Source organism: Plecotus auritus (genome assembly GCF_963455305.1).
Source record: "Plecotus auritus genome assembly, chromosome: 10".
In the NCBI taxonomy this organism is placed as follows: Eukaryota; Metazoa; Chordata; class Mammalia; order Chiroptera; family Vespertilionidae; genus Plecotus; species Plecotus auritus.
This window is the reverse complement of record NC_137785.1, coordinates 42,753,214-42,894,934: the sequence shown is the minus strand read 5'-3', so window position 1 is coordinate 42,894,934 and position 141,721 is coordinate 42,753,214. Positions and strand designations below refer to the sequence as shown.

Sequence of the window (141,721 nt, the reverse complement as noted above, 5' to 3'; positions counted from 1 at the left end):
CAGGCCTCTGAACAAAATCCCAAAGCCTGAGCACAGGCAGGAATTAGGGGGGAAAGTGCTGGGGAGGATCAGACTGCCCCAAACTACCCCAGACCCCAGGGCTGGTGGGAGGGCAGGTGCTGCTCTGGGGCTGAGGCAGAGATGAGCCTGGAAGAAGCGGCCGCCCTGGCTGCCGAGGCCCAGAGGCCCATGGAAGCCATCAATCTTACCGAATGCCTGTCTTCTGGAAGAACTCATTCCAGGACATGTTAAGATATGTTCCTGTCCCCTGTCTCTGGGGGAAGTGGAGGAAGCAGTCAGGGCTTCGGGGACCACAGGAAGGGAGGGGTCAGGGACACTAAGACCAGAGGGGACAGGAGGAGAGACTTGCTCATATGAAAGCAGCTTCTGAAACAGTGTCAAGCCCTGGAGCTCAGCGATCCTGCCCAGGTGCCAAGAACCTGGCGCAGAATCCTGGTTCTAGGCCCAATTCACTATAATTGGCTCTGCAGCCCAAGGCAGGTCACCTCCCTCTATGAACCTCAGTCTCCAGCCTCGCAGAGCAGCTGAGGAGAGAGATAAAGGCATGGCGAGACTCTACTGGCTACAGCCTATCCCTCAGGCCAGCGCTCAGCGAGCCCTGCAGTGGAGTGGAAACTGGGCTGGGGTCCCTGGGCTCCCCAAAGCCTGAAGATGGGCACCTACTTCCCAGCTGTCCAGACGTCCAACGAGAGTGAAGGCACGAACAGGGGCTCCGTGCAGCCGCACGTGGTGCCCCTGCAGGACAAGATCGTGCAGTTCCAGGCCGTGTAGCGCCTCAGACTGGGCCGTGTCCAGGCCACTCACAAAGCAACCAGTGCCGATGTGAATGGGGCCCTGGCAAGGGAGAGGGCAGGCATCCTGAGGGGGCAGTGCCGCTCCAGGCACCCCCCATACACACAGGGCCTGGCCCCCACAGCCTTGCCTGCCCTCTGCCCCTGCTCTCAGGCCTCACCTGGAGATGGCAGTGCTGCAGGACACTCCCAGGACCCAGTCGGACGGCGCCCTCCAGCAGGCAGTTGACCACAGAGCTCCCAGCCCCCAGTAGCTGCAGCTCCTGAGCAGCCAGGGAGAAGGTCGTGAGCGCCCTCTACACCTGCCCTGGCCCCAGTTTCAGGCTGACTCTCATCCCACCCGTTCACGCTGCTCCCAGGGGCGAGCTCTCCTGCACAGTCCCCCAGAGAAGTCTGAACTCAGTAATGGAGGTCCCACCACATGGCAGCTTCCCCAGAAAACCTCTCCCACCAGTCCAGGTACCCCCACCACTCGGAGGGCAACCTCGGAAATCTACCTGTCTCCTTCCTCAGCACCATGGCACTGACCCAGGCCCATCACCTCAAATGTGCTTGTCTCCCCAAGCAGTCCCCAAAGAAAGGGTTGGGGTCTTCTCTAGCTTCTCCATCAGGCAGACCTGGATGTAGACTCCTGACGTGACCACTTCCTGGCTCTGTGGCCTTAGGCAAGTTACTTAACCTGTCTGAGCCTCCACTGCCTCGCACCAAATGGGGATAATGACATCTGTATTCCTGGGTGATCTGTTCCAAGCGTGGACCATTCCTTCCCTTTCTAGGAGCCCCTATCCCACCTGTCCTCAGGCACCTCTGCTGGTCTTACCTCCACCTGGGAGTGCACGACCTGGGCCCCAGGAGCCCTGGGAGATGTGAGGCTGAGCAGGAACTCACTGGCCGAGGTGGTCATATAGCTGTAGCTGCCATCAGGGATATATGCTGTAAAGATACAAGCAATGACCCCACCCCTATGCCTGCTGCTGCTCTGAGCCCAGCCAGGCCTCCAGCCAGAAGACACATCTTCATCAGGCCCTGGAGGCAGGCCTAGCAAAGAGCCCATTGTGCTGATGGGGAAGCTAAAATCCAGAGAGGCTCAGTAACCTGCCCAAAGTCACACAGCTAGAAAATGGAAAGCCTAGGACTGGAGCCCAGGAATGAGACAAAAGGTAGAGAGTTATTGGGGGGAGGGGGGAGAGACGGGGGTATCAGGCCTCTGGGTTGGGAGAGGACAATTGGCTGATACATGCACTAGACCTGCCTGGTCCAAGAGCCCAGGGACCAAGCAGGAGGCAGCCTTGTATCTCTGGGTAGGGGGTCCTCACTCTGTGGTCTCCCTACCCAAGGAGCCGAGAGGCAGCACCCACCCATGGTGAGGGGCTGATCACGAAGCTCCCTCCACAGCTTGGCCCGAGCAACCTGAAGATAACCCTCGACGTCTGCGTTGCTTTGCCCCAGTTCCGGAGGCCGCCCCGCCAGGAAGTCCTCTCTGCTCACATTCCGGGCCATGCACAGTAGGATGTCGAAAAATAGAGACAGCTGGGACAAGGATAGGAAGCACAGCTATTGGGGGGTTCCTAGGCCAAACTGGGGCAGTCCCATCCCCAGAGACACGGACCCTGAGGGGAAGCAGCCAGCTTGAGGTCACAGAGCCAGTGTCAGGGCCTTTCCCCCAGGCCAGGGCCCCCAGCCTCCACCCTCAGTCACCTGGACAGGCCGGGCTCCAGAGTCCAAACCCATGTAGGTGCAGGCATCCAGGGGTGGGCTCACGTGAGTGGCCAGGAGGTGCTCAGCAGTCTCCACAGAGAAAAAGGCGACTCCGGAGACCTGGAGGAGCCCCCATGAGGGTCAGGTGGGGGGACCCTGTGGTCAGGCTTGAGCCTGAGTTGGGGAAGACACATAAAGATGGACCCGAAGGCTGGCTGCTATGCCAGGCAGAGTCCTTCATCTTCGGGACCACTCCTGCACCCAGATTCCAGGCTTCCTGGAGGGGGTCCCCTGAACAGGCACCTTCTCAGTTTTCAGGCCTCCTCCCAAACCTAGTTCTCTACCATCCCCTGATCTGGTCCCAGACCCTTACCTACCACTCGGATCCTTGTCCTTCATTCTAGAAGGAGCCCCCAAGTCGGCCTCCAGACTTCCTCCCAATGCATTCCTGAACTTTCCCGCGTTCTTGTTCTAGCCTTTCCCGTTCAGGACAAGACCCTTTCCTCAGATTCTGGCTCCACCTGCTCCTCCACCACAGATTCTGGTTCTATCCTGCCCTGGAATCTTCTAGGAGTAGAGCTCTTTCCTGAGCAGGAAGGCAAACCCTCCCTTTTCCACGGGGTCCCCAAAGCCCCCCAACCTGGGCAGCAGCCATACCAGTGGCACCCGCCCATCAGGCCTGGCGCACCGCTGTATGTCCGCCTCGCTGCCCTGGTAGTAAATGTCTAAAACGAAGCCCTGTGTCGGGGGAGAAAACAGAGTTAGGGAAGGGGACCAAGGACGATCAGGAACAGGGACACAGCAAGGGTGTTTCCCGTGAAAACCCAGGTGCATATCTGACAGGTACCAGCATGCTCCCAGGAACACTGTCCCACACAACAGTAGAGGGGCCTGCATGTCTTCCCAGCCCCGCCCCAGCACAGAACCTGGCACAGGGGCCATGTGCAATGCAAGTTTGGTGAAAGACTCAGTGAGCGTGAGAGCTGTTGCCATAAAGGAAACTCCTCCGAATCCAGACTGTACCAGCAAGTCCAGGGCAAGAGGCTGCCCAGAGCACAGGACCAGGAGGCCATCCCAGCCCAGCTCAGTGGCCCGTGCCACTGCCACAGGGGCACTACCTGGGCGTCAGTGAGGTAGACACCATGGTTCCGGGCGTAGGCTGTGGTTCCTGGAAAAGCGATCACTCTGGCTCCCCGGAAGCCGTCCCAGCTGATCCCTGTGAGCAGAGAAGTCAGGAGCCTCCCTGGGGGTCCCAACCCAAGGCAGAAGGCCCCAACCAGGTAAAGATAAGAGCTCAGGGCAGGGGCATCTGGGCATCTCTACAATGAAAAGATGGTTCCCGAGCCAAATGGACATTCCTCTGGGAGAATGACAATGCCTCCCCTCCCAAAGTTCTACCACAGCCCTGGAGGGCAGAAGGGGCAGGGCTGGTGTCTCCATTCAACAGCTTCCCTTCTGAATAGGGCAGTGGGCCAGGCCCAGAAATGGTGAGCTAGGACAGGCACAGCCCCGCTCTGGCCACTGCAAGGGAGGAGGTCCCAAGCCTTCTCAGGCTCACCTGGGTTGGGAGGAACAGACAGCAGCATGTCGGTGCTGCAGACCCACACACCTGGCGGGGAGCCTGGGCCCAGCTGCGGGAGAGAGTGCAGATGTTGGCCTGGCCCAGCCCTTCCTCTGCTCCCACACAGCCCAGTGTCGAGCCTGTCCCCCTGCTCTAGGGAGACTCTGAGGTAACAGGGGCCTTCCCAGACCCTCCTGCCCACCTCCTGGGACCACACCTCCCTCCAGTTTTGCCAACACTAATTTCCTAAAGCTCTAACTCTAGGTTCCCCCAAAGCCATTCTTCCTGGCATCCCATCTGAGCCAGGACAGGCTATAGCTGATGGTGCAATGAGGGAGGAACAAGGCCCTAAGGCACCTGCTGGCCTCACCTGATAGGTCATGATGTCCAGCAAGTGATCCAGGTTGTAGACCAGAGCCTCCACGGGGGCCTGGGGGTTCTCCACGGGGAGGCAGGTGAAGGCCCGGCCACAGTCATCGAAGGGAAAGTCTCGGCCCTATGGGGGAAGCAGGGACAGGGGAAAGAGCCCTTGGGGCAGAGAGCCTGGGGACACCCCAGGAGCTGTGCAAAGGTGTAAAGTCATCAAGCTAGAATGTTTTCTCATGTAATTTTCCCAAGTACATGATTATAGTAAAAAGTTAGAAAATTCAGATATGCAAAAGGAAAATCTCTCAGGAATAGTAACCATTCCTCTCATTTTGAGGTATATCCTTTCAGACTTATATGCATATATTCTTTAATTTTTTATTTTATTTTTTACAAAAATGAGATTCTGAAAAGGTAGAAACAACAGAACTTCACACACACACACACACACACACACACACACACACACAGGTAAAACTGGGGGAAAAACATTGGGAACTCTATAAAGGCAGGTCCCGCTTTAAGCATTTAATGGATCATCTCAGCATATCCACACAAAGCAGGAACCATCGCCATCCTGATTTTACAGATGGGGAAACTGAGGCCTAGAAAGGGTCAAGTGCCTTGCCCAAGGTCACAGAGCTGGGAAGTCTCTTTCAATGCATAGAATAAAATGGACTTATTAATCCCTTTCTAATATTCCACCAGGAGGATATGCTATTTATATTTAGCCAGTTTCCTATTTTTTGGATACTTGGATCCATTCTGACTCCAATTCTCCTGGATTTACACAAAAAACACCTTGCAAGCACACCCCTATCCAACCCTGAGGATCGATGGTTCCAGCCTTCTGCATGGCACCCCGCCCAGCATCGTACTAACCATGTGCAGGATGAGGATCCAGGCCAACTGTAGGACATCAGCGGTGACCACCTGTCAAGAGTGGAAGAGCCCTATAGACAGAGGCCTGGGCAGATGACACCAAGGATGGCACCCTCTTGTCTGGGGAGAGGCCTGACACAAAGCCACTGAGGTACGAAAGGAGCGACATGAGCACTCACAGAGAAGCCTGCCCGGGCACTCAGATGTTCAGCAGCCACCAGCAGGGCATTGAGGGTGGCTCCACCACTGCCCACACGCGTCTCAGGGTCCTCCACAGCCAGTAACAAAGTCCCGGCGGGGATCTGCTCTCGTTTCTGCCGCACTTCCAGCTCTGTGGTCAGAACACAGCTGGGACCTGTTCCCCAGCCTCCCAGCCCTGGTCCCAAGCAACTAAAGCAAACCTACTGATAATTATTATTTCATCTTTGACTCAGTAGCTTTTCATGTAGTAGCTCATTAGCTCTTTGCCCAACTCTGTGAGGTAGGTACAATTATTCCCATTTTACAGATGAGAGAACCGAGTCTCAATGAAGTGACACGATACGTCAAAGGTCACATGGCTAGGAAGAAGCAGACTCTAGGTTTGAACTAAAGGAGGTATAGGGGTAAGGGGAGGGGTTCCTACATTAGGGCAGAGTAGGGAGGGAGGGTCCCCTACCTTTCTGGAAGACCTCAACACTGTCCTTGTACTGGTATGTCAGGATGATAACTGTCCAATCAACCCCCTTGGGCTGCTCCATTCTAGCCAAAGTTGAGGGGCTTCCTGAGGCAGAAATAGGGATGTACATGAATTATTTTCTGTTATCATACCCTAAAATTGATTTTTGTATTGCTTTATGAATTTTAACACTTGCATAGATTCTTATGGTCACCACTACAGTCACACTTGACAATCATCAATCAGTTCTCTATAGCTAGAGTTGGAATGGAATTTTTTGAGATTGGCTTCTTTCACTCAACATGCCTCTGAGATTCATCCATGTTGGCTGTGCATATCAGCACTGTAGTTCTTTCTTCGCACGGACCTTCCACAGTCTGTTTCTCCATCCACTCACTGAAGGTCATCTGGGCTGTTTCCAGGTTTTGACAGCCATGTTTAGAGCTGCTATAAACATTCATGTGCAAATTTAGTATGAACCTAAGACTTCATCTCTCCAGGTGGATACCTCGGTGTGGGATTGCTGGGTCATGTGATAAGTGTGTCTTTGACTTTCTATTCTGGGTGCACATGATTTCCTCAGGAGAGGAAGTAAGGGGAGCAAGGGCCTACCCTTTCTGCACCACTGGCCCCTCAGCATTGTCATTGGCTGTGATCTGGGAGGAGGGAAGGCCTAACCTCCCAGGCTCCTGAGGCTGAAGGGAATTCCCTGGAGAAGGGGACAGTTGTGGGAGGAATGCACCAGCCTGTTCAAGGGATCTAGGCAGGGTGCCAACAGTGCCCACTATTAGGGACTTCAGGGGAGGATCTGCCCTCCCAGAGGCTCCACGCCTGAAAGAGGCTGCACCCCACCTGCCACCATCTTCTTTCGGGCACTCTGAGCAAGTGAGGGGAAGGTGAGGCCAAAGCTATGGCTTCACCCCTTCCTATCTCCCCAACATTTCTCTCCTACCAGACGGGAAACCAATCTGACTCCAGGGCCCCTGGCCTCCCCAAGACCTCTGCAGACAAGTCCTCAGGAGTGCCCTGGCATCTGCCTCTGGCACAGTCCCGACTGCTGTCCTAGGAAGCAGCCCACCCCCACCTCTTCCCTCCAACCCCCAAAGCTCAGTGTCAGAGCGATGGTGGCGCTAGCAGCATGCCTTCCCAGAGGCACCTCAGCAAGTTTCTTCTCAGGCCCGACTCCTCTGCCACCGGTGGACAGACACCACTACTTAGCAACACCCACACTCCCACAAGCTTGCAGGGAAAGCCTCACCACTAACAGAAAGTGCTCTGTTCCCTGCTCAGCCCAGGAGGGAAGTCCAGAGGGGAAATCTGAGCTGAGATCTTGGCCAGGCTCCTGAGGGCAAAGGCATTCCCAGGGATGCCCAGATGGCCTTCCCAGTAAAAGGGTGGCGGGAGATTCCAGCTTGACCACCAACTTACCCTGTTATCTTTGGCACCCCTACCCCCTCCGGCCTCCTGAAGCAGGAGTGTAATTGACCAATGTCCCCCAGCTTGTTCACATGGAGGCCATGCTTCCCAAATGCTCCCAACCAATGACTCTGCGCAGCAGGGCCAGGAAGACAGACCCCTTCCAGCAATTTAGGGACACTCTGACAGGCAATCTTGGCCCCAGGACTCCCCACCCACCTAACAGAAACTCTTAGAACCTCACTGCAGTCTGAGACTGTTCCTGCCCATCACTCCCCTGCTTCCTCCAGTTCCCTCCTTGTTTTCCCTCCCCCAATAAATCTAACCCCATCTTGGTCTCGGCTTCTCCAAGAACCTGAACCAACATGGAGAGTATAATATCATCTTCTTCTTGGCACCGTCAAAGGAAAAATCACTGTATGAACCTCTAACTTAATGTGCACAAAGTACTATCTTTATCCTGAAAAATAGATGAAGAAACTGAGGCACAGAGAGACTGAGTCACATGTCCAAGGTCACACAGCTAGCAAGTGGCAGAGTCAAATCTGAACTCAATGGTGACAGATGATCTGACTTTGGATGGTGGGCACACGGTGCAATGCACAGATATTGTAACATAGAAACCCACACCATAGAACCACCTTTATGTTCATGTTGACCAATGTCACCCCAGTAAATTTAATTAATAAATAAATAAAAATCTGAACTCAGACATTTTTGTTCCAAAGTCCATTCTCTTAACCACTATACCGAACCTGCTGTGTAGGGCAGAAAAAAAAAGAACAAAAGCAGTAAATATATATAAAGTGCTCCATTCAGGTGGCAATGAAATGGGGAGGACATTAATGATAACAACCATGAGAAGTGGGCTCACCCACTCTGACCCATAGTTAAGACATGATGATTTTTTATTCTCACGACACCCCTGCAGGGTAAGTGTTCTGTCCATTTTCCAGATGCTACCGCCATGACCGGGACCTGGGTCTCTCTGATTTTTATTTAGGTAATGGTACTAATGATGTTTGGTCCCAAGCAAAGGTGACAAAAGAGAGCAAGGAAGAAATGCCCCCAGGACAGTCCAAAAGTCTGAGCTCAGTCTTGGCCTCAGCACAGTGACTAGGGGACATGGGCAGATGACAGGTCATGGCCAGAGGAGGGAGGGCAGCCCTATCTGCACTGCACCCAACTAGAGACTGGGGCAGAGGAACAGTTCTGGGCTGGAAATCAGCCCCCAGGGCTCTCTCCCCATCTCCGCCTCTTATAACTTAATCTCTCTGAGCCTCAATTTCCTAATCTGAAAACTAAGGCCAACAATACCAACCGCCTAGGGCTGTTACCAGCATTAAATAAGATGTAAAATATGCGGCACACAGCAGGAGCTCAGTGAATGGTAGTTCTCTCCAGCAGGGAAAGGAAGCAGGAGAGTTTAACTTGGCTCTGAAGCTGGTAGGAATGAAGGCTCTGAAATATCCTCTGAGTCAAAGATGATCCTGAAGAAGAAAAATAATCAGGGAAGCCCTAGTCGATTTGGCTCAGTGGATAGAGCGTCGGCCTGCGGATTGAAGGGTCCTGGGTTCGATTCCGGCCAAGGGCACATGCCCAGGTTGTGGGCTCGATCCCCAGTAGGGGGCGTGCAGGAGGCAGCTGATCAATGTTTCTCATTAATGTTTCTATCTCTCCCTCTCCCTTCCTCTCTGAAATCAATAAAAATATATTTTAAAAAATAATAATAATCAGGCCAGGCCCAGGGAAATCAAGCAAGGCTGAGGAGCATGCCTCGCCAGATCAGACAAAAGGGTATTTTATGATAACACAAAAGGTGGAATGAGACTTGTAGTTAATGCTTAGGGGCTGCTTTTTTCAGGCACCGTGCCAAAGGCATTGATGTATCAGCTCATATGACCTACTCTGTAGTCCTCCCTAAGAATTGGATCTTACCACACTCATGGTATAGGTAAGGAAACTGCAGCTTAAAGAGATGGAATAGTCTGCCCAAGGTCAACAGCTAGTACAGGCAGAACAGGTGTTTCCAAGTCTAAGGTTCAGGTTCTTAACCACCCTATAGGAACAAGACATCTCTCTCCTGGGGCCTCTGCCCTCTGTCATACCTGACATCTGTACAGAAAACTTAGAAGAAAAAAAATAGCCTTCTATTTCAATATTCTGCCCACTTTTTTTCCCACCGAGGATATGTGTTTGTTTGTTGTTTTTTAATTGACTTTAGAGAAAGAAAGGGAGAGAGAGAGAAACACTGATGTGAGAAGCTGTTTGGTATGTGCCCGGACCAGGAAGCGAACCCACAATGTTCTGGTGTACGGGATGACGCTCCAACCAACTGAGCCATCAGCCAGGGCTCTGCCCACTTTTAATAGAACTTGATCTGCTGAGGCCAAGTGGAAATACTATTTACTATCCTCAGCCACATGCTGTCCAAAATTGGGGTAGGGAAGGAAAATCAGGGACGGAAAATATTAAGACTTTTTCATATGCTATTTGGAGAAAGGTAGGGCAGGGACCTTTCATTTTAGAGCTTTCAAGGGAAAAACAGGCACAGGGAGGAATCTGATTTGCCTTCTGGAGAAAAAAAAAAAGTGGAAACGGATAGGGAGTAAAAATGACACTGTAAATTACACAAAAGGCAAGCAAAGTAGTCCCCCCTTATCCATGAGGAATACATTCCAAGACCCCCAGTGGATGCCTGAAACCAAGGATAGTATGAACCCTATATATGCTGTGTTTTTTCCTATCCATACAAATCTACCTAGAAAAACTTGCTTTGGATGGTATCCTTTCTCCTTAATCAACTTGTAAACCTCTGCTGGAAAAGTGGCAGCAGCTTCTTCACAGCACACACATATTTTTTTAAATATTTTTTTTATTGATTTCAGAGAGAAAGGGAGAGGGAGAGAGAGATAGAAACATCAATGATGAGAAAGAACCATTGATTGGCTGCCTCCTGCACGCCCCACACTGGGGATCGAGCCCGCAACAGGGGCATGTGCCCCTGACCGGAATCAAACCTGGGACCCTTCAGTCCACAGGCCCACACTCTATCCACTGAACCAAACCGGCTAGGGCTCTCCCGTAATTTTTATATTACTTCCTGTAAATGGCTTGGTGTCACTCTTTTCAGGGGACCCTTTGCTGAAGTCTTTGTATAGGCTCACTGCTTTCGGGCACAACATGTTGCCATCAATCAGAACACATTTTCTGTTCATGTCTTCTACCAACAAATTTAATGCCTTTTTCATCTTAACTAAAGTTGCACTTATTCCTTAGGGCGGCTGTGTAACTTTTGCAATTTGAAGTGACAGCAAAGCTAGCACAGATTACTTTTTCCTTCTTCACAATTTCACAGATAGAAGATTCATTCTTACCATAGATCTTAGCAACCTCAGCATATTTTTTTCTCTTTCCTTAGTAAGTCGAGAACTCTCACCTTCTCACATAAAGGAAGCACTTCACGGCTACACCAGTACCACTGAATGGCCAGCACCACTACTCTTGCACTATGGGGCCATTATCAAGTCAAATAAGGGTTACCTGAACTTCGATACCTGACAGTGGATCCGATAACCAAGAAAGTTACTAAGTTACTAACCAGCTGGTAGCATATACAGCCGGGATATGTGGGACAAAGAGGTGATTTACGTCCCAGGCAGGAGGGAGTCTTAAGCCTTCATCAGTCTACTCAGAACTTCAAACAACTTAAAGCATGCATTGTTTATTTCTGGAATTTCCATTTAATATTTTTCCGATGGAAGACCTAAGGTAATTAAAATCGTAAAAGTAAAACCGCGGATAAAGAGGGGACTCGCTGTAACTGAGATTTGTGCATAGTGATGGGGCACACTGAGGCAGGAAAAGCGACCTCAAAGCAAAATCAGCAGCGAAGGCATCCAGCACCCTACCTGCCTCTGGGACGAGCAGGGCCTGGAGCCCGTATCTCCTCCCTGTTCCCAGCGTTCCCAATTCTCGGAACTCCCATTGCAAAACCCAAGCAAAAGGGTGGCAGGACCTGCTGACCCCCACCCCCTACAGCCAGTGGGTGCCCAGGGGCGCCAGCAGAGCTCTCGGAGATTCCCTGCCTCGGTCCTGCCACTCGCAGAGATTAGGCCAAGAATTGGCGAGTGGGGAGTGAGGTGTGCGAAGCGGAAACGCGTGGACCCACGTACCTGCCTCCGCCTGGTGCTGGGCTCAGCCGGCTTTTCTGAGGGACTGTGTGTCCCTTCGCGGCGCACCTTGGGAAATGTAGTTTCCCTCCTTCCACCGGCCCTGGCTTGTCCTCTCCAAAAAACTTGCTCCCACCTATCGCAGGTCAAGCACTTTCCAAAAGGGCAATGAGTGACCAGATCCAGAAAGAAGGCGAGGCGACAAGGTGGCTCCGTTGACCAACAAAACTACAACTCCCAGAGGAACCAATGCGTCTTAAAGACATAGGCTCATTTTCTGGGACTCGCGGTTTCAGGTTTGAGTTTGTTTAACCTTCTGGCCGGGACTTGTTTTTCTCTCGAGAAAATAAATCCTGGAGCAGGGCGGGGGAAGGGAGAATCATAGATGTTGCCTGAGCTTAAACCGCTACCGTTGGATTAGCAGTTAGTGGTAGTGCTTTCTGGGTTTTATGCACGTGGGTACTAACGGAAGACACTTTCCAACTCTGCAGTGGAAAAAGGATCAGCAGAGTTCTGAATGGCGGCATTGTTTGTAATCGCGGAAAATTGGAAACACTCTCTTTGGGGCACTATAAATAAAGGCATATCCATGCAATGGAATACTATGCAGCAGTTAGAACCAGGCAGAACTTTATGTACAATCGGAAACGTGTCCAAGACATTTTGTTGAAGGACAAGAAGCAAGTTGTTCGAACCCTATGTACGCGGGAAGCCACTCATGTCAAAAATAATGTATAGGGACACATGGTATGTGTGGGAACAGGACTGGAAGGGAGCACACTCTGGGGCAGAGACTGCCAGGAATGGGGAGAGGCAAGGAGAACTTAGGCCTTATCTGTATTTCTGGAATTTTTATTACAAGAAGGCACTTTCCAAATCTGTTATTAATAGGGACCCAGAGAGGCCCTGCCTTCCGTCTCAAAGGAGATGGGGGACCCTACTCTAACTCTGTGTAACCTTGGCCAGTCACTTGGTTACTCTGCGTCTCCTTGTCACATGTCATCTGTAAAAATGGGTTAATAATAGGATTGAATGCTGAGATTGTTGTATAGTAAATGCTCAAAAAGTACTAACCATTTGACAAGAGAAAAATTCTGAGATGTCCTAAATTGATTTATGGCAGGCTAGACGGTGGGAGGAGGGGGAAGAAATTAATCAGTTAACAGAACCACAGGCCAAAACAACAACAAAAGACTACTCACATTCTTGAATGTATGTTAAAACTTTCAATTAATTTCCAGAGAGCTATCCAAAGAAAAAGTAGCGAACCACTAGAGCCACCTCATCCTGATTATGCTTGAGCTTTCTGGCTTGTTGCCCACAACCAATCCAGAAGTTGGAAATATTTCTTCCTTACCAACTCTGCACCTATTCTACCATAGAACGGCTACGGCTTGACCTTTTCCCAACCCCTCTTTAAATAGAGCCAGTGTAAGTTCTTTCAAAACAACTTACATCTTTCTTCCCCAAACCCATTGTATAAAGGATCCGGGCCTGGGTCCATGTTCTTCTCCATCTAGCCCTGCTACTGGTGACTTAGACTGTGTATGTCCCAGAACATGGTCCTTTTTCTGGGTAGCATATGACTCAATAAACCCTTTCTTTCAGAAAAGCTTGAGGCCACAAAGGTTTTTTTGTTTAACATATCATTATGATTATGTTTATTGCTGTTATGCTTATGCTGCCCCATTAAACCAGGGTCTTTGGCCGAAACCGGTTTGGCTCAATGGATAGAGCGTCGGCCTGCGGACTGAAGGGTCCCGGGTTCGATTCCGGTCAAGGGCATGTACCTTGGCTGCGGGCACATCCTCAGTGGGAGGTGTGCAGGAGGCAGCTGATCGATGTTTCTCTCTCATCGATGTTTCTAGCTTTCTATCCCTCTCCCTTCCTTTCTGTGAAATATCAATAAAATATATTAAAAAAAACAAAAAACCAGGGTCTTTGGTTTGTCCACTAGAACAGTGCCTAGAACATTGTAGGTGGTTAAAACAGTTTGTTGAATGAATAAGCAGTCCCCTGCCAGCTTCCACTACCCATCTCCTCCTCCAAATTTTTCTCCTTCCCTCAGTCTTCTCTCGTGGCCCAGGTCTCACCCTCCTTCCCACACTTAAGTGCCTGTGCTTTCTTCTGTGAACCCAGGAGTCCCCCAGGGGAGTGATGAGCTAGCTGCCTCCCACTGCTGCTGTTCTCTTCAATGCAGATCCCTCTCTGCAGTGGAGTGGGAGGCAGGGATGCCTGCAACTACAGCTTTTGGGGGGTTCAAGGAAAACAGTGTGCCCCCCAGGAGCTCAGAAGCAAAGGGCTTCACCCCACCTCCTAGGGCCGGCATGCTGGAGGGGTAAGGAGTGGTTCCACCACCACTTGAACTTTTCAGACTGAGAGGCAAAGATGCTTGAGGGTTTTGGATAACAGGAAGCCCTCAGTGCAATCTGTCAGCAGCAGACACAAAAACGCCAAGCTCTCAGCTCTGTGTATAGCCCCACTGTCTGGGGTAGGGAAGACAGAGCCACAAAAAAAAATGTTCTGATGTTATCATATAGGGTAGAATCTAGTGGTTAAATAAAGGATTTGAAATCTGACAAATCCTCCCCAGTTCCCATCATTTTCTTACTGTGTGAGCAAGCCACTGCACCTCTTGGAGCCTCAGTTTCCTCATCTGTATTTACCTAATTGGATTTTTGGAAGGATTCAATGAGCTAATGCACATAAAGAGGTAAGCACAGTCCTAGCTGGTTTGGCTCAGTGGATAGAACATCAGCCTGCAGACTGAAGGGTCCCAGGTTCAATTCCGGTCAAGGGCATATGCCCAGGTTGCAGGCTTTGATCCCCAGTGTGGGCCATGCAGGAGCCAGCCCATCAATGATTCTTTCTCATCACTGATGTTTCTCTCTTTCTCTCTCCCTCTCCCTTCATCTCTGAAATCAATAAAAAAAAAAAAATTTTTTTTAAAGATGTTAGCGCAGTGCATGGCCAGAGTAGGCATCCAACTTCCTCCTTATTAAATAAACATGCTGCCAGTGAGTGAGGGTCTGGGAAGGCTTCTTGGCGGAGGTCCATCTGCAGGGCCCTGGATGAGATGTGTAGCTGCTGCTGGGAGCAGGAAACCCCCTTGGGAGCCAGGACTGCCCACAGGGATATCTTAGGTTGGGCTCCTTAGATACAGAGCCTGAGATAGGGATCCCAGTGCCAATGATTTATTAAGACAGAGGGAAGCAGGATAGGGCAAGAAGCCAAAGGATGTGTTTTCATCTAAGGCTTGCCTCAGTCTGATCCTACAGTGAACTCTGGAACAGAAAATGCACCACAAGGTTTATCCCTCGCGGAAGCACGGGAGCTGGGCTTTGTACCCCTCTTCAGTCCTTCACGGGCTGTAGGCCACTAGGAGGTGGGGAAGGGAGGAGCATGATTTCCCAGGCATTTCTGGGAGAAACATGGGCTACGTGGACTGAGCACAATTCGGGGAAGGGTGAAGCTGTGAGCCACTAGCAGTCAACACAACGGCTAGAGAATGGAAAGCAATGTCACCAACAGCATTTACTGGTGAGAGATAGGAACTGGGTGAAGAAAATGGAAGAGGATATTAAACTTTCCTCTTGGGTCTTCCAAGGAGAAAATGAAACAGCTGGCATGTTTTTAAGCACAACCCTAGCTGGTTTGGTTCAGTGGATAGAGCGCCGGCCTGTTGACTGAAGGGTCCTGGGTTTGATTCTGGTCAAGGACATGTACCGTGGTTGCAGGCTTCATCCTGGCCCTGATCGGGGCGCATGCAGGAGCCAGCCAATCGATGTGTCTCTCTCACATAGATGTTTCTCTCTCTCTCTCTGTCTCTCCTCCTCCCTTCCACTCTCTCTAAAAATCAATGGAAAAATATCCTCGGGTGAGGATTAACAACAACAAAAATAATAAAACAAAATTTATTTTTATTTTTTTTTAAATATATTTTATTGAGTTTTTACAGAGAGGAAGGGAGAGGGGTAGAGAGTTAGAAACATCGATGAGAGAGAAACATTGATCAGCTGCCTCTTGCACACCCCCTACTGCGGATGTGCCCGCAACCAAGGTACATGCCCTTGACCGGAATCGAACCCGGGACCCTTCAGTCCGCAGGCCGACGCTCTATCCGCTGAGCCAAACCAGTTAGGGCAATATTTATTTATTTTTTTTAAATTAAAGCACAGATTTGAAAGAATAACCAAACAGTGAACTTGTTCCAAAGAGTATTAAGTGGACTTTATTATTTTTTAAATATATTTTTATTGATTTCAGAGAGGAAGGGAGAGGGAGAGAGAGATGGAAACATCAGTGATGAAAGAGAATCATTGGTTGGCTGCCTCCTGCACACCCACGCACTCTGGATCAAGCCCACAACCCAGGCATGTGCCCTGACCGGGAGTTGAACTTGTAACCCCCTGGTGTATAGGTTGATGCTCAACCACTGAGCAACACCTGCCAGGCTGGACTTTTTTATTAAGTGGTCCTTCTTCCCTTAAGCCTGACTATCACCATTGGCAAATATCTTGTGCAGTATTTTCCGAAGAGTGCTTCTGTAGGATGTTAACAAGTGTTGCCACAGGGAAGGTGCACAATCATTAAACAAAGGTGAACAGGTTTATTTTCTTCTTACAACTTTTAAAAATCAATATACTGGATAAACAAAATGTAGTGTAGCTGTACAATGGAATATTATTCAACCATAAAAGAATTAAGTACTAATATATGCTACCACACGAATGAACCTCAAAAACATTATGCTAAGTGAAAGAAGTCAGACACAATGACCATAGATTGTATGATTCCATTTATATAAAATATGAAGAATGGATAAATCCATAGAGACAGAAAATATTGGTGGTTGCCAGAGGCTGGGATGGGGAGATGGGGAGTGATTACTTAATGGATACAGAGTTTTCTTCTGGGATGACAAAAATGTTTTGGAATTAGAGATATTGGTTCCAAAATATTGTGAATGGGATGTGAGGGCGGTCTGTCACCCCACTGATCTGCAGGGTTGATTAGGCTGACTGGCTGACTAGGCAGGTGTCCCCTTCCTCTTTCACCTATCCATGTGCATCCCTCCCAAGCTGCAAGCTGTGTGCTCTGTCAAAGAGGATGACCTTCCCCCTAGAGGAAGGGTCTGGTCTTCAGTCAAGGGTATACAAGTAGCTGTGCTGCCCTGATAGAACCTCCAAACAAGCTATCAAGGTTCATTTGTAGAAGAACTTAGGGTAGGTAGAATTTAGGAGATAGATAGATAGATAGATAGATAGATAGATAGATAGATAGATAGATGATAGATAGACAGATAGTGATAGGGAAAATGAGACATTTTGGGGGGCTAGCGATCTGAATCTGTGCCATTAACCTAATGCACATTCTTATTAGCCTATAATCTAGCCACTGCCCCTTTAATTGTCTGTTCCTGCAAGACCGGTTCACTCCCATTTTAGAGAGGCCATAAACCATCTCCAGACAGAGTTATTAGTGTTGGTGCCAGGCTAGGCCTTTAGTTGTAGTCTCAAGGCCCCAGCACATGGGGCTCTTTAAGAACTTGCAAAAGGGGCTGGAAAAACCCTTATTTGGGAGACAAAGGGCTGGAAAGATATAAAAGGGGAGGGCTTCCTCCACGTTTTTTCTCAGATTTTTGGAGGTGACTCCACTGAGACCCTCGGCTTAATAAACAGTGTAACTCCATTTCTCTGGGCTTGCTTGGTTTTTCTCTGGTCTTCTGTAACAATAGAGTATTAGATACACTGAATTGTATGCTTTAAAATGTTAATTTTATGTGTGTGAATTTCACTTCAATTAAAAAAAGAAAAACTCAGCCTGGCTGGGTGGCTGGGTTGGTTGGAGTGTTGTCCCAGCACCAAAGGGTTGTGGGCTCGATTCCCAGTCAGATCGCACACCTAGGTTGTAGGTTTGATTCCTGATCGGCAGGTGTGTGGAAGGCAACCCATCAGGGTTTCTCTCTCACATCGATGTTTGTCTCTCTCCCCTCCTCTCTAAAATTAATAAAAACCATATCTTTGGGTGAGGATTAAGGGGCGGGGGGAAACCTCACTGTGCTTGTTGCTAATGGGGTGTCCCTGCTCTCAGGCCTTCTCAATGGACAAGAGTAGGGGAAAATACCTATATGCATGGGAAACATAGGCCAAGCATAAAGCATTTAACAAGCATGTTAAGTTAGGGAACCCTTTTCTAGAAGAGCACCTCTCAGGATCTGTAATGCAGCACAACCTGGAGACGGCTATCGGATGTAGGGGACATTGTGGGACGTAGGTCCTCTGAAATGAGTTTCCAGGGCTCTAAGGAGGGGGCACACATGAAAGGGTGACTTCCGCTTTAACCAGCACTTTTATTCTGTCCTTTGAGAAACTGCTTCTCTGATCTGTGCATCAATTTATCCATCAGACAATGGTCTCCATTGATATAATCAAAAGGACAATTTAAAAAGCTTGATATTTTTAATATCTGCCAGAGGGTTTTTCTTGATCTCAAGTTCTCAGAAACTAGGGTCCAATTCTTTGATTTCTGTGTACTTCAAGGTGCCTACCATTGTGCTTTGCACATAAGGAATAGGTAGCACATATTATATGAATGACCTTGGGCAAGCCAATTAAGCCCCCAGAGTTGCCTGCCAATTCCCTCTTCAATGGGGGTTCCTTCCAGAGGCCAAGAAGTAATTTTTCATTAATTTAATTAATATATTCTTGAAGGTCTGTTTGGACCTACAAAAGCCAGTCCCCTGCTTTCCAATAGTTTATTATCTAGTGAAATGATAACAAAAGACATCATCAATTGAAGCTTCTCCAATTCCATTCATTCAATCTTTAATTTGAACATCAACATTTAGATCATTTAAATATATATACACACATATATATATACATATATATATACATATATATACATATATATATATATATATACACATAAATATATATATTTTTTTTAGAGGAAAGGAGAGGGAGAGAGAAATAGAAACATCAACGATGAAAGAGAATCATTGATTGGCTGCTTCCTGCATGCCCCACACTGGGGATCGAGCCTGCATGTGCCCTGAGCTAGAATCAAACCATGACCTTTTGGTTCATAGGTCGACACTCAACAACTGAGCCACATCAACTGGGCTAGATCATTTTTAATCTTTGCTCTTACAATGGTGTAACAACTATCTATTTCTATGTGTAACCAAGAACATGTGCAAATAGGATACTTTCTTATAAACTGTTAAATCAAATGTTGTGTACATGTGTAATTTTAAGATATTAGCAAGTTGTTGTTCATAGAGGCTGTACAATTTCAGCACACTGGCAGTGTACAAGAATCCTTGTCTCCCACACTCTTGCCAAGATAGTTATCAAGCTTTTTTATTTCTGCCAATCTGATAGGCGAAAATTGATATCTCAATGTGGTTTTAATTTACATTTCTTTTATTAAGAGTGAAGCTCTAAGTTCTGACTGGGGGTTCAGTTGGTTGGAGCATCATCCTGTGCACCAAAGGATTGTGGGTTCAATTCCTGGTCGGGGCACACACCTAGGTTGTAGGTTCGATCCCCAGTTGGGGCACGTGCGGGAGGCAACAGAGTGATGTTACTCTCTCTCCCTCCCTTTCTCTCTCTCTAAACATATCCTCGGGTGAAGATTTAAAAGAAAAAGAGTAAAGCTCTGAGAATATAAGTGTTGGAGGGAATGTGGAGAAATTGAAACGCTGTGCACAGTTGATGGGAATGTAAAATGGGACCGCCACCATGGAAAACATTATGGTGGTTTCTCAAAAAAAAATAAAGACAGAATTATCATATGATCCAGCAATATCATTTCTGGGTATATAACTATAAAAGAATTGAAAGCAGGACTTGGAGAGATGGTTGTACACCCGTGTTCGTAGCAGCATCATTTACTATAGCCAAAAGATGAAGCAACCCAAGTGTCCATCAAGGAATGAATGGATATAATGTATACACAAACAATGGAATATTATTCAGTCTAAAAAAGGAAGGAAATCCTGACACATGCCACAGCATGGATGAACATTGAGGACATTATAGTAAGTGACATAAGCCAGACATAAAAGGACAAATACTGTATTCATACTCATATGATGTCATGGTCAAATTCACAGAGACAGAAAATAGAATGGTGGTTGTCAGGAACTGGGGTAGAAGAGAATGAGAGGAGTTATTGTTTAATGGGCTCAGAATTTCAGTGTTGCAAGATGAAAAAAGTTCTGTGGATGGATGGTGGTGACGGTAGCACAATAATGTGGATGTATTTAATGCCATGAACTGTGCACTTAAAATTGGCTAAGATGATAAAATTTTATGTTACATGTATTTTATAGTTTTTAAAAAACAAAGCTTACTGATTTGCAAAAGCACTTTGTATTAGCCTTTTACCTCTGATGTAAGTTGCAAACATTTCCACCATTTTCCTATTGGTTTTTGTTGGCTATTATTTGTTTTGGTTTTTAGCTAGGTTTGAGGTAGAGCTCTGACTGAAAAAAATGTTTAACCATTTTATGATGGAAAATGTCAATACATGCAAAAGTAGAAAAAAATTTTATAATGAACCCCAACTAACCATCATTTCCCAGCTCCAACAATTATCAGTTTAGCCAATCCTGTATCTAGACCTTCACCTCAACCCTAGATTATTTTGAACCAAACCCCAGCTATCTTATCAGCTATAAATATGATTTCAGTATATATCACTAAATTGTTTGAATGAGGAGTCAGATAAAGTCCATACATTGCAATTGTTTGATGTGGCTTTTTAGAAATTGCACTGTATTCTTTGAAGAAGCTGGTCATTTGTCTTGTACAGTTTCTCACTGTTGATTGCATCCCATGGTTTCAAATAGCACCTTCCTCTGACACCTATATATTCTGTACATTGATGTTGTCAGATTTGGGATGATTTATTCACTATTTTCAGAGTATCATACTTCCATCACGGTTAGTTAGTTACCTGTTTGTCTTCATATGAATCCGGTTATCTTCATTTTTCATGATATTGGTAGCCACTGGTGATTTTTCCCTAGATCCACTAATTTATTCAGAGTTGAACTATTTTTAGCAGATGGTTCCCCAACTGTCCCTTTACTTTTTATAGAATAATTCATCTTCCCCCACTTATTTGAACTTTATCTTTACCATACACCGAATTTCCATGCATATTTGAGTTTATTTCTAGACTTGTAGGTCTTTGTCATGGATCTTCCACATACTTTAACTGTATCTCTAAATATGTTTAACACCTGAGAGGGCTAATACTCTTCACGACTGTTCGTTTTTCAAAAATTTCCTGACTGGTCTTGCTTGTTATTTTTCCAAATGAATTTTAAAATCAATTCATCTAGGCCGGCCAGTGTTGTTCAGTGGTTGAGCGTCGGCCCATGAACCAGGAAGTCGCTGGTTCTATTCCCAGTCAGGGCACATGCCCAGGTTTGTGGGCTCAATCCCCAGTAGGAGGCATGCAGGAGGCAGCTGATCTCTCTCATTAATGTTTCTATCTTTCTATACTTCTCCCTTCCTCTCTCTCAAAATCAATAAAAACATGAACAATAAATGAATAAAAATATTTTAAAAAAATCAATTGATCACCCTGGCTGGTTTGGCTCACTGGAGAGAGCATCGGCCAGGGGACTGAAGGGTCCCAGGTTCGATTCTGGTCAAGGGCATGTACCTTGGTTGCAGGCACATCCCCAGTAGGGGGTGTGCAGGAGGCAGCAGATTGATGCTTCTCTCTCATTGATGTTTCTGGCTCTCTATCCCTCTCCCTTCCTCTCTGTAAAAAAATCAATAAAATATATTTTTTTAAAAATCAATTGATCTACTCCTCTCTCCTGTTTCAAAACAAAACAAAAAGCCTTCTGGTTTTGGTATTAGGACCACATTAAATGTATAGATTAATTTGATTTCTTTTTGACAATCATCCTATCCAAGATCAAAGTATTTTTTTCATTTAATCTTTACAACAACTCTAAAGGGTAAGGTGTATTATTATTAGTATTATTCCCATCTTACAGATGAAAAAACTGTATAACTTGCTTTGGGTCACACATACCATTTGGTGTGGGAGCTGCCAGATTGGTCTGACTTAAGCTTCTGTCCCCAAACAGAAATCCAGGGAGGGGAGAGCCAGCTCCTCTTTGCAGCTTGCTTAGTAGCTGTCCGCCTCCAAAGCCCTGAGCTGTCATCCACCTTGTCCCACTGCCTGTTCCACCGCCTCTCTTGCATTGGACAGTTCACCAGCAAAGCTAGGCTTCTAAATGAAGGATGCAAATTCAAGTGCAACACAAGGGGTGAGGTTCACATGGGGCTGAGGCAGCTGGGAAGAACCTTCTGGAGGAAGGAAAACTCAGGGTAGACTGTGTGTGTGTGTGTGTGTGTGTGTGTGTGTGTGTGTGTGTGTGTTTAAGCAGCTTATTTATTTATTCATTAAATTTTTTTTTTGTTGTTGTTAATCTTTCTTTGTTTTTTTTTTTAATATATTTTATTGATTTTTTACAGAGAGGAAGAGAGAGGGATAGAGAGTTTTAGAAACATCGATGAGAGAGAGACATCGATCAGCTGCCTCCTGCACGCCCCCTACTGGGGATGTGCCCGCAACCCAGGTACATGCCCTTGACCAGAATCGAACCTGGGACCCTTCAGTCCGCAGGCCGACGCTCTATCCACTGAGCCAAACCGGTCAGGGCTGTTGTTGTTAATCTTCACCTGCGGATATTTTTCCATTGATTTTTAGAGAGAGTGGAAGGGATGGGGAGAGACAGAGAGAGGGAAACACAAATGTGAAAGAGACACACTGATTGTTTGCCTCATGCCAGAACCTGCAACTGAGGTATGTGCCCTTGACCGGAATTGAACCTGGGACCCTTAAGTCCACAGGCCGATGCTCTATCCACTGAGCCAAACCGGTCAGGGCTGTTGTTGTTAATCTTCACCTGCGGATATTTTTCCATTGATTTTTAGAGAGAGTGGAAGGGATGGGGAGAGACAGAGAGAGGGAAACACAAATGTGAAAGAGACACACTGATTGTTTGCCTCATGCCAGAACCTGCAACTGAGGTATGTGCCCTTGACCGGAATTGAACCTGGGACCCTTAAGTCCACAGGCCGATGCTCTATCCACTGAGCCAAACCAGCTAGGGCATCAGGGGAGACTTTGGACAGTCAGGCAGAATTCGGATGGGTGGAGAGAATGGGAAAGCACAAACAGCAAGGAGAGGTAGTTAGGGTGATGATGGGGGTTCCTATTGGGGCTGAGAGATATAAAGGATCTGTTAGTTCTGCCCATGAAAGGCCATTTTAATTCTCCCTGAATAATATGCTTAACAGAGATTTGGGAGATGGATATAAACTCAAAAGGTTTCATTTAGCCCAGCCGGCATGGCTCAGTGGTTGAACATGGCCCTATGAAACAGGTCAGAGTTCAATTCCTGGTCAGGGCACATGCCTGGGCTGTGGGCTCGATCCCCAGTGTCGGGTGTGCAGGAGGCAGCCAATTGATGATTCTCTCTCATCATTGATGTTTCTATCTTTTTCTCCCTCTCCCTTCCTCTCTGAAATCAATAAAATATATGTTTGTTTGTTTTCAAAAGGCTCATTTACCTTTTATCTCTGAGGGAATGTTGCCATTGCAGGTGCGGAGGCAAACCCCTTGTAGGAAAGGGCCAGGCAGCTCGTTTCATGGGTGTAGCATAGGGTTGCATGTGGATCACTTAGCCCCCCCCCCCCCATAGCCAGTGTTAGGGACACAAATCTACAGGAAACAGAAAAGCATTCCAGAGTCAACCCTAGTCAGTGTCCAATGCCTCTGGTGGCAACTTGGCTATTTGTCCAAAGGCCTCGGGATAACTCACCCATCCTTTGAGCACTTGGTAGATAGAGGGAAGGCTAGAGCCTGGGCCCCCAAGATCCACAATAGATACCCCCTTAGTCAAAGATAAAACCAGACACTAGTGAAAAGTGGTAAGGACTGATTTTAGCCAGTAAAAACTATTGTAATAGGAAGAGGGCACAGAGTGAACTGAACTCAACTTGGACTTGTCCAGAGGTGACCAGGCATTTTAAAAGGAGAACGAAGGAGCCATAGATGACTTGGCTCAGTGGATAGAGCATCAGCCTGCGGACTGAAGGTCCTGGGTTTGATTCCGATCAAGGGCATGTACCTCAGTTGCAGGCTTGGTCCCTGGTTGGGGTACATGCGGGAGACAACCAATCGATGTGTCAGTGTTTCTCTCTCTCTCTGTCCCTCCCTCTCTCTTTGACTGTCTTTAAGAATCAATGGAGCCCTAGCCGATTTGGCTCAGTAAGTAGAGCGTCAGCCTGCAGACTGAAGGGTTCCAGGTTCAATTCCAGTCAAGGGCACATGCCTGGGTTGTGGGCTCGATCCCCAGTAGGGGGCGTGCAGGAGGCAGCCAATCAATGACTATCATCATTGATGTTTCTATCTCTCTCCCTCTCCCTTTCTCTCTGAAATCAATAATATATATATATATATATATATATATATATGTGTGTGTGTGTGTGTATATATATATATGTGTGTGTGTATATATATATATATATATACACATATATATATATTTAAAATCAGTGGAGGGGGTTAATGGGGGGAGAGGAAGGGGGATATATGTAATACTTTCAACAATAAAGAATTATTTTAAAAATAATAAAATAATAATAAAAAATAAATAGCAATGGGGGAAAAAGAATCAATGGAGAAATATCCTCGGGCGAAGATTAGCACAAATAAATAAATAAATAAATAAATAAATAAATGGAGAATGAGGGAGTCCAGCGGGAGGTGAGCAGGGGCTCAGTAGAGTCAGGGAAGTAAAAAATTACAAAGGGTTGGTCAGTGTAAATGCTGACTAGGCCAGCTGTGTCTGCTTGCAGGAAATTATTGAGGTTAGGATCCTAACCTCCCACAGAGACTGGGAGACAGAGGCTCTATTCCTTCCCGAGGCTTACATTTCAAGGGAATGGCTTTCAGGTCCTTGGGAAAGACACTCCTGAGTTGTAGGAGATACATATACATCTCAAAGGGACAGAGGAAAGAGTCACACTTATAAACCCTTTTCAGTAAATCCTTTAAGCAAGGGGTGGTCACAAGCCTATCAGGCGGTGTTGGCTAGAATAAACCGTCAATTCTTTTGGCAGCCTTGAGCTTTATGAACTTTAAAGGGAGCGAGGGTCATCCTAGGGATGTGGCCTTGAGCTGTTAGAAACTACACTATTGTGTGTAAGTCTTTCCATGTAGGGGAAGGGGGTGGATGAAATCATTTGTGTTGAGAGTGTCATTTTTAGACCAAGGTTGAGGCCTATGGACGAAGAGGTCTCAGAGGAGGCTGGCTGAAGTTTGGTCAAGCAGAGACTCTTTCTCACCTGACAGCTGAAGAGTCTGGGGTGGTGGCCACCAAGTTTCCCCTTCAGAGGTCTTAGCTCCCAGAACATCAGGACAGAGGTGGTCAGGAGGGTCTACCTGGGTAGGTGTGAGAGACTCTCAGATACTTGACAAGCCAGGAATCCACCTCCTCACCTCTCACTCCCCGCGACTGACCCATTTTAGGTCAGAGCTCACCCAGAGGCAGCAGATTCTACTGAGCTGTCAGAACTCGACCCAGCAAACACCAACAGAAGTTCTCAAAGTGGTTCCCCAGCCCAGCAGCTTCAGCAGCACCTGGGAACCTGTTAGAAACTTCTCAGGCCCACTTTAGAGCTGATGAAACAGAACCTGGGGTGGGCGGTCAGCAACCTTTGTTGGAACAAGCTCTCTTGGAGAATCTGACACGCGCCAAAGTTTGAGAACCACTGATGTGCAGGCCTTCCCTGAGCTAGAGGGGATGAGACGCGGAGGGTGAAACTGAGGCCGACCTGGAGCTTCCTAAAGGATCTGAGCTAGGTTTGTAAGAGTGGGGAAAGGAGGAGATGGAAAAATATTTAAAATGTGTGCACGTTACCTTACAGTAAGGCACTGAGGGCATCTAACAGAAAAAGAGACGAGAATGGCATGAGAAGGTGCCCCCGCAGGTGAGTGCTCCAGCAAACCCACAGACACCGGAGCCCCCTTTCCCAGGTGGGGAAACCCCCACGTCCACGCAGCTCCCGGGGCCTCTCTGCTCAGGCCTGGACGCAGCAGCTCAACTGCAGCTCTGGATGGCAGAGCCGGGAATGAAGTCAGGCTAGGTAGCCCCAGGTCAGGGCTCCTCGCGAGCACGAATGGAAACGGTACCCGGGGTGCGGTGCGGTTCGCGGGCCGGAGGCTTCTCCTCCAGCCGGGCTCGGCTGCAGCTGGCACAGCCGCGTCTAGGAGGCAGCCTGGCTGGTTTGCACCTTCCTGGGAATCGAGGTATTCAACCCGGGCCTGGGGCACCTCACACCCCACATCCTACACTGGGAGCCCGGCCTTCTGGGAACGGAGATTTCCCATTCCCCGCTCCCCCAGTCCCATGCCCTAATGAGCGGTAGACCCCCAGAGCCCCGGTCAAACTACAAAGCCCACAATCCCTAGGGCGCAGGCGCGCTGTTTTGGGGGAGTAGTAGTCCTGAATGCGGGGCACCCCTATTGACTCAGCAGCAGCTGGACTCCACATCCCAGCATGCCCGCGCGCGTGCAGGAGGAGGAGGGAGGGGAGAGCCCAGAGGATGTGAATGGGGAGGGGGCAGCCGCCCCCTCCCCCCCACCCTTCCCTTCCAGCCGAGCTGGGTGGGGGGAGGGGCTGGGCTGAGGCGGCGGCAGCTCGCTCGGGTAGGGCAGGGCCGGCAAGGGCGGGACTGGCCCGCTGCGGGCGAACCAGGGAGCGGCGGAACTAACGGGTCCGGACGTCGGCGGCGGCGGCGGCGGCTTTTGCACGGGTGGAGGCGGTGGCAGGAGCGGCAAGCATGGCCCGCGGCGCCCGGCGTTGACTGAGGTGCGCGGGTGGAATGAGGGCGGGGGGATGCGGTACGCTCCGGGCCCCTGGCTGCTCTGAGCCCTCTCTGCGCGGGCAGCGGGCTCGGCCCAGCGGCCCCAGACCGGCCGGGTCCACCCCGGCAACTTCCCCCAAGTCAGGGGGCTGGGCTCCCCAACGCGGGCGCGGGTCTGTTTGCATTGGCCTCAATCCCCATCCCTGCCTTCTGCTCTTGCACATCAAGCCGCTCCCAGTCCCCCAGGCGCGACTGTTCCACTCCTTGGTGGCAGCCCCCAGTCCCAGCCCTGGAAGCACTGCGTGCCCCAGTCCCGATTTATAGTCCACTACTTAGTTCCTACCCCCCACCCCGCGCGCTCCTGGCGTCTGCACTATCTGGAGACCCCTGCCCCGCTTTGCTTGGTCAGAGGCTGTCTTTGCACCATCAGCCTCTCTCCTCTTTCCCCTATCTGGCAGTGCCCCTTAGACACCCCCAATAGCCCAGTTCTCTCTGAGAAGACTTAAGAGTTTGACCTCCTTCCCACTTCGCAGAAACTGAGGCACAGTACAAGCCGGGAACTTGGCCAAGGCCATGCCCCAGTCCTGTGGGGACTGGCCTAAGCCCATCCCTCCGAATGGAAGAGTCATTTCTTCCTTTCAGTCATTCCTCTGTGACTGGACCAAACGTCCCACCCCACTGCTGCAGCTCTGGGCTGAGCTCACTTTAGTCTCCCCTTTAGCTTTCTACTACTTCTGTTCCCCCTACCCCATCCTGCCTATACCCCAAGTCCGACCCTCTCTGCCTGTAGAGTCACCATCCCAATGCTTGTTTCTCAAGTTAGCCTTTCAATTTGATTTCTTGCCAGCCGCATCCATCTCCCATTTTACAAACTCTTGCTTTACAGCTGCGCAAGGCACTGTGGAACAGTCTAAGGTAGTGTTAGGGAAAGGGGAGAGAGGTGCTGGTGACACAAAGGAATTGGCAGCCTCTTTCGGCCAAAGCTGCCGAGGGGTCTTCAGGGAAACAGTCATTCCTAGCCAGTAACTCGCACTCCCATCCTGCCTTTGGGACAGTTGTCTAGAAGCTGCTAGGTTGTCCCTGTCCCTTCCTCTTTATTATGCCTGCTGAGCTCCAAAGTCCCTCTGAGATGGAGGGAACCTCCTACATTGGTGGAGATGGCGGCATAAGAGGCGTCTGGGAGACCACATCCCTAAGCCTCAACTTGCTTCAGAAGCTAACTTTAGAAGAGGTGGCCGGTTCAGGGATGGATGTCTGCCAGGTGCCCTGAGCTCTTTGTGGACGAAGACAGTGTCTGTAGGTGTAGGCGGTGATCTCAAGTTTATTTGTAGTGTTCAGCTCAGTAAGGTGGCACAGATTTGCCTGTACAATTTTTTGTTTCCTTGTCTTCCTTTGGCAGATTTGCCTTTGGGTTGAAAGATTTCCCTTTCTAGCCCAACGCTCAGTTTCCCAGTGGGAAGTTGGGGAAGAGAACCATCAGGAGGCTCTGGGAGTGTGCTGGGGTCCTGAATGAGCAATCTTGATCTGAACCAGATGGTTCCCTGCTTCAGCACCCTCTCTCTCATCCCTCCCCCTTGGCTGAGAGTAGGAACGCCTTTAACCTTGTAACTTGAGAATGGAGGAAGGGAGGCCAGGGAGCCAATGTCGCTGTGTGTGTTTATGTCTGTATCTGCACTCTTCCTTGCAAGCTTGCCAGGGGCCTGTGGGAGTGACCCTGCTGGGGAATGCATTGCTGTGATGTGCTGTGACATGCTCACAGCCCTCTATGAACTTTCTGAGCCCAAGCCGCTAGGAATCACGGGTGTGGCCTCATGGGAGCATTTCTCCACGTGCCAAGCCTATGGACTTGAGACATACCTCAGGGCAAGAATCCCTCTTTAAAAAGTTACCTGTAGCCCAGCTGGTGTGGCTCAGTTGTTGAACCATCAACCCATGCACCAAGAAGTCGCTGGTTCAATTCCAGGTCAGCACCCATGCCCAGGTTGTGGGCTTGATCCCCACCCAGGAGTGGGTGTGCAGGAGTCAGCCACTCAATGTTGATGTTTCTCTCTCATCGATGTTTCTATCTCCCTCTCCCTTCCTTCTCTCTAAAATCAATAAAAACATATATATATCCTATATAATAAAGATGTAATATGCAAATGGTCATTATGCCATGAAGCATAACAACAACTGGCCGCTTAAAACCGGATCGTGGATCAGCAGGAGGGTGGGGCAGCGAGCTACAAGTGGGCAGAGGAGAGCTACAGGAGGGGGCAGGGCGGGGGGAGCTACAGGAGGCGGGACAGTGGGCGGAGAGCTACTGGAGCGCGGCAGCGAGCTACTGGTGCACAGATTTGTGCACAGGGCTACTAGTGTATATATATATGTGTGTGTGTGTGTGTGTGTATATATATATATATATATATATATATATATATATATATGAAAGTTACCTGTGATTGAAGAGTCCAAAAGAGCAGCATTGGGTAGGGGATATTCTCTTTTCCTCAGTCATGGCAAGGGGTGATCTGAGGGGTAGGGGTCTAAGGTTAGGGGTGGGAAACTGATTCCTTTGTCTTGTGCTATACCATAGCCTGCCTTGAGGATGTGTGTATTTGATTTTGGCCCCTATTAGATTGGAAGTTCCTAAAATATATCCTCATTTCCGAACTAACACAACCTGGCTTGGTCCTTAGCATGTAGTAGGTGTTCAGTAAATATTTGAGGGTCTATGGTTAAAGGTTTAGGGTGGGATTTCTTATACTTGACCAGATATCAGAATCCCCTGAAGAACTATTTAAAGCACAGGTTTCTGGAAAACTAGATAGGGTCCAGGTGACACCCGATGAAGCTGAAACTTGGCAGTTGAAATGGAAAAGCAGGGACTGATTCTAGAGAGATTGTGAAAGTCGGTATCATCTTCTGGAACAGACACTTGATTGGCTGGGGTTTGACATTTCAGTGCCTGGGTGATGAGGTTGGTTCCTTTAGGTGAAATGGGACCATCAGGGGGAGGAGGAGTTTGCAGATGACGATGTCTCTGTGCTTTGGAGGAGCTGTGTGCAGAGCTCAGCATGTATCCCAACCAGCATGGAACTGTCACCCTTCACCAGAATCCTGATGAGCTCATTCCTCCCGACTCCAGGCTGCCTGATGTTTGAGGCCTCAGCCCTGAGGAGTTGGTTCTCCAAAGCCCCAGGGGCTCTGTACTTCCTGAAAGCAGCAGGGGCTTTGTGACCCAGGCTCAGCACACCTGCATCTCTTCTCTCACTTCGGCCTGGGGTGGGCCTCCCTTCCCTGCTCTCATTCCCATGTCCCAGCTTCCCCACCGCATGTTCTGTGTATCCAAGCCCTTGCCAACTAAAGGGCTGGGCCCACCTCTCTGGGGACCTGGGTTTTCAGGTTTTCCTCCCTCTCTGCTCAGTATGCTTGTTGACAGTAAGTCCTTGCTAACTATCAGGGCAAACATCTCCAAGTGACGTTTCAAAAGGAAAGGGTCTGAACTTTGCTTGCTACCGAGGGAAATGGGCTTTTCCTTCAGTTATGCCATGCTCATCAGGGATGCCCATGTATGTCCCTAACCAGCCGTTCTAGAGTACTTCTTGGTGCTTATTTATACCTCATTATTGTAATTACAGCATATTGTCCATTGAGCTTTCATGTTGTCATTGCAGATCTAGCCTAAGGCTCCAGGGCATAGGCTGGCCTTTGGGCCACCCCAGCTTTTTAGCTGAGAACTGGAGAAATTTCCTCCTTCAGGAATGGGAGGAAGGCCACAGGGTCCTCTCTAGGGTGGGAGCAGGGGGAGCTATGCGGAAGGGGAATTTGTCCCCACAGATTCTCAGAGGAAAGCCATCTTCCTGGGGTAAAGAGGACTGTTCCCTTCAATTCCAGCTGTTGGCATTCAATATACATGATGTTTTGCCATCTATGAATGCAGTGCATACTACCATTTACAATAAAGGGAAATGTAGACAAACATATAACTTTTCTTTATTTTGCTATCAATGCTAAATTTTTATTTGTTCAATAGTAATATTAAAACAAAACAAATAGCCCTAGCTGGTTTGGCTCAGTGCATAGAGCATCAGCCTGCGAACTGAAGGGTCCCGGGTTCGATTCTGGTCAAGGGCACATGCCCGGGTTGCTGGCTCAGTCCCCAGTGGGGGGCATGCAGGAAGCAGCTGATCAATGATTCTCTCTCATCATTGATGTTTCTATCTCTCTCTCCCTCTCCCTTCCTCTCTGAAATCAATAAAAATATTAAAACAAAACAAAACAAATAGTTCTGGTATGGACTGTACTGCTCTCAAAAGGGCCACATTGCAGGGCTCAGGAGAAGGCAGGGGACCCTGCGGTATCAGGGCATGACCCAAGAGACCCCAGTGAGCGGTTCTCCCCCTGCTGTACCCTCTCTCTAAGGAGTCCTTCAGCTGTAAAGTCCGAGCACCACGGGCAGGCAACTACCCTCAGCCTGAGCAGATTTGCAGCCTTTAAGGAAGAAAATCAGCCACAAATGCAAATAGCTAATTGGTCTAGAGGGAGCTGCTCTGGTGAGGAAAAATCAACAAGTTATTTATTTGTGTGGCTACAGGGAATTTGGAGGGGTAGTGAAGAGGGGAAGCCGAGAGGTGATTACAGGAAGAGGCACAGGTGAGGGAATTGGGGGTGGAGTGGGGATAACCCCTGCCGTTCCCACCACTCCCACAGTTTTCCTCTCCTTTTCCACCCCCACTCCCTCCTTCCTTCCTTGGCAGGGTTCCTTTAGGTTTGAAAGGGACATTAGTAGGAATTTGGTTCTCCCCTCACTGTAAGTCAAGTTCTCCACAATTCTCATTGCCACTCAAGTTTAGTTACAGGCAAAATGCCAGTCATTTCACTGATGGTGAACTGGAACCAGAGGCAGGAGGATATGAAAGTCTCAGCTGCCAAAGAGAATGAGGCTGAGTGGACGAGGCAAGAGAGGGGAGAGCCTCTGAGCTCCTCCTTGTTCCCTGTTTCTCTTGGGCTCTGTGGGAGGTGTGTGAGTCTGGGGATGCCAGGCCACGAGGGAGTTTCCAGGGATCGGCCTTCTCTCTGTTCCATCCTGTCCCAGAGTGGTTGGTATTTCTGTGGACCAATGCCTTTTTGGCATCTGGCTGGTTCCTGGGGACTCCAGCATAGCTCAGGAGGAGACCTCCGGGACCACAGGTAGGGGAGACAGGAAAGCCTAAAGGGGGTGAGGAGAAGAATGAGGACCCCGCTCAGGCTTTTTCAGTGTTGGGGATCTAACATTGGCACTTCCCTAGAGAGGAAGGTGCTGTGAAATGGGGAGCAGGATATATGAAGGAGGTTTAGCCCAAGACCAGAGTGGCAACTGTTTGATGAAGGACTTTGCTCAGTGCCTGAAAAGCAGTTCATGCTTGACCCTAGGCAAACTTACAGGATGAAGGTGAGCTCTGATCTCTCAGGTGGCATTTCCTGTAGTTAACACAGAAGATACCTCTTCTCCCTTCAAACATGGCTGTTGTATTTTAGAGGGTGTCTTCTTTCACTCAGGCTGCCCATCCTAGCAATTCCTGCCCATCCTGGACCAGATCTGTGGGCCTGCCCTGCCATTCATCCTGTGCAAAACGGAGAGAAGTCAGCAGGTCCTCTGTCTGGCAGGCAGTGAGGCCCAGGTTAGGCCCACGTTGGCCGAGGGCCCGAGAGCCTCAGGGTAGGGCTGTTTGGCCCTTCAAAGGGGAAGCAGCTTGTTTGGTCAGGTGTCCCTCAATGGTTCTCATAGTCCAGGGCCCGGTCTGGTTAGATACATACAGCTGCCCACAAGGGGTTGGTGCTCTGTGACCCAGGCAAGTCATCGCCCTCCTCCGGGCCTCAGAGTCCTCATCTGTGAAAACAGAGTTTGAAGACCTGCTCAGGGATTCGCTCTCAAACCATCTGGTAGACCTGGCAGAGGGACACCGTAATCTGAGAGGGAAGGTAGTGCAGGGGGCACAGAATTCCACAGTGAGATGCAGACGTCCATGGAACTCAATTTGACCTTTCTCCTAACCTGCTCGGAAGCATGAACAGCGGCCAGCCTGCTCTGCTGTCCCTCTGGAGAACGTGGGCTCCCCCAGCCGAGGAAACTGTCTCCTGGCCTCCCATTGTCCTCATCCCTCAGCCCTTGCTCTGACTTTGTCTGGGTTCAGGCAGAAAAACCTGTCTGGTCTCTCATCGCATTCCTCCCTTCCTACACTGGCCACCCATATGCCCTGGGGTGACTGTTTATAGGGTACCCATTTTTTTATGCTCCCAGTGCCCTCACCCCCTTATGCCCAGGGTTCTGCTCCAGCCATGTTTTTTTCCCCAAAGCCAAAGCTGGTCACGGAGGACCCCCGTCATCAGCACAGACACGTGGCACGTGGGCTAGAGAGAAGGAAGGTGGTAAAGGCAGCATATACCAGGATGCAAAGACCTGAACTGAAAGGCAGGGGATGTCCGAGGACCTTGAAGAGACTAGTTTGGGCAGAGTATATGGTTTCTTGGGTCATTGCCCAAGAAGGGGAGGCAAGATGGGGTGGTCGGGCCAGCGATGGGCTCGAAGACTCACCCTGGCAGGGAGGGAAGGCACAGGCTTTCGGCCCTGGGCTGGGCTGGGCACACAGGAGTGTGCTGGCAGGAAGTTGTGTGTGTGTGTGTGGGGGGGGGGGTTGTTAATGACTGTTTATTCTCCACAGGCTGCAGGCTGCCCTGGGTCAGTCTGATAAGAGGACAGAGATAGGCTCCTTGAGTTTTATCCTCCTGACAGCTGCCTTCTCTCTCAGGCCCAGGAGACACTGACAGTCTTTTGTGGTGTTGCTCTTGCTCTATCTCCTCTCCTTCCTGAAGTGCACAAGCCCTGGCGTCAGCCCAGCTGGGTTTCCCCTGACTGCCGGCCAGCTCCCTTCCCATCTGTGGTCAGATGAGGTCTGCCCTGGGGGAGGGTCAGTCCTGGCGAGACTGAGCCAATTGTGAGCCGGACCTCAGGGTGGGAAGCCACTTAGGGTGGGGCCAGGACTCCCAGACCTGTCTGGTCCAATTTGGTCCCAGGGTCACCCTGCTGCTCAGCCAGCCAGACCTGGGGCCACAGGGCTTTGGAGGAGCCCACCTTTGCCCAGAGTATTGGGAGATCCAGCTGTTTTGCTGGAAGGAGTGGGGATGGGGATCTGATGGGATTTGTGTGGTCACTTTGGCCTCCATATGGAGAGTGAATTGGAAGGGTCTCTTTAATAGATCTGGGCTACTGTCGGTGAAGGGTGGCAGTTCCTTGGATAATATGATGGTGGTAGATGTGGAGAGAAGTAGAAAGATAAGTGATGTAGGTGGTAAAAATCAGGTGGAGCCCTAGTTGGTTTGGCTCAGTGAATAAACCATTGGCCTGCAGACTGAAGAGTTCCAGGTTCGATTCCAGCCAAGGACACATGCCTGGGTTGTGGGCTCAATCCCCAGTCGTGGGGCATGCGGGAGGCAGCTGATCAATGATTCCCTTACCATTGACGTTTCTATCTCTCTCCCCCTCTCCTTCCTCTCTGAAATCAATAAAAATATATTTTTTAAAAATCAGGTGGACTTTGTAATAGGTTGCCTGAGAGAGGCCGAAGGAAGGAGGGGACATAGATGATTCCCACGTGTCAGGTTTGTATGAATGATGTCCCTGTCCCAGAAACTGGGACTATAGAAAGAGGACTGGGTTTAGGTGGGCTTAGAGCATGCATGAGTTTGGTTTGGAGCAGGTTGAGTTTGAGATATTTTGGGGTACCTCTAAGGTATGTCAGCTGGGGGCAGCATCCAGAAATGAGTGGGATAGATGAGTCTGGAGGTCAGGGGAGTGTCGGGCATCATTTGAAAAGCCAGGCGCTACTCTTACCAGGTTGAGAAATAGGTTTGGAAAGGGCTCCCCAAAAATCCACTGCCAGATGGAATGGAACCCAGGATCATGACTTTCCATTGCATTCCATGTCCCGGGTCATCGTCCCTTGCCTGGCCACTTCAGCTGTTTCAGGCCCTGCCCAGGCAGCAAAAGACATGGCACCCTCCCCTGTGGAGTCTTGCCTGTGGTTGGGGGACTCTGATGGTGGGCAGTGCTGACCCCAGGCCACCCAGGAAGGCTGTGCATGTCAGAGCCTCCCTCACCACCTGGGCAGAGTCCCTGGCTGAAGAAGGTCTTGGGTCCTGGCCAGAACTCAGCCACTGCCGGGAACCCCAGAACCACTTCTGTTCCTGTGGGTTTGTTGGCCTTTGAGCTGAGTTGACCTATCAAGGACGGGGTTTTTAGGGACAAGTTCAGGGCAGCCCTTCTGAGTCAGATAGCAAGACTGTCTTAAGTGGCTTTTAAAAATTCTTTTAAATGAAATGGAAAATGGTTATAATGTATCCAAGATTGTATCAGTTGGACTTCTTCAAGGACAGAGGCCACAAATCTAACTCAGAGTGCCCTTTGATAAAAGGGAAGCTGTTGACTCATACCTGAGAGTATTGCTGGCCACATGCAGGGAAGATGAGGGGCTCAAACAACATCCATCTCACCCTGCCCTTCTCTGTGGCGATGCCACTCAGTTCCCACGTGGAAGAAGGTGCCTGCCAGCAGTGCCAGCCTCCATCCTCTCAGCATCCCTTGCCAGGGTTCCCACAGGAGTCATGGGTTCACTTGGAACTGGGGCCCATGCCTAACTTGGGGTGCTCTGGCTAGCCAGGCCTGGATTTCATAGTTCAGAGATGGTTCCCCAAAGGGAAATGGGGTGTCATCCAACCTAAAAACATCATATGTGAGGTGTGCACCAGGGCCCTTGGAGATCTTTCAGTAATTCCTGGCCTGACTTATCTTTCAGAAACACTACTAATAAGGATTTATTGCCATTGATTAATTTACCTTGTTGAAAACTAAATGCTAGAATGCGTAATGGAACTTAGAATCATTGAGTCATTCCACTTACAGATCAGGAAGTGGCGGATGAGAAATTTGCCTGATAACCTCAAACCAGTAGATAGAAGAACTGAGAGCAGAACCCAGGTCATCTGACTTGCAGGCTGGGGACTCCCTCCAGAATGAAGTGGCATCTTTTAGGGAGGAGCCCCTTAGGCACCCCCACTGTCATCCACAGGAAGTCATTCATCCCCTGGACTTCAGGACAAAGTTGACATAGGCAGGTTATGGCAAATGGTCGCTTCCTTGTGGTGGCCCAGGGCCACCGGCATGGCGGTTGGTGTTATGCAGGGGTCGGTCTGAGATGAGGGAGACCCTCCTGTAGCTTCACCTGTCCCAGTAAACAGAGGAGGCATGGGCCCCACTCTGGCTGGCTTCCACGCGGTCCGTCTGCACTATCATCTTGGCTTCTTGAACGCTTCCCTCTGTGTTGTTTCCTGCTGGGGTCTGGGTAAGAATGTAGCTCCAGGGCTGCTGCGCTGTCTGGGTTATGTTGGAGTGTTTCCTGTTGGGGAGCGTTAGGGAGCATTATGCCCTCTGTCTTCTCTCTTGGAAGAGAATGCCCAGGACAGTGGTACCAGTTTCAGGGACAGATGAGCAGATAGCACGGTTTTGGCCTCAGGTCCCATCACCTCTAATATGTAAGGGTCCAGATATTTGACCGAACTTGGCAGGGCCAAGAATGAATGGGGTTTTGTAGAAAGAGCTCTGGGCTTCGAGTCTCCCACTAGCAAGAGGAGACCTCAATCTGACACATGCATCTTGTGTCACATGGGGTGGGTCACTCCCCTGGGCCTCTGGGCCAGAAAGGGAAGGCTGTCCCTGTGAGGGGCTTTGGGCGAGTTGAGGAGCTGAGTTACATAGAAACAAGATGCTGGAGGTCCTGGGAGCTTGCAGGCAGTTCCCACCAGCTCCTCAGTGCCCAGGGCTCTACCGAGTTTGGGACTGGCTTCCTTTTTATTCTCACCATCTCCTCAGGCCCTTTCTTCCTGCCCTTCAGATATTTGCTGACAGCTGGCTCTTCTCTCCTGAACTGTCTGCCAGCCAGGACTGACCAGTGTGCTCTGCCTGCCCCTCCTGCTTGGTTCCCAGAAGTCCCCTGCTCTGCCTGTTTCTGTCTGGGGCTGTGTTCTAAGTGCTTACCCAGCCTGGGCCAGACCCCCCTGTTCCCGTAGGCTTAGCTAGTGTCTGCTCTGGTCCCTGCCCCCTTCCCCTCTGTGAGGCTGCAGCACAGTGGGACCTGGGACACATAGTGTTTTACAGCTTACAGCCATTGCTTATTTCATCTCGGCTGGGACTGTCATGCCCATTTTACACATGGAGGGCCTGAGGTCCAGAGAGGTGTGATTTGCCCAAAGACACTATTGTCAAACAACAGAGCCAGTCCTGGAATTGAGGTCCTCTGAGTTTAGTCAGAGTTCACTATAAAATGTTAACTCATAGGCACATTTTCACTAAGAAGGCCATGGGCTTGAAAGCAGGCCCTGGCCCCACCTCTTTACAATCCCAGGTCTCCCCTGCACAGCCCCAGTCTCCAACAAGCACCATTGTGTTGACCATCCCCGTGTAACCCCAAGATACATAATAAAATCGAACAACAGAGACCACTCCCTGGGGACCATCATAATGGTGCCTGGTCTGTGTATTTCTCCCCTTGCTGTTCCCCCGAAGTTGACAACAATAATGCATGTCATGTCACTATCATCTCAGCAGGGAGCATGTAACTCAGCCCCGCTCCGGGAGGATGAGTCACTCCTTGAGGAGAGGACTGGGAAGAGGTCCGCCCCCCGACACACACACATATACCCCCCTCTCCCGCTCCCCTCTCTCTGGGGGTGAGGGTCACAGGGAGTGCAAGGGGAAGGCTCTCTGTGCCTACTCATAGCAGCTGGTATTGCCACTCTCCAGAGGTGGTGAAGTGGATTACCAGCAACCCTGGGGATATTTGTTCCTCCCAGGAGCCCTGCCGGAATCAGTCCTGGCATATGATCAGGTCTTCATTGAAGAGGAAGGTTGCTCAGCCAGAACAAGGGAGAAATAAAAGCAGGTGTGTGCTGGGCCGGACCCCGCCTGGTAGCTGGGCTCTCCAGCTCACCAGCCACCTGCTTTCTGCTTCCTGGAGACGAATGTTAGTGACACAAGGAAAAGTGGGGGCACAAGCCAGGGGCTGGAACCAGAAGTTACTCAGCACCAGGAAAGGTGACATCCAGAGGACACAGCGGCCGAGCAAAGGGTTGACTCCGAGCTCCTCTATCTTTTTACTTCACGTCTCTCTACCTCCACTCCTCGGGGGAGAGAGTCCACATTGCTTCCTTTATGAAATGTCCTGGTCCAAGCAGGGATGCAGGCACCTGTGGGTTCCGTTAACATAGCTCCCACAGGCAGACTTTTCCAAAAGACATGACTACATATGAAAGGAGAAGAAAAGAAAGCGAGAGTGCACGAAGAATAAAGAGAGTCTGCCTCACGAAATACAGGCTCCTGGTTTGTTCCCGGGGCTCTCGCCCACTGGAGATACTACCTTTAGGGCCAGCATTCCTCTGCATGGAGAGTCTCTGACCTGTCTCCTGTCTCAGGCACCCCCTACGACACATACACCATGAATCCTCGCTAAACAGCTGGTCCACCTTCTGGTCAACTGTCTGTCCCCCCCTCCTCTTAACTCAGGATTCATTGGTTGTAGAGGGCATGGGCCCTTACCTAGGCAGCCTAGGGGACTGGCGCCCACATGACTGCACCTTTTGGGAGTGCCATCTTATTCTAAGTCAGTGGTTCTCAACCTTTCTAACGCCGCGGCCCTTTAATACAGTTCCTCATGTGGTGACCCCCAACCATAAAATTATTTTCGTTGCTACTTCATAACTGTAATTTTGCTACTGTTATGAATCATAATGTAAATATCTGTGTTTTCTGTTGGTCTTAGGCGACCCACAGGTTGAGAACCGCTGCTGTAGAGCCTAAGACCATCGGAAAACACAGGTATTTACATTGCGATTCATAACAGTAGCAAAATTACAGTTATGAAGTAGCAACGAAAATAATTTTATGGTTGGGGGTCACCACAACATGAGGAACTGTATTAAAGGGCCGCGGCGTTAGAAAGGTTGAGAACCACTGATCTAAGTAATCCTTGTACTAGGACCCATTTCTTTATTTTTTTAAAATCTTTATTGTTGAAAGTATTACGTATGTCCCCTTCTAACTCACCCCTGCCCCCCACCCCAAGCCTTCACCACCCTGTTGTCGGTTAGGACCCATCTCTTGACACAGTGCTCAGGCCCCAGCTTAGCCCACAAGATGCCTGGTGATTCTACAACATCTGATCTTGGCAGGAACTATACCAGTCTCCCCACCTGGTTCCTTCCTCTCACTGGCCACAAAAATAAAAACTAGTAAGATGGCCTGGTTGATGGAAGTTTGGGGATGTGTTGGGGGAAAGACCGTGCTGTGTGTTTTTTAAAAAACAAAAAGAACACTTTGTACCTAGTGTTGATGAAGGATGTAGATAAGAACCTGACCACAAAACTGCGTTTCCAGCCTGCAGTCCGCCTCTGCGTCCTGTCTAGCGTGTGAGTGCCCAGGAGCCAGACAGGTCCCCACTCCAGATTGCTCCCTGCCAGCGCCCACAATGCTCCCATTTCATACCAGACGTTCAGATGAAACCACACAAAATCAAAAGAACCACCACCTCACAAGGAAATGGGGGGGAGGAGGATAGAAAAAGGGAGGTTGTCATCAGTTATAGCCCACTGTCCCTACCCTGCTAAGAAGGTTGGAGCCCCACAGAGAACTTTGCCCTGTGCAATGGAGGCCTCCATGCCTGCAGCCCAGCCTGTCGCTTTCATGGTACTGCCTGGGCCCAGAGGCTCTGGCAGACATTCCACCTGAGTGGCTTGGCTGGGCCATGAAGACGGAAGAGTTCCAGCCAGGAGTCTTACCAGCGCAGTGGAAGAGGTGTGGGGCATCACTGGGCTGATCAGCCAGCCTTGTTCTCACCTACACCTTCCAGCGAGGCACTGGCCCTTGCCGAGCGAGCTGTGCTGCTCCTGACTTCCAGCCCCTGAGCCGGAAGAGGGGAGGGTCCCCAGAACCAGGGCTGTTGCCCTCTGAGGGAGGGCACTTCTGGACCCTTAGGTCCCAGCAGCTCTGTCAGCATTCTCAGGGCTGGAGCTTGTCCTGTGTGTCAGAGCTTTGGGCCACGCCCAGCCTAGCTGAAGGCCTTAGAATCCTGTTGGGTTGTGCGTCTGCAATGACTGCACAGACCCCAGTCCTGCAGCGTTCCTGAAGCCAGCAGACACCCTGCTTCCTGGGCCCCTTTCTTGCAGGTTCACAGTACTGGGGTTGGGTTATGACCTCTTCCCTGGCATTCTCTCCCTATCCGGCCTTCCCACAGAGGAGGGAGGATAGATACTAGAGTTTTAAGTTGAGTCCTTCCCCTCAGGGCCTGGGCTAAGGCCTGGCTAGAGTTTTGAGTCACAGAGACTGTGGCCTGTAATCTAGAAGCATAGCTTCTCCCTTCCCTAGGTGTGCATTGGTGGGAGTGTATGTGCCCCAGGTCAGCCTTCTCCATCAGCCTCTGCTGGCATCTAGCAGGCCTTAGCCTTCTTCGGGGTGGCCAGACTCCCAGTGCTCACAGGGGCAGGGAGGGGGAACCCAGTCCAGAGCCTCTTGCCCTGGTCCAGACTTGGGAAGGGGGAGAGAGGAGAAACACCAATCCTGTTCCTCTCCCCCAGGTGAGGGCAGGAATTCTCCAAGGGGTGGGAGGCAGAGGGCTGGTTGGGAGTTAGGAGGGGGAAAGCCCTGCCCTTCTCTGCCATCTTACATGAGTCACAGCTCCTTTAGGAGAGCATTTGCCCTTTGCCTCCAGCCCCTCAAGCTCCCTTCTCAGTGCCTTTGCCCTGTGTGTTCCAGGGAGCTGTCTGGGGTGGTGGGCCATGTTTTCACTGGCTGCTTCCCTGCCATGTGGGTGCACACGGTGGGGACGAGAGGGCTGAAGGTTACCTGGAGAAACCATTTACTCCTCTTTCAGTCCCTTTCCAAAGAGAGTGATGGAATGCGATGACTCTTCTAAACCTGCTCTTAGACCACCCTGGTCCTCCCACCCCAGGGGAAGGGGTGTGTGTGTGTGTGAGAAGAGCAAGGAGAGTTCCTTTGATAAGAGTGAGTTTGTCAGGGACTGTGGTCCTTTTCTCCAAAGGGGACTGTAAGTTGAGGATTGATCCCAAAGCCATTGGCTCTGCCCTTTGCTAAGGTTCTGGCTGGCTGTGTCACCCTGAAGGCCTCCGGGATAGGCATGAAATTACATCACCAGCTCCCAACTCTTTTTTTTTTAATATATTTTATTGATTTTTTTACAGAGAGGAAGGGAGAGGAATAGAAAGTTAGAAACATCGATGAGAGAGAAACATTGATCAGCTGCCTCCTGCACACCTCCTACTGGGGATGTGCCTGCAACCAAGGTACATGCCCTTGACCGGAATCGAACCTGGGACCCTTCAGTCCGCAGGCTGACGCTCTATCCACTGAGCCAAACCGGTTAGGGCAGCTCCCAACTCTTTAGAAGGCAAGGCCCACAGTTGAGACCTGAGATGCCCATCTCTGAGGCTAATCGCCCCCTGATACCCTTGGAAGGGCAGTCCTCCTGGGGGAGCCCTGGGTGGCAGGCAAGCTGGAGGGGCTGGGAGGGCTCTCAAAGCAGAGGAGTCCCAGCCCCATTGCTCTGCTTCTTGACAGAGCAGGAGCTTCAAGGCCCCAGAAAGAAGGGCTGTGTGCTAAGGGCAGGGATGCAGCTGTACCAGGAGGGAGAGGCCTGGGCTCTTCCCATTCTGTCTGCCCCTGCTGGGTAGCAATACCTATTTGTTGAATGAACCCATCCTCTGTTCTTCTCTTGAGATTCCAGTCGTAGCCCAGACCCCCAGGTAAGCCCAGAGGAGAAGGAAGGCAGAGCAGCTTCTCTGCGGCTCTTCACCTGTGGCATGATATCGGAACCGTAAAGGTGATGAATAGCTCAGCCACCTGTTGCTCTGAACTTATCGTTAAAGGATCAGAGCTGACTATGAGCACCCTTGCTCCCTGACCCTGGGAGGCAGAGGTGGGCAATGAGGTCTACACCCCCAACTCTCCAGACTCCCCTCTGGCTTGCCCTGGGCCACCATTTATTCATCCCACTCCCTACTTCCTTTAAAAGTCCTCAAAGAAATTTAGATTTGTTTCGCCACGGCCAGTTTTGTTCAGTGGTTAGAGCGTCGGCCCGAGGACTGAAGGGTCTCGGGTTCAATTCCAGTCAAGGGCATGTATCTTGGTCAGGGCACGTGTGGGAGGCAACCAGTTGATGTGTTTCTCTCACATCGATGTTTCTCTCTCTCTCCCCTTCCCTTCCACTCTCTCTAAAATCAATGGAAAAAATATCCTCAGTGAGGATTAACAACAAACAAATTTAGATTTATATCCCTGTCTTCAAGGCCTCCCACCTGTCTCCTGCCTCTCAATCGTCTGTGGCTCTCAACCCTTTGGAGAAACCCCTTCGTAACTTTGTCTTTTCTAGAATCTTGCTGCCAAGCTGTGGCTTGAGAGCCACTATGGGCATGGCCTTGGCGAGCTGATTTGGAACCAGCTTGGGGAAGGCCTCTGTTCTGTGTAGTCTGACGAAGTGACAGCTGTGGAAGAGGTGACAGGCTCTGTGACCACGAGCTCTGCCCCAGGATGGACTCGACACTCCTCTGTGCAGCCTGGGGGTAAGGGTCAGCCGGGGCAGAGCTGGTGCTGAGACCTCAGGTCTGTGCTGCCCACCACACCTCCCTGGGAGCTGCTGCTTGCCCCTGGGGAAAGGGGGAGGCAGTGCCTGTGGTTAGCCAGGAAGGAGGCTCTGGAGCCAGACCCTGGTGGTGCTGGCCTTGGGGAGGCTGGAATGGGGCTGTGGGTGATGAGGAATCCGTGATGCCTATCCAAGTCATGGGACTCAGCCCAGAAGGGTTGCCCAAGCTGGGTCTGGGGCTGACAACACTGTGGTCCTTAACCTGGAGCATAGGCACTGAGCTGGGAGCTTTATGCCTCTCATCCTTACAGAAACCCTCTGAGATGGGGGATATTCCCACCGTAGAGAGAAGGACACAGATCAGAGATGTTAAGTGGTTAATAGCGGGCAAGTGGCAGTGCCAAAATGTGAATCCAAGTTTTTCTAGTTGCTTTTTTCTTGGGAGGCTTGACTGGAAAGGGGCTTTGAGCTGGTGTGAGATCTGAGGGAGGACGCAGCCAGTAGCCTGCAGTGCTTAGGGGAGTATCCAGAGAGAGAGGTCCATGTCAGTGGCCCTGGTGTCTCTGCTGACAGAAAATTAAGAGGGAGCACTTGTTCCCATGGTCCAGACAACTTCCATCACTTTTGCACATACACCTTTCCCATTGCCTCCGCTTAGTTAAATTGATTTATACCTGAGGCCTCGCGTTTCTTGGTGGTCCACGAGAAGTTAGAGAAAGCTTCCACTTCTAGAATGTCAGAGCTGGAAGAGAGGGGGCAAAATGTAATGGTCACTTACAACTGCATACTTACTTACATTCTGATTTATAAAAGTGACGTCAAAGCATTTTTTTCATGACCATATTTCTTCTGATAAGGAAGGGCGAATTCTTTATTTTTTATTTTATTTATTTGTTTTTTAAAAATATTTTTTTATTGATTTCAGAGAGAAAGGGAGAAGGAGAGAGAGACAGAAACATCAATGATGAGAGAGAATCATTGATTGGCTGCCTCCTGCATGCCCCCTACTGGGGTTTGAGCCTGCAACCCAGGCATGTGCCCTTGACTGGAATGGAACCTGGGACCCTTCAGTCTGCAGGCTCTATCCACTGAGCCAAACCAGCTAGGGCTCTTTTTAAAAAATATATTTTTTATTGATTTCAGAGAGGAAGGGAGAGGGAAAGAGAGATAGAAACATCAATGATGAGAGAGAATCATTGGCTGCCTCCTGCACACCCCACACTGGGGATTAAGCCTGAAACCCGGGCATGTGCCCTCACCAGGAATCGAATCGTGACCTCCTGGTTCATAGGTCAGCGCTCAACCATTGAGCCATGCCAACCGGGCAGGAATGGTGAATTATAAATAACATGATCTCTGTACTCAGTGAAGGAGTTAGACATGTCTTTTTAGGTTCTGTGTAGGTTCATAATATATATGGGCCAGGTTGTGCCCATGGTCCATACTAGTTCATAGAGGGTAGGTTATTGTGAGAGATGAGGCGTAGGAAGGTGTCCTGATTTGGGGATCTCTGGATGTATATGTTAAGCAGCCTGACCTTGGCCCCATGAATAAGGACACCTGACCTCGTATGCTTTTGAATGCAGGAAGATGATGCGCTTAAGTCTGAGGCACTATATGGGCTTACTAAAGAGGCAGTTGAGAATGTAGGTCTAGAACCCAGGGTAGAAGGGCAGGCTCTTAGATTTGGAAGGGGGTGGTGTAGAGTAGAGACGCAAAGAACAAAGGGCTGAGGGCAGAAGCTTCAGGAGCCTCAGCAGCTCAAAGAGACAAGGAAGGTCTGAGTCCAGAAAATAGATGGCAGAGACTTGGAAGTCTAAGTGGTGGTCAGCAGGAGCAAACAGATCATCAGCGAGGAAGAGGTGGAGGCAGAATTGCCTTTTTCTAAATTGTTAAAGAACCTTGGCCTGGGAAGAAAATGGCTTGTGGCCTGCTGACAGCCTGGATGAGAATTTGGCTCCCCATTCCACTGCTCTTCTGACATAATGGAAACTAAAGGCTGAGCAGGGCAGGTTGGGGACTTGAAGAGAGCAAGATGGGCCTTTCATCAAGGGTGTTCATATGGCCAGGATGCATTTTTCCCTGGCCAGGTAAAAAACTGTGAAGTGGTCAAGTGGCGTGGAAGAGGGGCTGAAGGCTGGGATGGCCTTCCCCAGTGAAGGTCTGGTCAGACCACATCTGAACGATCCTGTTTGCTTATCTGCCTATCCCTGCCCCCACCCACTCTGCACTGGAATGAAGAGAGGGGTGGGGGTGGCAGAGCAGTTTTATTTTAGTTGGGACTTTTGATCAGCTTACCCCAGGCTATCTCAGTCTGCTTCCTTCAGCATGCTGGCTGGAGTTCTGTGAATCTCATTAGAGATGGTTTGATATGCCTTCCCAGGAGATAGTATTGGCAGGGATCCCTCATTCCCCGGTACAGATAGATTAATCCAACTCATCCAGTCAAGATGGCACTGTAAATTTATACTCTAAACACACAGCAGTCATACATAAAAAGATAAAATTCTTAAAACATAGTCATGCACTCCCCCACCTCCCCACATACAAAAGGATAAACATCTCTGAGGAGAAATGGGACAGGAACACAAAGGAGAGAGCAGGGAGAAGCTGCAAGCAGGCAGAAGCTGCTGGAAATCTGGGGTAGCAGAGCTGTAAGTGCTGCGCATGAAGCGTGGAATCAGCTAGTTCCCTGCTTGAACCCAGGGGCTGGGAAAATAGGCTGAAAAAAGTTGCTTCCAACCCTTCCCTGGGGTTATGGCTGCTTATAAAGATGCTTACCTTGGGAGACAGAAGTTCACAGCCTGGACCCAACTGAACTGCTGCTACAAGATTTGATTCTAGATTGGGAGACCCAAAGGATCTGGGAAAAGCAAAGGTATGAACCCCTAGAAGGAGAGAGAAGAATAAAATATAAGAGAAAATATGAGCTTATACACTGAAGTTCAGAAACACATGAAAAAAATATATATAACTAATGCAAAAAAAAAAATCAAAGAAAAATTTACCCAAGAAGAAATGAAAATAAGAGTAATCAGAAAAGTCTTTAATATAAGTTAGGTTTAGGACGCTCAAAGATATATGGAATCCATTAAAGAAAGGGAAGTTGTGAAAGAAAAAGGAAACAAGAATACATAAAAATTTTAAATAAAAAATTCTGGCAGTGAAAAACAGTGTCATTTGAATTTGAAAGAATAGCTAGAACAGAAAATACATGAATTGAAAGCGAATACCGAGGAATTGGTTTAGAATGCAGCATAGACACAGAGGATCAATTGACAGGCTTCAACATGTGTCTACTAGGCATTCCAGATGTGTGTCAAGAACATGGAAAATATGCCTGGCCAGCATGGTCCAGGGGTTGAGCGTAGGCCTATGAACCAGGTGGTCTTGGTTCGATTCCCGGTCAGGGCACATGCCTGGGTTGTGGGCTCAATCCCCAGTGGGGGGTCTGCAGAAGGCAGCCAGTCTATTGATGTTTCTATCTCTCTCTCTTCCTGCCTCTCTGAAATCAATTTAAAAAAAATATTTTTTAAAAAGAACATAGAAAATAAATAATAGTTGAAGAGATATGGCTGAAATTCCAGAATTGAACAAACAACATGAATGCCACACAGAATAGATATCTAGACATAGCATAGTGAAACTGCAGATAAGAATAAAGAGAAAATATTAAAAACTACTAGAGGAAAAAAGAATTCAACCAGCTGACAATGAGGCTTGACACTACACTAGATGCCCAAAGATAACAGAGGAGTATCATAGGGAAGCTAGAATTCTGTATCCAGTTATCATTCAAGAATGAGGCAAATATATTTTTGGACATATAAAGACTGCTTTATCACCCACAAACACTTGCTAAAAGAACTACTGAAGCCCTAGCCGGTTTGGCTCAGTGGATAGAGTGTCGGCCTGTGGACTGAAAGGTCCCTGGTTCTATTCCCGTCAAGGGCACATGCTCAGGTTGCAGGCTCAGCCCCCAGTAGGGGGTGTGCAGGAGGCAGCCGATCAGTGATTCTCTCATCATTGATGTTTCTATCTCTCTCTCCCTCTCCTTTCCTCTCTGAAATCAATAAAAATATATTTTTTTAAAAAAGAACTACTGAAGGTATACTTCAGTACAAAGAAAAGCAAATTGGAGAAGGAACAGGTTGCTTGCACCAACACTGAGCACAGAAACTGATATTACATTGGAAAATGTAATTAACTATAGACAGTATACCAGGATGCTTTCTGCTACAAGTAATAGAATAACCCACAGTGACTTAAATGCTAATAAATATTTAATCAGCTTATAATGAGAAGTGTGGAGGTAGGAAGTTCCAGGGCTGGGGCAGTGGTCCAGTATTGACATGAACGACCCCGAGTTATTCCATCATTCTGCTCTGCTATCCTCAGGGTGTAAGATCTCCCTCCCTCCTCATGGCTATGGGGTGGCTGCTGCAGCTCCAGGCATCATATCATCACCCTATTGCACTCCAAGCAGGGAGATGCTAGAAGAAAGGAAACTGTCACCCTAGCCGGTTTGGCTGAGTGGATAGAGCATCGGCCTGTGGATTGAAGGGTCCTGGGTTTGATTCTGGTCAAGGGCACGTACCTTGATTGCAAGCTGCTCCCCAGCTCAGGCCCTGGTTGGGACGCGTGCAGGAGGCAACCAATCAATGTATTTCTCTCACATTGATGTTTCTCTCAGTCTTTCCCTCTCTCCCACTCTCTCTAAAAGTCAATGGAAAAATATCCTCAGGTGAGGATTAAAACAAAAAATCCTATATAATAAAAGCCTAATATGCTAAGTGTCCCGTCATCTGTTCAACCAATCAAAGCATAATATGCTAATGATATGCTAAGACCTCTCAACCGCTCACTATGACGTGCACTGACCACCAGGGGGCAGACAGTCGACCGGTCAACCAGTCACTATGGTGTGAACTGACCACCAGGGGGCAGACACTCCGACCAGCAGGTTAGCTTGCTGCTGGGGTCTGGTCAATCGGGACTGAGTGAGACAGGCGGACATGCCCTGGAGCCCTCCTGCGGTCCCTCCCCGACTGGCCAACCTCCCACGTCCCTCCCCAGCCCGATCGTGCACCAGTGGGGTCCCTCGGCCTGGCCTGCATCCTCTCACAATCCGGGACCCCTTGGAGTATGTCAGAGAGCCGGTTGCAGCCCAATCCCTCAGGCCAGGCCGAGGGACTCCACTGGTGCACGAATTCGTGCACTGGGCCACTAGTAAAATAATAATAATAATTATATATACATATATATATATATTTTTTTTTTTTAAAGGAAGCTGTCCAATGTGCTTCCTTTTCTGGAAGAATAATCTTTCTAAGAAGGCCCCAGCAGACATCTCCATATGTCTCATGCCTGAGCTGGTCCATCCTTAGAGCAATTCCTGGTAAAAGGGAACAGGCTTACTGTGATTGGCTTTGATGAGGCTTGCCTCATCTCCTAGGACAGGGTTCTTCACTGTCTGAACAAAATCAGGATTCTGTTGGCAGAAAGACGGGGGAGTGGCTGCTGGTAGGCAACCAACAGCATCTGCCACAGATGGCAAAACACGAACAAAAATATAGCATCTGATTTGTTTTTTAATTTATTAAAAAATGAAAACTAGCCCTAGCTGGTTTGGCTCAGTGGATAGAGCGTTGGCCTACGGACTGAAGGGTCCTGGGTTCAATTCCGGTCAGGGGCACATGCCCAGGTTTCCGGCTCGATCTCCAGTAGGGGGTGTACAAGAGAGAGCCAATCAATGATTCTCTCTCATCATTGATGTTTCTATCTCTCTCTCTCTCCCTTCCTCTCTGAAATAAATAAAAATATGTATTCTTTTAAAATAAAAACTAAGATTGTTGACCACATTACCAAAGGAGAATAAGGTACATTAAAGTAGGGAATTTCATTGTTAAATCACACCAAGTTCCGGCATTGTTGAAGAGAATAGTGCTGCTGAAAACTGCAGTCTTCATTTAAAAAATGTGTATATGCTGACAGTTTAACACATTGCGGGCAGATCATGAGCATTCTCATGTTTTCATATTACACAGTGTTTTACATAAATGTTAAAGGCACGCCTTAAAATTAAATACCCATTGCATTTTGAGGTTATTTATTACATGTTCGTATAAGCTAATACCTTTTTAAAGTAGGATACTTTGTAAAACGTTTTTTGTACTCGTTCAACAGAAACTTATCTGGCCACGGGTAAAGCTGGCAATAAAACGATTGGTGCGCAATGTGTTAAGTCACAGTGGTCGGCAAACTCATTAGTCAACAGAGCCAAATATCAACAGTACAACGATTGAAATTTCTTTTGAGAGCCAAATTTTTTAAACTTAAACTTCTTATAACGCCGCTTCTTCAAAATAGACTCGCCCAGGCCGTGGTATTTTGTGGAAGAGCCACACTCAAGGGGCCAAAGAGCCTCATGTGGCTCGCGAGCCGCAGTTTGCCGACCACGGTGTTAAGATAACCACTAAAAGAAAAGGAACATAATTTCCAAGCCAGGAGGGAAAAAAAGTGTTAGGAGTGGGGAGAGGGTTGGATTGCCAGGAAAAACAAAATACCAGTAAAACTGAAATAAACTTAGTGGAGAGAAAATACCAAGTAAGATAGTAACGTAAGCCCAAATACATACTAAGTGTAATGGATTACATGCGTGTGTTAAAAAGGAAACCCCTCAGGTTGGATAAAAACCAAGTAAGAAATGGTCTGGAGCCAAGAGACTAGTCAGCAGGACAGAAAGACTTAACAAGAGCCGCCCTGACCTTATCATGGTGGTTCTGTTCTTTAAAAGAATTCTATCCTTTACCCCCTCCCCCACCCCCAAACGTTTCTGTGGGGCCTTATCTGCCAAGCTCTTAAGATAACATTGTTTTTCTGAACTTTGCTTCCTGAACTAATGTAGTTATGTATAACATATTCCTGGACTTTCCCCCAAAAAGACACAGACAGACTACACTCTGGGACTCCCTGAGGTGGCAAGTGTGGAACAGAGCGGGGACCCCACATTTCAACTCTCCCCCTGGACCATTCCCACTAATGCCTCAGCCCAGCATTCCTCCCCTTACAGCCTGTTTCTTAGAGTACACCATTGATTCTCTTGCAATAAAGACTTATTTCTGTAGGACTTAATTGAAAGTTAGTTAGAGTGACAATCACAGGTTTGGAAAACTTTGTTAGCTCTTGCTTTCTGGTTTCCTGGCGGCTAACTCTGGGCAGCCTCAGGAGTCTCGGAGCGGAGATCTCAGATTGGATGTCTAATGAAGGCGAGGTGTCCGGCAGGAAGTCAGGGGCTCAAGAGGCAGAGTCTGCCTGGCCAGTGTGGCTCAATGGTTGAGTGTTGACCTATGAACCAGGAGGTCAGGGTTTGATTCCCGGTCAGGGCACATGCCCTGGGTCTCGGGCTTGATCCCTAGTGGAGGGTGTGCAGGAGGCAGCTGATCAATGATTCTCTCTCACCATTGATGTTTCTCTCTCTCTCTCTCTCTCTCTCTCTCTCTCTCTCTCTCTCTCTCTCTCTGAAATCAATTAAAATAATAAAAAGAGTCAGAGGTTGCCCAAGGACCTTTAATTGGGAAACAGAGAGGCCTGAGTCACTAGGTTGACCATGAGGGTCTGCCAGAGGCCGGTGCCGGGATGTTGTAGTGTGGGGACTTCATTTAGGCAAGCTTGTGTAGGTGAAGCAACCTGTTCTCAGCCACTTCAAGGACAGGCCTCATGGGTTTGAGATGCGTGTAAGTAAGGGCTGTCAGGTTCCTTTCTCAAGGGAATGACCGACACTGCCCCCTCCCCCAGGGCACCTTCTGCTCTCTGCTATTGCCCCACCAGGACACAGGGAGTTGCTAGGCTGGTAGGGATCTGGGGCACAGGGAAACCTTCCATGCTTATACCCCAGTTAGTGGGAAAAGACACTCTGGAAGGCAGTAGACGCTTGTGGAAGGAGCACTGGCCTTGGAGCTGTCAGACCTGGAGTGGCATCAAAGCTGCATCACTTACTGCCTGGCTGATCTTGTTCAGCTTGACCTCGTTCAGCTAGTCTGGACTCTGTGAATACCAAATGAGAGGCTGTGCCCCAAAAGGCTCAGAAACTCATAAGGCATCATGCAATGTGAGGAATAATCTGTGCTTGGATGCCTTTCCTTCTGGCTCTGGGACATCCGCAGGCTGTGTGTCAGCGGGTGGCAAGAGGGTGGCTTTAGCAGCATCTCAGGCTGGGTTTTTTCCTTCTCCCCATCCCTTTCAGATTTAAGCAGCCTCCTTTCCGCCATCCTCTGCATCTTATTTTGACATTTCTTTTCTCTGCCTGCCAAGAAGATTGTGTTCGGCTGCACTGGTCTGAGGCTGTGGTATCCTGTGCTTCATTGGGTTAGTTTGATGGTTTGTCTCCTGGGAACTGACCGGAGACTGGCTCTAACGCCACCCTAGCCTCCCCTTTTGGGGCAGCCTTTGCGGCTCAATCCCATACACTTGCCTCTTCTCTCCTTTACCCGAGAGCTGGCTAGGGCCTCCGTCAGCTCCCATTGGCCCTTGTATCTGCCCAGGCGTGCACCTCCTGAGTGGCAGAAGGCTGTCGGAGGGGGGAGATGATCTCTTTTTCAAAGCCTTCACTGCCCCTGACCTTCTGGACACTGGTCGCCAGTTCTGGTGCTCTGTCTGGCATTTCAGGCTTGCCCAGCCATTCAGGGAGCGTTTATGGTTAAATGGTCTCCCCAGATTTGTGTAATGTGTGACCACAAACCTTTTGGAAGACCACAGCATTGCCTTGCCACCTGCTAAATTTTCCTCGTTACTTCCCTTCCCTCTTAGAGGGCTCTCTCACAGCGGATCTCTGTAGGTCTCCGACCCCAACAATAAAGGGCCCTTCTCATTGTCTGCCACCCAGTGCACCACTCCCTGGGACTGTGCTCCGTGCTCTGCTTTGCTTCCTGTTTCTCAGGGAGGAGACCCTGTCCATAGCAAGCACTTGCTCCCACCCCTTCTTGTTCCTCAAGGACTTTGCTTTTCAATTAACCTTTCTTTTTCCTGCAGCGTGAACTTTTCCCTCTACTAAATCACTCCCACTAGGATCCAGACATTCTGCAATATCTCCCAACTTAATACCCATTCCCTTTTCTTTGGCAACATCTTTACTGAAATACTAGAGGCCTGGTGCACGGATCTGTGCACTGGTGGGGTCCCTCGGCCTGGCCTGCGCCCTCTTGCAATCTGGGACCCCTCGGGGGATGTCGGACAGCTGGTTTTGGCCCGATCCAGACAGGAGGGAGCCCGATCCTGTGCGTTGTCTGTTCCCTGTTGGTCAGTGCGCGTCACAGCAACCAGTCAACAGTTCAGTCGTTCGGTCATTTGGTCGTTCTGTTACTTAGGCTTTTATATATATAGATAATTCACATACCATACAGTATGTGAATTATACTGTACACATTTCAAGTGTACAGTTCAGTGGTTTTTAGTCTGTTCTCATGGTTATACAGCCATCACCACAAACAATTTTAGAACATTTCATCATCCTAAAAGGGAACTCCCTGCGTATGAGCAATCATGCCCCATCTCCCCCAACCCCCAGCCCTAGGCAACCACTAATCTGCTTTAGAGATTTGCCTTTTCGGCACCTTGCATATAAATGGGATCATATCATATGCAGTCTTCTGTGGCTGGCTGCTTTTACTCAGGACACTGTTTCCAAGGTTCCTTCGCGGCGTAGTGCGTGTCAGCCCATCAGTCCTTTTTGTGGCTGAATAAGATTCCATTGTATGGGTGAACAACATTTTGTTAGTTCGTCAGTTGATGGAGCTTTGAGTTGTTTCCACCTTGGAGCTAACATGAATAATGTGGCTTTATAATAATTTGCATACAAATGTGTGTGGACATATGTTTTCTTTTCTCTTGCTGAGTCATATGGTAATAATAATTCCAAGTTTAACCATTTGAGGAACTGCCAGACTCTTTGCCGAAGTGGCTGCATCATTTTATAATCCCACCAGCAATGTATGGGCATTCTTCACTAACACTTGTTAACATAATATCTCTTTCATTATAACCATCCTAGTGGTTGGGAAGTGATACCTGATTATGGTCTTAATTTGTATTTCCCTGATAGCCAATGATGTTGAGCCTCTTTTCGTCTGCTTGTTGGCCATTTCTCATCTGTCCAGTTTTTTGTTTTGTTTTGTTTTGTTTAAAATATATGTTATTGATTTTTTACAGAGAGGAAGGGAGAGGGAGAGAAAGCTAGAAACATCGATGAGAAAGAAACATCAATCAGCTGCCTCCTGCACACCCACCACTGGGATTGTGCCCGCAACCAAGGTACATGCCCTTGACCGGAATCGAACCTGGGACCCTTGAGTCTGCAGGCCGATGCTCTATCCACTGAGCCAAACCGGTTAGGGCTCATCTGTCCAGTTTTCACCCCATCTTTCTCTGGGCCAGCCATTGTGAAGGTCACCACTGACCTCCATCTAGCCACAGAATGGTCAGTACTCAGTCACATCTTGCTTTTTAAGAAAAATTTGAGCCCTAACTGGTTTGGCTCAGTGGATGGAGCGTCGGCCTGCAGACTCAAGGGTCCCGGGTTCGATTCCGGTCAAGGGCATGTGCCTTGGTTGCGGGCACATCCCCAGTGGGGGGTGTGCAGGAGGCAGCTGATCGATGTTTCTCTCTCATCGATGTTTCTCTCTCATCGATGTTTCTGGCTCTCTGTCCCTCTCCCTTCCTCTCTGTAAGAAGAAATCAATGAAATATATTTAAAAAAAAAGAAAAAAGAAAAATTTGACACAGTGAATTCTCCTTCATTGTTTCTTTTTTAAAAAATATTTTTATTGGTTTTTAGAGAGTAAGGGAGAGGGATAAAATAACAGAAATGTCGATGAGCCCTAGCTGGTTTGGCTCAATGGATAGAGCATCAGCCTGTGGACTGAAAGGTCCCAGGTTCGATTCCAGCCAAGGGCACATGCCTGGGTTGCGGGCTCGATCCCCAGTAGGGGGCGTGCAAGAGGCAGCCAATCAATGATTCTCTCTCATCATTGATGTTTCTATCTCTCCCTCTCCCTTCCTCTCTAAAATCAATAAAATATATTTTTAAAAAAAAGAAAGAAAGAAACGTCGATGAGAGAGAAACAGCATCCATCGGCTGCCTCCTGCACACCCCCCACTGGGTATCAGGCCACAACTCAGGCTTGTGCCCTGACCGGGTATCAAACCAGCGACCTCTTGGTTCATGGGTCGACACTTAACCACTGAGACACACCGGCTGGGCTCGCCTTCATTCTTGAAACACTTTCTTCTCTTGGTTTCCCAGATACAGGGCTGGTTTCTGCCCCCTGCATAACGGGCCATTTCTTTCCTGTTTCTCTACTGGCCTCCTCATCTAGACATTGGAGTGCCTCGGGGCCCTCTCCTGGGCCACCTTCTCTTATCTGTGTCAGACCCTCCCTAGATAATTTCTTCTGGTCCTGTCGTTTTTAAAAATAAACTGTACTTTCAAATGGATCCCTTCGGCTCTGGCCTCATCCATGAGCTTCAGATCTGTGTGTCCAATTTCCTCTTGCCATTTCCATGTGGACGTCTAAAGGTCAGCTCACATTTAATCTGCCGCAAACAGAGCTTTTGCTCTTCCCCCCACCCAAACCCATTCCCTTCCTGTCTTTTCTTTTTAAGATATTTTCATTGATTTCAGAGAGGAAGGGAGAGGGAGAGAGAGAGATAGAAACACCAGTGATGAGAGGGAATCATAGATTGGCTGCCTGTGGCACACTCCCACTGGGATGGAGGCCGAAACCTGGGCATGTGCCCTGACGGGAAATCAAACCTGTGACCTCTAGGTTCATGGGACGATATTCAACCACTGAGCCACACCAGCCAGGGCGATATTCAACCACTGAGCCACACCAGCCAGGGCTCCTGGCTTTTCTGTATCAATACCACCCCTGCCACCAGGTTGCTCAGGTCCCAATCCTCTGTGTCACCCTGATTTGGGCCTTTCTCTCCCATCCCCCAGCCCCTTCCAGCCCATCAGTTAAACCCTTCAGAACACAGCCAGCCGCTGCTCACCACCAGCACTGTTTGGGTATTGCAGGAGCTCCTCTCTGGTCTCCATGCTGGTCTCCCACAGCAGCCAGAGTGATTTTTTAGTAAAAAATGTCTTAACCTTAAAAAAATTAGATTTTTATTATGAAATACCTCACACATTCAACATCTTACATATCACATCTATATTCCTTTAAGGATAAAAATAAAAATTACTCTGTACTCTGTATCTGACCCAATACTTCAGAAACCTCTGTAGGCCCCTCCTTGATCGTATCTACCTTCCTTCCCCTCCAGAGGGAATTTCCTGAATTTGGCTCTGTTTTCTTGATTTTATCTATTTGTTTTATCATCTATGTATAGAGGCCTTAACAATTTCTTACTTGTCTTTGGGTACTTTTGAACTTTTCATGAACTCATACTTTAGGCATTTATCCATGACTTATTCTTTTTGCTCAACATAATTGTTTTTTTGCTCCTATTTATTCCTGTTGATGTCTAAAACTGGTGTTCATTCATTTTTACTATATAACATGAATGTACCACAATTTATCCGTGCTATGCTGATGGCCATTTCGCTTGCAGTTTTCAGCTGTTACCCAGTGCTGTCAGGAGCATTCTTTTACATCTCTTTGTGCACATGTTCATATGTACCTGGCAGTAGAAATACCAGAGTTTACTATATGCCCACCAGGACACCCACAATTAAAAAGATAGAAAAGGTTGAGGCACGGAACAAATGGAACTCTCATACAGTACTAGTGGAAATATAAAATGCTACAACCACTTTAGAAAACCATAAGGTTATTTCTAGTAAAGTTAAACATACACCTATCCTAAGATCTAGCAACTCCACTCCCAGGCATTTACCCAAGAGCCATGAGAGGTTGTGTCCACAAAAGGATTTGCACAAAAAGTTCGTGGCCATTTTATTCCTAATGACCCAAAACTGGAAACAGTTTAAATGTCCAGACATGGAGAAGGATAAACTGCTGATGCACACAGACTGCTGAATGAATCTCTAAAACACTGCACCAGGCAAAAGAAGCCAGACGCCAGAGTATATACTGTGTGTTTGTATGGTTCAAGAGCAAGTCAGTCCAATCTGTGGTGGCAACTCAGAGAAGTGTGAGTGGTGCATATTGCCTGAAGGGAGCACAGGGAACTTTCTAGGCTGATGGCAACGCTCTGTATTTTACATAGATGCACACATACATGGAAATTCATCAAGCTTTACATGGAAAGAGTTCTGCATTTTATTATATATGAATTAAACCTTACTGGGGGAAAAATTGTTCCAAGTGAGGTAGGACTTGGGGGTTGGGGTGTCCTATCTCACCCCACCCCATGGGCCCCTTAAGTGTCTACTGAAAGAATAAAGAAGCCTCATGAGCCAGGGGGCCCAGAAGGCTAGCCTGCTTCGTTTTGCGGGCAACAGAGGTGGGGACTGATGCCAAAGTGTGTGAGCGCGCGCCCCCCTCCCCCACCCCCCAACTTTTTTATATCCGGGTATATGCATGGGCTTAGTGTGAATGGTCAGAGCAGCTGTGAAGGGGAGAAATCAGAATTAGTCAGTGGGCTCCTGGAGGGACTGGGAGTTCCCAGGAGAAAACAAGACAAGTGAAAGCACTTAGTGAGGGTCAGCAGTGGGTGACTTCTGGGGTTTTTAACGCATGCCTGGGGACCTCTGATCCTTTTTAGTCCCAATTAGCAACAACCTGCACTTCCATTTGCACTCAATGCAAGCTGAGCAGCAGCTCAAGCTCCCGGGAGCAGCCTGGCCGTGGGGTTCCCAAAGCTAGGGCTTTTGCGGGCCACTCCATTTCTGAGCTCTTTCCTAACATGTTGTTGCAACTAGGGCTTTTCCTCTCCCCACCAAGGCGGTCAGTTACCTCGGCTGCCTCTTCACTGAGTTAGAATCCCCAGGAGTTCTGACGCCCCTGATGGGGGATGTTTCCTTTGGAGCCTCCTGTGCCAACTCCTGCCCAGCCCCTGCCTTCAGTGGCCACCATAGGCTGCCCACCAGAAACCAGGTCTCCCCAGTGAGGCCCCTCTCTCCCATCCCTTGCTCAGGACCGTCACGGCCTCCCAGGGCCCCTTGCCTCGCAGCTGATACTCAGGTCACGGGCTGCTGAGAGCGGGACCCTGTAAAACCAAGTTCTCTTCCTTAGATGTTGGGCATGGAAATGGGCAAAGGGGGAACTGGGAGACCGTTCAGCCAAATGTCATGCCTGGAGTTGGGCCTGCCAGATGGCAGTAGAGTTGGAAGGCGCACACCAGAGCCAGTACTGCTGGGGCCCCAGTGGGTGAGAGCCAGGAGCCCTGGGTGAGGCATGTGGGGGAAGCTTCACTCTTTTTATTTTTTTCAATATATTTTTATTGATTTCAGAAAGGAAGGGAGAGGACGAGAGAGATAGAAACATCAATGATGAGAGAGAACCATTGATTGGCTGCCTCCTGCACGCCCCCTACTGGGGATCAAACCCACAACCCGGGCATGTGCCTTTGATCAGATTCGAACCTGGGACCTTTCAGTCCGCAGGCTGACGCTCTATCCAAAGAGCCAAACTGGCCAGGGCGGAAGCTTCACTCTTGACCCTGGGAAGCCAGCTTCTGTATCTCCTTGTCTCTCATCCCTGACCCCTGGCCAGTCACAGGCTTTGGACCAGATGGACCTGGACTCAAATCTTGCCTCCATTTTTGAGGTCGTGACTTACACAAGTTCCTTCATTTGTGTGAGCCTTGTCTTCCCCCCCCATGCCCGCTGCTGCCCCCTGCTGAGTAATGCCATCCGTATTGGAATGTGCTGGCTCCTTTCCCTGATGGCTTTGACCCCAGAAATTTGAACTGCCACGAAGGGGTAGCTGAGGTTCTTAAACACAGAGGCGGAGAGACCTTCTCTGCAGCCAGGGGCAGCAGCCAGGGGACGCAGTGAGTGGTGGTGAGGCCCAGGGGTCAGGTCAGAACTGGGCTACCAGGTTAGGCAGGAGCTGGCGGAGAGAGGCAGGGAGCCAGGATTAAGTAATCCTTGTGGTGGTAGGACCAGGGCCTGGAGGCCGCACTCTCAGCATTGCCTTTGACCCTGCCCCAGCTCCTTTGCATATGACATGGATTCAGGCCAAACCGTTGGCAAGTGGCCTCTTCTTCCTGCTCTTGCCAGCCAGGGTAGCACAGGGCTCAGGCTGTCAGTGCCCCCAGGGGCCTTGGCATTCATTTCATTCATAACATCCAGATGAAGACAATGCCCAGAGGGCTGGGTGGTGGTGGTGCTGAGCCTGGCACTCTTTGTTCAGACACAGTCATGTCCTGTCCCTGACTCCAGAGCTGGAAGGATTGTTAATTCCTGAGCTAACCCAGGAATGCCTCATCTATAATCCACATTGAGAGAGAAGAGGGCAAGTGTCAGGGCCCGGGCCCAGCCTCCTGTGTTACTTAGAGGCTTCTCACAGGCACCAGGATGGGAGTCATGTCTGCAGTCCCCTGAGATCTTCTCTGGGATATTGTTCAATTAAGTTTTACCTGAAATGAACCTCACATACCTGAGCTAGGAATATTTTAAAAACATTTTATTAAAAGTTTATTATAAATTGGTCCCACAGGCCACAAGGTAATAAAAGGACAATGCGCAGCCTTGCAGGAAACAGGCAGGGAGCTGAGGAGGGCCAAGATGAATCTTGGGCCTTGGTGAGCGCATGCCTGGGGTTAGGTAGGGGGCCCTGTAAGGGAAACTGGACTAGGAACTTTCTAAACCTGGTTCTTGCAGGGACTTGCCTTGTGACTCTAGGCCAGTGGTTGGCAAACTCATTAGTCAACAGAGCCAAATATCAACAGTACAACGATTGAAATCTCTTTTGAGAGCCAAATTTTTTAAACTTAAACTTCTTATAACGCCACTTCTTCAAAATAGACTCACCCAGGCCGTAGTATTTTGTGGAAGAGCCACACTTAAGGGGCCAAAGAGCCTCATGTGGCTCACGAGCCACAGTTTGCCGACCACTGCTCTAGGGAATCATTTTCTGTCCTTATTTACCTTCTGGCTAAGAAGTGAGGATGGTGGGCTAATCTTGTCCTGAGGCCCAACGTTAGGAGAGCAACGGCCATCTGTGGATAGTTAGAGACGAGAGCCCTTTCTTTTGTCTACCCTTCGGTTAAGTGGGCATTGCCTCTCCTACCAGATTTGTCCCCTCTGGGACTTGGGGGCAGAGCTGGGGGAGAACGTGTGCAATTTTGTCTGCACGTTACTTTTTCTCTCTGCAATTTCAGGGTCATGCTGAGGCAGCCGGGCGCCTGACAAGCGAGGGGAACCTGCCAAGGGATTACTGCTAGGAGGAGCCAACGGCAAGAGGGCAGGATGGCTGGCCCCTGAGGAGCGGGGATGGGCAGAGCAGCCTCTGAGTCTGGGCCAGCAGCACCAGGAAGGAGGCCTGGGCTCTGGCTGGGAGCCTGGCACACGCTCTGCTGACCCAGATGACCCAGGCTGCGTTCAAAGCAGCACGCCGCTGAGCAGCAGCTGTGCCCAGGCCCCAGGACTCCATTGCTGCAGGAGCTCTGCAGCCCGTTAGGAAACTGCAGTGGGGCCAGGACCATCGGGAGAAGGGACCTGTACCTCGATGGGAAGTGGAAGGACAGAACCTATCGCAAGGAGGATCTTGGTCTCTGCAGCAGAGTTTTGTGACACCCACAGAGTGTCCTGGTTTCTTTCCTCAGGGTTGGCACCCAGTTCCCCTCCCCTGGCAGAGGGGTTGGGCCCAGAGGACCATCTGAGGGGTGGCTGCTTCTTGCATGGAATCAAGGCTGCTTGAAGCCCACGTGTTCTCTGTTGTGATTGGGGTTCAAGGGCTTCCCTGCTGCAGGGGACGAGGGGCTGCCTCGGTGTCTGCTCATGAACCACAAGGACCTCGACTACTCCAGACTGGATCATTTCAAGCCGCCAAAGAGGGGGACCCCCAGAGCTGGCAGCCAGCAAGCCCAATGGACTAGAAGGCTGAAATGGACTGACCTCCCCCTTGCCAGGGCAGCGGGAGAGGCCGAGCATCTGTGGCCCAGCTAGTGACAGAGGGACCCAATGAAGCCATAAGCAGGGGCCCAAGTGGCTCAGGGACAGGGGAGCCACTCTTGCCCACGTGCTTTCTCCTTACCTTGAGGTCGGGCGTGGCCTAGGACTCCTGCTGCCATCTGCTCTGCAGCACACGCCCTTATGCCCTAAACAGGCAGGCCTGCCAGTGGGTTGGGAAAGGAGTGGCCACAGGGACTCCGGCCGCCCTCCGGGCTGGTGGTCCAGCCTCCCGGGGCTTCGCACCATGAAGTGCTCCCTGCGGGTGTGGTTCCTCTCCGTGGCCTTCCTGCTGGTGTTCATCATGTCACTGCTCTTCACCTACTCTCACCACAGCATGGCCACCCTGCCCTACCTGGACTCGGGGGCCCTGGGGGGCACCCACCGGGTGAAGCTGGTGCCTGGCTATGCGGGCCTGCAGCGCCTCAGCAAGGAGGGGCTCGCTGGCAAGAACTGTGCCTGCCGCCGTTGCATGGGCGACGCCGGGACCTCCGACTGGTTTGACAGCCACTTCGACAGCAACATTTCCCCTGTCTGGACCCGGGAGAACATGGATCTGCCCCCTGATGTCCAGAAGTGGTGGATGGTGAGAGAGGCATGGCCCCTCCTGCCTGCCTTTGCTGCTCCTCTCTGGGGATCTGTTCCACCACCCCATTTGGGAGTCACTGTTAGAGCCCCCTCTGGGATTTGGGCTGTCTTCTGGCCCTAGAGTCTTGACAAAGCAAGAGGCCCATTTAACCAGAGCTATCTACTAGGATCACAGAATCTGAAAGGCAGAGTGAGCTTTGGCCTGGAAGGAGAGAGAACTGATCTTCCCTAGTGCTTTTAGGAGCATAGACCAGAAATGCTTACTGGGCCAGGCAGATGACATAGATGAGAGAAGTGGTTGGATTCTGCCTTACAGATCCTGCTTCCTGGCCCAGACTGTCAGAGTTCCTAAGGACAGGGAGAGGAGGGGTCACCAGGAGTCCCACAGGCCCTTCCTGTGACAGCTTGGAGGGTCCTGCCTACTGCTCATAGTCACAGCCTTCCTTTCATGGGAAATATCAAAGTTCAGAGTTCACAGGGCTTGCCCAAGGTCCCAGGTCCCAGTAGTGGCCACCTAGGTCCAGAACAGGGCTCCAGACAGAGATAAACCTATGGGCAGGCCAGACTTCCAGCCCACAGGGATGGAACTCAGGGCTCTTTAAGCACCACACAGTAGAAGCCGCTTTTCCTCTGCCCCGGCCCCCCCAGTCATCCTCTTGAATCGTGAACTTAGGAATACTCATAGCTAAGCTCTTTCCACACTGAGTTTGTGTTCTTTTTAAAAATTTTTTTAATTTGATTTTTTTTAGAGAGAGAGGAAGGGAGAGAGAAAGAAACATCGATGTGTGAAAGAAACATCCATCAGTTGCCTTCTGTCTGTGCCCCAACCAGGGATCAAACCCACAATCTGGGTGCCCTGACTGGGAATTGAACCCGCCACCTTTCAGTGTATGGGACAAAGCTCCAACCAACTGAACTACACCAGCCAGGGCACTGAGTTTGTGTTCTTGTTCCCAGGGGTCCTTCCTGTGCTTAGAAGAGGTTAGAGAAGCAGACCCACTCTGTCCCCTATCCCTTCCACGTATTCTGTCCCCTGAGCAACTCCTGCTCAGCCATAAACCCAGGTATTATGGCTCAGACCACAGGGCATTTTACTTTTTAAAGATTTTTTGTTTTTAAATATATTTTTATTGATTTCAGAGAGGAACGGAGAGGGGGAGAGAGATAGAAACATCAATGATGAGAGAGAATCATTGTTCGGCTGCCTCCTGCATGCCCCCTACTGGGGATCTAGCCCGCAACCAGGGCATGTGCTCTTGACTGGAATCAAACCCAGGACCCTTCAGTCTGCAGGTGGACACTCTATCCACTGAACCAAACCAGCTAGGGCTAAAGATTTTTGTATTGATTTTTAGAGAAAAAGGAAGGGAGAAGGAGTAAGAGAGAAACATTGATGTGAGAGCACAGCATTTATTGGTTATCTCCTGCATGCTCCCTACTGGGGGTCTAAGGAATGGAACTGGCAATATTTTGGTGCATGGGACGATGCCCAACCAACTGAGCCATACTGGCCAGACACACAGGGCATTTTTTTTTTTTAATATATTTTATTGATATTTCACAGAGAGGAAGGGAGAGGGATAGAGAGCTAGAAACATCGATGAGAGAGAGACATCGATCAGCTGCCTCCTGCACACCCCCCACTGGGGATGTGCCCGCAACCAAGGTACATGCCCTTGACCAGAATCAAACCCGGGACCCTTCATTCCACAGGCCGACGCTCTATCCACTGAGCCAAACCGGTTTTGGCCACACAGGGCATTTTAAAGCCCTAGTTTGACCTTACCAATTGGTGGCGTGTGGGCCACGGCCAGCCCACTCAGTGTTTTTTAAATAGTACTATTAATGGCCCAGCTGGCGTGGCTCAGTGGTTGAGCGTCAACCAATGAACTGGGAGGTCATGGTTCGATTCCCAGTAGGGCCATATGCCCGGGTTGCAGGCTTGATCCCCAGAGTGGGGTGTGCAGGAGGCAGCCAATCAATGATTCTCATCATTGATGTTTCTATCTCTCTCTCTCCCTCTCCCTTCCTCTCTGAAATCAATAAAAATATATTTAAAATAATAAATATTACTGTTAGTTATCAGCATTTATGAATCAGGATATTGCACATGAAATCCATACTTTCAGCTTCTCTTGAAAAGTTAGAAAATTTAGTCCTTCTGGGCTCACAATCTCTCATGGAAACAATTGACTGAAGTTGACTTTTTTTTTAAATTTAATAAATCTTTATTGTTCAGATTATTACAATTGTCCTTTTTTCCCCCATAGCTCCCCTCCACCCGGTTCCCACCCCACCCTCTGCCCTTATCCCCCCCCCACCCCGACCATTGTCCTTATCCATAGGTGTACGATTTTTGTCCAGTCTCTTCCCGCACCCCCCACACCCCTTTCCCCCCGAGAATTGTCAGTCCACTTCCTTTCTATGCCCCTGATTCTATTATATTCACCAGTTTATTCTGTTCATCAGATTTTTAAAAAAATATATTTTATTGATTTTTTTATAGAGAGAAAGGGAGAGGAATAGAGAGTTAGAAACATCCATGAGAGAGAAACATCGATCAGCTGCCTCCTGCACACCCCCTACTGGGAATGAGCCCACAACCAAGGTACATGCCCTTGACTGGAATCGAACCTGGGACCCTTCAGTCCGCAGGCCGATGCTCTATCCACTGAGCCAAACCAGTTAGGGCTCATCAGATTTTTTTATTCACTTGATTTTTAGATTCACTTGTTGATAGATATGTATTTGTTGTTCATAATTTTTATCTTTACCTTTTTCTTCTTCTTCCTCTTCTTAAAGAATACCTTTCAGCATTTCATATAATACTGGTTTGGTGGTGATGAACTCCTTTAGCTTTTTCTTATCTGTGAAGCTCTTTATCTGCCCTTCAATTCTGAATGATAGCTTTGCTGGGTAGAGTAATCTTGATTGTAGGTTCTTGCTATTCATCACTTTGAATATTTCTTGCCATTCTCATCTGGCCTGCATAGTTTCTATTGAGAAATCAGCTGACAGTCGTATGGGTACTCCCTTGTAGGTAACTAACTGTTTTTCTCTTGCTGCTTTTAATAGTCTCTCTTTGTTTTTTGCTCTTGGCATTTTAATTATGATGTGTCTTGGTGTGGTCCTCTTTGGATTCCTTTTGTTTGGGGTTCTCTGTGCTTCCTGGACTTGTAAGTCTATTTCTTTCACCAGGTGGGGAAGTTTTCTGTCATTATTTCTTCAAATAGGTTTTCAGTATCTTGCACTCTCTCTTCTTCTGGCACCCCCATAATTCCGATGTTGGTACGCTTGAAGTTGTCCCAGAGGCTCCTTACACTATCTTCATATTTTTGGATTCTTTTTTCTTTTTGCTTTTCCGGTTGGGTGTTTTTTGCTTCTTTGTATTTCAAATCTTTGACTTGATTCTTGCGGTCTTCTAGTCTGCTGTTAGATTTCTGTATAATATTTTTTATTTCAGTCAGTGTATGCTTAATTTCTAGTTGGTCCTTTTTCATATCCTCGAGGGTCTCGCTAAATTTATCAGCCTTTTCTAGAAAATTCTTGAGTAACCTTATAACCGTGGTTTTGAACTCTATATCCAGTCATTTGCTTTCCTCCATTTCTTTCATTTGTGACCTGTTTCTTTGTCTCCGCATTTTGGCTGCTTCCCTAAGTTGATAGAGTGGCTTTATGTGCTAGGTTTCCTGTAGGGCCCAGTGGCTCAGCCTCCCCAGTTACCTGAGGTGGACACTCTTGGTGCACCCCTTTGTGGATTGTGTGCACAGTCTTGTTGTAGTTAAGCCTTGATTGCTGTTGCTGTTGGTATCACTGGGATGAATTGACCTCCAGGCCAACTGGCTGTGAGGATTAGCTGTGTTTACACTGGGAGAACTTCTGTGCTGGAGACACCCTTATGAGACAAGACTTGCAAAATCCTCTGTGCTCAGCTTAGAAGGGGTGGAGTCTCAGAGCGGAGCAGACAGCATTGGTTTCCTGTCAGCCCTGCCCTAATAGGCCCCTGTGTGTCAGTGTCCTGTGGTAATCGCTGCAAGCACCTCTGAGAGAAAGCTGCCTTCAAACTCCGCCCGCCGCCAGACAGTCCAGTTTCTCCCCGAATGAGTCTGGGTCCCCAGAGTCTTGCCCGGAACTGGAGTTCAGTGCAGTCGGGAGCTTTTGTCTCCCTCCTGGTTGAGAAAGCCAGCTGCGCACTCAGTTGGCAGTCCTCTCCGCACGCGTCTCAGTACCTCTGCCTCCTGCAGCTCCTCTGAGTCTCAGTGTGCTTTCTCTTTCCTTCTAGTTGTAGAATTTCCACTCAGCCAGCCTTCCTGTGGTTCTGGATGATGTCCGTTTTGTCTTTTAGTTGTAGTTTTGAAATTGTTGTGTGAGGCAGCAGTTTAGGTTTTTACCTATGCCGCCATCTTGGTTTCTCTTGAAGTTGACTCTTATTGATGGATGGGGCCTCCTGTTTGCCCTGGGCCCCACCTGCCACTTCATTTCTGTGTGTCACCTGCCTGGCTCTGAAGGCCTTAGAATGCTACCTGGGCCTCATTTTGTGTGGGGTTTTTTCACCTGCATGGTGGTGGGACATGCAGGAGACCACTTTCATTCTGGCTGTTCTAGCATTGAAAGAAGGTCTGCACCTCTCTGCCTTCCCTGGAGGCTCAGGGAGTGGCTTCACATATCCCATGAATTCTGCCCCAGGCAGCTTCAGTCACCCCCGGCCTTGCAGGGTTCCTGGGGCACTCCCTGTAGACTGATTGGGAATGAACCCCTGCAGCTCAGCTGGACTTTACATCTTACCTGCACTTCAAGACGACCTCTTGATGTGACTCAGAGTTGCCCTGAGGGGACAGCTGAGCTGGGGCCTCTTCATGCACGAGGAGCCCACCCAAGAAGTTTCTCTGTTCCTGGGACAGGCCTACAGGTCCCTGGAGAATGTGCCTTGACCCCCAACCCCCCTCCAGTGCATCAGAGCAGCTGGAAGGGAGACTTGACTGTTGTTGGGAGGGTCCTCACTGCTCAGAGAATTCCTGCTCCCTGACAGCCCGGTTAGGGGTCCTGTGTGGCTTGGACGTGGCGAGGGAGGGGAGGCAGGCAGGAGTCCCTCTCTGCTCACACCCACTCCCTTCCCTTCCCCTCTGCAGATGTTGCAGCCCCAGTTCAAGTCACACAATACCAATGAGGTGCTGGAGAAGCTGTTCCAGATAGTACCAGGCGAGAACCCCTACCGTTTCCGGGACCCCCAGCAGTGCCGGCGCTGTGCTGTGGTGGGGAACTCCGGCAACCTGCGGGGCTCTGGCTATGGGCCAGATGTGGACGGGCACAACTTCATCATGAGGTGAGCCACGGGGACCCCAAGCCTCCTGGAGGGGGGACTGGACTCCGTGGCCTTGTCGGGCAGTGTAGGAGCTGCCAGCTGCTGGGGCTGCTATAGGTCTCTAACACCCAGACCTGTGATAGGTTCTCGCTTTGTTGGGGTGGATGAGGAGGCAGAATTCCCTTTCAAGACTTTGCTTGAGGCCTGTACTCTGTCTCCAACTCTGAGTTAGTCTGAAAAGAGCTGAAACTAGACTCCTGGCTGGCTGCTGGTGAAAACGCCCACCAGAGGCCCTCCTACCTGCCTGGTTTCCTCAGTAGTTGCACCAGGGGTGAGGTCCCAAACCAAACCAGCATCTTGCTTACCAGTAATAGTCATAGGTGATTCCTCCTGAAACTCACAGAAGACGGATGTCCTGGGCAGAAGAAGAAAAGTAGAATCCATCAAACAAGCAGATGGATGTCTGGTGCTTGCTCTGGGCTGCTGTCCTTTATGTCACAAGGTTTAGATTGAGGGGGAGGGGGCGGGTGTGGGTGTCACTCATTCACAAGACCCAGCCTTGAGGACAGAAGGGTTGGATGGGCATTCATTCCAGATGGGGGACACAGAGCAAGAAATCTGGGGATGGACAGGGGCTAAGAGTGGACTTGTAAGCTGAGTATGCACTGCTCCTTCTGCCCTGAACCTGTTTTCTGACTTCTTCACTGGACTTGGAGGCAGGAAGTGCCATCCCACTCCTTGGAGGAAGAGCCCTTAAGAATAAGATACTGAAAATGCCCAGTTTTCATGAAGTACCTCTTAGGATGAGCATTGCAAAAAAGACCGGTTTCCCAGGAGGAGGAAGGAAGGGTTTTATCTTAGAATCTGTTGCTGTCTCCATAGCAACACCAAGGCAGCAATGTCTCTGAGGCTTTCCTCATTCCTTGCAAAACCCTTCTTATGGTGAGAATGGTGCGGTAAGGGGGAGGGGGATGCTAGGCCCCATCCAGGAACCCAGAGCCCCTGAGATTCTCCCCATCGTCCAGTTGCTGGCAAAGGAGGCAGGCTGGGAGCTGAAGAGGGGCCTCTGTTTACCCAGAGACTGTGGCTGAGGTTGGGGAATGAAGCGTCCATTATTCCAGTCAGGCCTGGAACGCTTGAGAAATGTTCTAGACTGCCTGAAGCCCTGCCTCCCTTGCCCTGCCATCTGCATCTCGGTGATGGTTGGAAGCTCCAGAGTAGAAGCACAACAGACAAGCTAAAAAGGCTTTGCTGCTGTGATGGTGGGCGGCCCCTCGTCAGGCCAAGCTACAGAAAGGAATTCACAGATGTTCCCTCACAGGTACCAGGCTAGGAGGCATGGTATGTTACAGTGCACCCCAGAATCGATTTGTGGAAGGGGTGACCCAGATGATAATTGGCTGTCTGCTGACCTATAAGGAGCCAGTTACAGTGGAGATGACTCTGCTTATACGCTTATTTTGCTTTGGAACCAGAGGGGAGGCCTCCCTTCCTGGAAGTAGGACCAATGTAAAGACCCCACCGGGAGAGCCAAGCTGAGTTACAATGAGATGATGGCTCTACCCACCTAAAGGTCTCCTCCTCCTGAATGTCTTCTGAGCCCTGCCGACAACTCCAAATGGAGTTGATCTGGTCCTGCCTTAGCTGGCCAGCAGATGGGTCCACAGTTCTTAGAGCAGTGCCTGGCGTATTGTAGCCATACATACATGAATGAATGAAAGGGACTAGGCACCAAACCCTAACCACGAATGCATGTCTACCCTGCCTGTGCCCCTGCCCCCAGGTCTTCTTTGGCTGCTGGAGGCAGCCAAGGGCAGACAGAATTCTAGAATGCTTTGCCCTTGAGATACAGGAAATATAGCTCATCCTCTGCCCTGCTCTGCCCCCTTTCCGGGGCTTGGCTTCTCTGGAATGAATCAGAGCCTCAAAGCAAAATCCTGTCTCCAGATGCATGCCATGTTCCCCTGCATTGGAGACTCTGAAATACCTTTTGGACCTCTTACTCTGTTTATTCCCAAACTTTTGAAGATTGGTGGCTGCCCAGCAAGTGGGAGGAACCTCAAGGAGGTGGAGGCTCTGCAGCAGGGCCCACTGAAGGGTGGGAGGCATAGTGATGCCATGTGACAGGTCTAAGAAGGGACTTTGTGAAAGCTCTGGCTGCCAATTCAGTGGGGAAGGCAGGTGGAGGGCTGTCTTCAGAAGCCATCCTGGGGCAGCAGTAGCCCTTTGATCTGCAGGACCAGCTTGGTCTCTCCATTTCTGGTGAGATGAGGTTTGTTTCTTGGGTCTTCACAAGAGTCAACCTTGACCCAAGCTCCTGTCTAGCCTAGAGCCCAGCCAAGTCTTCCACTGCCTGCTACCCTTCTGTCCCCCCAGCAGCTGAGGAACACCATCCCTATTAAGCCTTCCTCTCCAACCTGCTCTGTTCCTCCCAGAAGGGAGGTAATATTGGGGGAAAAATGTACACAATAAAAAGGAATTCTCCTAAGTTCCATTTCCCAAGAGTAAGAATTATTCATAATTTTAATACCATTCCAGATATTTTTTCTATTTGTATATCATACTATCAAATTTTAAGTCTTCCTTTTCTATGTTGTAATTCCCTCCTGCTGCACACAGTAGGTATTCAAGAGCTATGTATTATTATAAGGAAAGAAGTGGGATACCTCACACCACTTGTTGTTTTCACTGAATAACTCTTGGACTTTTTTTTTTTTTTTTAAAGAATAGTTTACCAATTTTTAGAGAGAGAGGAAGGGAGAGAGAGAGAAACATTGATGTGAGAGCATAACAGCAATTGACTGCCTCCTGATTAAACCCACAACCTTCTGGTGCACAGGATGATGCCCAACCAACTGAGCCACACCAGCCGGGGCTCTTGGACTTATTTCTTTTTTTTAATATATTTTATTGATTTTTTACAGAGAGGAATGGAGAAGGATAGAGAGTTAGAAACATCGATGGGAGAGAAACATCGATCAGCTGCCTCCTGCACACCTCCCACTGGGGATGTGCCTGCAACCAAGGTACATGCCCTTGACCGGAATCGAACCCGGGACCGTTCAGTTCGCAGGCTGACGCTCTATCCACTGAGCCAAACCCGTTACAGCTGGACTTATTTCTTACCAGCACATGTAAATCTACTTCATTCATTCTGATGGCCACATGGTATTTGAATGGACCAAAATGTATAAACCAGTCTTTATTGCTTGATCCTACTTTTCACTATTGTGATATTGCAGTGAATATCCTGGTACACACATCTTTGCACACTTATGCACCTATTTTTTAAAAATATATATCTTTATTGATTTCAGAGAGGAAGGGAGAGGGAGAGAGAGATAGAAACATCAATGATGAGAGAATCATTGATTGGCTGTCTCCTCCATGATCGGGGATTGAGCCCACAACCTGGGCATATGCCATGACCGGGTGCGAGTGTCCCACATCCCGCGTGGTTCAGGGTTCCGGTTCAGTGTTCGGGGTGGGCTCTGGAGGAGGCTGCACGCAAATGAAAGAGACAAGACAAGAAATAATAACTTGGAAATTGGGGGCCAGTCAGAAGCCCAAGGAAGGACTCCGCCTTGTTCTGGCCTTGCCATCCCTTTTATTCAGGTTTGGGACACACCCATAGCCCTTAGGGCTTAGGCAATTGCAGTAATAGCTCGGTGATAGCCCATCAGCAAGGATTTACATAAGACTAAAAGGTGGAAGTTGCTTCAGCTACCTTTGTCTCTACTAGACAGTGGGTGTATAGCTCTGACCCTTGCCAAAGCCTCAAGGTTGACCACCCTTCCAGACGCCTTGTCCATCCCTTTCTGCTAGTGAAGGCAATGGGCAGCTTCCAACAACCGGGATCGAACCATGACCTCCTAGTTCAGACACCACTCTCAGGCTGCACCTATCTTTATAGGTGGATTTCTGGTAATGGAATTGCTAAATCAAAGTGTATGTATATATCTATTTTTTTGGCCAGCACCAAATCATCCTCTAAAAATCTTGTACCAGTTTCTTTTGCCTTTTTCTTTTATGTGTACCAGTTTCTATGGCAGTTTCTTCTCACGTCAACCTCTTGTCCCTGCAGAATGAATCAGGCACCAACTGTGGGCTTTGAGCAGGATGTTGGCAGCCGAACCACCCACCATTTCATGTACCCTGAGAGTGCCAAGAACCTGCCCGCCAACGTCAGCTTTGTGTTGGTGCCCTTCAAGGCCCTGGACCTGCTGTGGATCGCGAGCGCCCTGTCCACGGGACAGATCCGATTGTGAGCTGCCCTGCTGACGGGGAGTGCAATATGGGTGACAGGACCACCTTGGGAGGAGCCTGACTGGGGACTGGACCTTAGAATTCCTTTAAGTGACTACTTTGGCCAAGAGGGGCTGGTGAGGAGGGAGGCACTAGGAGGGAGGGCCCCAAGTGGTGCTTTAGCTGAGGCCTGAACATGTTCTTTGTCAATTCCTGCTTGGTGACAGCCAGCATATTGGAGGTGGAAAGGTGAGGAAAGAACAATCTGCTTTTGGTCTCCTTTCCAGGGGGTGGTTCCGAACTGTGGGAGCTCTGCCTTCTGAGAATTTTCTTTGGGGGCAGTTGCCCAGTCACAGTTTGAAATCTCAGGAAATTCAGTGAACCAAGGTTTTTTGTTTTGTTTTTTTAAAGATTTTTATTGATTTTTAGAAAGAGAGGAAGGGAGAGAGAAAGAGAACATTGATTTAAGAGAAACATCTATCAGCTGCCTCCTGCACACTCCTACCAGAGATCGAGCCTGCAATCTGGGCATGTGCCCTGACTGGGAATCAATCCAGCAAACCCCTGTGCCCAGGATGATGCCCAACCATCTGAGCCACACCAGCCAGGGCTAACCAAGTATTTTTTTTAGGAGCTTTATTAATATATGATTCACATACCATACAATTAATACATTTAAAGTATATAATGCAATGGCTTTTAACCTATTCAGAGTTGTATAACCATCACCACAATTAATTTCAGAGCACTGTCATGTTCTAAAAATGAAAACCTTTAATCTAAAGATCTAAAGATACCTCTGTACACCTTAACCATCACCCCCACTCCCTAAACCCCCACCCCCCCAAGGGAACCACTAATCAACTGTCTTAACCATGGTTTTAGTTGTGTGTGCAGCAAAATGTATATAACTTAAAATTTATAATTTTAATTGTACAGTTCAGTAGCATTAAGTATATTCACATTATTGTGCAAACATCACCACTACCCATCTCCAGAACTGTTTTATCATCTCAAGTGGAAACTCTGTAGCCATTAAGTAATAACTCCTCATTCCTTCTTTCCCCAAGATCCTGATAATCACTGTTCTTTCTGTCTCTATGATTAGACTATTCTAAGTACTTCATGTAAGTAGAATTATGTAGTATTTGTCCTTTTATATCTGACTTATTTCACTTACCATGATGTTTTTAAGGTTCATCCATGCTGTAGCATGTCTCAGATTTCATTCATTTTATTTTTTTAATATATTTTTTATTGATTTCAGAGAGGAAGGGAGAGGGGGAGAGAGAAACATCAATGATGAGAGAGAATCATTGATCGGCTGCCTCCTGCATGCTCCCCACTGGGGATCTGTAACCCTGGCATGTGCCCTTAACTGGCATCGAACCTTTCAGTCTGCAGGCCAACACTCTATCCACTGAGCCAAACCAGCTAGGGCAGATTTCATTAATTTTAAAGGCTAAATAGTATTCCCTTGAATGGACATGCCACATTTTGTTTATCCATTCATCTAACGATGGAAAATTGAGTTGTTGCGATCTCTTGCCTGTTATCATCATGTGTTTTTTAAAAATATATTTTATTGTTTTTTTACAGAGAGGAAGGGAGTGGGATAGAGAGCTAGAAACATCAATGAGAGAGAAACATCGATCAGCTGCCTCCTGCACACCTCCTACTGGGGATGTGCCTGCAACCAAGGTACATACCCTTAACTGGAATCGAACCTGGGACCCTTCAGTCCACAGGCCGACGCTCTATCCACTGAGCCAAATCGGTTAGGGCTCATCATGTATTTTTAAACACAAAAGTATAAGTCACAGTGTCCTGACTTTATGTTTGGGAGACCTAAAAGCTAAAATAAATGCTATAGCATTTAAATTCCATAGATTTCAAAGGGATTAGAAAAGGGAGTGTAGGTTATGGGTGTCATGAATGGCTAATAGGGAAGGAGGGACTTGTGCCAAATGTGAGGAGTAGCAAGAGTGTCAGGTGGGCACAGGTAAGAGCACACACAGTAGGTTTGAGATGATTGGGTAACTCAAGTGGAGAGTCCACAGCAGAGAGTTGTGGGAGAAAAGTTGGGGCTGGAATATGGAAGGCCCAATGTATGTCTACTAAAACATCCTTATTTTATCCTGAAGGACAGGGGAGCCATTGAAGGTTCTGAGTGAGGCACTGCAGTGATATGGTGTGGGAGAACAGTCTGGAAGCAGGGGGTCTTGTGGTGAGGCTGTCATCACTCGGGCCTGAGCAGAAGCAAAGGCATCTAAATGTTTTGTTTTTGTTTGCTTGCAGTACCTATGCTCCAGTGAAGTCCTTCCTTCGAGTAGACAAAGAAAAGGTAAGTTCCCTCCTCTGCCCCCTTCTTTATCCCCACCTCATTGGAAACAGTGCAGACCTGACCTCCTGATGTGCCTGGTCTTGTAGCTCAGGTATCCCTTAGTGCCCTTCCAGAACCTTCAGTGTCCCCATCTGCTGGGATGCCTGACCTCCACAGAGGCTGCAAGGAACCAGGGAACACAGATGAACAGGTCCAAGGGCAAGAGTGGAGGAATTGGCACAAGCTACTTAGAGCCTGGCCTGTGCCTCTAGGCCCCCAAAACCCTCATGTGCCTGTCACATTTTCTCCTTCAGGTCCAGATCTACAACCCAGCCTTCTTCAAGTACATCCATGACAGGTGGACAGAGCATCATGGGCGGTACCCTTCTACAGGGATGCTGGTGCTCTTCTTTGCCCTGCATGTGTGTGATGAGGTGGGTAGCCCAGTCTGGGGGTAAATTGTGGGACCCATGGAACAAGGGAAAGCAGCCCTTCTCAGGGCTCAGTAGTACTTCAAGAGGAATGTGTTTTTGTAGGCAGAAGCCAAGTGGCTTTGATTTCTCCCCATTTCTAGGCAATGTAGCTCTGCATTTCCCAGGCTTACTACTTTAATTTGACCAAATCTGAAATCACTTCATTTAAAAGTTAAATTTATTTACAAAGGAAAAAGAATACTACATCCATAATTGATATTACTTGCCATAAAGAAAAAATAATAAAAAACATAAATAGAATAGAATGGAGATAGTGTAGTTAAGATTCAGGGGGATGGTTATCTGCCATAGCTGTGGGCCCCAGGCCTGCTCTCTTGTTAAAAATGGAGGTTAGTCATTCAAGGAGGCATCTTGCTAGTGGGCAGGGGTGCTCTACCATACACTTCAGTGCTCACACCCAGCACACCCACTTTTGCCAGTAAATCCTTTAACGTAGGGTATTGGTACTTGACCAGTTTTCAAATAAAAGTACTCCATTAAAAAAAAAAAAAGTTAGCAAGAGTTGGGCTAGCCCTAAATTGGGGCGTTGTTCTTGAAGCAATCAGACGGGTGGAAGGAGCTGAAAGGGAGCAGCAGTCCCCCTCGGTCAGTGTCCTTAGCCCAGGCTTGGGTGTCCCCTCTTCCCATGCATCCCGCGCTCTGGGAATCGATTAGCTGCCGGCCTCCCGGGTTGTCGGGTCGCTGCGGCTCCTTTCTCCTTCCCCACTACTACCCAAGGCTCTCCCAAGGTCCGACGTGGGGTGACTTGCACCGCCCTCCCCTGCAGGTGAACGTGTACGGGTTTGGGGCTGACAGCCGGGGCAACTGGCACCACTACTGGGAGAATAACCGGTACGCGGGCGAGTTCCGGAAGACCGGCGTGCACGACGCCGACTTCGAGGCCCACATCATCGACATGCTGGCCAAGGCCAGCAAGATCGAGGTCTACCGAGGTAACTGAGAAAGGTCTGGCTGCGACTCTTCCGGCCCGCAGCTCAGCGCCTGTCTGCGCTCCGGGTCGGGACCCAAGACCAGCCCCAGGGTGGCGGCTTCCGCCTGCTCGCTTCGCCGGGCGTGGGGCGTCGCCGGGCAACGCTGAGCGCGCCCGCTGCGGTCTGGACCAATCATGCTGCAGCCCAGCGAGCGCCGGCTGTTCCCTGCCAATCACAAGACTGGGCCTGGCACCAAATCAACGCTGCGGTCGGGCGGAGCCTATGTTTATCTCAGTCAATCATGCCCCTCCTCTCGAGTCAACTTCCGGCGCTGGGCCCATCTCCTCCAATCAATGGCCTTCGGGGGCGAACCGGCCGATTCAACCCCCACAGCCCTGGTCTCTTGGGTTTTGTTTCACGCTTTTTTAAGAGTGGACGTGGCTTCTGGCCCGGAGAAGCACTTTCTTCAGGCTGGGTCGGAGCTGTCGCAATTGCTTGACCCCACCAAGGACGCTGAGAAGGAGGGAAGGGTGGGCCGGGGGTCCCGCGTGGCCTTTCAGCGGTCCAGGAACGGTCCATGTGACTTACGGGGAGCGCTCTTTCACCTCAGAGGCAAAGCCAGAACCCTCCCAGACCTCTCCAGGCTTCCGAGAGAATTTTAGACCCCATATTTCTTTTATTGTTTAGTCCGAGATGGGTGTTAACCCACCAAAGAAATGCAGTGAGAATCCAGAGGGCGAGTGGCCCCTCATCCTACCGCCTCTCCCTCCCCGCCTTTGGCCACCCTATGGAATGGCCTTTCTGACCAGGGCATTTAGTGTCTCACCAGAAAACGAACTGTGTTCACCCTTTGCTTGGGAGCGGAATTCGAACACAGGTGTAAGGAACTGGGAAGGGGACAAGGAAGCCCCCTCACATCAAATGTAAGGTGCTTCTCACTCACGTGTATCCTTGGCCCCTACTGTTCGCTACAACTTTTAGTGTCTCCTTAGGCCCTGGGCCTCCTCACCAGCCTACTTGCTCTAGAAAAAATCAAAACATGCCCTGGGATTGATTAGGGCGCTGCTTCTCTCTCTCTCTCTCTCTCTCTCTCTCTCTCTCTCTCTCTCTCTCTCTCTCTCTCCTCTCTCCTCTCTCTCTCTCTCTCTCTCTCTCTCTCTCTCTCTCTCTCTCTCTCACACACACACACACACACACACACACACACACACACACGCGCGCGCGCGCGCGCGCGACAAACACATCTTTGGCTCAAGGGAGAGGGAGCAACTCGTGGCAAAGAAGGCTGGAGATGGGGAGCCCAGCTGCCTGGTGCATGCACCTTCTTCCCTCACACATCACCCCAAAGAGGAGTAAGAAACCTCTTGCTTGGGGGTGGTTTTTGCTTTGGGCTCATAATTTAGTTAACCTGTAATGACCAGGTATGGCTGACCAACACAAATTCTGTAAAAATTCCAAGCTGGCCGTGGAAATAGCTGGGAGCCTAGCTGGGGAGGAGTAGACTTGCCCCTGCATGCCTCCTCCCCTGCCCATGGGTCCCCTTCCCCAGGCTCACCTCTTGCCTTCTCGCTCTGACTCACTTTCCATTTCCAGCTCAAGAATGGGCTGGGAAGCTAACAACCAGGGATTACAACTGGAAGCTTCTTGCATGATTGAACCCAGCTTAACCCCCTCGAGGAAGCTGCAGATGGTATTCAACGTTCAAGGTCAGGGAATTTTAGGAGGGGAAAAGAGCTTCTGTGAAGCTTCCAAACCACTGAAAGGACCCCACTATCCAGCAGTGACAACACAAATACCACCCATTTTCTTAGTGAGTTGGTACCACCAAGCAGCCTCCTGGCTGTTGGTGTAGCTCCTGCAGCTGGCTGGGGGAACAGTAACCAGAAGAGTATGAGAGGAGGCTTGGGGTAGAGCAGTGGGAACCCCCAAAAATTAATATATTGACAATTTAGCTTGAGTCTGTACCTTCCTAATTCCCAAAGTAGGTGAAATAAAGAATGGGGGTGGATTGGGGGAAGTAGGGCTTTGATGGATTGCCTCCTCCCTCTGTTCTGGAGAGCTAGGGCACCAGTCATTCTTGCCAGTCTCAATGCTTCCTGAAGAGGCTGTTTTGAGTGTTTAGAAGATGAAAAAACAATGCAATTATGCCAAACAGTATTGAGCAGAATAATTTATTTTGTTTTTGTTTGTTTGTGTGTTTGCTTAAAACATTAATAAACCCCCATTCTGGAAGAGGTAGGTCCCAGCATCCAGCCCAGATCTCCTTTTCTGCAATAGTTATTTAAACAAATGTTGTTTTTTAATTTTCTTCCCTTTCTCTCTTTCTAAATTAAAAAGGACAAAATACTATATAGTCATTAATCTGTTTTGAAATGTGTCAGTGGGGAGATGTGACTAAGTAGAACGTTGGGGAGATTTTGAAGGGGGAAGGTATCAACTCCCCAACACCTTTACACAGGAGGCCTCCCAACTCATCAAAGCCAGTTGCCTCATGTCATAACTAGAGGCCCGGTGCACGAATTTGTGCACTGGTGGGGTCCCTCAGCCTGGCCTGTGGGGATCAGTGGACCTCCGTGCCGCCACTGCCCGGCCTCACCTGCCAGCTCATCGATTCCGCACAGCACAAAGTAGTGCACGAGGCGGCAGGAGGCCGGGGAGGAGCCCGAGCGTGGGCTGGGCGGCCGGGCACCATGCCTCTCCTGCTCATCCCAGCCCCACTGCACCTGCCACTGCCACTGCCACTCTGTAGACTCGCTGCTGCTCTGCTGCAGTCTCCATCCACGCGCCCATCCTAGGGCGATACTGGTGCACCCGTGACTACGCAGCCGCCGCTTGTCATCACAGCCTCACTCCTTGCGATGCCGGTTCCAATCCAGGTCCCAGTCCGGATGGGGGAGGGGCATGCAGGGGGAGTGTCCACAGGAGAGGCTCAAGCCACCGCAGCTGCACTTGCCAGCCATGAGCCTGGCATCTGGCGCCCGTAGGTCAGCTGAGCAGTGCTCCCACTGTGGGAGCGCACTGACCACCAGGGGACAACAGCTCCTGCATTGAGCGTCTGACCCCTGGTGGTCAGTGCATGTCATAGAGGCCAGTCGACCAGTCATTTGGTAGCTTAGGCTTTTATATACAGAGAGGCTCGGTGCACGAATTCCTGCATGGGTGGGGTCCCTCGAGGTGGCCTGCGGGGATCAGGCCGAAACCCGCAGTCCAATGCCACTTGCTGCTCTTGCCTGCCACTCCTGCTCATCCCAGCCCTGCTGCGCCTGCCATGGGCTCATGCCCAGTCAGTACTGATCAGGAGAGGCTCGCGCCACCATAGTGGTGCTCACCAGCTGTGAGCCCTGCATCTGGCACCCGTTCCGAGGGGGATAAGGGGACCAGAACGCAATTGGCCCTCTGGGCAGGTGGTGGGATGCCCTTGTTGGCCTGGAATCTGGATCTGTCCCGCTGACGTTTGCGCTGGTTGTCAGGAGCTCCCTGGCAGCCGCTTTTATACCATTTCTTCCTTGTGGAGCATCTAGGGAGGGGAAGTGGCCGCGGTGCCCGAGGCCAACTTCCAGGAGGCCAGCGGTGCTGTTGGGATCATGCCAATGGCACTGGTCTGTCGGTGCCTAGCCCGCTCTTCAGAGATTGGACCTGCAGGACTACTGAGGGAAGGAGTGGCTGCCACTGCAGGGCTGGTGGGCCACCGGGACAGGTCGGTCAGCTGAGCTGCGCTCCCACTGTGGGAGCGCACTGACCACCAGGGGGCAGCTCCTGCATTGAGCGTCTGCCCCCTGGTGGTCAGTGCACATCATAGCGACTGGTCATTCCACCATTTGGTTGATTGGCATATTAGGGTTTTATTATTTGGATTGGTTGCAGCAGCACTCCCAAATGTTAACTGTTGCCTCCAGAATCAAGAGTTCCACCAAACTGTGTCTTTTTCCCCCCCTCCATGTTGGCTGAGGACTATATTGCTTTGATCCAGCAAAGATACTACATCTGAATGCACAGGTTGGCGTTACCACCTGATTACATTTGCAATAAACTACTGTCATTCTCCATGACTTGGATGGTGAGTAAATAGGACTAGGAAGAAAACATCCCACCCCCGCATAATTCAAGTTTGATGGCGGCACCAATCTCTGCAAATCCATGTGAGATATATATATATATATATATATATATTTAAAATAGTTCATTGATTTATAAAGAGGAAGGGAGAGGGAAACATCGATGAGAGAAACATTGGGTTGCTTCCTGTAGGCACCCTGACCAGGGAACAAACCTGCAACCAGTGCATGTGCCCTGACTGGGAATAGAAACAGCGACTTTTTGGTGCATGGGATGATGCTCAACCAAGCCACACTGGCGAGGGCTCTTGCTCTTTTTTACTGAAATGTATTTTCTCTTTCTCTTTGAGCACACGAACATATGTAAAGTCTCTTATCAGACCATTCCATAACATTAATTTTATCTGGGGTGAATTTATTGATGTTTGCAGTCTTTCTTAGTGTTAGGTTTCTTCTCTCCCCACAGTCCAAAAGGATTTAGCAGTTGACTCCATCCAGCTCCTCACTCCTTTGACCCTTATTCTAGGACCAGGCCTGTGGACATTCAGTGAACTGGGGATATCACAGACCAGACAGGCAGTGTGTCAGTTTCCTGTCCAAGTCCTCCCACCCCATTTCTGGGCCCAGGCTTTTTTTTGTTTTTTTGTTTTTTTTAAAACATATTTTATTGATATTTTACAGAGAGGAAGGGAGAGGGATAGAGAGCTAGAAACATCGATGAGAGAGAAACATCGATCAGCTGCCTCCTGCACATCCCCCACTGGGGATGTGCCCGCAACCCAGGTACATGCCCTTGACCGGAATCGAACCCGGGACCCCTCAGTCCGCAGGCCGACGCTCTATCCACTGAGCCAAACCGGTTTTGGCTGGGCCCAGGTTTTAACATAACTCTCACATCCAGCCTGGGTGCAGGCCAAGTTCAGTGCAGCTCCTTCCCATTCACTCAGTCGCCATGGCTCTAGCCCACACACCACAGCCATGTCACCGCTCACCTTCTAAGGTAACAATCACTCACCGCCAATGAGTAGGGCAAAACATTTTGAGACCCACAATAATTCAGAAAATTAACTGCCCAAGAACTGCCAGAACAGGAAATGGGAGTAAATAACATAATGCTGGGATGGGGAAAGCTTTTCTAGCCACGACATAAAATTCAGATTTTTAAAAAAATTCAGATTTCTTAAAATAAAAATGAAATGTGAATAACATTAAAATTAAACTTTTGTATAGTAGTTAAGAAAAAATGAGTTTGTAAAGACAAACTAGGAAAACATCTACAACTCAAGACAAAGTTTAATTTCCCTAAAGTAGAAAGATTGACAATTCAGTAGTAAAATGGTGAGACAAGAATGGGTAGTACCCCAAGAGAAAATACAAATATCCAATAAACTTGAAAATTTGCCAAATCTCACTAAATACAAAACAAAAAGCAATGATGTAATCTATTTTTGCTGTACAGACTGGCAAAGTTTTAAAAATTAATAAATGTACAGGGTTGGCAAGCAGGTAAGAAAATAGGTAGTATTTTTGTATAACTGCAATAACATAAATTGGTAAAAATCTTTTGGCAAACTAAGTTAGCAATGTATTAAAAGTTTAAATGTCCCCAGTCTTTGACCCAACAACTCTACTTCCAAAAATCCTAGAGTCTCAGCAGGGCACAGAGATGACCGAGGATATTCATGAGGCACTGTGGTGACACAACAGAGTGGAAACCCCCATATGCCTTTCACTAGAGGAGCCATGAAATAAATGCGAGGCAGCTACATGCTGGAATGATGCACTGTCAACAAGGAGACAGATCTACATGTGCTGGACATGTCACATGTCCACAATATGCTGGTAAGAGAGTCACAAAGACAAAAAAAATCAACAAAATATGCTGTTAAGTGAAATGGTGAGTTGCACAAGAGTGGAAATAGAATGTTCACATTTTTTAAAAGCAAGCTAGGTCGATATATGCAAACAGAAGGCAATATACTGAATGTTCACCAAGCTGCTAGCAATGGTGACCCCAGAGAGGTGAGGATAGTGAGTACTTGCACTTCATACTTACACACCCAAATATATTTTTTAATGCATACATATTAGTCTAATAACCAGAAAAATGCAAATAAAGACAAATCAAGATAAGTAAAATGTTTCATAATTATTTTAAAATTTCTTAACATAATGAATGATGGGCATAGCTCTAGTTTATCTGTCCATATTCATACTATGTATGAAGTAAAGTAACCAATAGATCCACTATTACAGATGAACAGCATAATTGCAAGTTTTTACTTGGTCATAACTTCCTTTCCAAACTGTGCTGCTCACCTCAGACACCCCATGGATAAGAGCCAACTCACTTGGCCGGGCATGTGTCAGACCACTGCCCATGTCTCCTGGCTGCCATGAATAATTGCTGGGTGCACAAGCAGACAGAGCAAATGCAAGAGAAGTTAGGTCTGGATTCTCAAAGGAGTCATAGCCCCTTGCCAGACAAACCCTTCTGAAAATTCAATGACATCCATGTTTCTCCCCAATGGGAGGTTCACAAACTATCCAAGATGCTCTCCCAGGGAGAAACAGGGATGCCCTCTGGCACAGAGAGCAGAGGTCAAATAGATTAACTGGAACATCTCTGGATTTTAGGAGAAGATGGCTGAAAGGAGAGGAGACATTTGTGACTGATCTCAGTCAAGGACAGCTCACAGGCCTCTGCTGCCGTTCCCCTCGTTCCATCCAGGTGGTGGGCCTCTCCCACACTCTATCTCTACCATTTCTGCAGGGGCTGGATGCAGGTCCCAACATCCCTAGCCAGATAACAGGAATGGAATCCTGGGGCCAGTGAACACCAATAGCGACCAGATTACTATAAAGATGGGGGAAACCTTGGCTTTAAAAAATGGGGGAATAGGATGAAATTTTTCAAATGCAAAATTTTCCTCTACCTTTCTCAATTATTTGCATAATTTTTGTCAAGTCCAAACATAGTTTAAAATAAGGCAGGTTGTTTCTCTCCACTCATGCCTTTGTCCTTCAGTGATGTCCAGGCCTTTGCTGTGAAAGCACCAGTTTCCTACGCAGGACCTGCAGGAGCTTCTTAGTTGGCTATTTTCTCAATCTCGTCCAAATCATCCGTGTCCAGTCTTTCTATTTTCTTATCTGAGAATAAAAAAAGATTCAAAGAGAGATCAACATGGGGTTACATGGAGACACGCACCTAGGGAAAGGGCAGCCCAGCAGGGAGAGAAAACACACAGGTCTCTGCCCGGGCTAGGAACAAGCCCTGCCTCTGCCCACATTCATCCTTCATTTAACCCCAAAGGCTTCTGGTGCCTGAGACACAGACATTGACAACAGTCCGAGTCCAAGGCCCTCAGCCTGGCCAAGGGGAACTGACATTCGAGTCCTGACACTGAACTCCCCAGGTGTGCTCTTTGAGGACGTCCCGATAGTAGGGGAGGAGGGGAATGTGCAAAGGGACAAAGCCTCTCTAAGGGCCACAGGACTACCTACCCTTCCACCCACCCCCGGACTTGCCCCTATAAGGAAAGGCAGGACACTCCCAGGACTCACTAAAATGCTCCTGGATTCTGTTGAGGATGTTCATGCTGTGCTTGCTGTCAACCATGTTCACTGCCAGGCCCCTCTTGCCAAAGCGGCCAGTGCGCCCGATCCGGTGCAGGTAAGTCTCGTTGTCTGGGTTCCCATCCTTGTCCACAGGAAGGTCAAAGTTGATGACAACAGACACCTGTTCAACGTCAATACCTGCATGAAGGAGAGATGGGGAAGAGTAAGAATGGGAGACAGGCCACGTACACCAACTTTGGGGAGAGGGAGTCAGGGTGGGCCAGGTCTGGGATTCAGGGACAAGGAGCACATAGCAAAACCCAGAGGAAAACCACAGGACTTGGGCAGGTGCTAAAGAAATTAAGAAATCAGTAGGAGCCCTAGCTGGTTTGGCTCAGTGGATGGAGCCTCCGCCTGGGGACTGAAGGGTGCCAGGTTCGATTCTGGTCAAGGGCAGGTACCCAGGTTGCGGGCTCAATCCCCAGTAGGGGGCGTGCAGGAGGCAGCCAATCAGTGATTCTCTCTTATCATTGATGTTTCTACCTCTCCCTCTCCCTCTCTGAAATAAACAAAAATACATATGTAAAAAAAAAAAAGTAGGAGAGCCTCTGCTAGACACTAGTGTCAGGAGATGCAGCTGAAACCTCAATGGCTGCCCCAAGAAGAGCAGGTGCCATTGTAAACCAGTCAGAAGCCTGTACATTTCCTTCTACCAAGTCAGGACTCAGTTTCTGTGAAAGTTCTTAACTGCTGAGGGAATCCAGTCTCTCCTAGAAAAGAATGTCACCACCAACCCCACGTGACCTCTCCCAAACCACTGAGTTGTTCACATATGAGGATTTCTCTTGCTACCCCGAGGCTGGCAGACCAGGACAAGTTCTCTGCTCACCACGGGCACACACGTTGGTAGTCACCAGAACCTTCTCTTTGCCTTCTCGGAAGCGCTCAATCACTGCAGCCCTCTGTTCCACCATCATCTCACCACTTAGCAGAGCCACCTGGTGGCCTTCTTTTGAGAGCTCTGCTGCCAGCCAACTGGCTGTTTTGCGGGTCTGAAGGAAGAAAACATTTGAGAAATCAAAGTCCCTGAAGAGAATATTTTTGATCTAGAAAACTCTACCAGAAACTTAGCAGCTAAGAGTTAAATTTCCTAAAATTGTTAACTTGATGGTGTACCGGGAATAACAATGTCACCTGAGTCAAAAATATGTGATCTAAAAATAATCAAAAGGGTGAAAAATCAGAGAAATTATACTTACTAGCTTGGACTCCTTAAGATATCCATGTCTTGAAAGGTGGGGAAACTGGTGGGATTAAATGAGTCTCAAGAGACATGACAACTAAATGCAATAATCTCTAAAAGGCTCTTTGGTTTAGCAACAACAACCAAAAGCAATAAAGAACCTTTGTGGTAACAGTTGGGGAAAATGGAATATGGATGAACTGTTTAGGGAATAATATCACTATCACTGTATCATTGTTCAAGGTGTGGTAATGGTATTATGGTCATTCTTGGGATATATTTAGCTGTGAATTTGTCATGATGTCTACAACTACCTTAAATATTACTCAGTAAGCCCTGGCCAGTGTGCCAAGTGGTTAGAGCGAAGGGTCACAGGCTTGATTCCCTGTCAAGGGCACTGTACCTGGGTTGCAGGTTCAATCCTGGCCCTGGTGGGGGATACAACCAATCGATGTCTCTCTCCCATCAATATTTCTCTCTCCCCTTTCTTCCCTCCCTCCCTCCATCCCTCTCTCTCTAAAAAGTTAATGGGAAAAATATCCTCAGGTGAGGATTAACAAAACAATTTTTTAATTAAATTAATTAAAATGACTCAGCAAAAAGAGAAAGTATAGGTATTCCACGCACATGGATATGAATAATAAAGCAAATGTGGCTAAATGTTGACAATAGGTGAAGGGCATGGTATTAGTTTTATTTTTTTATTTTCTATAGGTGTGAAAGTTTCAATTTGAAGTTTGGAGAGGGATGCCATTCTAAATTATAAGTCTTCCAACAACAGAGTAAGAGTTATCTCATTTTTATATCCTTTTAGTTATTTCATTTTTATATCTTTTAAATTTCAGATATCTGAAATTTTCTTCAGATATCTTAAATATTTACTGGGGGAAAAATTTTTTTTGCTATTATAAATGAGATCTATCCTTCAATTTTCTAAGTGTTTGCACTTAAAACTAGAAAACTAGTTATTTTATATTAATTTTGTAACAAATCATTTTAATTTATCAGTTGATTCTCTTGGGTTTTCTAATAATACATCACATACAAATAATATAAAATTCAAGGTGCTCTATGCTTAGGCTATGTATACCTCAGGACACTAAGAAATTGCCTCTTACATCTTCACAAACCATTTCCTTCCTGGCCACACAGAGAGAAGCTGGTCCTCCTCAGCACTAAGGTGGAGCTGGCTGAGAGGGAGGGGGCTGGACAACACCTTCCCATGGAACTCCTCCCCAGGCTGGACTGCTGCTGCTGCTCCTGCTGCTACTCACATGGCAGAAGATCATGGCTTGAGCAATGGTGATGGCCCCGTAGAGGTTACACAAGGCCTGGAACTTCTCATCTCTGTTATTGCACAGGACGTAATACTGCTTGATGGTGTCCAATGTCTCCTCCTCACGCTTCAGTTTGATAATGTTTGGGTCTGGGACCACTTTCTGGGCAAAGTTCCATACAGAGTCTTCAAAGGTGGCAGAGAAAAGCAGCATCTGGCAGTTCCTGGGCAGCATCCTGCAAGGGAAGGCCCAGGTGTTTGGCATAAGCCCGAGTTTTTCACTGGCATGAGCAGCAGCACAGCCTCCCCAGGCTTGGATGGTCTATGTCCCCTGGAAGGTGGCAGAGGTGGAGGAGCACTGTGGGGAAGAGGCAGGACCAGACATGGGGCAGGGACAGGGTGGTATTAGATTCCCTAAGTCTTTTTCCTCGACCCAGGCGGGAGTATGGTCAGTGCTGACATGATCTATCGAACACATACTTCTGAAGCTTCTGAAGCAGAGAACCCAGAAGAAGGCTGAGAAGTTCCTCCCGGATCTAGAGTCCTACCTTTGGATGCGGATGCTTTGATCTTGGTGGCCCTGAGTAGCTATCATCACATCAGCCTCATCCAAAACAAACACCTTGATCTTCTTGGGGTCAATGAACTTGAGCTTGGCACACCAGTCTAAGACAGTCCCAGGGGTGCCAATGACAATGTGCTCACTGATCTTCTGACCTCTTTCCACTGTGGAGACAAGAGGTGTTCTGTGGTTATTTCCAAGGCAAAACCAGCTTTGGAAAGCAAAGCCTTGCCCCATTCTTCCAGAGCTTTTAGAACAAGTTAATTCCAGATTTCAAAGCATACAGGACTGTTTCCCGAGTCTTGGTCTACTGTAAAGTGGGCATAACTACACCTACCTGACTGCATGTGGTCAGGATAAAATCCTACACAGTGAAACCTCAGTGTTAGTTCCTTCCTACCTTCTCCTACCTTTCCCTATAATTCAACACCATCTAATTCTTTCTCTTTAGCATTATCTTGTTTTCATACCATCCATTCACTCATGATTCACTGATTTTCTCCCAAATTGGTAAAAATACTTTGGGGTCCTCAATAATGTTTAAGAGTGAAAAAGACTGGCCCTAGATGGGTAGCTCAGTTGGTCATCCTGATATGCCAAAGTTGTGGGTTCAGTCTTGTCAGGGTACATACAAGAATAAACTAATGAATGCATAAATAAGTGGAACAAATCGATGTTTCTCTCTCTCCCCTTTCATCTCTCTCTAAATCTATAAATTAAAAAAAGAAAGAAAGAGTGTAAGAGACCAAAAAACTTGAGAACCACTGCTCTAGGCAATTATAAACTGCTGGGTCAAAGGGATGTCTCTCTTCAACTTTTCTGGGTAACGTCAAACTGTTTTCTAAAGTGATTGTTCCAGTGTATACTCCTGCCAGAAGTGTGTGAGCATTCCAGTTTTGTGTCTTCACCAATACTGGTAATTGTCAGATTTCTTCATTTTTGCCCACCTGTATTTAGTGGTTTTAATTTACATTTTTTTAAAAATATATTTTATTGATATTTTACAGAGAGGAAGGGAGAGGGATAGAAAGTTAGAAACATCGATGAGAGAGAAACATCGATCAGCTGCCTCCTACACACTCCCCACCGGGTATGTGCCCGCAACCAAGGTACATGCCCTTGACCGGAATCGAACCTGGGACCCTTGAGTCCGCAGGCCGACGCTCTATCCACTAAGCCAAACCGGGTTAGGGCTTAATTTACATTTTTGTGATGACTAACAAGGCTCATTTTTTCATGTTTACTGACCATCTGAATTCCTTCTTTTGTGAAGTGTCTGTTCAACTGGGCCTCTTTTGTCTTTTCTTAACATTATGTATCTCTCTTTTATATATATATATGTATTTTTATTGATTTCAGAGAGAAAGGGAGAGGGAAAGAGAGAGAAACATCAATGATGAGAATAATTCGATCAGCTGCCTCCTGCACACACCCTATTGGGGATCGAGCCCACAACCTGGCATGTGTTCTTGACTGGAATCGAACCCGGGACCCTTCAATCCACAGGCCGATACTTGATCCACTGAGCCAAACCGGCTAGGGCTCTTTTGTCTTTCCTTAATGATTTGTAGTTTTTTAAATATTCCAATAACTTTCTAATGACCCACTTTCTACCTGCCCCACCTCCTCATTTTAAACCATATTCTCTACATTACATTCTGCAGAATACACAGAAGAAAGAACTGCTGGAGGATTTCTGATTTTGATAAGACCAAGAGAACTATACATGCTTAGTTTACTCTTACTAAGACTGCGCTTACTTTAAAAAAAAAAAAAAAATTATTTATTTCAGAGAGGAAGGGAGAGGGTATCATTGATCGGCTGCTTCTTGCACGCCCCATACTAGGGATCGATTCCACAACCTGGGCACATGCCCTGACTGGGAATCGAACAGTAAACTCTTGGTTCATAGGTCAACACTCAACCACAAAGCCATGCCGGCTGGGCACTTTCAAAGAAAGGTATCTGACCTCCACCCCACATCCTCAGTGCTGCCATCCCTCTCTAGTAAGCAGCTTCCAGAAACCTGGGTGCCAAATTCAAAACCCTATCTTCTCAATGAAGAACTCCAGGACCCAGGGATTTTCTAACAATGCAAAATCTTATGTTAAGAGTGGAGAGAACTGTTAACAATTTAGCAAGTAATTAAATACATTGGCTAAAGTCAATGCATTTGGGCTCTAAGGTCAGATTGAACCAGAGTTGAATAATCATCAACATGTTTCAACATTCAAACACCCAACCACCCTACCCTACTCATTGCTTAGGGCTCACCTCTTTATACTCACATTTATTGCCTCGAACAGCATAAGCAAGCTTTAGTTCCGGATGAAATTTGCCCATCTGCTCAATCACTTTTCCTGTTTGAAGCGCCAACTCATATGTTGGGGAGAGGCAAAGGCACTGACGGGGATCATAAAAGATGACTTTAGGAGACCCTTTTAGTAACAGACAACAGGCTCTAAAGCAGTGGTTCTCAACCTTTCTAATGCCGTGGCCCTTTAATACAGTTCCTCATGTTGTGGTGACCCCCAACCATAAAATTATTTTCGTTGCTACTTCATAACTGTAATTTTGCTACTGTTATGAATCGCAATGTAAATACCTGTGTTTTCCGATGGTCTTAGGCGACCCTGCTAGTGGTTCTCTACCTGTGGGTCGTGACCCACAGGTTGAGAACTGCTGCTGTAGAGCCTAAGACCATCGGAAAATACAGGTATTTACATTGCGATTCATAACAGTAGCAAAATTACAGTTATGAAGTAGCAACGAAAATAATTTTATGGTTGGGGGTCACCACAACATGAGGAACTGTATTAAAGGGTTGCGGCATTAGAAAGGTTGAGAACCACTGCTCTAATGCAACAAGTATGCTGATGTTATTAGCACTTAAACAGTGCAGGGAACCACATCCTTTTCAACCAGGCCAACCTTTCAGCTTGGCTGGTGGGATGCCTTTGGAAGCTATTGTTTAAGGGTGCTTTCAAATGAATTTTACCCACATCCTGCTCTGCCTGAGCCACAGTTTGAAGCACAGAAAATGTTCAGAACCCTCCAGGGGAACCCTCATCAATCCCCCACCAGATGGCAGTGCCCAGGCAAGTGAGGACCCCAGGATTCCCCAGCCCTTACCTGGGGGTATCTCTCTGCTGGCTCCACTCGGCTGAGCATGGCCAGGACAAAGGCAGCTGTTTTACCAGTACCAGACTGAGACTGGGCAATCAGATTCTGTGGGCTGGAGGAAGGAAGAAGAGAGATGAAAATAATATTGGTTAAACACACAAAAAGGTGTCAAGATGTTCTTTCTGAGTAGTAGGAATATGAATTCCCACCTTTAGTCCAGATTTTCTGCATTGAGTACAATTACCAATTTTTATATTGTTAAAAAACTGCTTAAATATTATGGAAAATGATTGTTTTAGATGTGTCCATACCGAGAAGTCCTTATTCTAGACTCTAGCACAGCTAGTGCCCTAGTTCTGCACCTTAAGAGTCCCACGGAAAATAAGATCTATGCCAATAAGACAAGTCCCCGAGAATGTTTTCTGCTGAGCCATAATGTGCCTCTAGCACTCAGCTCCTTCTGTGTGTTCCCTTTTCCCATCTTTATAGAAAACTAGAGGCCCGGTGCATGAAATTCGAGCACGGGGGAGGAGGGTGTCCCTCAGCCCAGCCTGCACCCTCTCCAATCTGGGACCCCTCGAGGGATGTCCAACATCCCTTTCACAATCCAGGACTGCTGGCTCCCAACTGCTCACCTGCCTGTCTTCCTGATTGCCCCTAACTGCTTCTGCCTGCCAGCCTGATCACCCCCTAACCACTCCCCTGCCAGCCTGATTGATGCCTAACTGTTCCCCTGCCAGCCTGTTTTCCCCTAACTGCCCTCCCCTGCAGGCCTGATCACCCCTAACTGCCCTCCCCTGCAGGCCTGGTCACCCCTAACTGCCCTCCCTACAGGCCTGGTCCCCCCCTAACTGCTCTCCCCTGCAGGCCTGGGTCCCCCCCAACTGCCCTCCCCTGCAGGCCTGTTTTCCCCTAACTGCCCTCCCCTGCAGGCCTGATCACCCCTAACTGCCCTCCCCTGCAGGCCTGGTCACCCCTAACTGCCCTCCCTACAGGCCTGGTCCCCCCCTAACTGCTCTCCCCTGCAGGCCTGGGTCCCCCCCAACTGCCCTCCCCTGCAGGCCTGTTTTCCCCTAACTGCCCTCCCCTGCAGGCCTGGTCCCCCCCTAACTGCTCTCCCCTGCAGGCCTGGGTCCCCCCCAACTGCCCTCCCCTGCAGGCCTGTTTTCCCCTAACTGCCCTCCCCTGCAGGCCTGGGTCCCTCCCAACTGCCTTTCCCTGCAGGCCTGGTCGCCCCCAACTTCCCTCCTCTGCCGGCTTGGTCACCCCTAACTGCCCTCCCCTGCAGGCTTGATTGCCCCCAACTGCCCTCCCTTGCAGGCCTGGTCCCTACCAACTGCCCTCCCCTGCTGGCCTGATCGCCCACAACTGCCCTCCCTTGCAGGCCTGGTCCCTACCAACTGCCCTCCCCTGCTGGCCTGATCGCCCACAACTGCCCTCCCTTGCAGGCCTGGTCCCTCCCAACTGCCCTCCCTTGCTGGCCATCTTGTGGTGGCCATCTTGTGTCCACATGGGGGCAGGATCTTTGATCACATGGGGGCAGCCATCTTGTGTGTTGGAGTGATGGTCAATCTGCATATTACTCTTTTATTAGATAGGATAGAGACCTGGTGCACAGGTGGGGGCCAGCTGGTTTGCCCTGAAGGGTGTCCCGGATCAGGGTGGGGGTTCCCTTGGGGCGTGAGGTGGCCTGGGCGAGGGGCCTGTGGTGGTTTGCAGGCCGGCCACGCCCCCTGGCGACCCAAGCAGAGGCCCTGGTATCTGGGGTTTATATATCTTTTATAATTGAAACTTTGTAGCCTGGAGCGGAGCCAAGCCTTCTGCTCACTCAGTGGCAGCAATCATTTCTCTTGGGATTTATGTATCTTCTATAATTGAAACTTTGTAGCCTTAAGCGGAGGCCTGGGCTGGCCAGGGTGTGCGGAAAGCTTGGCTTCCTCCATCACCAGGGGCAACCCTAGCCTCCTGCTCTTTCCAGCTCTGTGGCTGCCTCCATTTCTGTTTGGGTTTATGTATCTTCTATCATTGAAACTTTGTAGCCTTGAGTGGAGGCCTAGGCCAGCAAGGGCAGGCGGAAAGCTTGGCTTCCTCCATTGCCGGGGAAACCCAAGCTTCCCTCCTGCTCTCTGTGGCTGTAGCCATCTTGGTTGGGTTTATTTGCATATTCGCTCCTGATTGGCTTGTGGGCGTGGCTTGTGGGTGTAGCGGAGTGATGGTTAATTTGCATGTTACTCTTTTATTATATAGGATGTAAGATACCAAGTCAGACAGATACTTTAGAAGGAACTTTCACATTTCACTTCATGTAACCCATTGTTATGGAACTAGGTGGCATTTTTTTTTTTTTTTAAACATATTTTATTGATATTTCACAGAGAGGAAGGGAGAGGGATAGAGAGCTAGAAACATCGATGAGAGAGAAACATCGATCAGCTGCCTCCTGCACACCTCCCACTGGGGATGTGCCCGCAACCAAGGTACATGCCCTTGACCGGAATCGAACCTGGGACCTTTCAGTCCGCAGGCCGACGCTCTATCCACTGAGCCAAACCGGTTTCGGCAAGGTGGCATTTTTGTCATTAAAAAAGAAACAAGCCCTGATAGAGTGGCTCAGTGGTTGAGCATCGACATATGAACCAGGAGGTCACAGTTTGATTCCCAGTCAGGGCACATACCTGGATTGCGGGTTCAGTCCCCAGTAAGGGGCATGCAGGAGGCAGCCGATCAATGATTCTCTCTTATCATTGATGTTTCTCTCTCTCTCTGTTCCTCTCCCTTCCTTTCTCTGAAATCAATAAAAACATGTCTTTTTTTAAAAAAGTTGGTACATAAAAGTATACCACTTACCTAAGGTTTAAAAATATATAAACTACTCTAGATTCTTAGGGCACATAGATACGTAGTAAAAGTATAAAGAAATGAGAAAATGATGACCCACTTCGGGAAGATGCTTACTTTGGTGGGAGAGGATATGAATGGAGAAGGGTATACAACTACCAACTACTAAATGATGTTTTATTTCTTGGCAAGTGTTCTTGGTATTGCCCTTGACACCTTTTTGCAGGTCTCAAATATTTCAAAATAATTTGTAAAAACCCAGTTCAAGCTATTCCCATGAAGAAACATGTTGCCCCAAATGTCCCATCTTAGTCTCAAGACAGTAACAGCTGTTGGTGGGTGACATTAAACCAAATTCTGAATAGGTGCATACTCACGGCTCAGCAAGCATCATGGGTAACGCATTCTCTTGTATCTTGGATGGCCGGTTGAAGCCCATGGCATAGACTCCCTGAAGAAGCTGTGGTTTCCTGGGAGGCCAGGGAGAGAGAAAATGGATCTCTAGTTGTTTAGACTGTTTAAAAGGCCTAGATTTTTATCTTTCCCTATATCTAGCAAAGAATGATGCTTCCTGTCTTTGTCAGACATATTTTCCTATGCCTTAAAAAAACAACACACTACCTAAAACAAGTTGAAACCATCTTTTCCAATTCATAAAATATAGATTAGTTTCCTTTCTCATAGAAATTCATGCTTTCAGCACATCCACAAATATGATTGGCCTTCTGTGACCAATGTTCCCTGGATACTGCAAGAGTGGTATTTATTAATTCATGGTGCAAAGTAAATTATAAAAGACATTATTTAAAAGTAAACCTGCTTACTATGCTGCTAAGAAATAGAAATCCCTTAGGAGAATGGGATTTCAGTTTTAATTTCTCAGTACAGATATTAAATTGAATCAGTCATTTTGTGTTCAATGGTCCTTCCAAAGCCAGCCTGGAAAAATCAAGTGCAAATACTTGGAAAAATTAAGAAGAAAACTGATTCAGCCAGTTTCTAGTAGCTGATCTATACAGTAAGAGAGGGTTCAGTTATCATCTTGAACTTTACAAATGCTCAGATTTATTTATGTCTAGTCAAGAATAGAAAAGCACCAACTTCTTATGTAAGTTGCTCTTACATTGCATTTACAAAAAGCTCTCTGCTACCTCTAAACAGGGTGTTTAACAAAAATCATACTAGATTATTTGCAAAAAAAGTCAAACCAATTCAAGACTTCTGTCCTCTAAGCCCTTCTTGGAGTTTAACAGACGCTCTAAAAGGCAAATTCTTCTGGCCTATCTTGGTTCTCAGACACAAAGAACTTTGAGAACATAACCTTTGGTGTCTGCCATTTGGAAGAAAAGGCTGTAAATGCCAGCAGATTCTGATTTGGTTGTCAAGGAAACAGTCACTAGTGAATGAGGATTTTCAAGTGATCTAAGAGCTTCAAGTGGCTCAATTTTTTTTCTTTTATTTTGCAGATTAATTCAAATCTTTTAAATACAAAAACAGACAAAATATATTAGGTGACCTAGGTTTCATTCTTTGTTTCCTTGGGCTACCAATAACTACATCAGAGAGAACTTGCCTTTTCACAGAGGACAAGTCATCACTTGTTGAACTGAGAGCTCCAGACCTTTAAGTGAAAGAAACTTAAAAAAAACCACCGGTACTTGGAAAAGCAAACTGTCAGTTCAGGAAACAATAGAGCAAATCTAACTGCCCTCCTACAGTTTATGAACAGAAGCAGAAATGACAGATTTGTTGAATGAAGCCCTTGAGAGGAAATACAGAAAATTATAATTTCCTGAAATCATTAAAAAACAGCCACACTTTGATTAGTGTTAATAGTTGGCAGAAATGTAGCCTCTGTTTGCTCACAGTGGGCATACTATAGATTTTGCTGAATAAAAGTAAAAAATCCATTTATTCCACCACTTTCTTATTGACCAGCTATTTTCTATCTATGATTTGGGTCCTGGCAGGCAGCAAGAATGTTAGTTTATCTTGTGTCACTCATAACACCCAGCACAGTGGCATGTACATAAACCAATGAGCCATGCACACCTCTTTACTAACTTACTGAAGAAACAAAAATCTTGGTATATCCTGTCATAATTATCTCTTTAAACTACTGGCACATTAGAAGTCATTCTTAGCACAATGCCAATAAATGTGCTCCCCTAAGATTTAATTGTGGGTTCTGGACTTTTTAAAAATTCCAGAATGTTGAAGGCTGCTTTGCACTATAGGTCCTGGGAATCCTGTGCAGGCTCTTTTGACAAATTTTATAAAAGCAGATAAACTGTTCTTAAGACCATAAACCCTATAGTCTAACGAAAGAGCTTACCTAATAAGAAATGTTCCTGACATCCAGAAATCACCTGTCAGCCAATATTTTATTGAAAGTTCTAAGAGCATAAAAGAAAAAAGACTTTCAGCTATGATGAATAAATTTGTGGCATTTAAAAATCCCTATCAAGAGGAGGAGAACTGGGAAGCAAAGAGACAAGGGTAGGAGGGAGACCATCAATGTCACCTTTTTCATACTTTTTGACTTTTGAATCATGTGAATTATTAACTAGTCAAAGAGAAAAATATATTAGGATTTTAAAAAATATATATCTTATTGATTACTTAGATTTGAGAGAGGAAGGGAGAGGGAAAGATAGAAACATCGATGAGAAAGAAACATCAATACTGATTGGCTGCCTCCTGCACGCCCCCCACTGGGGATCAAGCCCACAACCTGGGCAAGTGCCCTGACCAGGAATCGAACCAGCAACCTTTTGGTGCCTGGATCGACACTCAACCACTGAGCCACACCGGTCCAGTAGGATTTTTAAAAATAAAAGTAAAATTCCCACAAGAATCTGTGATGCTAAGTTTTATAAAAGAGGGACTGATAAGAAACAGCTCAAAGAAACAAACACTCACAGCCGAAGCTCCTCGAAGGACTTCACTGAGTAGAGAGGGGACTTTGGATCCCGCTGTAGGACTTCCACTTGGTTTGTGTTATCAACCAGGTTGCTTCTGATCAGCTTGTTGAGTAAGGACTGGGCAGCTCTGTCCTCTGTCAGGAAGAAACCAGTAGATTTTCTTTTTCTAATTTTTAAAATTTTTTATTGATTTTAGAGAGAGAGGGAGAGATAGAGAGAAATATCGATTTGTTGTTACACTTATTTATGCATTCATTGTTTGATTCTTGTATGTGCCCTGACCAGAGACTGAACCCACAACCTTGGTGTATCAGGATGACGCCCTAATCAACTAAGCTACCTGGCCAGGGTCACCAGTTGATTCTTCACACTCATCTGGCAAATCCATCCTTGTGACACTTCCCTCTCCTTTATAGAACATTCCCTAAAAAGGCTACCTATATTAATCTCCACTGCCTCTCCTCCCCTTCTGTTGAATGTACACGGAAGAGGGTTTTTATTTAACCTCTCCACTTAACCTCAGCCCTTGTCAAGCTCACCATGATGTCTATACTGCTAAATCAATCCAGAAGGCAATTTTTAGTTCTTCTCTTAATCAACTTGTTACCTATATTTGACTCCCTACTTTGGAAAAACTTCCTTCTTCTGATTTCTGGGAGAGCACTCTCTTTTGGTCCTATTTCACTGACTGTGTCTTCTCAGTCTCCTTTGTGGATTCCTCTTCTCCTTCATCTTATAACTAAGAATACCTCTGGCTCCAGAAAGGCAAGTCCTGGGTCATACTGTGTCTCTTGCTACAGGATTTGAATGAGTAGTTACCTTTCTCTTCTTCATCTGTTTTCTCTGTAGTGGCATTGGTTTTGATAACACCTACACAAGAAAACAGTTGTCATAATCAGAAAGGCAAATATGAAACCCACCCAGAAGGTGGGACAATGTAAATACCAAAATTTATTTTACGTGATCAAAATGTAAATAGTTGGCATTTCTTTGTGTTTAATAAATTTTTATTCCTACAAAAATTTTAAGTGCATAAGAAAATTTCAAATTTCTAGAAATTTTGGCTGACTTCAAAGTCATCAGCAGAATGTCACCTCTGACTTACTTCTCCTAATATAAACTATAGCTTTATTTATTTATTTATTTATTTTTTTAAATATATTTTTATTGATTACAGAGAGGGAGAGAGAGAGATAGAAACATAAGTGATGAGAAAGAATCATGGATCAGCTGCCTCCTGCAGGCCTCCCACTGGGGACCGAGCCCGAAACCCGGGCATGTAGCCTTGACCGGAATCGAACCTGGGACCATTCTGTCCGCAGGCCGATGCTCTATCTACTGAGCCAAACCAGCTAGGGCAATAAGTGAATTTTTAAAACACAAACATAATTTGTATCTGAATTGTTGGTATGAGTGAAAACCACTAAAGGGCTTATACTGGATTGATGGGATATGTGCATGTATTTATCAATTCAGCTTTTCCAGGCGAGGGTGAAGGGTTAATTGAAAATGCAGTGTCTACCTAAACTCTTTTTTTTTTTATTTTTTATTAAATAAATCTTTATTCAGATTATTACAATTATTTCTCCTTTTTTCCCCCATAGCTCCCCTCCACCCATTTCCCACCCCACCTTCTGCCCTTACCTACCCCCCACTGTCCTCATCCATAGGTGTATGATTTTTGTCCAGTCTCTTTATGAACCCCCCCATACCCCTTTCCCCCTGAGAATTATCAGTCCACTCCCTTTCTATGCCCCTGATTCTATTATATTCACCAGATTATTCTGTTCCTCAGGTTTTTAATTTACTTGATTTTTAGGTTCACTTGTTGATAGATATGTATTTGTTGTTCATAATTTTTATCTTTCCTTTTTTCTTCTTCCTCTTCTTTAAGAATACCTTTCAGCATTTCATATAATACTGGTTTGGTGGTGATGAACTCCTTTAGCTTTTTCTTGTCTGTGAAACTCTTTATCTGCCCTTCAATTCTGAATGATAGCTTTGCTGGGTAGAGTAATCTTGGTTGTAGGTTCTTGCTACTCATCACATTGAAAATTTCTTGCCACTCCCGTCTGGCCTGCATAGTTTCTGTTGAAAAGTCAGCTGACAGTCGTATGGGTGCTCCCTTGTAGGTAACTAACTGTTTTTCTCTTGCTGCTTTTAATATTCTCTCTTTGTCTTTTGCTCTTGGCATTTTAATTATGATGTGTCTTGGTGTAGTCCTCTTTGGATTCCTTTTGTTTGGGGTTCTGTGGGCTTCCTGGACTTGTAAGTCTATTTCTTTCACCAGGTGGGGGAAGTTTTCGGTCATTATTTCTTCAAATAGGTTTTCAGTATCTTGCTCTCTCTCTTCTTCTGGCACCCCCATAATTCTGATGTTGGTACGCTTGAAGTTGTCCCAGAGTCTTCTTAGATTATCTTCAACTTTTTGGATTTTTTTTTTTTGCTTTTTGCTTTTTCGGTTGAGTGTTTTTTGCTTCTTTGTATTTCAATTCTTTGACTTGATTTTTGTGTTCCTCTTGTCTGTTTTTGGGTCTCTGTATAATATTTTTTATTTCAGTCAGTGTATGTTTAATTTCTAGTTGGTCCTTTTTCATCTCTTCGAGGGTCTCGTTATATTTATCGGCCTTTTCTAGGATATTCTTAAAAAGCCTTATAACTGTGGTTTTGAATTCTATGTCCAGTCGTTTGTTTTCCTCCATTTCTTTTGTTTGTGATCTGATTCTTAGACGCCGCATTTTCACTGCTTCCCTGGGTTGGTAGATTTGTGTGCTAGATTTCCAATTTGGCCTAGTGGGTCTGCCTCCCCAGTTAACCTGAGGTGGACACTCTTGGTGCACCCCTTTGTGGACTGTGTGTACAGCCTTGTTGTAATTAAGTCTTGATTGTTGTTGGTGTAACTGGGAAGAATTGACCTCCAGGCCAGTTGGCTGTAAGGATCAGCTGTGTCTATGCTGGGAGAAGTCCGGTGCTGGAGACAGCCTTATAGGATTAGACTTGCCAAATTGCAATAGCCTCTGTGCTCAGCTTGGATGGGGTGGAGTCTCAGTCTTGGCTTCCCGTCAGCCTTGCCCTTGCGCGCACGTGTGTGCCTTCAGTCCTCTGCCTTCCCGGCTCCCGATTCTCCGCCCGAGAGTCCAGACTCCCCCCACAAGAGCGTGGGTCCCCAGGGGCTCGCCTGGAACTGGGGTTCACTGCAGTCAGAACTGGGGCTCACTTCAGTCAGAACTGAGGTTCAGTGCCGTCAGGAGCCTCTCACTCCCTTCCGCTAGGGAAAGCCTGTGGCAGCCTCCACAGCCTTTGTGCGCACTGGCGCGCGCGCTGACTTTCAGTCCTCCGCCTTCCCCGGCTCCTGAGTCTCTGCCCGAGAGTCCAGACTCCCCCCACAAGAGCGTGGGTCCCCAGGGGCTCGCCTGGAACTGGGGTTCACTGCAGTCAGAACTGGGGCTCACTTCAGTCGGAACTGAGGTTCAGTGCCGTCAGGAGTCTCTCACTCCCTTCCGCTAGGGAATGCCTGTGGCAGCCTCCGCAGCCTTTGTGCGCACTGGCGCGAGCGGACTTTCAGTCCTCCGCCTTCCCCGGCTCCTGAGTCTCCGCCCGAGAGTCCAGACTCCCCCCACAAGAGCATGGGTCCCCAGGGGCTCGCCCGGAACAGGGTTTCAGTGCAGTCAGAACCGGGGTTCAGTTCGGTCGGGGGCTCCCTTCCCCCTTCTGCCAGAGAAAGTCAGCCAGGCTCTCAGCCGCCCTTCCTCTCTGCGCGCACAAAGACCCTTTGCCGTACCTCCAATTCTCTGTGAGCTTTTCTCTATCCTTCTAGTTGTAGAATTTTCACTCAGTCAGCTTTCCTGCGGTTCTGGATGGTGTCCGTTCTGTCTTTTAGTTGTAGTTTTGAAATTGTTGTGCGAGGCAGCAGTTTAGGTGTTTACCTATGCCGCCATCTTGGTTTTTCCCTCTAAACTATAGCTTTATATTAGCAAACATAATTAAACATGAGAAAGAAAAATTAAAAGACAGGTAAAATGATCACTTTTTATAGAATGTACTAGAGGCCCAATGCACAAAGATTCGTGCAAGAATGGGCCTTCCTTCCCCTGGCTGCCGTCACTGCCTTTGCTCCGGTCCCGGAGCCACCTTTAGGCCTTCGCTCTGCCCGGAGCTGCCTTTCCACCTGCCCCTGGCCGCTTGGCACCTGTGTATGCAAATCAACCCACCATCTTTGTTGAGTTAATTTGCATACTCACTCCTGATTGGCTGGTGGGTGTCATGAAGGTACGGTCAATTTGCATCTTTCTCTTTTATTAGTGTAGATGACCATAAACTTGTAGGGTTAAGTATCAACTTAAGGAAACAGAAATCAGTAGTTTACAAAAAATATAGAGAGATATAATTGAAAAAATCTGACTTATAATAGCAACTAAAAAGATAAAATACTGCACCTAGAAATAAAGTTAACAAAAATATGCAAGACTTAGATGAAGAAAACTTTAAAACACGCATAAAATAATGCAAATAGGTACAGCTAAAAACCCCATAAATTTAAATGGGAATCTAAGATATTCACTTAACCCAAAAGAAAGCAGGAAAAGAGGCAGAGAACAAAATATAAAGGGACAAACAAATCAAATAGTAAAATTGCTGGGTTGAAATCTGAATTGTGGACCGCCCTCCAATTCATATGTTGAAGTCCCTAAGAATGTACCTCAGAATGTGACCTTATTTTGAGATAGGGTCATTGCAGATGTAATTGGTTAAGATGAAGTCATTAGGGTGGGCTCTAATCCAATACCATCAATGTCCTTCTAAAAAGGGGAAATTTGAACATAGATATGCACACAGGAAAAATGCCATGTGAAGATGAAGACATATCGGGGTGATGCTTCTATAAGCCAAGGAACACCAAAGATTGCCAGATCCTTCCTCATAGCCCTCAGAAGGAATCAACCCTGGCAACAACCTGATCTTGGACTTCTGGCCTCCAGAACTGTGAGACAATAAATTTCTATTGTTCAAATCACCCAGTTTGTGATACTTTGTTATGGCAGCCCTAGCAAACTAATAATAGGTGGAGATTGGGAACTGGGTAAATGGTGGCCAGGATGGAAAGGCCTTTCACCTGTTTATACTTTATGAGTTGTTTTTATTGATTGCAGTGAGGAAGGGAGAGACAGATACATCAATGATGAGAGAGAATCATTGATTGGCTGTCTCCTGCACATCCCCTACTGCGGATGAAGCCCACAACCTGGGCATGTACCGTGACCAGGAATCAAACCGTGATCTCCTGGTTCATAGGTCAAGGCTCAACCACTGAGCCATGCCGACCGGGCACTTTATGAGTTTTGAACCCAGATTAACCTTTAAAAATTTTAAAGAAACATTACCAAGTGAACAATGACAGAGGCTAGATCAAATCTGGAAAAATAACATATCCCCTTCAGTGTGAAACTGACTTTACTGGCTGTCAAATCAGTGCTAACATTTGCCAAACATGCTAAATGAAAGCTCCTTTTCACATTATAGCTATGAGTACAAAGCAGAAGCAAACTTGTAACTTGTACCAGCTTACAATTACTCGTAACTCACCATTGGTATCTGGTTTGACTCTCTCGTCCTTGATCTGCAAATTACTGATCTGAAGGGAAATAAAACACTTGAGAGCAGAGCCACAGGATAACTTAATACCATGAATTATGTACTAAGCTAATGTACACAAGTCTATATGGTAAATAAAAAGAGGGGAGGGTTTTTACCAACTATCAGGAAGCAGTGTTTTAAAACATTGAATTACATCAGCCTCCTGATAAGCAAATTGTTTAGAAGCAGATACCAAGTATATTCATATCTCATCTAGATTAGGAAAATAGGTTTAAAAAGATGTGAAACCAATTCTCAGTAACTGTCTTTTAAGAAAGATCTGATGCTAAACACTATATTGCAAACTCCAGAGCACCAGAACCATATACTATATGATACTTTTTTAAAAAATTGGTATCAGAGAGGAAAGGAGACAGGGAGAGGGAAACATCAATGATGAGAATCACTGATGGGCTGCCTCCTGCACACAACCCCCCCCCTCCTCCCGCCCACTGGGGACTGAGCCCGAAACCCTGGCATTTACCCTGGCTGTGTTTGATTCCCATTGACCTCCTGGTTCCTGGGTCCATGCTCAACCACTGAGCCATACCGGGCCATATCATACTTTTTGAATGCAATATATAAAAACTGAAATCTGTTATTCTGCATAGCTACGAACTACCAACCATGTTAAGCATGGACCTAAACAATGTTCAAATAAGGCACCCTCCCTGCTGGGAGCCTATCTTCCCTCTCAGGAGTGCATCTCCTAGATTCTAACGATCCCCAAGAGACTTGCAACCAGGGGAGCAGTGGGCAGCGGCAGCTCCACCCAGGCTAACCCCCTGAACCTGCCTCCAAGGCCCCCTTTTCTCTGACTTCCCAGTGAGCCCAAGCAGTCCCGCCTAGGCTCTCCTGTTGCTTCTTCTATTCTAAGCACTTCCTTTGCTTCATTGTCCCCAGCTTTAATATAGGTACTCTCAAAATCAAAGTTAACAATGTTAAAATAAGAGAAGCACATAATCGTTCTACTCTTGATGAGAAAGAGAACCAGCCTAAATTTGCCTTTCCTTGACATCCCCACTGGGAAGATGCAATACAGAAAAGACAGCATACGTAGCGGGAACAGAGTGCCACAGGATAAAAGTCTTTAACTGGCCCAGATGAAGACAAAAGGCTCGAATCAGTACTGATTCCTCGGCGGGCCATTGGCCTGCCCCACCCGTGGACTCCCTGGATTTGAGGGAGGGTCCGCTGGGGCCCTCCTACTTCCTTCTCCCCTGGAGCTGAAGCCACTGACCGACTTGACAGCCGCTTCCTGCTGGTCCACGGCCAGGGCCCACGAATCGGAGGCCATGGTCCGGAGGGAGGGAGGCCGACTGGTGGAAAAATTCACCCCACTGCACACGCACACACAGATCCCTAGTCAGACGCAGGCGCGAGAAAGTAACTCACGCGGACCGGAAGTGGTGCTGCCTAAACGTGACATCAGTTCCTGCCTGACGCGACACGTCACCATTACGCGCCGCGCTGGCCATTTCCCGGGCCGCGCCCACTCGCGTCAGGCGCAAAGCCGAGGCCGCCGCCAGTTTCCTCAGGCATTTAACCTCTTGGTGTCTGTGAAGTGAAACTCTTAGCCCTCACTTTGTCTAACTTCACACTGAAGTAACCCAAGTTTTATTTTCAAACCTGCCACGTCTCGTTAAATTTATAAAGCTCTGAACTCTAAAGCCTCATACAAAGAAAAGTACCATGAGAATACCACACGATGCCAATTTCTACTGTTAAGAACGCGATAACAGGTAAGCCAGAAAAAACCAAACGAAACCCAAAGCCGCTAACCTCCCTCCCCGCCCCACAATCCCACCACTCCAAAAAACACAACGGCGATATCTTCTGGGTCATTCCAGTCCTTGTGCATACCCATCACAAATAAAATACACAAAGGTATTTTATATAGTCCTAAACAAAGTATGCATACAATTTAAATTTGACCTTTTTGTTATACAGCTAAATATTTTTAATGTCATAATTATCAATGCAATGGCTTAATAGTCCATCAAACTCCCATCACATCAATTGCCTAACTCCTTCCTGGTGTTTTATCATTACTTGGTAACACTTCAGTAGACATCTACACACCATCAAAAGGTATCTTATTTGTTTGCTATCTACTTTTTGTCTCCCCCCACTAGAATACGAACTCTTTAAACAAGAGCAAAAATATTATGTCTTGGTCAAACAGCTGGTTAGGAACCTAGAAAAGTTCATGGCACATAGTAGACTCTCAAATATATACCAGGCAACAGAAGGGGAAGAGGAATGTTACTCAGAAAGTAACTCAGGTCCCTGGCCAGTGTGGCTCAGTTGGGCCTCAGCATTGTACCAAAAAGGTCACCAATTCGATTCCCGGTCAGAGTGCATACTCGGGTTGCAGGCTCATACGCCAGTCACAAAAAAACAAGTATGTATGATCTCACTTATATAAAGTACTTAGGAATAGTCAAGATCGTAGAGACAGAAAGTAAAATGATAGTTGTCAGCCCTAACCGGTTTGACTCAGTGGATAGAGCGTCGGCCTGCAGACTGAAAGGTCCCAGGTTCGATTCTGGTCAACGGCATGTACCTTGGTTGTGGGCACATCCCCAGTAGGAGGTGTGCAAGAGGCAGCTGATTGGTGTTTCTCTCTCATGGATGTTTCTAACTCTATCCCTCTCCCTTCCTCTCTGTAAAAAATCAATAAAATATATTTTGGGGGAAAAAAATTATAGTTGTCAGGCTGGGGTGGGGGGTCAGAGGAAAGGTCATGGGAATGGTCTATTGGGTATGGTTTCCATTTTACAAGATGAAGAGTTAATAGAGTCCAGCGGGCATGGCTCAGTGGTTGAGTGTCAACCTAGGAACCAGGAGGTTATGGTTCGATTCCCAGTCAGGGCACATGCCCAGGTTGCAGGCTCGATCCCCAGTGTGGGGTGTGCAGGAGGCAGCCAATCAATGATTCTCTCTCATCATTGTTTATCTGGCCCCCTCCCTTCCTCTCTGAAATCAATAAAAATATTTTTTTAAAAAAAGAGTTAATGGAGATGGACTGTGGTGATGGTTGAACAACATTCTGAATGTATTTAACACCACTGAACTGTACTTTTAAAAATGGTTAAGATGGTAAATTTTATATTTTACCACAATAAAATACAACTGGAAAAATTGGGGGCTGGGTATGGGAAAGGTTAAAATAGGAGAGGGAGAACTGATAGAACAAGTCCTTAAAAAGCCACAGGAGAGAGAATTTAGTGCACTGATAGAAAAATTTATTGTAATAGGAGGAGAGGGAAGAAGTGTGCTTGGAGATAAGTCTGGTGGTGGAAGGTTGAGGATGTCTCCTTGTGTTGGCTGTTTACTTGGATTAGGGAGATTATTTGCTGAAACCTGAGGGAGATAATGGGATGGGAAGTTTGAGATGAGTCTTGAAATGATCCCTGAACAGAGTGGGGGAGTTAACCAGAAAGGACTAATGATCCATAAGTTAGAGGCACTGCAGCTTTTCCTAAAGTTGTCCCCTCCCTTGATGTTAAATATGAAGTCAGATAAATAGAACAATATTTATTTTGTCCCTGGAGTATAGACCTACTTGTTTTAGAAATTAACAAAGCAATACTGAAACACTGGGACCTGTTTTGTTGTTAAACTTGGACTCAAATGGGATTGGTTTATTAGGATGCTTTCCATGCAAATTAAGAAGTTGTTGGTGTCTGAAAGGAATGCAGACTAGATAACTATACACGTAGTACTCATGGCCACACAACCTGACCAGGGGCTAACTCATGTCCTTTCAAGTCTTCTGTATGGAGACATTTGCTTTCAGGAATAGAACAAAAGACTGTTTGGTTTTTCTTCAATTGGACTGGAAGCATATAAATGAGAATATAACAGAAAAGTTGTAAAGACTCACAAAATGTGTACTAGTACTTCCCAGAGAGTTCTATCTAAACAACCCCCCTCCTCCCATTTCCTCTAGGACCGTGGTCGGCAAACTGCGGCTCGCGAGCCACATGTGGCTCTTTGGCCCCTTGAGTGTGGCTCTTCCACAAAATACCATGGCCTGGGCAAGTCTATTTTGAAGAAATGGCGTTAGAAGTTTAAGTTTAAAAAATTTGGCTCTCAAAAGAAATTTCAATCGTTGTACTGTTGATATTTGGTTCTGTTGACTAATGAGTTTGCCAACCACTGCTCTAGGAGAAGGAAATGGCTGTAGTCCTGGGCAATAAGGCTACCCAACCACCTCTGCCTATTAGATATTGATATAGCAGAGGCGATAAGTATCTCATTTGAGCAACTGACATACCAGCTACCACTGTCAGGCTTCACTTAATATTCTTTCCTCCACCTACTTCTATACCCCATTTTACTTAAAATTTTTAAAATATTTTTTATTGATTTCAGAGAGGGAGAGAGAGATAGATACATCAGTGATGAGAGAGAATCATTGATCAACTGCTTCCTGCATGCCCCCACACTAGGGATTGAGCCTCCAACCCGGGCATGTGCCCTGACCAGGAATCAAACCATTATCTCCTTGTTCATAGGTGAGCGTTCAACCACTGAGCCATGCCTGCTGGGCCCCCATTTTACTTGTAGAATTATCTGTATTTAAAACTACTTAGGAGAATCTACTTGCTCTGCTGAATACTAATACCAGAACAATTTCTAAGTCAAGGCAGAAGCATCTAACAACAGCGGCTAGAGGAAGACACATAAGGTAGGAGTATAACATCTAAGCAGATCCCCACCTGGCCTCACACTTCCCACCAGGTGTTTGAAGCTAGTCTGGGGAAACCCTGTCCCAGATCCAGGACTAGGGCACTGGAGCCTTCTACCATCAGCCCCTCAGTCTCCTCACCTCCATTGTATCATTTTTAGAAGTTGCTGTAATCTGAGTCAACAGAATAGGGAACTTTTATTCTCAATCAGAAAAGCGAAGTCAGGTAAAACTGCAGGGATTCCTAAGAACCTGGTATCTATGTCCCAGACCAGGAGAAACCTAAAGGAAGTCTCTGAAATCTACAACAGCTTGGGAGGTGTTGGTGAAGGAGAGGGGCCAGTCCCTTCTTACAAAGATGACGGGCTTGACATCATGCAGGCTGAGTAGGAGACTCAACATTGATCCGATCTTTTCTTCCCTTTGGGTTTCTCCCCAGAATTGTTTTGTATAGTGTATCTAATTATTGAGTTACAAATCATCTTTGGAATAAAAATAGTAGATAGGTATGTAAGTCTGCCATTCTTCCTCTGTAATATCCCTCCAGTCCATTTTTTTCTGCATTCTCAATACAACCAGTGACATCCTGGCACTTGCTGTGTGATGGGACTGATGGAATAGTTTCTCAGAAGCCAGCCTTTTCAGCTCTAGTATATCTTGTACACCTTTGCTAGACCAATTCCCCCCCCCCCAAAAAAAAAAAACAACAACAAATGATTTAATCACCTCCTGTGTTTTAAGAATCTATGATAATTTACTAGTAAATCCAAATCCTGTTCAATCAAATCTCCATTTTCTACCTATTGAGACTTTTCTCTGCCCACATGGCTAGGCTGCTTACCTTACTACCTTTCCTGTATACTGTGTTTATCCTGGTGAAGTTACTTTAGTCTTCATAGGACTAGTCTACCTAAGGCACTCTTTTTGTCTCTTGAAATCCATTTTTCCTCATAAGCAAACTCCACTCCTTCATGAATCTTCCCTAACCTCGGATATCCTTACTTTTTTAAAAAATATATATATTTTATTGATTTTTTACTGAGAGGAAGGGAGAGGGATAGAGAGTTAGAAACATTGATGAGAGAGAAACATCGATCAGCTGCCTCCTGCACATCCCCTACTGGGGATGTGCCCACAACCAAGGTACATGCCCTTGACCGGAATCGAACCTGGGATCCTTCAGTCCTCAGGCCGACGCTCTATCCACTGAGCCAAACGGTTAGGGCTATCCTTACTTTTTAAAAAATATATATTTTTATTGGTTTCAGAGAGGAAGGGAGAGGGACAGATAGAAACGTCAATGATGAGAGAAAATCACTGATTGGCTGCCTCCTGCAAGTCCCACACCAGAGATCAAGCCAGTAACCAGGGCATGTGCCCCGACCGGGAACCGTGACCTTCTGGTTCACAGGTCGATGCTCAACCACTGATCTACGCCAGCAGGAAGGAAATACTTACTTTCTGAATACCAAGGCACTTTGAATGAAATGGCTTTCAAGTTAAATAATAAACGAGATGGGGCCCTGGCCTGTGTGGCTCAGTGAATAGAGTGTCAGTCTGGGCACCAGAAGGTCTAGTGTTCTATTTCTGGTCAAGGGCACATACCTAGTTCAATCCTGGCCCTGGTTGGGGTGCATTGGGAAGCAGCCAATCAATGTGTCCCTCTCGCATGGATGTGTCATTCTTTTCCTCACCCTCCCCTGCTTCCACTCTAAAAAAATCAATGGAAAAAATATCATCGGGTGAGGACTAACCAAAACAAGAGATGGGAACAACAAAGGGAGAAGACCTCTTTCTGAATCCTATTTTTATTCCTTTCCTAGGACTAGAAAAATAGAATGTAAGAACTTTGTAGTTGCTAGCATCTATTTTCTTTCTGATTAGCCAGTGTCCTCTGGTTTACCAGCAGGAAAAAAGGGAATATGAACAGACCTCTGGCAGCTGGGTAGGGCCGGCCCTTGGCCTATGGAGCCATCCCAGCTACTCAGGTTGGAGCAATGTTAACTTTGAAATGGGATAGTAATATAAGGTGATGACTAGCTTATGGAATAATAGGTGAGTCTTCACTTATGTATGATTACTAATATCAGCAACCAAAACATGCTGTTTTCTCCTTATAGTCATTAATGATATCTTAGTAACATAAATATATCACAATTAAGTTCAGTTAATATTAGTAAAGAATACATCAACAATTGATTAGTTTTTATGCATATAGCCAATGAACGACACTCGAAAAAAGCCAATAAAATCAATTGTTTATGGATAATGACTATATCTAGAATCTGCCATTGGATCAAAAAATCTCCTTTTCCCAAGTAAATTTTTGTTCTAGGGCACAGTTTATCATTCTATATCTAGGAACAGTAAAAGAAATTCTGGGGACTGAAGTTCACCAAGGGCTCAATATATTTTTACATCACTGATGTCTCAAAACTGGACAAGGTCACAGAGGCAGCTTTGGTCTACTGAGCCATGGGAGCCAAGCACTGGTTGCAGTGAATATGGTCTATGAAGGGATATGTACTGCAATGACACTGGGGTGACATTCCAGATGTATCCATAACAATGAGTCTGACCTTTTTAAAACACACACACTCCCTTGGGAGTCTCTCCCTGGAAAATGCATTTAAACTCAATACTGCATATACTTCAGACTCCACAAAACCCATCCAGTGAATTCTTAGGGGTCCAAGCCTCCAGATTAAGAACTATTTATCTAGATTCCATATACCCATTTATTCCTACTATTGAAGATTCTGAAACATCCCTTCCCATTTTGCTGCCCAGATTTAGGGCTCCTCAGTAGATGGGTTATATGTGCTGTGAGAAGGTGGTTGTGCAGCCTCATGAGGAATCTATAGTCCTTTAATTATTGCCTTTGGTTTTAGTTATTTCAGGATTGGTCCACAGAACTTTGGGTGGGGGGATTAAGTTTCTTCTGTTATATGACTCCCGGAGTAGGTCAGAAGCATAGAGAAGACTATACAGCCAAGTGCCCAGTGGAGGAATGTAGCAGGATTGGCAGAGTGTCAGTCTCTCTGCAGTATCTGTAATGTCAGATTAAGGTAACCACCTGGAAGCTGGTAGTGGCTCTTTCCTTTCCCAAGAGACAGAGCTAGCCCTAAAACATAGAAACCACCTACAAGGAAGGTCTGGGATTTGAGTAGTTCTCATCACAGAAAACCCCTCTTCCAAGCCTGGTCCTAGGTAAAGTGGCCATTCTGTATCAGACTCAAAGAGCAGAAGAGGACCCCTTTTGGCTGGACTTCTATTACTCTTGCAGTTCAGTTTCATCTCATCTTTGCTCTGTCACTTCATGGGTATCAACAGCCTTGGTCAGATATGAAGAAATATTCATTACTATTATTTGCTCTGACTACTCTGCACAAAGATGCCAAGTAAAGATGGAGTAAAGGTCTTGGCAGTTACTTTTGCCTTGCACAGATGATGGTTGTAATCCACCTAGTCCCTTAGTTGCACATAGATGTCCAATATCTTTTCACAGTCAAGGTGCCAAATACCTGAACTCATTCATCAGCTCTTACAACACTTGTCTTCTGGCATCTGAAGACAAAGCAAGGGTTTGTGAATACTGCAGATCACTTCTGGAGCTGCCCTGTGGCTGGCTATTCGTGACTTCAAACCACAATTTTCACTGAAGATACAAATCTCACATCACCTCATACTTACTCAAGACTCCTGTGGGGTCAAGTTGAATGTTAAGGATATAAAAAAAGATGCTGCAAATGCCTGTGAGACCAGGTTTTATGGCAAGCTAGAGCCACCACTAATTCTTCACGATGACTTCATAGGACTCGCTCAAGCACAAGCAAGGGACATTCCAGTAATCAGATGTGCACTGCACACAGATAGCACGTGCTGAAAAGAACAGGTCGTGGCCCTATAACACAAACTTGCACCCACCAAAAATCCCAGGTTGGCATTTTGGTCCATGCTTCGCATTTTGGTTCGTGCTTAGCAAATCCCCTCCTGCTGTGGGCTTCAGTACAGAGTAGGCTGACAACACTCAGTTGAGCTATCCCACCCCAAATCCAAAGCAGCAGCTCACAGCTCTCCTCTGCTGCCTCATATCTTACTCCAAACATGATGGGTGGCTTACACACCTATCCTTCTTGGGGCTTCTCTCTATGTTCCCTCTTCACCTCTATTGTGTCACTTCCACTAGAGCTGGTGTGGGCCTGAACACTCCTACCCAGACAACAGGCAGAGGCTGCCAGATAGATCCTGAGCAAGTGATCATTTAGCACAGCATCTAGATGAGTATAACCACGGGGAAAACACTGGCCAAAAAAAAAGACAGAATTTCCAAAAGGTAAATTTCTGTGTATTCACGCCTAATCTTCCAAAAGTTGTGTAAATAATTTTATCTACCTTCCCCCATCATTTGCACAATTTTTATCAAGTCCAAACGTAATTTAAAATGAGGTAGGTAGTTTCTCTCTAATCGTGCCTTCATCTTTGTGGCGATTGTTGAGGCCTGTACTTGAAAGCACTAGTCTCCCACTTAGGGGGAGCCAAGGGTGGGCAGCAGGGCCTGGTGGAGCTTCTCAGTTGGCTATTTTCTCAATCTCGTCCAAATCATCAGTGTCCAGTCTTTCTATTTTCTTATCTGAGAATAAAAAAAAGTTTCAAAGAGAGATCAACATGGGGTTACATGGAGACACGCACCTAGGGAAAGGGCAGCCCAGCAGGGAGAGAAAACACACAGGTCTCTGCCCGGGCTAGGAACAAGCCCTGCCTCTGCCCACATTCATCCTTCATTTAACCCCAAAGGCTTCTGGTGCCTGAGACACAGACATTGACAACAGTCCGAGTCCAAGGCCCTCAGCCTGGCCAAGGGGAACTGACATTCGAGTCCTGACACTGAACTCCCCAGGTGTGCTCTTTGAGGACGTCCCGATAGTAGGGGAGGAGGGGAATGTGCAAAGGGACAAAGCCTCTCTAAGGGCCACAGGACTACCTACCCTTCCACCCACCCCCGGACTTGCCCCTATAAGGAAAGGCAGGACACTCCCAGGACTCACTAAAATGCTCCTGGATTCTGTTGAGGATGTTCATGCTGTGCTTGCTGTCAACCATGTTCACTGCCAGGCCCCTCTTGCCAAAGCGGCCAGTGCGCCCGATCCGGTGCAGGTAAGTCTCGTTGTCTGGGTTCCCATCCTTGTCCACAGGAAGGTCAAAGTTGATGACAACAGACACCTGTTCAACGTCAATACCTGCATGAAGGAGAGATGGGGAAGAGTAAGAATGGGAGACAGGCCACGTACACCAACTTTGGGGAGAGGGAGTCAGGGTGGGCCAGGTCTGGGATTCAGGGACAAGGAGCACATAGCAGAACCCAGAGGAAAACCACAGGACTTGGGCAGGTGCTAAAGAACTTAAGAAGTCAGTAGGAGAGCCTCTGCTAGACACTAGTGTCAGGAGATGCAGCTGAAACCTCAATGGCTGCCCCAAGAAGAGCAGGTGCCATTGTAAACCAGTCAGAAGCCTACATTTCCTTCCACCAAGTCAGGACTCGGTTTCTGTGAAAGTTCTTAACTGCTGAGGGAATCCAGTCTCTCCTAGAAAAGAATGTCACCACCAACCCCACGTGACCTCTCCCAAACCACTGAGTTGTTCACATATGAGGATTTCTCTTGCTACCCTGAGGCTGGCAGACCAGGACAAGTTCTCTGCTCACCACGGGCACACACGTTGGTAGTCACCAGAACCTTCTCTTTGCCTTCTCGGAAGCGCTCAATCACTGCAGCCCTCTGCTCCACCATCATCTCACCACTTAGCAGAGCCACCTGGTGGCCTTCTTTTGAGAGCTCTGCTGCCAGCCAACTGGCTGTTTTGCGGGTCTGGAGTGAAAAGAATTGTTTTAAATGAAGATACCTGCAAAAAAAAAAATGAAAACACCTGCAGAAAAGTGGCTTTTTGCCATTTATATACATGAAGACCTGCAGCATTCAGGCAGCAGGTTAGACTTAAAATTTTTCAAATAGAATTTTAGCCATATATTTTTTGGATGAATTACTTAAATGATCTTAGTGTTCATCTAAGAAGAATGTGGTTTTTACCCAAGGTTTTCATTTCTAAAAAGTCTGTCTTAATATTTTAACATTTCATTGGGTGTTATTTGGAGTTTTTTCAAGTTCTCTCTAAGAAGTGGGATTCAAGATGTTTCAATTTTCAGTCTTCCCCTTATAACTCATTTTATTATGAGGAGAATATGCCCTAGGGCAGTGGTCGGCAAACCGCAGCTTGCGAGCCACATGCGGCTCTTTGGCCCCTTGAATGTGGCTCTTCCACAAAATACCACGTGCAGGCGCGCACGTACAGTGCGATTCAAACTTCGTGGCCCACGCGCAGAAGTCAGTTTTCGGCTCTCAAAAGAACTTTCAATCGTACTGTTGATATTTGGTTCTGTTGACCAATGAGTTTGCCGACCACTGCCCTAGGGCAGGTAGAAGTGATTCACTTTCTTTCTAGTCCCACAGAGAGAAGCTGGTCCTCCTCAGCACTAAGGTGGAGCTGGCTGAGAGGGAGGGGGCTGGACAACACCTTCCCATGGAACTCCTCCCCAGGCTGGACTGCTGCTGCTGCTCCTGCTGCTACTCACATGGCAGAAGATCATGGCTTGAGCAATGGTGATGGCCCCGTAGAGGTTACACAAGGCCTGGAACTTCTCATCTCTGTTATTGCACAGGACGTAATACTGCTTGATGGTGTCCAATGTCTCCTCCTCACGCTTCAGTTTGATAATGTTTGGGTCTGGGACCACTTTCTGGGCAAAGTTCCATACAGAGTCTTCAAAGGTGGCAGAGAAAAGCAGCATCTGGCAGTTCCTGGGCAGCATCCTGCAAGGGAAGGCCCAGGTGTTTGGCATAAGCCCGAGTTTTTCACTGGCATGAGCAGCAGCACAGCCTCCCCAGGCTTGGATGGTCTATGTCCCCTGGAAGGTGGCAGAGGTGGAGGAGCACTGTGGGGAAGAGGCAGGACCAGACATGGGGCAGGGACAGGGTGGTATTAGATTCCCTAAGTCTTTTTCCTCGACCCAGGCGGGAGTATGGTCAGTGCTGACGTGGCCCATCAATCACATCCTTCTGAAGCAGAGACCTCAGCAGGAGAGATAAGAGGAGTTGGATATAACAGGAGGAGACATAAAGAAGACGGTTTTTGCTTATAGATCAGGAGGCTGAGAAGTTCCTCCCAGATCCAGCGTCCTACCTTTGGATGCGGATGCTTTGATCTTGGTGGCCCTGAGTAGCTATCATCACATCAGCCTCATCCAGAACAAACACCTTGATCTTCTTGGGGTCAATGAACTTGAGCTTGGAGCACCAGTCTAAGACAGTCCCAGGGGTGCCAATGACAATGTGCTCACTGATCTTCTGACCTCTTTCCACTGTGGAGACAAGATGTTTTACATAGGTATGTCCCTGGCAAAACCAGCTCTCCTTTCTGAGAAATTCTAAAGCTTTGATGTATTTTAATATAATTTTTTTTATGTTTGCATTATTATTTTAAGGAAAGGTTAGGATATCACTATAATATTTCATGGACACACACACAGAAAAGATAATAACACTGAAAAGATATACTAAGGATATAAACAATGAGAAGATAAAAAACTCTTTGTGGTATTCTTTCCCATTTTATATTTCAAAAATCTCTTATCTTTTTTTTTTTTTTTTTTTTTTTTTTTTTTTTAAATATATTTTATTGATTTTTTACAGAGAGGAAAGGAGAGGGATAGAGAGTTAGAAACATTGATGAGAGAGAAACATCAACCAGCTGCCTCCTGCACATCCCATGTGCCCGCAACCAAGGTACATGCCCTTGACCGGAATCGAACCTGGGACCCTTGAGTCCGCAGGCCGACGCTCTATCCACTGAGCCAAACCGGTTAGGGCAGAAAAAAAAAAAAAAAAAAAATCTCTTATCTTTTTAAATTTTTATTGTTAATCCCCATGGGAGGATATTTTTTCCATTGATTTTTAGAGAGAGTGGAAGGGAGGGAGGGAAAGGTAGAGAGAGAGAGACATTGATGTCAGAGAGACAACTCGACTAATTGCCTCCTGCACATACCCCAACGGCACGCTCCAAACTGGGGTTGGGGATTGAACCTGCAACCCAGGTAAGCGCCCTTGATTGGGAATTGAACCCTTAACCCTTTGGTGCACGGGCCAATGCTCTAACCATTGAGAACACTGGTCAGGGCAAGGACCTGTTATCTTTATTTCTTCTCTGTCAGCATGGTTCCCATGGATGAGGATTGTATTTCCTCATAACAGACATTTTCAAAGTTTTCCTCACTCTAGTGTACTCAGCTCCTCAATTCTTCCAGCATTTACATCAAACAAGTCAGTTGCTTTTACACGCCTCATGCCCAGATCAATTAATACGGTTATGAAAGACTGTCTTTTCAAACACAATATACCTCTCTTAAAATGCTTCCCAGATTAGGACTGGCAGTCCATGACATGTTCTTGGTCCTGCACAGTCTGAAATTAAGAATTTGGTTCTTCATTTTTAATTAGATTGTACTTATTGATTCAAATTTTAACACTTATTTGTACTCTTTACCAAACATAAACAATTTCCCTCTAGTCATGGCCAAAATTTTGCCCAAATGTGAATGTTGAATCAATTAAAAGCTAACAAATGCTGCCAATTTTAAATTTCAGTTAACAATTACTGCCCCTCATAAAAAAATTATTCAAAATCTTCTGTCATTCTTTTTTTTTAATTGTTTGAAGTATTACAAATAGTAGTACATATGTCTCCTTTTTTTCCCCCATTGACCTCCCCCCAGCCTCCCCTTCCCCCCAGTACATGCCTTTACCTGCCCCCCCCATCTTCTGTCATTCTAACTCAAATCCAAACTAACATTTTAAATAACTTTTCACTAAGTTTTATTATCTTACTTTTCAGAACTGATTTCACAAAAGGATGTTGTACACAGAGTAGATTTCTGCAAGTCATAAAGTTACAAGTTTGTGTTAAAGATCCATAGGACTCAACCAAACTTCTAAGAAAGTTTAAATTACTTAAATATTGTCAGTTTGTTGTAAAACAAAGGCAGAAAATATGTATAAAGAATAAAAATAAACTACCGGAGTTAACTGCCATGAACATTCTAGAACATTTTTGTTCTTCTAATGACATCAAAAAAGAAATTAGGCAATTAAACAAATCCAGAACTTGAAATATTTTATAAGCAAAAAGGTATGTTCAAAAAGTCAAATGTAATGTGAAGGGACTATTCTAGATTAAAAGAAATGTAAGGAGATACAATAACCAAATGCAATGTGGATACACTCGCTCGATCTTGGTTCAAAACAAGAGAGCCATAAGGAAACACTTTTGGGACAACTGAAGTAAAATGAAAATGACTAGGTATTAGTCATTAGAGAATCTGTTAATATTCTTGGTTGTGATAAGGGTATTGTGGATATGCTGAAGAATGTCCTAATCATGAAATGCATACTAAAATATCTACACTAATAAAAGAGAAACATGCAAATTGACTGTACCTCCACTACGCCCCCACAAGCCACGCCCACCAGCCAATCAGGAGCAAGTATGCAAATAAACCCAACCAAGATGGCTGCGGCCACTGAGAGAGCAGGAGGCTTGGGTTGTCGCCGGTGATGGAGGAAGCCAAGCTTCCCACCCTGCCCTGGCTGGCCCTGGCCTCCGCTCAAGGCTAAAAAGTTTCAATTATAGAAGATAAATAAATCCCAGATACCAGGGCCTCTGCTTGGGTTGCTGGGGGCGGGGGCCTGGCCTGCAAACCACCACAGGCCCCTCGCCCAGGCTGCCCCACGCACCAAGAGAACCTCCACCCTGATCCGGGACACCTTTCAGGGCAAACCAGCCAGCCCCCAGTCGTGCACCAGGCCTCTATCTAATAAAAGAGTAATATGCAAATTGACCATCACTCCAACACACAAGATGGCTGCCCCATGTGGTCAAAGATGGCTGCCCCCATGTGGACACAAGATGGCCACCACAAGATGGCCAGCAGGGGAGGGCAGTTGGAAGGGACCAGGCCTGCAAGGGAGAGCAGGTGGGAACGATTAAGACTGCAGAGGAGTGCAGTTAGGGGTGACCAGGCCTGCAGGGGAGTGCAGTTGGGGGGACCCAGGCCTGCAAGGGAGAGCAGTTGGGGGGAACCAGGCCTGCAGGGGAGGGCAGTTGGGGGTACCTACTGTGATCGGGCCTAAACGGGCAGTCGGACATCCCTTGAGGGGTCCCAGATTGGAGAGGGTGCAGGCTGGGCTGAGGGACATACCCCCCCATGCAAGAATTTCATGCACCGGGCCTCTAGTTAGGAATAAAAAGCCACAATGTCTGTAATTTACTTTCAAACGATTCACCAGAAATATCTATATACACATAAAGCAATTATGGCAAAACATTAAGTTTTCAAATCTAGGTGGAGGGCACACGGGGTTCATTGTATTATTTTTAACTGTAAAATTAAAAAAATTATTAGCTTAATGAATTAGGATTACATATTCATACTCACATTTATTGCCTCGAACAGCATAAGCTAGCTTCAGCTCTGGGTAAAATTTGCCCATCTGCTCAATCACTTTTCCCGTTTGAAGGGCAAGTTCATACGTTGGGGAGAGGCACAAACACTGGTAGAAAGAGTGCAGAGTGAGAAGTCAAGACAATAGCTTTTTTGCAATGGGGAATTACACCAGGATTTAGTTATTCTTCCAGCTAAGGCTGAAGGAAAGGATATATAAAGTGTACACCATTTGTTTCTTTAAGCTGCAAAGTCACAAGGTAGAATTCTTAGGGGCCAGAACTCTGGCTGGGTAAAGACACTTGGAAACAGCTACTAGCCAGTAGAGTACCAAAACCTACAAGTGAGCAAGGATCTGAAATTCAAATTGGAGATTAGCTTCCTTTTCACTTTCTCAGAAAGTTCTCAACTTTCTAATGGATGAATAATTGTAGATGAAGGAGGTTTTTCCTGCAAGTAAAGGAGCCAAGCCCTATCAGCAGTATTCTAGAATTGGCAAACCATGGAAGAGAACAGGATTTTTGTTACTAGATCAACTATGTTGGTTGTACCCAACTTAAGGAGCTCTAGTTTATGTAAAAGGTAATATAAGACATGGCTTTTAACCCATCAAATGGCATTTCCCTTCTAGCTATGCATTAGCAGAAAACCCAAATTTACTAAGTCCTTACCTGGGGGTATCTATTTGCAGGTTCTACATGGCTGAGCATGGCCAACACAAAGGCAGCTGTTTTACCAGTACCAGACTGAGACTGGGCAATTAAGTTCTGTGGGCTGCACAAGAAAATGAACTGTTTAGTAAGCTTAAATCTCAAGTATCCTTTCAGTTAATAAAAATGAAGAATAACGTTTCAAGTTAAAAAAAAGACATCCATCTTAAAGTAATGTTACTATTATGATGCAGAACAAAGAAAACTTTGAGAAAATAAAGACCTAAAATATCTATTTTTAGACAAACAGCTTACTAGAAATCGTGAACCTCAATCCCACCTCAAATATACTGAAATCAGAATTTGCATTTTAATAAATTCCTATGAGACTCATAGGCTATGAAAGTGTGAGAAGCACTGCACCATTCTGGTCTACTAGAACATGTTTTTTTTTTTGCCGATATACTTGACACAATAAACTTTATACTAGTATATCCATATAATGAAATCATGGTGTATATCAGGGGTGAGGAACCTTTTTCTGCCAAGGGCCATTTGGATATTTATAACATCTTTTGTATAACATACAAAATTATCACCTTAAAAATTAGTCTGCTATATTTGGTTAAACATTTAATTAATTCACCCCTAATGGCATGGCAGGGCCAGACCAAATGATCTTATGGGCCTCATACGGACGTTTCCCACCCCTGGGCTGTATATGAATAATACAAATGTGTATTTCCCAACATAGATGATCATATAAATAAAAATTTAAAAGCATATAAAATTTTATATCTATTTAAAAATATTTATACATATGTAAATGTCTGCCCTGGCCAGTGTGACTCAGTTGATTGGAGCGTTGTCACATGCACCAAAGGATTGTGCGTTCAATTCCTGGTCAGGGCACATACTCAGGTTGCAGGTTCGATTCCTGATTGGGGCGGATGTGGGAGGCAACCAATCGATGTTTCTCACATCAATGTTTTTCCTCCTCTCTCTCTCAAAAAAAAAGTCCAGGCGTCTCTACTCAAAATATTAATAGTATGTGGAGGAGAGAGATTACAAATGATTTTTTCTTATTTTTTATTGTTTTCTAACTTTTCTAAAATGAGCACATATTAATAGTGTAGTTTTAAATAAAAGTTTTAAAATGTAAAATTAAAAATGGGATAGGGTTATGTCAGGACACATACGGCTCAGCAAGCATCAAAGGCAATGCATTTTCTTGTATCTTGGATGGACGGTTGAAGCCCATGGCGTAAACTCCCTGGAGAAGTTGTGGCTTCCTAGAAAAACAATTAATGATGCAAGTCAGTCTTTTTGGTTGAGGAAAGAAGCCAAATATACAGGGAATTTTTTTCTCTTTTTAACTGATGTTACCTACAGCTTAGAACTAACAAACTTGAACTGTGCTGAACTGAGTCCAATGTGTTAAGTACAGATAACATTTTTATAGATTACCTGGAAATTTTACTAAATAGCTCAAAGCAGCTAATTTTTAAAAATTAAATTTGTTTAGCTAAAAATTTTCTACTGTGATGAAAAATATAACAGGTCCAGGATAGCTATCTAAACACAAAGGGGAGAATGAGAAAGCAAAACAAATACTCACAACCGAAGCTCCTCAAAGGACTTCACTGAGTAGAGGGGGGAGTTTGGATCCCGTTGCAGGACTTCCACTTGGTTTGTGTTATCAACAAGGTTGTTTCTGATAAGTTTATTGAGTAAAGACTGGGCAGCTCTGTCCTCTGTCAGGAAAAAGAGCAAATAATTTTAAAAGTCCATGAAATCTACCATGAGCTCATCTGAATTTAATTGCCATTGGTATTTTAAGCAGTAATATGTGTTTTTTAAAAAATAATTCTTTATTGTTGAAAGTATTACATATGTCCCCTTATTTCCCCAATTGACCCCCTCCAGCCCTTCCCTACACCCCACTTATGCAGTAATATTTGTACTGGGACTTCCCCCCCCCTTTTTAAAAAAAAGAATACTTTATTTTGATTTTTAGAAAGAGAGGAAGCCTGAAACCCAGGCATGTGTCCTGACCTGGAATTAAACCGGGAACCTTTTGATGCACGGGATGAAGCCCAACCAACTGAGCCATACCGGCCAAGACTGTACTGAGACATCTAGTTCAAGGTATATCATAGTTTTTACTTATAAATGTGATTGTTTTATTAAAGAGAAAGATTATGATACCCATAGCATCCATTTGGGCTTCATATTCTTCTTCAGAACTCTATTCCTAACAACTGTCCTTTCCTGAGATTATTCCTATCTAGACCCAAATATTTCTCCCCAATTTATGCTTAATATAAACTTAAAACTAGAGGCCCAATGCACAAAATTGGTGCAAGGGCCTTGGCCCTGGCCCCTGCCCACTGCGGCTTTGTCCGGAAGGAAGGACATCTGGAAGGATGTCCAGTCTAATTAGCATATTACACTTTTATTATTACAGATGATTAACTTAATAAATAAATATAATCACAACAATGAAAAAAAAAAACAAAGTTAAAATCTGTATCTTGATAACATATAAGCTGCTTGCATCTTGTTAAATGTATTAAAATGTCATTAAGTTTAATTTTATTAGACAACGGGGATGCAACTTAAATGTGTTTGTTTGTTTTTTCCCAAAGGTAGTAAAATTTCTTTTCTAATGCCTTGTAAAAAATAATCATTCAGGGAATATTTCCTGCTGCTGCTGAAGTTTATCAGTTTTCAAAGTAAAATTTCTGTAAAGTGTAAACAATTACAATTCCTTCACCAACGACTATGTTAGCACTGTGATTCCCGTTAAAGTAAAGCCAAGTTGGGTGTAAAAATGAAGCCTCTCAACAATCCATTCTCTTAGGCTGTAGAATCTTAGTATGTAGCTCTCAGGCTGTGTTACCTTTCTCTTCTTCTTCTGCCTTCTCTGCATTAGCATTGGTCTTGTCAACAGCACCTTTATCAGACACAAAGTGGCATTCAAAATCACATCCCATACCCAACAGCTGAGATAATTCAAATTCTACCAGACACTAGAAATGTAAAGGCCTGAAGAGCAAAAAAAACAATGAGGAAACCAAACCACAGATAAAAAGATTTTATTGTTGCTATATAAATAAAGGTATGAAACACTGTAGCTTATATTTTAATCCTTTGTTCCTCTCACCAGACTTCAAAAACTAATGTTAATTTCCCTCATAGCATCAATATTTATGAAATGTTGTAGAAAGATGGTTACAGAAGTCATTGATCAGAAATCATCTTGATGCTCAACACCTATGCAAATCGAATTTCATCAATATATGAATACAATAATGCTATTAAGTCTATGTATATGAATTGTTGATTAATAGAATTGTTAATAGAAATTTATACTCAAACACACTTGTAGTTTTGTGAAAATACACACAAAACAGATTGTAAGTGAATTCTGTAAGGTAAATGTTACAATTTCTTATAATATTAAGTACATCAACAAAAATTTAATGGAAATCTTAGATTTTGGGTACATAATTTCAGAATAATTATAATAGGTTAACTCTCAGATTGCTCATACTTTGTCTAGTTCATCTCAAATTGAGGATTATTTTAAAAAATAAGTAACCTTTGGCAGTACAGTCTCATGGTTAGTAATAAATTTAATAATGTATAAGCCAATTAGGCATCCTCATGATTATATTAAACACAATATAAACAAAATAATTAAGTTTATTGATTTCCAAATCAAATGACTGCTAGTCTCTGCCAGCCCCTGGTCTGGTTACATATGTAATGTTTTTCCAGACAGTTATGTCAAAACAGAAATACTAGAATAGAATAAATCACATTTGTTTTCAAACTAGCTTTTAGTTACTCACCATTGGCATCTGGTTTGATTTTCTCTTCCTTAAGATGCAAGTTGCTCAACTAAATGGAGAATATAGGGGAGGATGGAAAGTGTCAGGAAAATCAAGTATAAGATTTTAAATCAACAGAGCCTCCCCAGTGTAGCTGGGGAAACATGAGCCACTCTCAAGACCTATTCATTAGATTGTTCTGCTGGGCTCCTTTTGTAACCCCTAATTATAATGCCCAAATTCCTAATTATATCTCTAGAGAAAATGATAATTTATGAATTTGCTTAATTTTCTGATTACGAAGACCTCTTAATAGAATATCAGTTGAATTGTCATATTCTCATATTCCAAACAAGAGGAAATTTAAAGAGATTTTGGAAAATGCATCTGTAAGTAGGAATCAGTTATGTTACAGGATATGTCTGAGCCACAAGACCACAGCATACTGATATTCAGCCTCACTCACATTGAGGTCGCCTTGTGCTGAATGTCTGATATTTTAAACTTGGAACAGCTTGGAGGATTTTTGCATGCTGTGTACTCAAAATACGCAGCAGGCTGAAGTAGAAATAGATAGGAAGGAACAGAGCAAAGAGACATATCAAAGAAAGAATTATCAGGACTTTGATCAGACACTGCAAATTAGGGATATCCTGGCAGGATTTTTTTCCCCTATTAGAATGAAAATACCCTTTTAGTTGTCAATCATACTTCAATAAAGCTGAAAAAAAATACCTTAAAGACAGGAGGTATTTTTAATTGATTTTTGGATATAGTACAAAGCAGGTGCTATAATCTTAAAATATTAAGTGGTGTCAAAGACAACCTAGTGCAGGGTAAAAGTATGAAAATCATAATAAAGGGTATTTCTTTTCTTTTCTTTTCTTTTCTTTTTTTTATAAAGGGTATTTCTTAAAGCATCACCAACACAGGTTCTTTATGTCTTGAGGTTCATTTCTGTCTTTCCTCTAAGTCTCAGAAGGGGGAAAGAGGGAGGAATGAAAAGGTTGTTTGTTTTAATGGGTGGTTAGTTAGAAATGGAGGAACTTCTACTAATGGAAACTGAAAAGGGGGTTTCTGGTGTCTGTCTGCTTTGGTGTTTTGGGGGGAAGAGGAAACACACTAGAGAGCCTGGCAAGAAAGGAAATTGGCCAAAAAAAAAAAAAAATCATCATAAAGCAGTAAAAATCTTCATTAATTCTGAAGAATTGAGAACACACTGATAGGTAATGAAATAAAGCAGTCAGCACAGTACATAATATATGAATAGTGTAGGTATTCAGTTATTTTAGTCTTCACTAAAGTATTCCTCCTTCACATCCTGTCAATGAACTTAGTTTAAGTCCAGCAATATTCAGGGCTGTTAAAGAAGAGACAGACTAACTGACTTACTGGCAATATTTACAAGAGTAAGGTTAACAGTATTCACTCATAGGGTCATAAGAGCTACTTAAAATAAATGTTAGGGCTGAAGTCTAAATAAGTTAATGAGGTATAAAAGAATTAGAAATATCCATTACTGGAAAGCATTTAAATATTCAGTGGCAAGAGGACAAACTATTCTTTTGTTTATAGATTTTTTTCAAATCAAAGTTAAGAGTAAGTAGTTAAAATAGCTAAAATACACTGTGGAGGGTGAGAAAAATAAAGTACAATGTGTAGGGAAAGTTGGTAGCAACAATGTAAATGAAACAAATAGATATTTTAATATAAATGTATCAGAATTCTGGAGAGGTTCCAGCAGAATCTAAAAACATAGCCCTCGCCAAAACCGGTTTGGCTCAGTGGATAGAGCGTCGGCCTGCGGACTGAGGGGTCCCGGGTTCGATTCCGGTCAAGGGCATGTACCTTGGTTGCAGGCACATCCCCAGTGGGAGGTGTGCAGGAGGCAGCTGATCGATGTTTCTCTCTCATCGATGTTTCTAGCTCTCTATCCCTCTCCCTTCCTCTCTGTAAAATATCAATAAAATGTATTTAAAAAAAAAAAAAAATAAAAAAATAAAAACATAGCCCTCATTTGACTACAAGGATCTCAAAGCCCATAAGGCAAAAGCAGCAGCACAAGTTTCTATTATCCACTGCCGTGAGTTAACTGAACACTGAAACTTATGTTGAGAGCAGTTAGTCCAGATACCTTCCTTTGCTCTATTTATTTGGACCAAAAATGAAAAACCAATTTCTCTGGTGTCTTTATTGGAAACCACCTTAAAATTCAGAAAGTTAACCAAAAGGCAAAAAAGTAAAAACACCTACCTTATAATATCCACATTTTTTTAATGCCTTTAATATTTTAGTTTTCAAGATACATTAAAATAATTGAGAACTATAGTTACACACTACATTTTATTCAAAGCTATCTGAAAAAGGATGCTTGAGAAATAAGAAAAAAGATTTAATGTTAAGTGAACTATACTGAATAGGGAGGATCTTAGGCAAAATGGTGAAGTAGGAATCCTATTCATCAGTTTTCTTATCTGTTCTCCCTCCTCTAAATGGAAAAGAAATCTCCCATGGAACAAAGGGTGAACAAAGGAGCCACTGGGGACTGAGGAAATAAATATAAACAGAATCTAATATTTTCTTACCTAAAATGAATAAGAAATTAAGCTTAATGAATATTTAAAATATAGTAACCTAGCACTGTACATGTTATAGTCACATGTCATACAATGCCTGTGGGGATCCTCAGTTGAGAGTTTCATAAAGGCAGAAAGTAACAGAGGTGTTTTTTTAAAAAATCTATTTTTATTGATTTTATAGAGGAAGGGAGAGGGAGAGATATATAGAAACATCAATGATGAGAGAGAATCATTGATCAGCTGCCTCTTGCACTCCCCTACTTAGGATAGAGCCCACAACCTGGGCATGTGCCCTGACCAGGAATTGAACTGTGACCTCCTGGTTCATAGGTTGATGCTCAACCACTAAGCAACACAGGCCAAGGCAACAGAGGTTTTTTAGTCATTTGTTCAGTATTATTGTAATCTGTTATAATTTACCTGTACATGGTTAAGTAGATTCACAAATCTTATTCAGGGTCAACTAACTAATCCATATAATATGGACAAGTAATTTAAAAGGTTCCTGCAAAGAAACAGTGAATTTTGATAAAAATAACAATAATAATAGCTATCACTTATATAGCACTTATATCAGGCATGATATAAGTGAGGTAGGTATTATGTTATCCCCATTTTTCAGATTTGGAAACTGAGGCACAGAAAAGTTAAGCAGTTTGCCCAAGGTCATATAACTAGTAAGTGAGGGACATGGGATACAATTCCAAGTCTGTCTAGCTAGAACTGAGGTCTTAATCTCTACATAGTAGTGCCTGATAGACAATACTAATCTCAGAGAAAATAATAATGTAAAGATGATACAGAGGTACAGCTGCTTTGGAAAACAGTCTCACAGTTCTTCAAAAGTTAAACATACAGTTACTGTATAACCCAACACTGCCAGTTCTAGATATATACCCAAGAGAATTGAAAATATATGTTCACATAAAAATTTGTATATGAAATGATCATAGCAACATTATTCATAATAGTCAAAAAGTAGAAAGAATCCAAATGTCCATCAGTGGACATGATGATTAGATAAATAAAATGTGGTATATCTACACACTGGAATATTACTTGGCGATAAAAAGGAATGAATACTGATACCCGCTGCAACATGGATGAACCTTGACAACATTATGCTAAGTGAAAGAAGTCAGACACAAAAGACCACATATTATATGATTCCATTTATATGACATGTCAAGAATAGGCAAATCTGAACAGACAGAAAGTACATTAGTGGTTGTCTAGGGTGAGAGGTTGGAGGGAAATAGGGAGTAACAGCTAAGGCATACAGAGTCTCTTTCTGAGGTGATAAAAAAAATTCTAAAATTATAGTGATGGCTGCACAACTCTGTGAATATACTAAAAACTAGAGAACTGTATGTTTTAAATGGATAAAATATATGGTATGTAATACCTCATTAAACCTGTTATTTAAAAAAAGAGAGAGCTCTAGCTGGTTTGGTTCAGTGGATAGAGGGTTGGCCTGCAGACCAAAGAGTCCTGGGTTTGATTCCCATCAAGGGCATGTACCTTGTTTGCAGGCTCCTCCCTGCCTGGGCCCAGGAAGCAACCAATTGGTGTGTTTCTTTCACATCAGTGATTCTCTGTCTTTCCCTCTCTCTTGCACTATCCCTAAAAATTAATGGAAAATTATCCTCGGGTGTGGATAAATAAATGATAAAAAATAAGAAAGATAATAGGATAAAATCCCACCATAATGCTCTAAAATTAGGGTCCCAAGATTCAATTTTGTAAAATTCCGGGTTTTATTGTTGTAAGGTAAGTAAAATGGCTGGTATATATCTGCTGAAATTTATAGGAGCTAATCATATTATATCTGAATGTTCATTGTCACAAGGGTGTATTATGAGTTTCTGTTCTGTATTAAAGATAATTCTATGCCCTAGCTGGTTTGGCTCAATGGATAGAGCGTTGGCCTGCAGACTGAAGAGTCCCGGGTTCGATTCCAGTCCAGGGCACATGCCTGAGTTGCAGGCTTGACCCCCATTAGGGGGCATGCAGGAGGCAGCTGATCAATGATTCTCTCTCATCATTGATGTTTTTCTCTGTCTCTCTCCCCTTTCTCCCTTCTTCTCTGAAATCAATAAAAATATATTTTAAAGAAGATAATTCTAACAATGCAAACTCAAGCAAATAAGAAAATGACAAAGCTACCAACTCCTAACAAACTCTTTTAGGCATATTAATAGATTAAGACAAAGACAATATAATCTGACCTAACAAGTTAGTAAAAACATTCAAACTATTTGAAATATATATTCATATTTGCAATGGCTAATATGATTTTTTCCCTATGTATTATATTGTACCTTGAGACATTAATGAAAGTACCAGTATAAAGCCAGCAAAAGGAAGCACAGTAAAATATTTAAAAACATTCTTTATTTCAGCTTTTATTACTTTTGTGTATGCTTTATAATGTACATAATATATTTAGCAAAACAGTACAGTATGCAATATCTAAATATGTATATATTGAGAATGCACGTCCAAAAGTTTCTGACAGAGCCATGTAATATAAAACAAACTATACAGCTTATTTACTCAATTAACAGTGCCAGCTAGGCATGAGAAACACTGAAATGAATAAGCTAAGAGCTATAGTAGAGGAAGGGTATGCCATGATGAGAATGGGAGTATTAAATGGAACCAGGTATACTGAGTGCTGAGACCTCCACCTTCTCCCACTCCACTGACACTGGTCAGACCTCTACCCTCCAGGCAGGAAATAAGAGGATCTTCTCTGCAAAATCTGGCCAGTCAGGAGGAACATTCTGAGGACACTAAATGGTACAGCCACTTTGGAAAACAGTATGGCACTTACTAATTTAAAAATTGGTGGTGGTGGGAACCAGTGTTTAAAATTGACTCTTTGAATTATGTGCATATTACCAGCTATAAAAAATAAGACAAAGTCCTTGTTCTCCAATTCAGAGAAAAAAATAAAAGAAGTAGGTTCAAAGCAATATCAGAATTTAGAGTGTCTAGGTGAGAGAAATTAATTCTACATAGTAACATTTAACTCATATCTTGCTTCCTTGGTGTCAGGCCCAGAACAAAGTTAAGCAGATCAGGAGAGGATTTACTGACTGCCAGGCCTACTGAGTGGCTCACTCATTATCACTAAGCAAGCTGAGGAAGCACACAGATATGAGTAACCCCTGGTCCCTAAGCCCAAAAACCTCAGAATCGGGAGGTGGAAAAAAACACCTACAAAAGAGATTACAATCCACGGTGTTGATGCAATCTATGATCAATCCGGATTTCAGGGAGATAGACAGGTGGCTGGGCTCTTTATAGATGGGAGCACTCACCTGTGCTTACATAACATGTGAGGTGGGTAAACAAAGATAGCTCAGGGTTCATGCCCCATCCCCGCCCGCAGCCTGTCCGGCCCAGACCAACCTAGGGAGTGTCCGTTCCCATGGAGCTGATCCCGGCCAAAACTGATTCTGACCCTTTTATGGCTCAAGCCAACTCACCGACTCGGCCGCCGCTTCCTGCTCATCCACCGCCAGGGCCCACGAGTCAGTGGCCATGGTCCCGGGCGCGGGTGGGACGCTGGTGCTGGCGGACTTGCCGGCTGGCACAGCGCGATCGTGGGCTCCTGGGGTCGCGGTGAGCCCGGCTCCCGCCCCACAGAGGGGTAAGTCATTCGCACCGGCGCTGGGGACCGGAAGCGGCGCGCCGCAGTGACGTCGAAGTCCGCGTCGGCCCTGGCCCCTTGGGGCTGTCCCTTCTGTCGCCCTCAGACCCCCACCCTCACCCCTGCTTAGCTCACGCTTTCTTTTTTCTTTTTTTTTAAATATGTTTTTATTGATTTTAGAGAGAGAAGAAGGGACAGGGATAGAAAGAAACATAGATGAGAGAGAAACATTGATTGGCTGCCTCCTGCACGCCCCTACTAGGGATGGAGGCTGCTACTGGCACATGTGCCCTAGCCAGGAATGGAACCAATGACCTCTTGATTCATAGGTTGACCCTCAACCACTGAGCCACCCCGGCTGGCCTCACACTTTCTTATTTAACAACTAGAACAGAACTGAGATAGTTATCTTAAGGAGTCTAAGCTCTTGTCAATTGCCTCTCCAACGGAAGAGCAAAACCACATTTCTGCTCAGGATAGTGGCATAGAAGCGGCTCATACAGATTGAAGATATCGAAACACAAAACCATTACAAATAGTCACCAAATGCATACTGAAACAAGCAGATCTTTTTTTTTTTTTTTAATCACTTTTCAGGTTGGTAATTTCCGATGTCCAAGTGTTGGCCAGGGTGTTGGGAATCAGCCCTCTCAAAAACCGTTTGATTGAAATTTTGTCCCAGAGCCAACACCACTTGGAGAAATTACACCTTGAAAAATACTCAAGGAGGTGCTAGGGAAATGCGTTCCAGATAGAGGATCAGAGACAGGAGAGAGCAAAGATGTTTGCAGAGCCGAACAGACACAGTTTCAGTGGGGATTGACAAGAGTCAGGGAAGAGATTGGTAGGTGGTCAAAGGAAAGTGCAGAATAGCTTAATGAGCAAATGACTTCACTCCAGGGAACCCCTCCCATCTGGCTTGACTTTGAAGTTAACTGTGCCTAGGTTAGAATCCCAGCGCTCCCATGTAAGGATCGTGTGACTGGGAGAATTATTAAAAAGGCAAAAACCCAAAACAAAAGAAAAAGGCAAAAGTATCTTGTGCTTTTAGAAGAGGTAAAATAAGTATTAAGTGTGACAGATGCTTCCTGCTAAAGTCATACAAGCTTCTCTCCCCTTGCTACTTCACTAGAAAAAAGATGGGCATTTTCCTGCACCAGAGAAAATGAATCCTCACTTCTCTCACTTTGCCAATATTCCACTACATACAATAAATTAATTTCAAGCAGTAGTGGGCTCTATGTGGAATTTTACCTGGAGAGTATGAATAAAAATGTTTGGGAAAGGATAAATCAGTTCCCAACTGTCCTTTATTTGTCATGATTCTTTTTCTCCTGCACCCTTTAAAGAGTTAATTGGGGAAGTTTTGTGTGTTTTTTTTTTAATCCTACAGTTGAGGACGTAAAAAAAGAAAAAGGCAAACACACAGCCCGAGAAGCCATGACCTACATTTCATCATGTCAGAAACAACCCTGGGAATACTTTGCCAGAGAAATTATATTGATCACAGGACTAATGGAGGTTAATGGATTTTTTTTTTTAAGTTTAATGAGGTTAAAAATTAAGTCATCTAACCCTAGCCAGTTTGGCTCAGTGTATAGAGCATCAGCCTGTGGACTGAAGGGTCCTGGGTTCGATTCCAGTCAAGAGCACATGTCAGGGTTGTGGGCTCAATCCCCAGGTGGGGGCATGCAGGAGGCAGCCAATCAGTAATTCTCATCATTGATGTTTCCTTTTATTAAAATATATTTTATTGATTTTTTACAGAGAGGAAGGAAGAGGGATAGAGAGCTAGAAACATCGATGAGAGAGAAACATCGATCAGCTGCCTCCTGCACAACCCCCACTGGGGATGTGCCCGCAACCAGGGTACATGCCCTTGACCGGAATCAAACCCGGGACCCTTCAGTCCACAGGCCGACGCTCTATCCACTGAGCCAAACCAGTTAGGGCTAATGTTTCCTTTTTTATCTTATTTTTATTTTTGATTGATTTTAGAGAGGAAGGGAGAGGGAGAGAGAGATAGAAACATCAATGATGAGAGAGAATTATTGATTGGCTGCCTCCTGCACGCCCCCGACTGGGGATCAAGCAAGGCATGTGCCCTTGACCGGAATCAAACCAGGGACCCTTCAGTCTGCAGGCCGATCCTCTATCCACTGAGCCAAACCAGCTAGGGCTCATCACTGATGTTTCTATCTCTCCTTCTCCCTCTCCCTTCCTCTCTGAAATCAATAAAGATATATATTTTTTTAAAATATATTTTTATTGATTTTTTACAGAGAGGAAGGGAGAGGGAGAGAGAGTTAGAAACATCGATGAGAGAGAAACATCAATCAGCCGCCTCCTGCACACCCCCTACTGGGGACATACCTGCAACCAAGGTACATGCCCTTGACCGGAATCGAACCCGGGACCCTTCAGTCCACAGGCCGACGCTCTATCCACTGAGCCAAACCGGTTAGGGCTAAAGATATATTTTTTTAAAAATTAAGTCATCTAAGGTGTTGACTGTATATTATAGGATACACTTGTGCAAAAACAACAAAAACCAACACACCCAAAATAAAAACAAAATCAGATATAGTAGATACACTAGTACCTACTATACAAAATGTTTAAGATACACAAAACTGATACAGTGGTTTCTAGTGAGGGACTCTAGAAATCTGGGGTGGGAGAGACTTCCTGTTATATACACTTGATCCTCTGAAATTTATTTTCCATGTGCACGTTTTCCTTTTAAAATTGTATTTCAGACAAACAAAAAGGGGCATAATATAACAAACATCTAGGTTACCCCCTCACAGCTTAAGAAATGAAACAATTAAGACTCAATTGAAGTCCCTCCATAGCCATCCCAAGAGACAGCAGCTCTCCTGAATTTGGTGCTCATCCTTCCCATAAATGCTTTAAGTATATGTTGCTTTCTCTATTAAAAAACAACAGCCTAGCCGAGATGGCTCAGTGGTTCAGCGCAGACCCATGCACCAAGAGATCACGGGTTGGGTTTCCAGTCAGGGCACATACCCGGGTTTCTAACTGGACCCCCATTAGGGGACGTGCAGGAGGCAGCCCATGAGTATTAATGTTTCTCATCAATGTTTCTATCTCTCCCTCTCCATTCTTTTCTCTCTAAAAATCAATAAAAACATTTAAAAACAACAACTAAAAATAAGCATCAGGATTCTAGACTCTCCTGCGCCCATCTCCCCAAACCTGCATAATATGAGACTCCTGCTAAGGAGAAATCTGGTCTCCAAAATGGAATGTGGAGAGAGGATTCAGGAACACAGAGCATCTACATTTGAATTCAGCCTCCTTCATTTGACTCTCATGTGGCCTTAGGAAGCCTCTTCTCTGAAATCATCGTAAGTACCTATCTCACTGTTCAAGGATTCAATGAGGTCACCAGGTTAAGGCCATCGGTCCAGCGCCGGGCCTATGGCGAAGGCTCAATAAATATTAGCTATTACTTGTGCCCCACCCCCAGTGGCGAGGCAAGGAAGACACCTAGATGTTGAAGAGAGGGTCACCCTTTACCCTTTGAAATACTCACGTCGCCCACGGGCAGGGAAGCAGAAAGCACCTCAAGGCCTGACCTTGGCCTCGGCCAGCGGCCCCGGCCATCGCACGGCAGCATGGCCGTTGCCCCCACCAACGGCCTCCACAGCTCATTGGCTGTGGCAGGGGACCGCCAGCCAATCAGCGCGCCAGGTTCCTGCGGGCAAAGGCCGAGTCTAGGCTCCAGTGGAAGCGTCTTGGTGTGAGTTTTGTCACTTTTCGCTAAATGTACGGCTGCCGGGCTGGACTTGGGGACTTCCAAGGGCAAGGCAGTATCTGCTTTCTTTAATGTTGATCTTCTGGGACTAATGCATAATAGACACTCATTTGGTGAATAGCTAGATGAGGAATGCACACCCCCTTGGTAGATCAAACTTTTAAATCTTTGTCTCTGAACAAACAGGTGAAAAAGTTCATTCTGGAGTTTAGGCCTTTGCTACTCCAAGTGTGATCCCCAGCAGTACAGCTATCTCCAAGGAGCCTATTAGAAATGGAAAATCTCAGGCCCCACTCTAGACCTACTAAATCAGGATCTACATTTTAATGTCCCAGCTGATCTCTACAGCATCTTATGGTCTGAAAACAACTATTCCGTCACCCCTGTTTGATCTGAGAGCAAATAAATGAACATTCTAAGTCCATATTATAGATGCTAAAAGTAGCCTAGGTGCCATGGAAGAATCAGAATCTAGGACCAGTCTTTACAAAACTAAGTATTTTAGTTGAACTATCTTGAGCCCCTGTTATCTTCCTCATGCTCCAAGGTGAGGGTCTTCCAATGTTCTGTTGCAGAGCAAGCCATGTGTATAGCATTTACTCTTATAATAGGCCTATTTGCTTAGCCCAGAATAAGAAGTTTCCTAAAATACACAATTCACACATTGCATTGAGATAGCTTCCCTTCCACTATGTAGTTGACATCTACAAGAGAAAAATATCATAGAGAACTGGGTAATTATCTGAATAATTCATGTAGAAAATTCATGTTTAGGAGAACGTGACTTTTGGACCTCAATTACAATTTCTCGTCATTGCCACTGAATGTGATACCAGAGCGTGAAGTCCCAAAGGGAGACTCCAACCCTGAGCCAGCAGGGTTCTTGCCTTTGAGCAGGAAAGAATTCAAGAAGCGAGCCAGACAAGAGGTTAAAACGGAAGCCAGTTTATTGAGCAGAGAGGATAAGCAAGAAAAGCCACTCTACTGACAGAGTAGTGGACTCTCCTCACAAGAGAAGGAAGAGAGAGACCCCCACTGTCTCTTGAGTTTGAGCTTATATCTGTAGTTTCTATGGAAAATTCCTGCCATGGGGAAATAAGAGAGTGGGGGGAAAAGTTGGGATTAAGTTTAACCTTTACAAGGTATATTTTGTGTCCTTGTATATGGGTATGGTATGGGTGAGTAGCTATTAATCTTTGCAGGGACTTTGTTCTGGAGGGTCCTTATGGTCTGCTTTCATCTCTGGCTGGCCAAGTTCCATGTCAGGCAGCATGTAACAGGCCCCTGACTTAACTTTGTTTGACTTTAGTTAATTATATAGTTCTCATGCTCCTCTCCTATATTAAGTGAATACAATTTAAAAAAATTTTGTCTCTCATTCTTTCATCAGTGTGGGTGCTGTCCTAACAATAACAATAACTCTGGCAACATAGCAAAGTTATTGAGATGACAACCTGTATTACTTTATTTTATTTTAAAAATGCAATTTGTGTAGTTTTAGCTTTCATATTCACTGTGGTGGCACGTCACTCTGACCCATATTACAGATCGTTTAGGTTTAATATGCCTACTCTTTTGGGGCCCATTTGGGTCAGAACAAACACTTGTCTCTTGGTTTTATCCTTTACTGTCTCAACCTCTTAGTGCCTCAGTTGTTAAAAGCAGATACTTTTTTAAAAAAGCAGATAATAATAGTAACTCATTATAAGGTTATGAGGAGCAAAAGCTTAGATCAGTGCATGTTCAATAAATGTTAGATATGTTGAAGATTATTGAATTACTGTGAACTAGAAAGTTAATTCAGGTGATTTTAAAAAAACACACTGGGGGGAGGATCCAATATGGCGACGTAGGTAAACACCTAAACTGCTGCCTCGCACAACAATTTCAAAACTACAACTAAAAGACAAAACGTCTATCACCCAGAACCACGGGAAAGCTGGCTGAGTGGAAGTTCTACAACTAGAAGGAAAGAGAAAAGAGCATTGAGATGTGCACAAGTGCTGAAACGCTAAGGTACGGGGGCGCGTGAATCAGGCTGGCAGTGGAGGACTGGGAGCGCTGCTTTATTCAACCCGAAGGGAGACAAGCTCCCGATTACTCCGAACTCCAGTTTCTGGGGAGACGTGGGGGACCCAAACTCCTACAGGGAGAAGCTGGACTGTCTGCCATCGGGTCGGAAAGTGAGGGTGGCTTGCTTGTAGGGGTGCGCACAGGAATAATTGTTTACTGCGCTGGGGCACGGGACGCGGGGACGTGGTCGGAGATGCAGAGCCAGCTTACTGGCAGCCATCACTGTTTGCCACGCCCTACCCTAGTGACACCCTGAGACCCCGCCCTGCACAACCTGCAAACCTACCCAAGTTCCAAGCAGTGGCTTTAGCATATGAATGGCCTGCCCTATCGCAGCTTAACATAGCAAACTTGCAGCCCAGGTCAGACAGCTCCAAAACCTCCAAACCCCAAGCAAAGAGGAGAAAAACTGTAGTTCTCGCTGTAGCGCCTGCTGGGTGGCCTCAGACAGTAGCTGACCTGCACCCCATTGGAGATCCAGAAGCCAGTGTACCTAGTGGTCAGTGTGAGACACCAGATTTCAACTCCTCACATCCATAAGTGACACATTCAAGAGGCAGACTCAGTGAGCACCAAAGCCCCACTGAAACAAGTCCTGCACCATAAGAGTGTATCCAGCGCAGCAGTTCTTCCATTATAGACACAGCGGGTCCTCACAGCCAATTGGCCTGGAGGTCAATTCCTCCCAGTGTACCAACAGCAATCAAGGCTTAACTACACCAAGACTTTGCACTCAGCCCACAAAGGGGTGTACCAAGAGCGTCCATCTCAGGTGATTGGGGAGGCTGAGCTACTGGCCCCTATAGGTCACCTGCCACACAAAGCCACTCCATCAACACAGGGAAGCAACAAAATGTGGAGACAAAGAAACATGTCACCAATGAAAGAAATGGAGGAAAGCAAACTACTGGACGACATAGAGTTCAGAACCACATTTATAAGGTTACTCAAGAATCTTCTAAAAACCGCCGAGAAACTTGATGAGACCTCCGAGGAGCTTAGTGAGACCTTCAAGGACCTTAATGAGAATGCCAAAAAAATAGAAAAGGACCAGTCAGAAATTAAGCATACACTGTCTGAAATAAAGAATATACAGAAATTCAACTGTAGATCAAAGGACCCCAAGAATCAAACCAAAGATCTGAAATATGAGGAAACAAAAAACACCCAACCAGAAAAACAAAAAGAAAAAAGAATCAAAAAATATGAAGATAGTGTAAGGAGCCTCTGGGACAACTTCAAGCGTACCAACATCCGAATTTTTGGGGTGCCAGAAGAAGACGGAGAGCAAAATATTGAAAACCTATTAGAATAAATAATGACAGAAAACTTTCCCTACCTGGTGAAAGAAATAGACTTACAAGCCAAAACCGGTTTGGCTCAGTGGATAGAGCGTCGGCCTGCGGACTGAGGGGTCCCGGGTTCGATTCCGGTCAGGGGCATGTGCCTTGGTTGCGGGCACATCCCCAGTGGGGGGTGTGCAGGAGGCAGCTGATCGATGTTTCTCTCTCATCGATGTTTCTAACTCTCTATCCCTCTCTCTTCCTCTCTGTAAAATATCAATATCAATAAAATATATTAAAAAAAAAAAAAGAAATAGACTTACAAGTCCAGGAAGCACACAGAACCCCATACAAGAGGAATCCAAAGAGGACCACACCAAGACACATCATAATTAAAATGCCAAGGGCAAAAGACAAAGAGAGAATCTTGAAAGCAGCAAGAGAAAAACGGTTAGTTACCTACAAGGGAGCACCCATACGACTGTCAGCTGATTTCTCAACAGAAACTATGCAGGCCAGAAGGGAGTGGCAAGAAATATTCAAAGTGATGAACAGCAAGAACCTACAACCAAGATTACTCTACCCAGCAAAGCTATCATTCAGAGTTGAAGGTCAGATAAAGAGCTTCACAGATAAGAAAAAACTAAAGGAATTCATCACCACTAAACCAGGATTACATGAAATGCTGGAGGGTATTCTTTAAGAAGAGGAAGAAGAAGAAAAAGGTAAAGATAAAAATTATGAACAACAAAATGACATCAAATACATACCTACCAACAAGTGAATCTAAAAATCAAGTGAATAACAAATCTGAAGAACAGAATGGACTGGTGAATATAATAGAATCAGGGACATAGAAAGGAGTGGACTGACAATTCTCAGGGGGAAGGGGGTATGAGGGGTGTGGGAAGAGATTGGACAAAGATCTTACACCTATGGATGAAGACAGTGGCGGGGGGTAAGGGCATGGGGTGGGGTGGGGTGGGGAATCAGGTGGAGGGGAGCTATGGGGGAAAAAAAAGAGGAACACCTGTAATATGAACAATAAAGATTTATTAAAAAAACACACACACTGGCTTTTGAGCTTTATCTATTTGTATAGGATGCTATATTACATAAAAAGTAAAATTTTTCTGACCAGCCTGCATGGCTGAATGGTTGAGCTTCGACCTATGAACCCAGAAGTCAAAGTTCGATTACCAGTCAGGACACATGCCAGGGTTGCGGGCTCGATGATTCTCTCTCATCATTGAGGTTTCTGCCTCTCTCTCCCTCTCCTTTCATCTCTGAAATTGACAAAAATATATCTTTTTAAAAAGTAAATTTTTTCTGCAATATCTTTAACTCTGTTTTGAACAGTAGTACAATTGTATACCAGGGTATTTTGATATACTGGATGCTGTAGGTTATAGAGTATGGACTTTGGAATTAGAGGTGGTTTGGGATCCTGGCTTGGCACCATATTCTTCAGTGTGAACTTGGGCAAGGCAGTTACCTCATCAGTAAAAATGGCATGGCAGCTGACCAGCCTCATACAGTTTAAAAATTAAATGTTAGAAATAATCTATATGGAGGAGAAACCAAGATGGCGGCATAGGTAAACACCTAAACTGCTGTCTCACACAACAATTTCAAAACTACAACTAAAAGCCCTAGCTGGTTTGGCTCAGTGGATAGAGCGTTGGCCTGCGGACTGAAAGGTCCCAGGTTCGATTCCAGTCAAGAGCATGTACCTTGGTTGCGGGCACATCCCCAGTAGGGGGTGTGCAGGAGGCAGCTGATCAATGTTTCTAACTCTCTATCCCTCTCCCTTCCTCTCTGTAAAAAATCAATAAAATATATTTAAAAAAACAAACAAACAAACAAACTACAACTAAAAGACAAAATGGACATCATCCAGAACCACAGGAAGGCTGACTGAGTGGAAATTCTACAACTAGAAGGAAAGAGAAAAGCACACTGAGACTCAGAGGAGCTGCAGGAGGCAGAGGTACTGAGACGCGCGCGGAGAGGACTGCCAACTGAGTGCGCAGCTGGCTTTCTCAAGCGAGAGGGAGACAAAAGCTCCCGACTGTGCTGAACTCCAGTTCTGGGTGAGACTCTGGGGATCCAGACTCATTCGGGGAGAAACTGGACTGTCTGGCAGTGGGCGGAACTCGAGGGCTACTTTCTCTCAGAGGTGCTTGCAATGATTACCACAGGACACTGAGACACAGGGGCCTTTTAGGGCAGGGCTGACGGGAAACCAATGCTGTCTGCTCACAGAGATGACTGGCCGGTGTGGCTCAGTTGAGCTTCATCCCATGCACCAGGAGGTCGCCCACTGGATTCGTGGTCAGGGCACATGGCCAGGCTGGGGGCTAGATCCCCAGTAGGAGGCAGCCCATGGATGTTTCTCATCAATGTTTCTCTCTCCCTCTCCCTCCCTCTGAACAATAAAAACATATTCTTATAATTTCATATAGGTTATTTCTTTTTTTTAATTTAATAAATCTTTATTGTTCAGATTATTACAATTGTTCCTCTTTTTTCCCCCATAGCTCCCCTCCACCCGGTTCCCACGCCACCCTCTGCCCTTACCTCCCTCCCCCCACTGTCCTCATCCATAGGTGTACGCTTTTTGTCCAGTCTCTTCCTGCACCCCCCACATCCCTTCCCCCCCCCAGAACTGTCAGTCCACTCCCTTTCTATGCTCCTGATTCTATTACATTCACCAGTTTATTCTGTTCATCAGATTTTTTTATTCACTTGATTTTTAGATTCACTTGTTGATAGATAAGTATTTGTTGTTCATAATTTTTATCTTTACCTTTTTCTTCCTCTTCTTTTTTTTAAAAAATATTTTATTGATTTTTTTACAGAGAGGAAGGGAGAGGGATCAAGAGTTAGAAATATCAATGAGAGAGAAACATAGATCAGCTGCCTCCTGCACACTCCCTACTGGGGATGTGCCCACAACCAAGGTACATGCCCTTGTCCGAAATCGAACCTGGGACCCTTGAGTCCACAGGCTGACGCTCTATCCACTGAGCCAAACCAGCTAGGGCTATTAGGACTTTTTATATGGAAACCAAAACGTCAGCCCCCAGGAGTCCGCACCCTACTTTGTCACGTGACGTACCCCTTTCCTTCTTTCCCCGCCATTGCATCAGCCAATTTAGAGCTGCCTTCCCAGAAACCAGCTGAAAAGCCCGGGTTGATTGGCATACTCATTGACCAATGAAGTCTCGTAGAGGTAAGGCGCGGTGGGGCACTTTCCATCTGCGCACTCTGATTGGACGGGGCGCTGCGCGTTGCGGCGGGCCGTGGTTTCTGGCTGTGCATCTGCCCTGTGTGCGCTTACAGGTATTTGCTGGCCGCTGGCGGTGGGCTGTGAGAGGGAGTGAGGGACGGCGACCCTCGGGAGAAGTAGGCAGCCTTGGAAATCTACGGCGAGGGCGGCAGGGCCGGGGTCAGGGAGCGCAGCGGCCGCAGTGGCTCCTTGGCCAGGCCTCGCCAGGCCTCTGGAATTGGACCTTGGGCGGGAGCCGGGGCGAAGGCAGCTGCCTTGCGGACACGACAACCGAGCGCTGGAGTGGAGCGGCCTCCGGTGGCCTTAACGAGGACCGAGATCTTGGGAGGATCCCGGTTGCCATTGACTACCCACCCAAAGCTGAGGTTTTATTTCTCTTAAGTTTTTATCTCCTAGGGATGAGCGGAACGTTGGTGGTCCAGGGTGGAATCTGTATGAACCGTTCTCTAAATTCTTAAAATTAGCTGAATAACTGATAGTGGTCCAGGCCCCATCATGTTCAGCTATTACTTTCTCAGACAGTCTGCGTTTCCTGGTGTGCTTTTAAGTTCATTCAGAGTTTGCTCTTAAAGACTTACTAATACCTATTCATGAAATTGTTAGCAACCACTGTATTAGATGCTGAGGATAGACCTGTCATGGGGAGCAAAAACCAGTCATGGTTTGCACTGGTATAGAACTTGCAGCCTGGTGGGAGATGGCTTACACAAGCCATCAAATGCATGAAACTGAAGGAAGATGCCCGGGGCTTTGAGAATAAAATAAGAAGAATCTGATCAACCAGGAGAAGGCTTCCTTAAATAAGTCTCTTTGAAATTAAGATATCAAGCATGAGAAATTAGAAAAAAGGGAAAATGTGGCAGTAGGGTAGATAGCTGACCTGGCAAATGAAGAGTTTGTTGAAACGTCCTTAAAGGCTAGTGTGACTTGGGGTGCTCAGGACTCTCACAGCTCCTGCTAGGAAGTGGAATCTGAGGACCCGCCTTTTGTCCCATACAGCCTGCCAGCTTACTTATATTGAGTAGCTGAATGAGTAGTGGTGGTGGTGACACAGTTTTTAATAGTCCCAGGCTTTATTGGGCTTATTGTTGTCCAATATGGTGGATTCTTTTACATCATACTGAGGTTATTTCTGTATATGATTGTCTCCCCATTAAAGACATAGACTCATTCACCTTGGTTTCTAGTACCAAGGTTTGCATTCAGTAAGTTGAATGAAGCAAAAATGGAAAGTTCCTGCTTACTTGCCCCAGGTAGCCCATGTAGAGGACGAGCAGTGAACATTGCAAAACAGCTAAAATGGTGCCGCTCAGAATTACCACCGTAAATTCATTTTTGTCACCTTTATTGAGATTCATTGAGAGCATGATGAGAAGGGATAAGGAAGAATGTGGTGTGACAGAGTTTCGAAAAACCCCAGCCTTGACTCCTTACCATGGACACAAAGTCCTCATCTGTAGAAATTCCAGCCAGCTATTTATTTGGCTCTGTCAACCAGTGTTTCACCATCTTTGTGATCAAAGGGCTTTTGTTTGAATAATGAGTTGATTGAGTTGTGAATAAATCAATTGAAATTTTGGTTAAAACAAAATCTGAGAGAGTTTCATGTTCACTGTATATAAACTTTAAAAAATTTTTTTAAAATATGTTTTTATTGATTTTAGAGAGAGGAAGGGAGAGGAGGAGAGAGAGAGAAACATCAATGATGAGAATCATCGAGATAGGCTGCCTCTTGCAGATTCCCTACTAGGAATCAAGCCTGCAATTCGGGCATGTGCCCCAACCAGGAATAGAACCATGATCTCCTGATTCATGGATCGACACTCAACCACTGAGCCACAGTGGATGGGCAACATAGAGGTTTTATTTTATTTATTTTTTAAATATATTTTTTTAGCCGAAACCGGTTTGGCTCAGTGGATAGAGTGTCGGCCTGCGGACTGAAAGGTCCCAGGTTCGATTCCGGTCAAGGGCATGTAACTTGGTTGCGGGCACGTCCCCAGTAGGGCGTGTGCAGGAGGCAGCTGATCGATGTTTCTCTTTCATCGATGTTTCTAACTCTCTATCCCTCTCCTTCCTCTCTGTAAAAAATTAATAAAATATATTTAAAAAAATATATATATATATATTTTTTTATTGATTTCAGAGAGGAAGGGAGGGGGGAGAGAGATAGAAACATCAATGATGAGAGAGAATCATTGATCAGCTGCCTCCTGCATACCCCCCGCTGAGGATTGAGCCCACAACCTGGGCATGTGCCCTTGACTGGAATCGAACCTGGGCCCCTTCAGTCTGTAGGCTGACACTCTACCCACTGAGCCAAACCAGCTAGGGCAACAGAGAGGTTTTAGATCAAACCATTTACCCATGTCCTTCTTTGACTTGGCCTAAGAAGCCAGGAGTCTTATGTAATGCCTACTTATTTCTTAGTTTTTTCCTCATTTTTTTCTTTGGTTATTTTCTGTAGGGTTACTTTCAAGATGGACTCAACCCTCACAGCAAGTGAAATTCGGCAGCGATTTATAGATTTCTTCAAGAGAAATGAGCACACTTATGTTCACTCATCTGCTACGATCCCATTGGATGACCCCACTTTGCTCTTTGCCAATGCGGGCATGAACCAGGTAAGGCTTTTCTCCCTTCTTCCTGGCTATTTGTCCACATAAGAGGCAGCAGAGCAGTGACAAAAGCAAAGCTCTCAGAGTCCGACAGAATCCCGGATCTGTCACTCACTGTGTGGTCTTGTGGAACTTACTTTATGTCATTGAATAATAATAGTGCTTGCCTTTAGATTGAAGAAAGGAGTAAATAAAGTTAATGCATTAAAAATGTTTAGCACAGTATTCGAGTAGGTACTCAAATATTAGCTATTATTTTTCGTTGTGATGAGAGGCCCTGATATCCACAGATAAAACCTGTATGCCTCTCAAGAAAAATGCAACTAAAAGTAAAAATGTCAGGCCAAGTCAAAGTAGGACACAGGTAAGCAGTTTCATCTTGTGTTTAGTCTGTTAAGTTTTGCCTTTGTTTTCCCCTAAGGAAAAAGCTGTTTTATTAGAATCAGAAGCTGAGTTAACCTTGCTGAGCCCCGCAGAGAGTTGTTAACTGTTGTGATTCTCCTTCATATCTTCATTATCTTTGTTTTTTTCTTTATAAAACAAGTCAGTTCTTCATGATTCTTTCAAAGCTTTGCTTTCATTCTCATTCTAGGACATGCACAGTTTTATTGGGATTTTTATAGTCTCGCTCTCTTTTTTAAATTGATATCAGAGAGAAAGGGAGAGGGAGAGAGATAGAAACATCAATGATGATGCCTGGCCAGTATAGTTTAGTGGTTGAGCATCGATCTGTGAACTAGGAGGTCACAGTTCGGTTCCCGGTCAGGGCACATGCCCAGGTTGCAGGCTCCTGGGCATCCAGTGGGGGGTGTGCAGAAGGCAGCCAATCAATGATTCTCTCTTATCATTGATGTTTCTATTTCTCTCTCCTTTTCCCTTCCTCTCTGAAATAAATAAAAATATATTTAAAAAGAAGAAGAAACATCATTTTCATTTTTAAAAAATTATAATTACTGCCATAGCTGGTTTGGCTCAGTGGATAGAGCGTTGGCCTGCGACCAAAGGGTCCCGGGTTTGATTCCGGTCAAGGCACATACCTCGGTTCCAGGCTCCTTCCCGGCCTAGGCCCTGGTCAGGGCGCATGCAGCAATCAACAGATTGGGGTGTTTCTCTCATATCGATGTTTCTCTCTCGTTCCTTCTCCCACTCTCTCTACAAATCAATGGAAAAGTATCCTTGGGTGAGGATTTTAAAAAAAATTATAATTACTAATTATTTCATTTTAATTCATTCAGTTTTACATATTCACAAGTGGCTGGTAGTTACCAAATTGGAGAGGTCTAGTGGGAAAAATAAGGCAGAGTTACACATATAACAATGGTGTACCATAGCAAGGTGATACTGTCTCCCTACACATCCAGTCATGTTGATTTTGCTCCCTTAATAAAGGTCTCAATTTTTTTTTTTTTTCCTAAAGGAATTTTTTTTTTAAATATTTTATTGATTTTTACAGAGAGGAAGGAAGAGGGATAGAGAGCTAGAAACATCAATGAGAGAGAAACATCGATCAGCTGCCTCCTGCACACCTCCCACTGAGGATGTGCCCGCAACCAAGTTATGTGCCCTTGACCGGAATGGAACCCGGGACCCCCCAGTCCGCAGGCCGACGCTCTATCCACTGAGCCAAACCGGTTTTGGCGAGGTCTCAATTTTTTTTCTTCCTTCTCACCTTTACTACCAAGCCGGTACATCGCTTTTATTTTTTAATTTTTTAAAATATATTTTTATTGATTTCAGTGAGGAAGAGAGAGATAGAAACATCAACGATGAGAGAGAATCATTGATCAGCTGCCTCCTGTATTCCCCCTACTGGAGATGGAGCCTATAACCCGGGCATGTGCCCTTGACCGGAATCGAACCCAGGACCCTCAGTCCGCAGGCTGACACTCTATCCACTAAGCCAAACCGGCTAGTGCACCAGTACATCGCTTTTAGAATAAGTTCTTCCAGAAAGATGATATAAACCCTGACTGTCAGATTTGCAAGGAAGCACACGTTTCAGCGCATCCACCTTTGGCTATTACCTTAGATCTGGCAGGCCTTTCCCCTGCACAGGTCTTGTCACTGGTGGGGACCGTTAGAGAACTAGAATCGGGGAGAAGCTGCTCCAGGATAGGTTGCCTCTGCTGTAGCCTCACAGGGCCACCTGCCTCTGAGAAGTTTCTCTATTCCTGGCTAATTAAATCACAAACTGAAGAGTTTGTGTGTGCTGTCTTCCTGTCAGTGTGTGGCCACCTATTCTACCTACAGCTCTTTAAAACTTGAAATGTGCCCTTCTCTTTTTCAGTTCAAACCCATCTTCCTGAACACTATTGATCTGTCTCACCCCATGGCAAAGCTGAGGAGAGCTGCCAATACTCAGAAATGCATCCGGGCTGGGGGCAAACACAATGACCTGGACGACGTGGGCAAGGATGTCTATCATCACACCTTCTTTGAGATGTTGGGCTCCTGGTCTTTTGGAGATTACTTCAAGGTAAGATCAAAGCAGGAGGTCTGTTGGGGTTTTGAGCAAAATAGTCATTACCACTGAGGGAAGCAGATTCTAATTTTGCTTGTTTAAAGTATGAAATATCACTTAGGAGTAAATCTTCCAAATGATGATATTTTATGACTTCCTGGTGGCAATACCTATAATTTGATGATTACAGTTCACATTTGGATTTCTTGCATAAATCACTAATCAATCCTGAATTCTGTTGAGTTTACTTATTTATTTTTAAAAATATATTTTTATTTCAGCGAGGAAGGGAGAGAGATAGAAACATCAATAATGAGAGAGAATCATTGATCAGCTGCCTCCTGTACACCCCACATTGGGGATCAAACCTACAACCTGGGCATGTGCCCTGACCAGGAATTGAACCATGACCTCCTGGTTCATAGGTCGATGCTCAACCACTGAACCATGCTAGCCGGGTATCTGCTGAGTATATAATGAAGATATTATCGTTTTCTATCTGTATTCTTAGGATCTGGACTTTCTGTCCTCATACTAAATAGTAGAATAAACCAAACACTGGCTTGGCCATGTTCCACAACTTCCTTTTTGTTCCTTTTTGTAGGAATTGGCATGTAAGATGGCTCTGGAACTTCTCACCCAAGAGTTTGGCATTCCAGTGGAAAGACTTTATGTTACTTACTTTGGTGGGGATGAAGCAGCTGGCTTAGAACCAGACTTGGAATGCAAACAGATCTGGCAAAACTTGGGGTAAGACTGCAACTCACGTTTGAAGAGAATGGAGGAGTAAAGTGATTGGTGCCTGAGTAGGCTTTTAGGACTTGGAGTACATTGCCATTTCCCATTTCACGATGGAGGTGCGGTGACTGTGAGTAATTATCTTTTGGTACGCACATTGTTTCTTAGTAGGTTTGATTGGTCATTCTATTTTGGAAAGCCAACATAAAGAGTCATATTTTTTTTTCAATTATATGCATTTAAAGAGTCATATTTTTTAATTTTTGTATATTTTTAGAAATTGTGCATATAATTCATGTGTTGTAAAAATCCAAACTACACAGAAATATAAACACAGGAATTAGAAAATTTCTAAGATTAACCATTGTTAATAGTTTGATATCCCATATATACTCTTCCAGGCCTTTTTTATATTTCTATAGCCCTATGTGAATCTTTTTTAATAGAATGATATTCTTAATATGAAACAGTTTATTTCTTATGGAAATGTAATGGCATCATACAAGTCTAGGACAAAGGAAGTTGTTTTTTGTTTTTGTTTTTTACTTGGGGATGTGGAATGAGGAGAGGGGGGAGACCTTGGTTAGGGATGCAGGAGAGGAGTAGCAAAAACCATTTGGGTTTTTAAAAATGTAATATAATTCTAAAGTAAAATCATGTAGCATAAAAGGTAACACGATAGATGAGCTGTATGTGTTCTGTGCTTTAGACTGAATAGAATTTGTGAAGTGCCCATAGTGTCCTTGTCTCATCTTCTTTTTTTGGTTGTTGTTGTCTCATCTTCTTGTTCTTTTTACTGAACTCTGTTCTTTAGTACATAACTTTAAAAAAAAAATAACTCTGTATGGCCTTAAGCTAATACCTTTTTCTTTTCTTTTAAATCCTCACCCGAGGATATTTTTCTTTTTTTTAAATTTTTTTATTGATTTCAGAGAGGAAGGGATAAGGAGAGGGAGAGAGAGATAGAAACATCAATGATGAGAGAGATTCATTTATTGATCGGCAGCCTCCTGCACACCCTCTACTGCGGATCGAGCTCGCAACCCGGGCATGTGCCCTTGACTGGAATCAAACCTGGGACCCCTCAGGCTGCAGGCCGACACTCTCTACAGTGAACCAAACCAGCTAGGGCTAAGCCTATCTTTTTTAAAAATATGTTTTTATTGATTTCAGAGAGAGGAAGGGAAAGGGAGAGAGATAGAAACATTGATG

The 141,721-nt window shown here is 46.2% G+C and overlaps 5 protein-coding genes across 10 annotated transcripts in view; 2 read left to right on the top strand and 3 right to left on the bottom strand.

Annotated features, from left to right (window-relative positions):
• The window catches only part of FCSK (fucose kinase), a 17,649-nt gene extending 5,952 nt beyond the window's left edge, over positions 1–11,697 (bottom strand). For 2 of the 3 annotated variants that reach the window (XM_080643746.1, XM_080643747.1), the window contains exons 1-14: positions 11,569–11,697; positions 5,978–6,082; positions 5,499–5,650; positions 5,320–5,370; positions 4,442–4,567; positions 4,069–4,141; positions 3,629–3,726; positions 3,168–3,248; positions 2,511–2,630; positions 2,171–2,342; positions 1,633–1,745; positions 974–1,075; positions 685–855; positions 210–274 (exon numbers count right to left, since the gene is read on the bottom strand). In XM_080643746.1, coding sequence (XP_080499872.1) covers positions 210–274; positions 685–855; positions 974–1,075; positions 1,633–1,745; positions 2,171–2,342; positions 2,511–2,630; positions 3,168–3,248; positions 3,629–3,726; positions 4,069–4,141; positions 4,442–4,567; positions 5,320–5,370; positions 5,499–5,650; positions 5,978–6,059 — 1,406 coding nt within the window. In that variant the 5' untranslated portion in view covers positions 6,060–6,082; positions 11,569–11,697. Of the gene's footprint in view, positions 1–209; positions 275–684; positions 856–973; positions 1,076–1,632; positions 1,746–2,170; positions 2,343–2,510; positions 2,631–3,167; positions 3,249–3,628; positions 3,727–4,068; positions 4,142–4,441; positions 4,568–5,319; positions 5,371–5,498; positions 5,651–5,977; positions 6,086–11,568 lie in introns of those variants that run through there. The other variant, XM_080643748.1, reaches the window with a different exon arrangement.
• A 14,612-nt stretch (positions 11,698–26,309) lies between these two features.
• On the top strand, positions 26,310–75,435 carry ST3GAL2 (ST3 beta-galactoside alpha-2,3-sialyltransferase 2). The gene is made up of 7 exons (XM_080646026.1): positions 26,310–26,482; positions 58,430–59,805; positions 64,937–65,130; positions 69,194–69,373; positions 71,653–71,698; positions 71,992–72,111; positions 72,938–75,435. The coding sequence occupies exons 2-7, from the start codon at positions 59,467–59,469 to the stop codon at positions 73,109–73,111; spliced, it is 1,053 nt and encodes a 350-aa protein (XP_080502152.1). The 5' UTR covers positions 26,310–26,482; positions 58,430–59,466; the 3' UTR covers positions 73,112–75,435.
• A 2,356-nt stretch (positions 75,436–77,791) lies between these two features.
• Positions 77,792–99,736, bottom strand: DDX19A (DEAD-box helicase 19A). 2 transcript variants are annotated; one of them, XM_080643475.1, is made up of 12 exons: positions 99,536–99,736; positions 98,245–98,293; positions 93,481–93,531; positions 92,660–92,795; positions 90,115–90,207; positions 86,909–87,011; positions 86,065–86,179; positions 83,763–83,940; positions 83,213–83,450; positions 81,585–81,747; positions 80,702–80,893; positions 77,792–80,287 (listed from the first exon to the last, which is right to left on the bottom strand). In XM_080643475.1, exons 1-12 carry the CDS (start codon positions 99,590–99,592, stop codon positions 80,226–80,228), a joined length of 1,437 nt encoding a protein of 478 aa, XP_080499601.1. In that variant the 5' UTR covers positions 99,593–99,736; the 3' UTR covers positions 77,792–80,225. The 2 variants fall into 2 exon arrangements, with proteins under 2 accessions (XP_080499601.1, XP_080499602.1); XM_080643476.1 differs by lacking the exons at positions 93,481–93,531; positions 98,245–98,293; positions 99,536–99,736 and adding an exon at positions 92,073–92,133 and having other exon boundaries at positions 78,414–80,287; positions 92,660–92,746.
• A 5,496-nt stretch (positions 99,737–105,232) lies between these two features.
• DDX19B (DEAD-box helicase 19B) lies at positions 105,233–124,305 on the bottom strand. 2 transcript variants are annotated; one of them, XM_080643473.1, is made up of 12 exons: positions 124,100–124,305; positions 118,048–118,096; positions 117,093–117,146; positions 115,809–115,944; positions 115,390–115,482; positions 114,212–114,314; positions 113,535–113,649; positions 110,228–110,405; positions 109,620–109,857; positions 108,696–108,858; positions 108,040–108,231; positions 105,233–107,624 (listed from the first exon to the last, which is right to left on the bottom strand). In XM_080643473.1, the coding sequence occupies exons 1-12, from the start codon at positions 124,154–124,156 to the stop codon at positions 107,563–107,565; spliced, it is 1,440 nt and encodes a 479-aa protein (XP_080499599.1). In that variant the 5' UTR covers positions 124,157–124,305; the 3' UTR covers positions 105,233–107,562. The 2 variants fall into 2 exon arrangements, with proteins under 2 accessions (XP_080499599.1, XP_080499600.1); XM_080643474.1 differs by having other exon boundaries at positions 106,743–107,624; positions 117,093–117,238; positions 124,100–124,285.
• Positions 124,306–134,678: 10,373 nt separating this feature from the next.
• The window catches only part of AARS1 (alanyl-tRNA synthetase 1), a 22,267-nt gene continuing 15,224 nt past the window's right edge, over positions 134,679–141,721 (top strand). The window contains exons 1-4 of one of the 2 annotated variants that reach the window (XM_080643897.1): positions 134,679–134,745; positions 137,160–137,316; positions 139,598–139,786; positions 140,376–140,521. In XM_080643897.1, the coding sequence (XP_080500023.1) occupies positions 137,173–137,316; positions 139,598–139,786; positions 140,376–140,521 (479 nt within the window). In that variant the 5' untranslated portion in view covers positions 134,679–134,745; positions 137,160–137,172. Of the gene's footprint in view, positions 135,058–137,159; positions 137,317–139,597; positions 139,787–140,375; positions 140,522–141,721 lie in introns of both variants that reach the window. The other variant, XM_080643898.1, reaches the window with a different exon arrangement.

Coding starts and splice junctions, on each gene's coding strand:
- DDX19B (XM_080643473.1), bottom strand. CDS start 124,156: ATGGCCACTGACTCGTGGGCCCTGGCGGTGGATGAGCAGGAAGCGGCG. Junction 117,147..118,047: donor AATCAAACCAGATGCCAATG/GTGAGTAACTAA, acceptor TGTCTGATAAAG/GTGCTGTTGACAAGACCAAT. Junction 113,650..114,211: donor CTGCAAATAGATACCCCCAG/GTAAGGACTTAG, acceptor TCTTTCTACCAG/TGTTTGTGCCTCTCCCCAAC.
- DDX19A (XM_080643475.1), bottom strand. CDS start 99,592: ATGGCCTCCGATTCGTGGGCCCTGGCCGTGGACCAGCAGGAAGCGGCT. Junction 93,532..98,244: donor AGTCAAACCAGATACCAATG/GTGAGTTACGAG, acceptor TTTCTTGTGTAG/GTGTTATCAAAACCAATGCC. Junction 83,451..83,762: donor CAAAGCATCCGCATCCAAAG/GTAGGACTCTAG, acceptor CTTCCCTTGCAG/GATGCTGCCCAGGAACTGCC.
- ST3GAL2 (XM_080646026.1), top strand. CDS start 59,467: ATGAAGTGCTCCCTGCGGGTGTGGTTCCTCTCCGTGGCCTTCCTGCTG. Junction 69,374..71,652: donor TCCACGGGACAGATCCGATT/GTGAGCTGCCCT, acceptor GTTTGCTTGCAG/TACCTATGCTCCAGTGAAGT. Junction 71,699..71,991: donor TTCGAGTAGACAAAGAAAAG/GTAAGTTCCCTC, acceptor TTTCTCCTTCAG/GTCCAGATCTACAACCCAGC.